Here is a 122311-nt window from a genome sequence, read left to right as displayed (position 1 = left end):
TACAGACGATATTCAAAATTATTTTCTAGTGTTTGAAAAGGAAAATAAATGCTTTAACATACATTGAAGAAGCCTTTCTTTATCAGAAAGATAAATGTTGATTAATAACTTAAAAGATGTATATTGAAGCGGCAGTGGTTTCCAGAATCCACCCCCCTTCAGTAGGCTACAACGATTAGATATACAAAAAACAAATTATATCATGTTTAATCCGGGGATTTGAACTTGGCAACACATGCGCAGTACAATTTTTTTTTTTTCTGTACTTTTACCAGACATCGTAGCCGTTTCTCAATATGCATTCTTGTCTGTACTTGTGTTCTTGTGGACTTGTGAAACGTCATCAGTTGATTACTGTTCCAATTCAAAGTTCACATCTAGCCAAGGCATCCGTGGTTTAGTATGCTTTGAACGCGTCCGGGCGCAGACATTAAAAAATAGATAAATGTGTTTGTTCAAGTTTCTACTTAAAGAAATAGATGTTTTCAATAAGTATATTTCTTTTTTCTACATGAAAATGCCAAATGAAAATGTTTATTGATATTGATAAAGTGACCAATTTTAAGCAGGAAAAACGGTCTTTGCACTTGACCACTTGTCTACTTAGATGACGTATTTCCTGTATGTTACGACCCTCTATTAATGCTGTTTAAAGTATGTAAAAGAGTATGTAACATATTAATGTTAAAGTTAAATATAAAAATAAATAAATAAATAAATAAACGGGTTTAGTTACTGATATCTTATGTGATGAGATGAATCAGACAGAGACAGATTGGAATTAAAGCTTTTTAGTATTTTATCTTGAGGAAAATACAGCCGATGGTGTTGATATGGCAACTAGTAAATATACTAAGTTTCATGCTACTAACCTTTCAAATTAAATCTAATTTAGTTTAACATCATTTTCAACATCAAACACAAGCTGTGCACGTCAATATAATTAGTCTTTTATTCTAATCGGTTGCTGTTTTTTTTTTTTTTAAGGGAAAAAAAAAAAGACTGTAGGCTGTGACTACAACTCCCAGAATGCATTTAGCGCGGGCGCGTTGAGCTTTCGCGCAGCAGCAGAGAGCGTTCTGTTCTGAGGCGGAGAGAGAAAATCTAAATGGTAAATGTGAGTTCGTAGAGTTTTTTTTACGTTATTTCTTAGGAAAACTGTGTGTAACTTAGTGTTTTGAAAGCATGGCCAAATTCTTGACAAATCTGTCCTAGCGATTATTACAAAAACTGTAAGACCAGAAACTTGAGTTTTATTTGTGTAGATATACAGAGCCCCATGGTTCAAAAACACTGTAGTATACAAATTACTATAGTATTTTTTTCATATCGTGCACATGATTGAGCAAATCGAGGCAACGAAATAGTAAATCGTGCTCGATTCATGTGTGGGTGTTTGTGTAGATGTAATGAATGCAGCTTCACACTCATTTATACTTCTGCCATAAAGCAGCTGTGTGGCCGTCTTCTCGTTCACACACGTGTTCTCTGAAGAACACAGTTAATAATTTAATAATAAAAACTGTTGTTGCAAATTGAAAACTAGCACAGTCAATGAGATTACTGCTTGTTCTTTTTTTTTTTTTTAGATTTTCTTTACAGACTCTCCTCTTGCCAGGACGATGTTAAAATACCACGTGTTAGATTGTGTCATGTACTGTGTACTCAGTGCAGGTAATATATGACAAAAGAATAATAAATAAATTGGTCAAGTGCTAGGCTTAGGCCTAAGAAACGCATAACAATCCAAGAAGGGAGAATTCCTAGATCTGTGTATATTTCAATGAACATTTTTCTTTTGATAGACCTTTTCATATATGGACTGGCTGGGCTGCAGAATTCCTCTGCGGGATATTGAGAAGGCCTTCTTCTCTGGTCCGGATTATTATCACAGGTAAGAGTAGAAAGTGCAATTTTTTTATTTTTTTTTACACAGTGTCCAATGTATCATTTTTTTTAAGCATTAACAGTATTTCTGTTAACCCAGCAGTGATTATGTTCTCCATTTACTATTTCAGTGAAGTGTAAGAATTTAATAGAGTGATAGAGAAACAATTGAGAAAAGAGGGGAGGAAGGATCATGTGACACTGAAGACTGGAGTAATGATGCTGAAAATTCAGCTTTGATCACAGAAATAAATGATATTTTAAAGTACATTAAAAAAGAACCATAATTTTAAATTGTAATAATATTTCACAATATTATTGTTTTTTCTGTATTTATTATGAAATAAATGAAGCCTTAATGAGCATAAGAGACTTAGTTCAAAAACATTAACAATAGTAATGTTTCCAAACTTTTGACCGGTAGTGTATATCGTCATATCACACAGCCCTAAATGCGATTCTTGTGTGTAATAAAGTATTTTGAGTTTTAAATACCTTTATAACGACTCTGCATTCTGGTAGTGATCTGCATAACTGATCTGTTGGTTTTATTTCTTTTCATCCAGAGTATTCGTAACCGAGTTGATTGGACTGTACATGACGATTCTCTAATATGCGTAAGTCAATGTGTTTTGTTTAAAATGAATGGTATATAGGCCCACCTGTGTGAATCTAAATTGTTTTTTTGTTTTTTTTTTAAATATTGAAATTCTGCTATTACTTTTAAATTTTTTTTTGTGTCCTATGTGCAGGGAAAAAGGGACACTTTTCATATTAACTTAAGATGTGCAAATGAACTTATAATTACACTGTCAGTTCTTCTACGCTCAGGTACACTTGTGTCCGTGTCTGGAGAGGGGTCAAGGATAACAGTACCATCACCATCATTGGAGCACTGCTGCGCTTCCGGAAAAATAATCAGAAAAATACACTCAAATTCACAGTTTAACTACGATAAAGATCTGTAAAGTATCAATATCACACATGTACTCCATTTCAAATATGCTGTGTCGCAACTTCGCTTTATGCTAATTCTCTTAGCAGAGAATTAGCTAATTCTCTTAGCAGAATTGTGTGCCTATATTTCATTTCAGCGTGGAAAGCTGATTCAGCTGTGCCTAAAACTGGACTGTCTAGCTTATGCAGTACAATGTTAAACAAAAATGACATCACGTCAAAAATGTCATCACGTTTTGACATCACGTCAAAGTTTCCAAGGATGACGGGTGAAGCGGAGTAGAGTGCAATGTCAAACTTGTTAGCAAACTTTGAGCTACTTCAGAGTAGCTGTTAATAAAAAGGGGGTTTGTACACTCTGGTTTCATTGGCATACCACTGCTGCACAAGCTCGATGCATGAACATCTGAAGAGGAAACATATAGGGGCTATTCTGGATGATGGGCCGCTGGAAAAGGCAAAGCCACAGCCACCCTAAGTGTTTTTGTCCATTAAATTAACTCAGCCTCTGTAGTCAAGTTAAGTCATCTTCATTTATATAGCACTTTTCAGAATACATATTGTCTCAAGGCAGCTTCACAGTGACAATAGGAAAATTAATTAATAGGAAAATTAATTGTTTTGGATTTACAGCAGCACTAAGAAAAAAAGTTTTCTTTCTCTGTAGGCAGAACGTTTAAAATCCACTGTCCTTTAAGCTGCTAAAGGGCCCGTTCGCATATTGCGTCTTTTGTGTGCACAAGTTCGTTATATCAAATGTAGGTGCGCTCATAATAGAAGCGACGCGCATGCGGTGCGGCATGCTTGTTGTTTCCAGGCGCGTCTACGCAGTGGTGAGATGAACGCTTTAGAATATGCCTTTTACAGACAGCCCCAGTATACCAGTAACTTACAAACCCGGGCAATCGAACCTGTTGCGCCATCACACACATATAGACTACACTAAACTGGTGTTACTTTGTGTTCTCTCTATACTGTTACACTGACAAAAACGCAATTAAATGATTTGGCGGTCTTGCATTAAGCTGCGGATTTGTATGTGATGCATAAATTAAAATGATTTACTTTCATGCAGTAAGCGGATCAGTTTAATAATTAATTTAATAATTCATAATATTTTGACAGCATTCAACTTTTCAGAATGCCGCAAGTGCACTCAGCTCATGATGTGACAAAAACCAACCGATCAGCTTCGGCCTTAACAACACTGAAAGCTCATCCGAACAGCTGATCATAGCTGTACAGGGTGGATTTTTATTTCTCATTTCCATAAATATGTCTAGTAGTAGAGCTAATGCAAGGGCTAGAAGTCAATTAATCCTTCGCTGATACTTCCTATCTTTTGTTTTCATGTAAAGATTTGGTCTTCTCCTGTTCATCATTTACAGTTTTTGTGTACGCCTTCATGTGTCTTTCTTCACAAGAATTGTGATGTGCCTACAAAAAAAAAAAAAGTAAGTTTTAAAGTTTTTTGGAAGCTCTTCTTTGCCATTTAAGGCACCGATATAACAAAGATCTTTTTCGTTCTTCATTTAGGGGTAAAATGAAGTTTGAAATACGTCAGCAGCGATATACTGTCTGTAATCGAACATCTGACGCCGCCCACACTGCTGAGAGCAGCGTTTAGATGAATATGTAAATATGTGCTGTGCACTTCTTCTCAGTAACAAAATAAACACAACAAAAGAGAGAAAACAGCAAACATTTTATACATAAAAAAAATTGAAGAAATATTCTGTACAGTTGCCAATAAAATAGCCAGGTTTGTTCCTGGTAGAGGTAGATAAACAAAGAAACAGGAGGGAACATACAATAACTGACAAAGTAAAGACACATGGGTCAAGAACAGAACACTCCCTATAACTCCAAACCTCAACAATACGAGCTATGCATGAACACGAAATCCAATATAGTTTCTTTCCAATTTGAACATCCATGTCAAATGCAAACTTAGTCTATAAAAACGTAATCATATGCAAAATACATTCAACCCCTTAATTTTAACATCCTTTGGATCCAGCCAAAACATTACAAGAAATAATGTGTGTCAAGAACAAATAGGTAGAATGTGTGAGGATCATCTAAGGCTTGTTTCTTTTAAGGCTAACGTTACCGTCACGCACCAATGGTAGAATGAAGGTGTTTTGCAGCTGTAGCGAACTTTTCCTGAGAGTTCACCTTCACCTGTTCACATGGGCAACGTTTCTTGCTCTGCACTGCAGCAGGTTTCACTGCACAAACATATTCATTAGTATATACACAAATACCTGCTAAATATGCACAACAAATAAAATAAAAATAAATAAAATTGGAACTATAAATATATAATTATAACAAAACACATATAAATATGATGGCGTTTCTATAAATCTAAATATAATAAACACTTACGTGCTGCGTGTGCTTTGGATTTCTTTCCTTTTCTGTTTCTATCATTTTGCCCTTTAGTTCTGCTGTCAAGCTCTCACATCTCTGCTGAATGGAGGAGGCGGCTGTCAGTCAACATTACGGGTGTCTCTGCAGCCAATCCGGTGCCGCCCTGCTGTTAAAAGGTCTCTCAGCGTGCCGCGCTCTGTGTGTTCAGGTTTTGCGTTTGTAACCTGCGTGTAACATTTAAATAGATTTTCCTAAACAAATCACTAGAATTTTATAACATCCTGCTATTCCTGAGAAAACCAGAGACTTCATTTACACCAAAAGAATGACTGACATCTGTTTGAGATGACTGTGAGGCGTTCTGATGAATCAGATAAGACTAAACAAACAATGTAAAAATAACAAAATTAATCTGATAATGCCTTTTAAAAAAGATTAACTTCAATAAACTGGTTGAAAAAAACGGTTCACCGGTTCTTTTATGCTCCGACGTAATGACGTTGTCTATCGCGGGCCGGGATAAAAAAAAACACTTAACACATAAAGTCAGTAATCATAACATCAGTCAACTAAAACATCATTATAATCTGAAACGTTTCATACAATTTAGTTTTGCATCTAAAGCATCCAAACACACAGGCAGTGATGTGCAAACGAAGTTTTACAGTTATAAAGTGAATAAATTAGTCTTCATCAGCGCAGAAACCATGATCCACTTTACATAATCCATTACGATTTATTTGTAATTAAATAAACTTACTGTTCGGTAGCTTCAGATCACACGCTGAATCACGCATGCGCAGTATCATCAGCTCATCGGTTCTCAAATCGGACACGTCCGAAAGAAGCGGTTCTCGGTTGTGTACTGGTGATCCGAAAAACGTTGCAACCCATTCTACTCGAGAACAAGATTGAGATTCGAGAACCGCCAGAGCGATTCAAAAGGAGTCCCTTGTTTGCTCGCTGTAGTTTGATTACATCGTTTTTTTATCTTTATATCACCTTGTTTAGAAATTAAATAAGCTGTTCATGGATTATTTATGAAACCAATAAATGTTTAGTTTGATAGTTTTACAAACAATTAATTGTTTCCCATCTTTAAAAAAAAATTAACATGAAAGCACAACTGCAAAACTTTTACTGTAATGCTTTTTAAATAACATTGTATTTGGAAAAGCACAATAAACTTTTTGTATTTGAATTAAGTCATAAACATATTTCCAGTGTGTTTTATATTATCAGCAAAACAATTAATTTTCCTATTAATTAATTTTCCTATTGTCACTGTGAAGCTGCCTTGACAATATGTATTCTGAAAACAGCACTTTTTCTTGTGTGATTGCTTTAGGCACATTCTAACTACATTCTAACAGGCTTCATCACACAGTGAGTCGTTGTCATACATCATCTTCCATCACTATGCAACCGCATGCATGTAAGACGGCGTACAGGTCTGGGCCAGGGCAGGGTGCACTAAATGCGTTAATTTCGACATATTATTTTTTTCCATAATTAATCACACCAAATTAACATGTTAAATTGACAGCCCTAGTGAAAACAATGTCAGAATGTGGCAAAAACTATGTCCACCCTGTCATGGAAGGCTTAATGACAGGGTGGAAATTTTTGGCAAAATTTTGCATTTAATGAACACATGGTGTACCTTCAGTTAGCAAAGTGATTCATTGTTGAAGATGACAGTGTACGGTTTAAAATATATATTTGAATTTCTGAAAAGTTTTTATATTTATTAATATTTCACTATGACAGGGTGGACATGCTAAGCTTGACAACATCCAACTACAAACACAATATGATGAAAATTAGGAAATATAAGTGTAGATACTCAGTGTACTTGCAGCAGATGATTTAACCTCCATTGAAGAAAGACCAAATGGGGGTGGGGATGTCAACTGACTACATCAGTTGGTTTATTAAAGGGGCGTTTACCCCAAAATGACAGGGTGGACAGCAATTTCAGGGACACATGTAAAATACTTAATATTATTATGAAAATAGAATATAAATGATCAAAATTTCTTGTTTTATCAAATAACTTGTTGAGGACAATAAGAACATTCAAAAAGTTTTTGAATTTTATGTCATTTACTCAGTTTTTACACTCACTGAAGTTAGCTGAGCAGAGTCTGGGACATGCCAAAACCGCATACATCCAATCAAAGAAAATGGTATAAAATGTGAAAAAAACATTTCAAGAGACTTGTAATTGTACTTGTATGTGTGTAAATGTTTGGCCATTCATAATAAAACCTCAGAATTTCATTATTTTGCATTATATTCATGATGACTGAGCAATTCTGATGAGGACACCAAAAGGCACTTTATAGTGATAATGACCAATTTGCTATAATTTAATACACAAATAAATGCACAGCCATTCGCATTTTGTTCTCTGCATCGAATACGAACACGTGTTGCATCTCTGATAACTTTTGAGACTTATTTTGCAGCGTTTTATAAGCTGTTTGATTGGATAAAGAGCCGTAAAGAACGGTTGCACTCAGTGTGGACTTCTCAATCTGACTGGATGTTCTACAGACCATTTCTCTTTAATAATATCTTCATGTTATCTCCTGATGTTACAAGCAACTGACACTTGTTGTAAAAGGTCTGAAGAGCGAGTTTTATCTTCGCACATTCAGGCTATGTTTGATTTTGCACTACCAGAAAAAAGCGAAGGTAAAAATCACCAGCGTGTGTGAAAAGCGCTATACAAATAAACTTGACGCGCCTTATAAAGTCTAATAACAAGCTCAAACTGTGTTAAATAGAAACTGACGCGCAAGCAAAAAGGTTTCTGTCCTACTGTGTTTTTTCTACTTTACCACAGTAAAGAATGCGAATAGCCTATAATAGGCCTAAATGCAAACAAAAGAAAAATTTTTATAATCCCCTGCGTGAGTGAAGATTTGGGAAAAGAAACAGAGATTCCATGTTGAGTGGAATAACTAATGGAATATTGTTAAATTCTCTGATAATCAGGTGACCAGATCGTGAATCGCAAAACAGAATACAAAGCTTAAATGTATGGACTCACGTACCTCTCTCATTCGGCATAAACCAAAATGTTTCCATGGCTGCGATGTCACATTTAATTGCTAACCTGTTATTTTTTTTTTTTTGTAAACAAAGCTTTGTGCTTCACTCGTGTTATATTCAAGTAGTAAATACTGCCACAGTTAAATCAGTGGGTACCGAATATACCCGGTTTCTCGGTACTACAGAAATGCGGGTATCGTCACATTTTCAAAATTTCAGTACTGAGTTGGTACCGAAGTACCGGTACTTTTGACAACACTATTTTTTTTAATGGATATTTTTATATTTATTCTAAAACATAAAGAGGATATTGGATGATTTTTATCAGTGTAGTGTATGGCACAAATGGCATTTATAGTGCATATCTAATATTTCCCAATGTCTTGTACCTTTGACGGTGTTAACCATGGTGTCACGTGGATGGGAATATGCATGGAAATATGCAGATGAGGTAAAACTAGGCGTCATAAGCTCCATATATGGTGATGTCGGGGAGGAGACGGGGTGGAGATGCACGTACGCACAATCTTCCGCTGACTGGGATTTATAAAGGAATTTGTGCACAGGTTCTGGCGTACGCATGGTTTTATAAATCAGAATTTTTTTTTGTGCGTACGCAGAATCTAGCTTTTGTGCGTACGTACACTTTTAGGATGAATCTACGGAAAGTTTTACAAATGAGGCCCCTGGTCTTCCGTTTGAATTACTGTACTGTAAACTGGTTAACGATGAGCTTGAATATGAAGAGAGATGACTGATCTTAGTGGCCTTGCATCCTCTATCCACTGTAATGCTTTCCATCTTTCAAGATCCTGGGTCCTCATTTATCAACGGTGCGTACGGATGTGTGCGTAATGAGTGCGCAAGAACAGTTTCACGCAAAGTGTGGGATTCACCAACTTGTACTTATACGCAGAAATGTGTGTAAATATAAGCACACCTGAGCATGCTTACGCAGAGAATCTAGTGGTAGAATAGCGACACTACACATAAAAAGCATTTAAGAGTGTCACAGTAAGCAATCCACATATGTCCTGTGTTTCCTTTAATTATAAAACACTCAATGTAGAATTTGTCTAGTTTTAAACATGATGCGTAATTGGTGTCAAACCCTATAAAAGACAGCTTGATTGTCCCAGTGCAATGGCTTATCTTGCGTTATTGGAAGACTTGGCAGAGAGCGCATTTTCTAAGATCGTGCTGATCTGCTTGGTTAGAGTCCTCTCTGTCATTATTGCTTTAAAATACAATCACATGATTTTTAAAGGGAAGTGTTGTCACCATATATGGTTAATTGGAGGTGTTTCCGAATGCTAATGACTGTGAACGTGAACATGCAGGGTACTTACGCACATGTGGGATTTATCAACAATGATTGCTTACTAATGTGCGTAAGAACTGCGTGTGCACATTTGATAAATACGGATTTTCTTGTACTTAGGCACATTCTAAATTTTATTTGTAGGACAAAATATAGAACCTTTTCTACGTACAGTTGATAAATGAGGGCCCTGGCCATTTTAACCTCCCCTATTTTCTGTTTTAATTCCTTAGACAACGCGATCGGACTGACATTAACATGCTCATCCTCTTTCCTAAATTTAAGGATTATTTTGAATTCCTTTCTCAAGATCTTTCTCCGAACTACTCTACTTCCGTAGGGCCCTATGAAATCCATTTTCCGTATTATTTTTTTCCCCCTCAAATTCTATTTTTACCAAATTCTGTTTTCTGTTTTAAGTTTTCTGGATTCCATTTTAATGGTTTAGTTAAATTATAATAATCAAAAAGCATGTCTAATTAATTGAATTCTACAAAACCCAAAATTTATTAAATTAAAAAATGTATTTTTATGAAATGGTTTTTTTTTTTTTTTTCTCTCAGAAATTCTGTTGCATATTTTGATTTTTCTGGCAATCAAATGAACACATAACATTAATTTATCTTTTAATCATGAAATTAAATTGTTTTTTTGTCAAACAATAGAGCTTTACTGTTAGAATTAAAACATTGAAGAAAAACTTAGATTATTCCTTAAAAATATAGTATATACCATGTTTCTGCGTCATTTCACAGACACAGACATGCAGGATTCATTTATTGCGGTTTAATATTCACAGACACTAGTCTATATCGCGATTTGATTTAAGTGTACTGGCCTGCTTTTTATTCATAAAAAAAATTGACAATAAATAGTAAATTCCGTTTTTATGACTCCGCGATACTGTCCGCGTTTTTTGCATCACGGAAATCGTAGGACCCTACTTCCGTCATCTGAAATGTTTTCTTCTAAGCTCCTTTTACGATGTCCAATTGTTATAATCCACAGAGGTGGGAGTAAGTCACACATGTGCAAGTCACAAGTAGGTCTCAAGCAAGTCCAAGTCAATTTTTGTAAGAATCAAGCAAGTCAAGTCACTGCTTTATGTCAAGCAATTCAAGTCAAGTCGTAGCTTGGGACAAACAAGTCACTGGCAAGTCGTACAAATGTTTGATGATTTGACTGAATTTATATTAAAATAAGTTAAAACTACAGTAGTTATGGACTATAGGAGTTTTATTTGCTACAAAAAAAATTGCAAATATGCATTTCTACTCAAAAGGTGTCCACATACAGCTGAGCTGTCAATACAATAAAAATTTCAAAATAAAAAAATAAATGAATGTGTGTGCGTGTGTCTATTGATTTTTTTTTTTTTTTTAGTTTGTGTGTGTGTATACAATGTATTTATGTGCATCCCCATAAACTATCCATAAGATTTTCACTCAAAGTCTAACACTGAAGACCAATTATTACACACTGTACACATACTAAGTGCTATTGCAAAAAAAGCTGACATTTCCTTATAAACAGTGAATAACCATTTACAACGCATTGCACTTGCAAAAAATTAAATGTGATAATTTTCTCTGTTACATTTGTTCTTCAATGACAGACAGCATTGGTTACTGTCACTTTAAGATCTGCCGCACACCACGCGGATCTCACGCGCGTCCCAGTTTCTCACAACTGTTTACTTTCGTTTAAGACTTTAACTCATACAAGGCTGCTCTAATGAGGATACTCGACAAAACGGACCTTTTTGGGATTATTGGGTGTGTTATTGTTCGTGCAAGCGTGACATCCTGGCGCGCGTTTTGTGCGTCACCTGTGTGACAGGACATTCACAGACAGCGCGTTCTCTTTTTCTCTTTTGGCGCGCTTACATGGTTTAAAAGAGCGTGATCATATATTGTAATGCCAGCCAAAGGATGACAGAAAAAACGGATGCTGCGTTTGCGTTAAATATTTTTGACGCGTTAAACTGGAAAACGTTGACAGCACTGATTTACCCAATTTTCTGTTTAATGAACACAAAACGAATTCAAAGTCAACTCTTAACATGTCCAAAACGTTATTTTTTTTTTTTACTTAATTGCGCCTTCCATGTTCAGTCACGACTGGATGCTCTATGAGAGAGCTCACGATAGCTCTCTCCGCTTGCCTGCTGCGTCACGTGGTTAGGTTGCGGCGTATTCAAAAACAGATTAAACAAAAGAGTTATTTCGAGTCATTTAACTCAAGTCCGAGTCAAGTCTCAAGTCATGAATGTCAAGTCAAATTCAAGTCAGGTCTTTTATTAATATTTGTCAAGTCTCAAAGTCTTACAATGTGCGACTTAAGTCTGACTCATGTCATGTGACTCGAGTCCCCCACCTCTGATAATCCATATTATCGTCATCATCTACTACCTGAGCCTGCGTTGCCGTTCTGATCCAGTCACAATCCGGTTTATGCCAACCGCCTTCTTTTCCAAACAACGATTAGCAACGCCTTCTCTTCCCAGCGTGTCGACTACGATGTGTTGAGCCGTAATGGTTCACGTGGCTTTGCACAACCCACATCTGCAAATGCTTTTAAAAAAGAGGACTCCGTTTGTTAAATCTGCCGGGAAAAGCCGACCGCGTCCGTTCTGACGCGCCCGCGCCATTTCAGGCTTGTTCGAGATGCACCGATCGGCATATGACATCAAAGTACCGCGAGAGCGAGTGGAGAGCTAACGACTCTTTTGAATCAGCAGCGGCGACGCATCTCGAAGCCTTTCTTCTTCTTGCTGTCTGCCTACAACAACTTATATAGTGATGGCCGATTTCAAAACACTGCTTCAGGAAGCTTCGGACCGTTATGAATCTTTTGTGTCGAATCAGCGGTTCGGAGCGCCAAAGTCACGTGATTTCAGCAGTTTGGCGGTTTGACACGCGATCCGAATCATGATCGCATGACGCACCAAAAATATTCTCGTCGATTAATAATATTAATATTGAACCACTGTACTCACATGAACTGATTTAAATATGTCTTTAGTACATTAATGGATCTTGAGAGAGGAAGTGTCATTGCTGGCTATGCAGGCCTCACTGAGCCATCGGATTTCAACAAAAATATATTAATTTGTGTTCCGAAGATGAACGAAGGTCTTGCGGGTGTGGATCGACATGAGGGTGAGTAATAAATGACATTATTTTCATTTTTTTGTGAACTAACCCTTTAACGACACATGGCACATCACTAAGAGCGCGAAGAAAGCGATGTGGAAACTGTTTTACGGTGGAAATGTTAAATGACCGACAGCTATGTCCAGTGATGCAAACGGCTCGACTTTTTTCTCAAATATGGCCGTTTTGAAAGAGAGAGATGAAAGTTGCGTGTATGACAACTTTGGGCAGTAACGTAAAGTAGTTACAGTAATAATATTCTTTTTGCAGTAACTATTGTGTAACTAATTACAATAATATTTCATTAATAATATTACCGTTACCATCCATAAAACAGCTTACCCCTACTTAACTGAAATCCAACAATCAAATAATTCCTAGGTTTATTTTCATAATTTTCATGACTCGCACAGGCACATGAAGTCACCAGAGCTTGGAATATGGAAAAGCTTACATTGAGATGGAAATACTGCCATTACTTTGATTTTGTCAGGAGAAAAGATGATCTGAACAGCGTTGTGCGAGTTGTGGCTTTATCTTTTGATAAAATACATCATGAGAATATGGGTAACAGGAAAAATTGCAGCTACAATTAGCTTCAAGCTACACACAAGAATTAATGAGATTAATACAACACTTCTTCTTAAAAGTCATTATCAATAATCACCATTGAGAGTTTGTAATAACTTCTGACTGTGATCCAATGTGGATTTTGGTCAAATGATGAGGCAGAATTATGTTGTTAGTAACATTTGAGAAGAATTTTCTGGGGAAGATACACAATTACAACTTCTGTGGGGCGTGAAGGAAAAGTAATATAGCTAGTAGTGTAACTAATTACTGTTGCCAGAAAGTGAAGTAATAATATTACTTTAGTAATGAGTAATAAATTACATTTTTTTTTTTTGAGTAACGAGCCCAACGCTGGTGAATTACTTTAGTCTGTGAGTCTCTCTTTACAAACAATGGATCTCACTCACTAATAATTGCGTAGAGTATTTGTATTTATATACATTCGAACTTCTCATGAAAATGTCCACCTAATTCACAACACGTGCGTGCACACATGAATTTGTTCTTAGCCTCGTCCTAATTGCCCTGTCCAAATACCCCCACTTGCGGTCTTGGCCACTTAAGAGCGCTTGCACGCGTCAGGAAGTTGGTGCGCAAGACTCAGTGCGGTCCAAACACGATATATCGCCCTCCGAAGGGCACTTCGGAGTGAAAACAATCATGGCCACCATATTGAAGGGTCGTTCCAAACCGAAGTGCTCAAAACTGGACACTTCAAAGGGCCCTTCGGAATGAAGGATTTCGAAGGGTACAACTAATGGACACTTCCGGCCCACATGATCCTTTGCACAGGGTAGTTGTTTGGCATCACAGAATGTGTACTGTGCCCTGTTGCATGAAGCTAGTTAAACAAACTGAGTTTCAGAGTAGGTTTGGAGTTGACAAATCCAGATAAATCCAACCTGGTTTAGATCAGGATCAACTGTTGCACAACGCTCGGTATAAACTTTCTCTGTCAACTCAAGTTTAATCCAGAGTTTGCAAAGCGCGTGCACCCGAAAGTGTGACACGTGCGGCAAACAGCCAATCACACGGAACAAGGAGAACGTCAGTTTGATTCACTTCTCGTGAGAGAGCGAGAGATGCAGGGGGAGTGGCTTTATTGCATCAGATACACTTTACTCACAGCTGATTGGTCGAGTTTGGGTTTGTGATCTCCAACTCAGAAGAAATAGCCGTGTAGCGAATCCACCTTCATGAGCCCGAAAAACCAGAGTTTGCTCAAACTAATCTTGAACTTACCTGGGTAAAAAGTGAAACCGGCTTTGTGCAACAGGCCAGCAGGCCAGAGTTCGATTTTTACCTTCGATGTCAAGGAAAACATTCGACTGTAAGTTAAATTAATTATATATTACATATAATTTGGTAGTAAATTACATGCTCTTGCCACATCTTTAGTTTGGGCAATGCCAAGTGTGCAGTCCTCAAAATCAGTTCATACACAATAAAACACCTTTTATACAGACTCAGTTTACAGAGAGCTTTCGCTGTTACTCAAAGAAACCTCGCAGCTCGACCTAGAGTTTAACGCAGCTTTCACTGTATAAATAATTTTAAGATGAAATATGCTTTTTCATCGTAATTATATACACACACCAGATGCACCGATATGATTTTTTTGGGGCCGATACTGATATTAACAAACAATTATTGGCCGATACCGATATTTGTCACTTCCTCTCTTATTTAAGCTGCATCATCAAATAATTTTTAATGAATATGGATTGGATCCATTTAACATTCAGCAGGCCTACATAAAGACAACGGAACAAAGATAAATATGAAATAAATGGTGCTTTTTAGGTAGGTTTAATAGTTTTCAGGAACAGAAATAAAGTAAACATAGCCTATGTAAAATAGCACTGCATATTCTTCACTGTATAAATTATATGCATATTAATCCTTCTTTATTGTAACAGACTTTATTGTGATTAATCTTCTAAGTTGTTTTTGTATACATTTTAATATTTTTTGTAAGTTTAAATATGTATGAGATCTGTCTCCTTTACTAAGGCGGGACTCTTATTTTGACGGGTGTTCTAGTCTACAGACTGACAAGGAGAGCGTGCAGTTCTTCGGAGTTATTTTGCAGATTTAAAGTTTGTCTGTTTATTAAGCACCCCCCAAAAAGGCATAAAATCTGTATGTATTTGTTAGCTGTTAGTTGTAATGAGTGTTTTGAGTAATTCGCTGTATGTTGATGATAATGCAGTGGAGAGAGAGAGAGTGAAAACGGATGCAATAAACTTAATAAAACATCAGTAAAGGTTTGGTCATCATTCGGATGGGGTCCGCTACACTTATGAAAGTTACAAAAATTATTTAGTCAAGAATAGTGTGCGATCTTTTTTTTTTTTTAATTTGATTAGCATTAAAGCACAGACAGCAGTGCTAGGATTACGCAACAGTCATTATACAGCTCAGTGCCTTCACGCAGTTCATTAATAAACCATCGGTTAGTTATATCGGCCTTTCTCCTGCTACAGCCGATATGCCGATGGTTGTAAATTGAGCAAATATCGGCGGCCGATACATTGGTATCTGTGTGTGTGTGTGCATCTGTGTAATGAAATATTCAGACAGATCATACACACACACACATATATATATATATCGATTAAAATAATTAATCACAATTAATCACATGATTTTCATGAGTTAACTCGTGATTAATCGCACATTTCACTCTGTAATCTTTACATTTTTTCCATAACAACATCGAAAGCTCAGCCAAACAGCTGATCATAGCTGTACAGGGCAGGTTTTTATTTCTCATCTCCATAAATATATCTAGTAGTAGAGCTAATGCAAGGCCTAGAAATAAATTGGGGTTATCCTTTGCTGAATCTTCTTCCTTCCTTGCATAGGGATGACGAGGAAATTTCAGCAAAGGATAACCCCGATTACTACGGTTACCACGCCTCAAGACACTGTTCAGATGGTGTATTTCAAGACATTTGTCAGGTTTTTGTCCTTAAAACACTCTTGTGTGTGGGACTAATTTCTTACGCATCTCATCCCAAGCCTCTGTTGCTCATTCCAAAACGTCATTTCAGAACGAGTAATGGAGGCTTGAGCCTTGACAGTACAATAATACCGTTGATACAGTTATTAACACACACACAGAGAGAGAGAGAGAGAGAATAAGCATATATGAATTAGCCTACCTGATCTGTGCGTCTCTAACGGCAGCAGTGTCTCTACTAATAAGTTGCTAAACTATTTTACTGATTAATTCGTCAGAGCAGCGCTGACCAAACGTTTCTGTGCGAGTGTGTGTCCGCACTATACAGTAAGTGTGTGCATTTAAAAGAGCGCGCAAGAGAGTATGCGCTTTCAGGACACAATAAAATGTATTTTGTGGCAAAAACCATGATAATAATTTGTCATTTTCATCCTATAGTTTACTATATTTATTTGCTTGGTCGGCGTCATTGTGGGTTTTGGTTCTTTTGCGGTTGTAGGCTGTAAGGAACTGTTGAAATAACTGAAATCATTTGGCGAAGCGATATGGAACTGAAATGCGGTCAAGACCTGCAAGAACTACTTTAGCCGTGCGTTTTCCTGAAAATAACTGCACACCTTAGATCGTTGGTCAAACAATCAGATTCGAGCATTCAACAGCCCCGTAGTATAAATTGTGTTAATGCGTTATTACGGTGTTATATATATATTATTGTTGAATCAACGCTAGACTATGATGTTGATTCTACATCACTGATGTTGAATCAATATAGAAATTAACAAAATTAATCAATGGTAATATTGTTTGATCAATGTTACAATGTGATGTTGACGTTTAGTCAATTTATTTTATTTAACAGTTTAACACAATCAATGACCAAAAAGATATAAGAACTTACTTTTTTTCAGAAAAAAAAAAAAAAAAAAAAAAGATTAATATATATTTACTCATCACGAAATCTGAATGTCCTGCACCAATGGTGCCCATGTTGGATTTAGGTCAGGCTGACTAATTGTTCACAGAAGACTTGAAACAAATCATGTGACCAGCATACTCAAGACAGACCAGACTATGATAAATGACAATTTGCCAGGGAATAATTTATTATTTATGAGATTCATGAGCCCGTTAGATATACAAAAGACGCACTATCTCATGTTTAACTGCTACAGAGACATCAGAGCCAGCGGCAAACGTCGGAAGGATTAGCCGAGGTAAGGCTGTTCTCGGCTGGGTGCATGAGCGCTGAGCGCCCCGTGATCGCGTGGATCTCACAACTCCGAAAATGTCAGATCAAATTTTCAAACAGGCACTATCTTTATCAATAAACCACAGATTGAGCTTTAAACAGGTACATTCTCGCCTGAAAAACTCTTAGAACTACAAATCATGACATAATAACAGCAGTATGTTTAAATTGTGCGGGTTTTCTCCTTTAGTATATATCGCAGTATGTAAATATATTGCACTATTGACACTTCAGAGTGATGAAATGCATGGGGACGTGCTTGATGTTAAAAAGAGTGACTGGCACACTGAGCACACTACCAAAGTGTGTGCACAGAAACCTGCCCCTCTCAGAAGGCGATTAGGGATGTTCTCGATGCTAAAGTGTTATTAAGCACAACAAGTAGGGGTAAAGTGGTAGACACGATTAGCCGGTAGAAATTTGTCAACCGGTAGAGATTTTGGACAATCGTCTCTGTCGCGGTTACGCTCACGGTCACGAAAGCTTATCATGTGCATGAGTTTTTAAGCATTGGGTGTTTTCAAACCATTAAAGCACAATTAGGAGCAGAAGACAACCCATTTCAGCATATGCCAGGGCTCTCTGAGAGACTGTTTCTCAGCGCGGTCTGAGAGACGCTGCTCCTAGAGCGTGTGAGCACTGAACTGAGTGCTTATTGCTACCTAATTGGGCTTGAACGGTTGTGCCAAAGTGGCCATGTATGTGCAAGTTAACACAGTAATTTATGTCTTAAGTGAAGGTACAGTTGAGAAAGACAAGGCTCGAGTGAATGGATCGGTGCAGTCAGTCTTAAAGGGACAGCATCCAAATGTACCTGCTGTCATTATTAATGCAAATCAAACAACAAAAAAGAGAAAATCTCTCCCTGCTTGCTTTTGTAACTTTAATAAGAATAAATGTATATTTAACTAACACAGTAAAGGCTATGCATTGTTTTTATACATTTTAATACTTTATACATTTTATGCAGTATTTCTAGTGCTTGAAGTTTTTCATGTCGGTCTATTTTGTCTGTTTCTTAGTTCTATTGTAGTTTTTCTTTGCTCTTTCTTTATCACCGTTTACTTGTCTTCAGTAAGCTTGAGAGTTTTTTTTTTTTTTTAGGCTAGTATTTTTTTTTTTTTTTAATTATATTGAAAATGTATTATGCTGTAATGTTACTCTTTTGATTACAGTCAACTTTTTTCTCATAAAAGATGTTTCATATTTCTCCACTGTAGGCACTGGTGCTGTAAAGTCTCACAAGAGCTTCAATCAAAGCCCAGAGATGACAGAGACGACTCAGAACTCCCATCCAAGAAACGGGCCAGTACAGTAAAAAAATCTTTTATTGAGGCACAATCTCTCAATTGAGGAAACTATTTGTTTTCTCAGTCTAGCTGAGCTGTGGCTGTGCCACCTAAACAAGTCACAATCTGACCCAGCATACTCCTGTTCAGCTCGTCAGAAAGCATAAGAACCTGCCTGGTCTGCTCCTCTCGAGTCAGAGTGCTCAGACTAGGCGAAGGACATTCTCAGTGTAGCTGAGCTGTGGCTGTGCCACCTAAACAGGTCACAATCTGACCCAGCATACTCCTGTTCAGCTCGTCAGAGAGCACAAGAACCTGCCTGGTCTGCTCTTCTTCTGTGAGAGAGCTCGGAGAGTCCTTCTAGCGCATGTTTACATAGAAAAACAATGAAAAAGTAGCGCATTTGGTGAGGCACATTCTCAGTGCAGCTGAGCTGTGGCTGTGCCACCTAAACAGGTCACAATCTGACCCAGCATACTCCTGTTCAGCTCGTCAGAGAGCACAAGAACCTGCCTGGTCTGCTCTTCTTCTGTGAGAGAGCTCGGAGAGTCCTTCTAGCGCATGTTTACATAGAAAAACAATGAAAAAGTAGCGCATTTGGTGAGGCACATTCTCAGTGCAGCTGAGCTGTGGCTGTGCCACCTAAACAGGTCACAATCTGACCCAGCATACTCCTGTTCAGCTCGTCAGAGAGCACAAGAACCTGCCTGGTCTGCTCTTCTTCTGTGAGAGAGCTCGGAGAGTCCTTCTAGCGCATGTTTACATAGAAAAACAATGAAAAAGTAGCGCATTGGAATGGTGAGGCACATTCTCAGTGCAGCTGAGCTGTGGCTGTGCCACCTAAACAGGTCACAATCTGACCCAGCATACTCCTGTTCAGCTCGTCAGAAAGCACAAGAACCTGCCTGGTCTGCTCTTCTTCAGTCAGAGAGCTCAGAGAGGGTGCAGTCTGCATCTCATCTACCAAATCCAAACACAGACAAGATTAGCAGCTCCGTTTGCAAATAATTATGAATGCGTTTAGCAAAAACATGTTCATATTGATACACCTCGTAGATTCTCACGCACACTGCCAGTGCTAGAGCCCTCTTGGGTCATCAAGATTGTTCGGTCTTATGTTGACAGCATGAATGCAGATTTGTTGGGCTGCTCGCTTTCTTGATCATAGCTATGGCAATAGGAGTGGCCGTGCCGTCTCTCGTTTTCCATCCGAGGCTATCCTGGTTTATCTGGAAGTAGCGTATTCATAAGCATGGAAGTGTCCACACTCTGGTGTGTCTCTGGGCCGTGGCTTTGCTGATAGCCTCAGCGTCTGCTGCTCTGGAGAAGAGGTGGATTTGTTTAGTGTTGTGGACGCTGCTGCCTTTGCTGACTTCCTCTGTGCAGAAAAATGCGTTCATTTCATCTTCAGTGGTCCTCAGATTTATGGCTACCCTCTCCACTGCCTGCTCCTCCAGCCTCGGACATCTGCATCAGGAGCCCAGCTCGTCTCTCTGGACAATGGCTTTGCTGATAGCCTCAGCGTCTGCTGCTCTGGAGAAGAGCTGGATTTGTTTAGTGTTGTGGACGCTGCTGCCTTTGTGCAGAAAAATGCGTTCATTCCATCTTCAGTGGTCCTCAGATTTATGGCTACCCTCTCCCTGCTCCTTCAGCCTCGGACATCTGCATCAGGAGCCCAGCTCGTCTCTCTGGACAATGGCTTTGCTGAATGCCTCAGGCAGCGTTAAGTGTTGTGGACGCTGCTGCCTTCGCTGACTTCCTCTGTGCAGAAAAATGCGTTCATTTCATCTTCAGTGGTCCTCAGATTTATGGCTACCCTCTCCACTGCCTGCTCCTCCAGCCTCGGACATCTGCATCAGGAGCCCAGCTCGTCTCTCTGGACAATGGCTTTGCTGATAGCCTCAGCGTCTGCTGCTCTGGAGAAGAGCTGGATTTGTTTAGTGTTGTGGACGCTGCTGCCTTTGTGCAGAAAAATGTGTTCATTCCATCTTCAGTGGTCCTCAGATTTATGGCTACCCTCTCCCTGCTCCTTCAGCCTCGGACATCTGCATCAGGAGCCCAGCTCGTCTCTCTGGACAATGGCTTTGCTGAATGCCTCAGGCAGCGTTAAGTGTTGTGGACGCTGCTGCCTTCGCTGACTTCCTCTGTGCAGAAAAATGTGTTCATTCCATCTTCAGTGGTCCTCAGATTTATGGCTACCCTCTCCACTGCCTGCATCCTCCAGCCTCGGACATCTGCATCAGGAGCCCAGCTCGTCTCTCTGGACAATGGCTTTGCTGAATGCCTCAGGCAGCGTTAAGTGTTGTGGACGCTGCTGCCTTCGCTGACTTCCTCTGTGCAGAAAAATGTGTTCATTCCATCTTCAGTGGTCCTCAGATTTATGGCTACCCTCTCCCTGCTCCTTCAGCCTCGGACATCTGCATCAGGAGCCCAGCTCGTCTCTCTGGACAATGGCTTTGCTGAATGCCTCAGGCAGCGTTAAGTGTTGTGGACGCTGCTGCCTTCGCTGACTTCGTGCTGGTTGTCTGCAAGCATATGGTCTCCCTGGGCAACGGGCTTTTCTTCCTCCAGTTCCATTCCAGTCTGAATGTGGCAGTTTCCTTACTGGACAAAAACCGTAAGCTTTTTAATCTAAAATGAATGTTAAAATGAATAAATACACAATAATTTCCATCATTCTCTGTTTTAGCATTTCCTAGTTGTTGTACAGTCCAATAGAAACAACTGTTTGATATGCTGCACCAGTCTTTTAATTCAGCACACTGAGCTGAACTACACAGACAGCAGTCTGAGTCTAATCTGTGATTTTTTTTTTTTTTTTTTTTCTCTCCATAGCATCAACAGATAATAGACTCCGGGGCAAATCCGCCTTCAAGTCACCAGCTCTGCTGTACACTCAGATTCAGTTCGGCAATGCACACAGAATATGCCCCGTCGTCACTGAATCATTCTCCTCACCGTGGAAAAGCTGGAGCCGACAGGTCGGTGAAGACTGAACACGGTAAGAATAGTTAAAATATGTTTTATTTGTACAGTTATATCCAGTAACATGTTTTTAATTTTAAAAATGGTTGTGGCCAAGTTAGCTCTTCAGTGTCATTAGCGTTAACTTTTGAGTAAAACGCTATTTGGAAAGAATTTCTTTGTCTTTCTGGGAGGTGGGGTGATTTAAGAAGCTGTCCTGGTTTCAGTCCAATCCTAAGCACAAATTTTCACCCCTTTCCAGTAAAATAGCAGGCGAGATAAGCTAATGTTAGGCCTACCTGTTTTTTTCACTGAACTTCTACTATACTAATTTGAGCCTATTTTTGTTTACATTTGACAGTTCTCCACCTCATGTAATGTTGTTTCAGATCATTATTTTATATCATATTAATTCATATTAAGATACACTCTGTGTGTGTGTGTGTGTGTGTGTGTTCTGTTGCAGCTTACAGCTCATTCAAGTGCCACCAGTGTGTTTTTGGAGTATTTCATCTTTTTATTTCACCTTTACCGAACGTCTGAGTAAAGTAAGATTAACAACTGTTTTAAGCTTGATTTAGCCAGCTATTTTGTCAACTACTGATAATGGTCCACAACTACAGCTTTTAACATGTAATAAATGTGCCATTTCAAAAGATTCATTCAAGGTTAAAAGTTTTTAAAAACCTACTCTTTAGGCTGTTTTTTAAGTTTGTGTTTGTCATTGGAAACGAGATTTGCATTATACATAACATGGAAAGCAGTGTACGTTTTTTTCAAAGAATTTTCAAGAGAAGTCTTTGTTTAAAAACCTACTTTTCAGGTTTACAACCTACTTGGTTGGTTTCACTTTCGTGCTGACCCTGGGGCACCAGGCAGTCCTTATTGTCGAGTCCTGCTGTATATTTATTTTTGAAAACACAAATGTTTGTTCTTTTCTGCAACTCACTGGTTGCAATCTGTCTTTTGTGCTTCTGTAACATTTCTTTTAGGAACGTTTTTTCTATTCATCTTATCTGTCTCCAGCTCTACCTTAAGACGGAGGACCCATGTAGACATTGATAAACGACTTAAATTAGGGATGACTACATAAATTTGACTGACTTTCAAGTGACAACAGAGAGGGACCTTGTAGATGTCAATAGAGATCTTTTTGAAGAAAGTCCAGACAATCCAACTTATTCAGACACTGCAACTGGACTAGTTATTAGTGAGGAGAAAGTGGCATGGAGGTAGATGCAGACATACATGAGGGTTTCGTGATGGGCAGCTGTGATAGGCCGATTCAGACAACTGATACAGAACATTCAGAAGATGAACTGCCTGAGACATTTTCACTCTCTGACAGTATTTCCAACTGGGCCATACACTTTGGCATTTCTTTGGTTGCTTTGACAGCACTATTGCGCATACTTCGCATTTGCCATCCTGATTAGATCACTGGAAGGCCACTGAATTTAGGCAGTTTCTGCTGTACACAGGACCTGTAGTGTACCTTTCTGGACCGAAATATGTACAGCAATTTCATGCTACTCTTCTCTGGTATTGCTATTTTAGTAAGTCCTAGACTATCCTGCCACACACACACCTTGCTTAGATCTTTTGTTTCTCACTTTGGTGAAATTTATGGCAAAGATCAACTGGTTTATAATGTGCATGCTTTGGTTCATCTGGCAGATTAAGTACAACGACATGGTTGTCTTGACGCGTTTTCTGCATTTCCCTATGGAAGTTACCTGAACAAGCTAAAAAGGCTCGTCAGAAAACCAGACTTTCCCCATGCCCAAATTATTCATCGATAGTCAGAGATGAGAATTACTGACACTCCTTTAAATGGTGCCTCTTTTAAAAAACAGCATTTTGTTGGGCCACTTGTAGATGGACAAGCACAGTATGGTGAGATGGCATGTGACAAGTGGACGGTTAAAGTTTCACCCGGGGATAACGTTTGTCATTGGAAACGAGATTTGCATTATACATTGTGGAATGCAGTGATGGAGTGTACGTAGTATACAAAGAATTTTCAGAGAAGTCTTTGTTCTTCACTTACCCATTCAATTCTGAATATCTGAATATCCATATCATTTCACAAACATCAGATATACTCGTGTTAAAGCTTCAGAGCTTGTCCAGAAATGTGTTGCTTTACCTCATAGGGATGGATTTGTGATCATACCCTTATTTCATACATTTTAGGAATGTCTCATGTTATGTTGTCAAAGGCAGCATGTTGTCATTTTTTCCTGGGGAGAATGATGGTGGTAGTATTGATGGTAGTTTTAGTTGTAGCTCTTGTGTTCATATATTAGCAGAAGGAATTGATGCGGTTGCACAGACAATTGTTATCCAGTTTCAGACTGCAGTGTTTGTGGTGATGCATGGTGATGTCTTTTTTTTTTTTTTGTCACTGAGTCTGATCCTAATTTTGCATAAACACCTGTCCAGTCAAAACTAAGTACTTTGTGTAGTAAGTTGCTTGTGTTCAAAGTCATTTTTATTTATATAGCACTTCATACAATACAGATTGTTTCAAAGCAACTTTGCAGTAAGTTGACAGTTCATTGTTGATTCAGTTGAGTTCAATAATTCCGATTTGTTGACCATCTCTGATTTTTATTGGACGACCAGCTTACATCTTCTTTTAAAAGTGACCCATATGCAATTACACTATGCACTTGGTGAAACAAGGTAGACGTACTGACCCAGAAAAGCTTAGGCTGAAAAGAAAGTAAAAACAGCGTGATCAGCAAATCATTGGGTCTCATTCACCAACAATTCCTCTCACAAAAACTTTCCAGCTAATGCACAACAGATTCATACGCCACAGCAATAAATGATTAATGATGGCTATAGAATGTATTTGATTACTAACAATTGTTTCAGAACTTCTTGAAACAGAAAGTTATATTTCTGTGTTGCTGTTTGTTTCTTTTCTTCTCGGTTAAGGATGTTCCACTTAATCGAGCTCTTGATCAATAAAATGGTAGCAGTGGTGCCACAAACCTGGTGTAGAGATGGAGTTCTCTGTTGGCCAAACTACAATGATGAAAGAGTAAACAGGGCAGTGAAAAATTCAGAGGAGCCTGGACCTGACTGGAAAACATATGATGTCAGAGTTATTGAAACATGTGGTATGCAATTTTTTTTTTTTTTTTTTTTAAAGTCAAAATGACTATTGTAAGCAAATATAAAAATATTTTGCCCTTATGTAATTGAAAAAAAAAAAATCCTTTTAATCGGTCTCATACTGTTCTGTTGTCTGTAATTATATTCTTTTTTGCTCTGATCATTTGAAACAAACTGATTTGTCTTGGACCGGAGCAGAAATGTGCCAGGTACCTGAACATCGGTGCTATGGGCTCTGTCCCTGATGAGCCAGGAGGCTTGTGGGCTTATATTTATGCCAATCATTTTATTTATTTATTATTCTTTATTGTATATAGTTATTACAGCCTCAGGCTTGTTTGTTGCCAGTCCGACAGCATCACATGTGGAGGACAACACCAAGCCGATCGATCATGAGGTGGTCTGTCTATCTGCTTGCATCACGAGGGCTAGGGTACACAAGGTAAGTGCACTGCTGAGAAATCCACGTGTGCGGAGTTCTTGAGCCATGAGAGAGAGAGAACGAGCCGTCTGAACCAGCCACTGCTGCTTCAAGGCACTGATCATGTCGATAACCAGAATGGGACTGTAACAGCTCTGTGATGCCTTGATTATGTCAGTATCTTGTCCAGAAATGTCAATAGTGATGCATTGTACAGATGGTTCTTCGCTGCATCTTGGACAGGGCCAAACTCTGACGACACATGCGACATGTGATCCAGTGACCGAACAGAGTCGAACCAGGAGGCAGCAGCTATTGTCCGTGTTATATCTGTTCAGTCATGTTTCTATTTGGCTCTTTAGCATGGCTAACATACCTTGAAGCAGCAGTATCGTTCAGACGGCTCGTTCTCTCTGTGATTCGTGGCTCAAGTTCTCCGCACTCTTGGATTTCTCAGCAGTCTTGTTGCCCTCTTCGCTGGTGATGTTTGGGACATTGTAGCTCCAGTGCACTCACTTGTGATTGAGTTTGTCCTGATTGTTTCAGGTGAATGCAGCGGCACCGGCATGAGTAAAGAAGTGCATATGCTACTTCCAGATCAACCAGGTAGCCCCGGATGGAGAACTGTGACACGCTGGCTTCCTACACGCGGGTCTCGCTCTGCTCGGGCCCGAGGCTCATATCATCATCATCATCATCATCATTATTAACACAAGGTAAGTTTATTTTATTTTTTTTACTCACCGGCTCATCACTAGCACAGTCAATGAGATTACCGCTTGTTCTTTTTTTTTTGTTTTTTTTTTTAGATTTTCTTTACAGACTCTCCTCTTGCCAGGACGATGATCAAGAGAGCGGTCAGACCAACAGATTGGCAACATACCAGACCGGGCAATCTGGACTTGCCAATCCCAGGTGATCCAAGAGGGCTCAACGAGGTATATAAATATGAACATGTTTTTGCTAAATGCATTCAAAACTGTACGCAAATGCTAATTTTTCCTGTATTTGGTAGATGTGCTCCAGGCTGCACCCAATCTGCCTGAAGAAGAGCAGACCAGGCCGGTTCTGGCGCTCTCAGAGGAGCTGAACAGGGGTGTTCTGTGTCAGATTGTGACCTGTTTGAGTGGCACAGCTCCACACCATAGGACATGTAGGACAGATATGCTGTCTGGGCAACCAGGTATGAGCACACGCTTTACCTTTACAGTTTTCATTGCAGTTTCTGAGTTCTTAACTTTTGTTTGTAGTTAATGTGTTTTTGTATTTGTTCATTATTTAGACAGTCACTCTGGAGGAAGCGAAGGCGGCAGCTTCTGCTCACGCTCCGTGGGGTATTTAGCAAAGCCATAGTACAGAGGGGCTTCTTTCTCCAGTGGAGAGAGAAGCCCTAGAAGAGCAGCACACTGCGTTTGTTTTATTTAGGTTGCTGTTGCTTTGGTTTTGTTGTGTGTATATAGTTGGTTTCACATTGTTTTATGCTTTCATGTAACTTTTAATCTTGTTAATTTCTAGTTTTCCCCATGTTTCCTAAGAGTTTTTATTGTTATTTGGTTGTTAATTAGTATTTATTGATTTTGTGTGTTCTTGTTTGTTCAATAGTTTACTTTCTTTTATTGTTCATGTTTTGTTATGCTGTGCTTTGTATATAGTTCTTTTTTTAAAATAATAAATAATCTCCCTTAACCCATTGCTTAATTTCATTCTTTTCTTTTTAGTACCAATACTTTTTTTTATTCAGTATAAATATTAAAACATGTGATCATGGGAACAAAAGTCAAATTTTTAGACTCATAAATGCTTTGATCTGAAATGTTATGCTTCGACGGGCTCATGAAGACACAGAACCCCTGCTATTGTCCACTAATATGGACAAAATGCATTATTAATCATGTAAAATGTATGTTGAATATGACTAGATCTCTAGAGGTTGATATCCTGGTGGAGTGATGAGTTGATTTAAAAACTTTTTTTTTTTTTTTTCACCAGTTTTATAGACTAAACTTAAAGTAGGTAAACTGAGCTGAAAGAGGAGCGTCTCTACAATACTGTCTGGTAAGTTCTACTTATCTTTTTCTTTCCTTTTTTGTATATATGTGTGTGTGTGTGTGTATACACATGTGTGTGTTTGTGTTAACAGGCAGTAGGTCTTGTGATCAGACCCAAAGACGATAAACAGACCCAGTAGCAGCTCAAGATGTCAACGCTTCAGCCGTCAAGTCAAACAGGTTCAGATTACATTTGATATGTTATCCAGATTTTCTTAGAAGGGTATTAATGCTAAACATAAAGCCTTACTAAGGTCTTGATGGCCTTGCTTCTTCTTTTACAGGCACTGGACCCCGTGAAACAGCTGTTCAGTGGACCGCTGGCTTCCAGAAGCGTCGTTCTGCTGACTTTATTTTTCTGCATTTCATTTGGGTAGACTGAATTCTGGCTGTATATCTCTCTATTCTGACATTATAACTCCCAAATGCAAGAAAAAAAAGGCGGAATTTTGAGATAAAAAGTTGCAATTACCTTTTTTATTTTTTATTCAGTAGAGTCAACAAGCTTCCATAGTATGCAGGTAAAGTAGGATAAACTATAAATCCAAATTTAAAATGAGCTCTGTTCTGATTGGCTAACCTTCACACAGGCTGTTTTTGCTACTGTACCTTTAAGATTTCTAGATTTAAATCTGTTGTGATTAGCTAACTTAATTTTAGATTACGATAAGTTTCATACAGATAAGTAAGTATGATCGAATGATGTAAAGCTCTCTGTGCTATGGGTTATGGATGTGGTTTCCGGAGCTTTTTAAGAGAGCCGGGGATGGAGGGTCTCCACGTCTCGAGTCCAAAGCTCAGAGAGTGAAAGCTGCTCTCCAGTCAAAACTGCAGGTTAATGTTACTAAAACTAGACCAAATGAGACTCCTCATCACCACATTAATTATGTCACGATATTAAAGAACTAATAAAGTGCAGAAAGTCCAGCTATAATGATGATTTTGTTTCTATCTGGTAGCTGTCAGTTTGCTGGTGTTCGTCTTCTACGCGGTGAAGACCAAAACTCGAGTCTGATCGTGTCCTGCGTGTTCAGCGGTGCTTCTGTCATCTCCTGGATGGACGGAACTTTACCCCACACAACTACGGTAAACCCCAGTATTCATATGTAATCTTGTAATACTGCAACTAGTTTCACATACAAAGAGGCCAGCCAATCATAATTCCAAAAGTTTGGAATAATTAAGCTTTTTTTTAATCTTTTTGAAAGAAGTGATTAAAAATACAGTAAAAAAAGTATTATTGTGAAATATTGTTACAGTGTAAAAGAACTGTTTTAATATTTAACCCTTTCATGCATGAATTATTAAGTCACAAAGTAATTTTTTTTTTTTAATGTTTGTTTTGAGGACCTTTATTTTTATTACATATGTGTTACAGCCTCAGACATGAGGCAAGGTTATATCTATATATTTATATCTATAAATTATATATCTATAAATTATATATTTATAATTTATATAGAGTTCTCCAACTCAAATCTCTTGATTTTTATTTCTCTCCAGTACTTTGCAGATGATGAAGAGTTTTTTTTTTTTTTTTTTTTAAATATTATTAATAAATATTTTATATAAAAAAAAAATATTTGAAAACGCTCTGCATCTGTTTTGGAAACGCATACGATCCCGGTTAAAAGAGTTCTCCAACTCAAATCTCACATCAAGAACGTAGTTAGTGATATCAGCCGAATAAAACCGCTTCTGGTAATAGCACAGCTTTATTGCAGCAAATCCCAAATCAGCAGTAGTGTTTTTGTTTTTTTAAATAAATATTATTAAATTATAAAAAAATCCAATATAACCCTGCCTCATGTCTGAGGCTGTAACACATATGTAATAAAAATGGCACACACATTTAGGAAACTGAATAAAGAGGAGATATGAAAAGGAATTGAAATAACTTTTAGTTCTCATTATGCATACAGTTATAACAGATGAATGTTGCTTTAACAATTTTCCATAAAGGTCCTCAGACGATGTGTCGTTATCAGATCATGCGGTGATTTACAGCACATCATGTCATATGTGTAAACGACAGGACTAACTAACGAGTGACTAGTGTTAATGGAAGTCATTAAAGTCTCTTATGCCCACCAAGGCTGCATTTATTTGATTAAAAACAGCATTATCGTACATTGATAATATTAATAAATGTTTCTTGAGCAGCAAATCAATTTCTGAAATTTCCGAAGGATAACGCGATTTAAATTGTAATGATATTTCTTTTTCAGGGTCTTTGAATAGAAAGTTAAAAAGAACAGCATTTAATACAAATAGAAAGCTTTTGTAACATTACACATGGCCCTTAAAAAGTTTGGGGTCAGTAAGATTTTTTTTTTTTTAAACAAATTGAAGAAATGAATACTTTTATTTAGCAAGGATGCACTAAATTGATCAAAAATGACAGTAAAGACATTATATATATAAATATATATATATGTTGCAGATATTTTCTGGCCCCTCCTTCTTGTTCTTTAATTGGCTCAACTTCAGTGACATCACTGCAGGTGAGCTGAGCCCCGCCCACAGGCACAAAACCACAATGTGAAATCACTGCTCTCTTACACTGTGTGTTCTTTGATCCAGATACATACTTGTTTCCTGCACTGGATAATTTGCTCTTTGCTGTTACAATGGCTGAACAAGCTCAGAAGAGGTAAGGCTTGTGTTTTTGAACCTTGACTTTATTTGCTTGTGTTACTGGTGTTTCCTTCAGAGGTTTTCTTCATTTTGAGAAATAAGTTATCCAAAAATAACCAGTTAAGGTCAGATGTTATATTGGTCACATTGAATTGTTTTGCTCATTTTAGTCGCATGGAGTTTAAGTCAAACCAATTTTGCTCAAAATCAAATTAAACCTAAGTTAGCAAAAAAAAGTTATTGTGTTTTGTTTTAAAGCAAAGTTATTGTACGTTTTTAAGTTTTAAACATTGAAACTGGGCCCCAGGTATTTTTCCAGACTTGTAAATCTTATAGTTGTTTACTCAGAATATTCCTAATCGTTTTAACTAGATTGTGAATACGGATGTTGAATATGTGCAAGTACATGCAACTGTGTTTTTTGGTGTATTGATTACAATGGTTAACCACTGGTTACTACAAAAAAAAAAAAAAAAAACAATGTTTAAACTATATTAACCATGGGTTTTTGGTTTTATTTGAAAAGCATGGTTAATTTTCCTAAGGTTTTATTAAAGACAGTGTGGGGGTTTACTAATTGGTCACAGTCTGTGCTCTTTCACACCTCTGAACACCCATTACAGGCACTTACAATAGAAGTGCTAATAGACCAGGCCCTGTTCTGCTGTTCACATTTCTTTAAATCATATTTCTTTATATCTTGTCTTTTTCTCTTGAAGATCTGCCGATCGCAGCATCGTTCACTGCCTGCTCTGCCACAAGCCGCAGGAGAATCTCCCAGTCCACCTGACAAGGGTGTGCATGAAAAACAGCACCGCAGAAGAACGAGCAGATGAGCTGGCCAAGGCCAAGGCTTCCGGCCGAGCGTGGATCCGCAAAAACAGGGCCTGGAATTACAACCAGCTCTGTGAGATCCTGCCCGACAGGTGCTCGCGCATCGCCATGGTGAAGGAGCTTCTACGCCGTGGTTTCTTCATCACGGACCTGCCCCAGGAGTCTGAGCTGGTCTTGGAGGCTGAACGTGACTCTCCCAGTGCTGCCGCTCCATCTCCAACACAAGAGGCTGACCACCCATCTGATCGTACTCAAAAGTAAGTGCAGTAAACCATGTACTGTAAGTTGACTGCAAAAAATGCTTTTCTTACTCAGTGTTTTTGTCTCGATTCCAGTCCAGATATCTCTAAAAAGTGCCATAAGATATTGTCTTGTTTTCTGAGGGGAAAAAATCTAAATGAAGTGAATTTTCTTACCCCACTGGAAGACAATTTAGCTTTTTTAAGCAACAGCTCACATGATTTAGATTTTTCCTCCAGAAAACAAGACAATATCTTATGGCATTTTAAACAAGACAAAAATACTGAGTAAGTGTTTATAATTTCGTGACAAGACGGGGTTAAGGGTTTAAACGCGTGTGGTGATATTTCTGAGATTCAAATCAAATCGTCCTGTATAAACTGCAGAAATGCATACATTGACATTAATGTTGACCTTCATACAGTACATGTTGTAAGCTGTGACATTTCCTTGTGTTCAGTTTCACAAGAGTGTTGTCTTCAATAACGTGTCTTGTTTGTTATGTTTAAACACAGGCGGTTTGTGGATGGCGCTCCTGGCATTAAAGATTGCCAGACGATTTTGCGAGTGGCAAAGCCAGATTTCCTCAGGATCCACGGGGATCTGCTGAAGAGGAAAGAGCTGTCAAACACAGAGAAGACGCTGTACCGCTATTACTGCGAGGCGCTCTTGGTGTTCCGGCACATGCAGCGTCCAGGAACTGTGGAAGCCTTGACCGTAAGTTCATCTGTTTGTAATGAGTTTATACTCGTGATATGCTGAAATATTTGCACACGAATGCATTAGTAAATAACCCCTTTTCGATGTTTTCCAGGATGCAGACTGGGTGGAGAGGATCACAGAGGGCGGCAGAGTGGTGATCTGCGTACAGAAGCATAAGGCTTCAAGTATGGGAATCGCCTTGACGAAAGAGGAGGAAGCTGTAAGATTTAGTATGATTCAAACAGCAGATTGATTATCACCAGTGTTTTACATTCAATAACTCTTCTGTCTTTTTTCACAGTGCTTGCAGCTGTACTACAGGCAGATCAGGCCTGAGAACATTGGGCTCGAAAAATTCTGCCAAAGTTTTTTTGTGTCATCGTCCCGCGAGGCTGTTCACAGTGTCTCACAAGACATGAATCGCCTCCATGAAATGTACGCACCTACAAGGATCCATAATAACTTACACAGCAGATACTCCTCTCTCTGGGCGTACTGAGAAGTCCGCCACTTGTCGTAAAAGACACGGTCTGCAGGAAACCCTGAATCAACCCGCTGCCTTTTGGTTGGTGGCTGGCCCTCCAGAGAAACCGGAAATCTGGTCACAAAGGCAGAGAAGTCTTTCCGCGAACTGGTTCCAGCTGTACCCAGTTCAGCTAAGGAGGTGTCATCGTCCGAAGAAGTGCTGTACAAGTGAGGAATACAGGGTTTAAGATATGAGAAAAATGAGGACAACTTGCTCATTTCAGCTGTACAAATCGTTGGTGAAGAGACATACCCGGCCAACGAGTCCAACAGCTCAGCTGCGTCCACAACATCCCGAGGCTGGACCGCACCAGCGCTATGGGTGTACTGGTTCACGGCCTCCTGCTGCTGCGCCGGGAGCTTCTGTGCTGCCGTCCCAACAGCCCTCCGTACATCCTGACTCGTGAAAGGGGCCAGTTTATACCTGCAGTAAGAAAATGTAAAAAGAAAGGGAAATTTTCCGAGTCCAAAATGTGAGTACAAATTCACCCGAGTGCGTGACAAGTCCGAGTTCATTGAAAATTGGACTCGAGTCCGAGTACCCCATCTCTAACGATCTCTTAATCTTCAGAAGAGACATGAATTGCGCCGCTCTCTCGCGAGAAGTGAATCAAACTGAACTTTCAGGTGCACGCACTTTGCAAACTCTGGATTAAACTTGAGTTGACAGAGAAAGTTTATACCGAGCGTTGTGCAACAGTTGATCCTGATCTAAACCAGGTTGGATTTATCTGGATTTGTCAACTCCAAACCTACTCTGAAACTCAGTTTGTTCAACTAGCTTCATGCAACAGGCCACAGGTGTTTTGTAGCAGACGACTGCTACCATGGAGCCGCAGCAGTCAACTGACGCTAGGGGCCGTCCTGAGCCTCTTTGCTAGTGTGGCGACAGTTTCTATATTGATCAAAGCTGATTCTAAATTAATTATTGAATTCATTGTTCCTCTCCCACGCCTAAATCCACTTTGATATGGAGAGAAAATTATTTGAATTATTTGAAAAACTATAAGAATTATTTGCGTATATATTTAAAAAAAAAAAAAAAAAAACCTAGCTACAAGCACTTTACTGATGAAACTGTGACTGGACAAGGCACTTACATACTGTTGTACTCATGCTGATTTGATTGCTTCTACTATTCTCATTTGTAAGTCGCTTTGGAGAAAAGTGTCTGCTAAATGACTAAATGTAAATGTAAATCTTGTCCTGGGGATGAAAGCCTTAGTGTTTTTTAATGCTCGCTTTAGATCTAATGAGCTAGTTGTAGCTCTCTTTTTTTTCCCCTTATATATAGATATTCGATTAACAACTTCTCTCTCATATCCTTACTTTCCTTTGTCAAATTTCCTGAGCTATTTACTTTTGAAAACTCATTTCTGAACATTTCTGCTTTATCCTTATCACATACTGCAATTTCCGCCCCAGTACTTAACACTGGGTAGTCATATTCTCTCCTAATTCCACTCATCTTTTTAATCATACTCCATACTTCCTCTACTGGCGTACTTTTGCAATTTCTTCACAAAATAATCTCCAATACTCTTTCTTCACTTCCCTTATTATTTTCCTAGTTACTGCCTGAGTTTTCTTATATATCATCATGTTTTGCCAATTATGAGTTCTCTTCAGTATTTTGAATACTAACTTTCCTTCTAACTGCTACTGTACATATCTCATTCCACCATGGGACTATTTTCCCCACTCTCTTTCCTGTACATTCACTTGCAGCATTAAGAATTACTGATACTAACTCTGTATATATCCTTTTCCTATATCCTATATCTATATTTTCGAATTCCTATATCTTCATCCATCTTTATCATTTTCAATCCTTCCTCACTCACCTTTTTGAATTTTTCCCAGTCACCTTTCTCATACTTCCATTTTCCTATATTTCCTTGATTTATATTCCTATTTCCATTATTTACAATTACACTAATTATAGGAAAATGATCACTCCCAATTGAGCACTTCTTTAAAACCTCCAAACTTATAATTCCACCCAACACATTCGAAACAATTGTAAGATCTATTGCTGATTCCCTACCTGTGTTTACATCCAAACGTGTGCAACTTCCATCATTTATACATCTGTTGATGACCCTCCCCATAAAGTATTATGGGCATTAAAATCACCACACCATATTACTCTTTCCTCATTTAATCCTTTTATTTCTTCCAGACTGACCTGTGTTAGTCTTTCACATGGATTGTAAAACTCTTTTATAAATGTGACACAACCTCCACCTTTACCATCTTCCCTGTCCCTTCTCACACTTGTATATCCCTTTAAAACAAAATCTAATCTAGAATTTAGCCAAGTTTCTTGTATACATATAACATCTGGCTTCTCCTTCATTTGGCTTATGTATCCTTTAAACTCTTGACCATTAGCACAAAGCCTTCTTGCGTTCCATTGCAAGATGATTGCCATATATATGCTATCCAACCCATACTTCCTGGCTTGACTGAGACTCTGTACTGAGACTTTTCCTAATATCTTCACATTTTAGACCCTTTATCTCTAGGAATCTTTCTGCTGCTTTGACAATTATTTGTATCTTTTCTGATCTTCTTTCTGCTTGGGCTGTACAGTTAATTACTTCTACAATAAGGAGCACAAAACTTTTCTTATTTACTAACATTGTATCTTCTGTTACCCCTCTCTCACCAGTTCTTCCTGTTTCTTCATTTCTTTTTTCATACACCACTCTTTCCATCTTACTCTGCTTACTCCTATCATTCACTACCTTCACTGCCTCAGCATACGTTAGATTATTCTTTACCTTTTCCTGCTGCACCTGTGCTGCCCTTTTCCTCACCTCACATCCTCCATACGCCACATTATGTCTACCTCCACAATTACAATATTTCAATTCTACTCCTTCACCACACTTCCCAAATTCATGCTCCCCTCCGCATCGCGCACACCTTGTTTTAGATTTACAAACTGATGCGGTATGCCCATATCTCTGGCAATTGTAACACCTCACTTTCCCAATGTTTTTAGTTTTATGGCTTTATTTTTCTGCTCTTCGATCATGCAGGCTATAAAGCACCATCTTGTAACACTTTTGCAAATGCAATCTCACCGACAAGTTTCCTCAGCTCGTATGTCAAGGTCAACGGATTTACTACTGAGATTCCTACTGCTTCCTTAAATTTTAATATTGTCCTAAATCCATTTATGTCCTTATTTCTTCGATCCCCTTCTTCCTCGCTAGTTAACAAACTACTATCTGAACCTTCCACCTTACCTTTTTTCCTCTTTTTAGATCCCTTCCTTCCTGATCTTCCCTCTATCTTTGTCCATCCTACCTCCATATCATCCTCCACTTCACCTGTATCCTCCATTCCTAGAGTCTCTGATCCATTCCCAGATCTATTACCATGAGATTTATCCTTCGTATTTCTTGGATTTTTTTGAATTCGCCGCCATTATCGCCTCCACATTCGTATCAAGCCGGAGAGAACACTTCCTCAGCGCCCTGATTGTTTCTATTTCACTTAATGCCTTAATTTCATTATTACAGAATCGCTGCGGACCCACGACAGCGGTCTGAGCCATGGGGGCATTTTTAGACAAGCCAAAGCACTATCCAGCGAGCAGGCCAGGCCATGGAGCTGCTGGGCAGTGACGGATCCAGGATCAGCATGACCAGGCTCTTTCAGCCAAAGCAGCCGCTCCGCAGTCGACGGTGAGTGCATGGCATCGACAAAAGATTTCCATCTAGTTTCAGAAATGGACGTCCCTGTGATGAGAGTCTAAAGTGCCCTGTATTGTTTATATCTGTTTTTCGACAGAGATTATTGTATGCTGTGCAGATTTACAGCTGTTGTATTGTGTTATTTTGCAGGACACTGGGCAGTGTGTCGTCTGGTGATGAGGGAGATCTTCCTCATCTTATTGGCTCCTCCTTCCTCCTAAACCGGCTGCAGGTGGAACCATGAGTGATGGGGAGTTAATTGAGCATTTTTGTTCATTTTGTTCATTGTTCAAAACATTTAGACATGCTGTTCTTTCTTGTATATAGTTAATTCTGTGTTTCCTAAGAGGTTTTTTTTTTTTTTTCTTATGTTATTGTGATTGTTTGTATTGTTTCGTTATTTTATTAATCATTATGTGCTTTGTATATAGTTCTGTATTCCCAAAATAAAATTTCCTTTAACCTACGGTTTCATTTCATTCTCATCTTTTATTTGTAGCAGTGTTATTATTCAGTATAAATATTATAATCATACATTAAATCATATAATAAAGATTATGAAATATTTATCCATGAAAACAATAGTCAAATTATTAACTCTTTCCCCAGTGATTCAGGCAACACAACATCAGTTTTCCATCATCAGTTTTGCTCTCATTTTTATATTGCTTCATGTTGACAATTAATTTATTATTCATTTTTATGCTGTGCTTTGTTGGTACTAATAAAAGAAAAGAGCTAAATTAAACAATGGGTTGAAAATTTTATTAAGAACACTATATACAATACGAAAACAGTAAAAATATATACAATAAAACACTGGGCGGCATCATGGCTAAAGAGTTAGGCCGAGTCCTGGGTCTTCTTCTGGAAGAAAAAAAACATTGTGTTTGATGTGAATATTTGAACTTGCTCTGAATGAGGATGAAGATGAAGATGCTACGAAGCAGATCTGATGCAGTGAGATGGAGAAGTCATAAATAAAAATGATTGTATTATATTTTAAAGTGTTAAATTCACACTCATAGTGTCAAAATTAACACTTTTTCGGGGTTTAAATAGGTCCACACTAAATAGAGTAAAAGTAAAATAAAACTGTAATACAACTGCAATATTACTACAATACATCTGAAGTAGTCCTAAAATAATACAATACAGATGCTTCCCTGTGGTCCAGAATCTCCTGTGATGATCCTCTGATCTTTCACAATCTCCTATTCAAGTAACCATATTCTTATCATCATCATCATCCAATACCTCCACTGTGCTGTTGTTGTTGCTCGAGCCCCGAATGATTTAAATCTAGCCCCGAATGTTTTTGGCCTGGAACAGGCGCCTGAGTTTAGGGGAAATGATTCCAGCTCCATGTTGGTGCTTCTTCTCTTCAGTTCACTCCACTCATTTTCTATAGGGTTCAGGTCAGGGGATTGAGACAGCCATGGCAGAAGCTTCATTTTGTGCTCAGCGACACATTTTTGTGTTGGTTTTGATGTTTGTTTTGGATCATTGTCCTGATGGAAGATCCAACCACGGCCCATCATTGGATTTCTAGCAGAAGCGGTCATGTTTTGATTTTTTTATCTGTTGGTATTTGATAGAATTCATGATACCATGTATCTGAACAAGATAGGCCCACAACATATTTATCTGATCAAAAATACAAGGGAAAAAACAGCAATATTGTTTAAAATAATGGTTTTCTATTTTAATATACTTGACAATATAATTCATTTCTGTGCCATGGCACATGATCCTTCAGAAATCATTCTGATATGCTGATTTATATTATTAATGTTGGAAACAGTAGTGCTGCTTAATATTTTTTATAACCTGTGATATTTGATGAATAAAAAGATTTATATTGTTAGAAAAGATTTCTATTTTGAATAAATGCTGTTATTTTTAACTTTTTATTAATTAAAGAATCCTGAAAAAAGTATCACAACAGGTTATAAAAAAATATTAAGCAGCACAACTGTTTCAAAAATCATCATATTAGAATGATTTCTGAAGGATCATGTGACACTGAAGACTGGAGTAATGATGCTGAAATGATGCTGAAACTCCCTGAAAACAATATATATTTGGAAAAAAAGGTCCACTTACACCAAAGCACAGTGGATCCTAGGTCACCATCACAATCCCATGGGATAGACATTTACATGGCTGCACTGTAGTTTTGCCAAGCACTTGAGTAATGACACATTAACTGGACTGCTGGAATTGAATTTAAATTTATTTGATGAATAATTCAACCATAACATTCAATGTGTATTTTGTTTTCAAAAACTGTTTCATTTATACATAGAAGAATGGATAGCTAAAGTGCTTTAAAACCAGTGTAGGTCTGTTGTAAATAAAATATTGCATTAGGTTTTTCCCCTTCTCAAAAATAAAACAGCAATACTACATGAACATGTGCATAGGTTAACTGCATCAAAATCAATGTCCCAACAAGTCCAAACAACAGGTCAAACTATGGTACTGTAACTTAACTTATAGACATGGTGTCTTTGTGTCAACTGTGTCGGATTTCATAGATCTAAACAAGTTCAAAACCAAACTCAGAAGTGCCAATGCACATAAGGAGTTTGTCCTTAAAATGGCTGAAATCCGTGTAATGACCTGGTAAGCGTAGCATGTTGAAGCAAGTGGAGGACTTCGGCATGTCAGCATTAACAACTTTCACTGCCATCTTTCCATCTGGCACTTCCCACCCCAGCCACAACTTTACTAAGTGCTCAAGGTCAGAGCTGGATGCTAGATAAAGACAAAACAAAACAAAAACAAACAAACAAATTAGTAGATGAATTCCTAATACAAGTAGTTGTTCTTCCTAACAGTCAGCCTTACCTCTTTCCTATTTAAGAAATAGAGTGGAGGAAGTCTGATGTCAAAACCCCACCCCTGGTTCCCTCAAGATTTTCTTAATGGGGTTTAATGAGTTCCTTGAATTTAAGAGTAAAATAAGTTCTGTGATGAACATAACGTGACAATACTTTGAGAGTTTGTTCTACAATAAACACGGCACACTCACACCCCAAGCACACTGTAGAAGAAAAAGCATCATCAAGTTATGTTTACCACAGGCTTTATTTTACTCAAATTATAAAACCCCATAGGAAAATCTCGAAGGAACAAGTGATGAAATAGTCTTTCCTGATGTCATCCCTGCCACCACACCATTATATAATCCAGGTCATCAAACATGTAGTCATTGTAAATTAAAGCAAATTGTACGTGAAATACAGACCTACATAAACAGGATTCCCACTCTTTTTTTCAGCGATCATTTTCCAGGACATTTTCAATTTTACGATAGCAGGAATAAAATACAAGGATCACACTCTAAAGTAATATATTGCTCTCTAAGTCTTTAAAAGGCGTAGCTACAGTTTGTTGCCATAACTTAACTATAAAATTCTTTTTTTATATGAGCTCTTAATCATACATTATGACTATGGAAGCTTAAAAAAAGTTAATTGCATCTTTTTATCTCGCTATTCTGACTTTTTTTCCCCCCTCACAATTGCGAGTTGCAGAATCACAATTCTGACTTTATATCTTCACAAATCCACAATTATGTAAGCTCGCAATTGTGAGAATTTTTTTTAATTTGTGAGATAACGAGTTCCCTTTTAAATCACTGCAGCGCAATCTCACGAAGTTCTGCACTGTTGTGAAAAGCAGTTAATAGCATTAGCTAACTGCTGCAAGTGGCAACACAAGACTAAACACCATTGAAAATAATACTCTCACATGTCAAACCTCAGCATTCCGGAACATCGCACTTTCTGCAAGTGATTTCTGCAGGTAATTGTTTTTGGCCAGTGATAAACTCTTTGTTCTTGGCTAAGAAAAAACTGAAGAACTTTTTAAAAAACTATGGTCTCAATGAAGTGATGCAAATCCACACTGCCAGCAGATACAGGGAAGCAGCATCTGGAAACAATTATAGTATATTTCTGTTTCAACATCTATCTATAGCTATAAACTGATGTGTATATGTATTACACACACACACACACACACACACACACACACCTACCTATCTATAGTGGTGGCCAAAATTCTTAAATTAAATCATGTTTTAGAAGAAGTCTGAAATATTTTTACAAATTTAAAATTACACTTTACTATATATTCAGTTAAAAGTTATGTATTCCTGGGATCAAAGCTGAATTTTCAGCATCATTACTCCAGTCTTCAGTGTCACATGATCCTTCAGAAACCATTCTGATATGATGATTTGATGCTCAAGAAACATTTATGATTATTATCAATGTTGAAAAAACAGTTGTGTACAACTTTTTCAGGGTTATTTGATGAATAGAAAAGTTCAAAAGAACAGCATTTATCTGAAACGGAAAGCTTTTGTAACATTACTGCTACTGTTCGAAAGTTAGGGGTCAGAGTTTTTTTTTTTTTTTTTGAAAGAAATTAACACTTTTATTCATCAAGGGTGCATTAAATTGATCAAAAGTCACAGTAAAGACATTTATAATGTTGTTTCTATTTCAGATAAATGCTGTTCTTTTGAACTTTCTATTCTTCAATAATCCTGAAAAGAAATTGTACACAACTGTTTTCAACATCGATAATAATAACAATAATAAATGTTTCTTGAGCAGCAAATCATCATATCAGAATGATTTCTGCAGGATCATGTGACACTGAAGACTGGAGTAATGATGCTGAAAAGTCAGCTTTGATCACAGGAATAAATTATATTTTAAAATATATCCAAATTGAAAACAGTTATTTTAAATTGTAAAAATATTTCACAATTTTACTATATGTATACACATGCATCACTTTATAGCAATTAAAAATTTACCGACGGGGTGAGTGAATTTTCATATTCTTTCGGAAAGATATCCACATCTTTCCTTTCGATCAGCAGTGGCCACACTCTAGTTTCTTTGAGTCCTTTACGTATTTGTTTCAACTGCGTCCAATGACCTATAGTATTGCACTGAATATCAAGCTGTCCTTGACCTTAGTCTTGCTTGGGATCTTCCTGGCCCAACATCACAACTGAGTTCAGCCTCTCCATCAAGCTCCATGCAGAACAGTATAAATGAATTAAAAAAAAATATGAATTGTTTCAATTACTGATTATGCTACATACCAGTCAGTCTCGGGTGAACCTCCTAGAAGTACATGGACTATTGCTTGGCTGACTCCAGCCATCCGAGGTCCACCATGTTGGAAAGAGTGTCCTATCATGCGTCCTGCAACTAGGAACAGAAATTGTGATGATGATGATGGAACAAGATGACCTGGTTCACCCTCAAAGAGACATGTCCTTGCAGTATTAAAACAATGGGCTTAAAGTAATGCCGTTCGGTGGCAGAGCAGTGGTGTCCAATTCAATTTGAAGAGGAGCTATGTAAAGAACTCCAAAAGAAAGATTACCTTAAAAGAGAAATGATCTAAATGTTGCTGTGTCATCAATGAATGTGTGTATATTTGCTCTGTAGTCCTCCCTAGCGTCTCTGGATCAATGACATACAGTATTAGTAAATTACGACCATTTTTCAGATATAGTGTATTGTGTAAATCTGCGTATCTATTTATGCTTACCAAAAAAATCCAGCTCTTGGCAAGGTGTCAAGACCTTTCCATGTCCGTGATGGCTCGGGTGCTGAAAATACAATGCAGAATCATATTTTTAATAATATTACTATCTGCTGTTATAGACAAATGACAACAAAGTTATAGTTCACAGTAAAAAATAAATAAATAAATAAATAAATAAAAATCTTTTTAGATAATTTCTTACTTGTTCTTGGTGAGGAGAGCAGGGCCTGTTGTATGGTGTTGATATTGCCTAAAAAAACGAGAGAGAGAGAGAGAGAGAGAGAGAGAGAGAGATTTTTGTATCTAACAACACTTTCACACAGTACTTATGTTATCTACTGCATCCATCCATCAGGAATTACAGCTTCACTGCTCTGAGGTGAATCTCACAAATGAAAACATTCTGAAAGTGTTACTTACTTTTTTATTGTTACTGAGCCCTGCAGATGAGTTCAATTAACAATCTTTAAATTGTATTAAATTTAATAGATTCATTAATAGACCCATTTGACTGTTTACAAGAAAATACTTAAAATAGCGTATGCTTACCTTCATTGCTAGTTTTTATAGGAACACCCACCTGGAGGGTAAAACAAGGCCAAATTCAATATACACCTTTTTGATGATGCATACTATATATACAGGTCGAGCAAGCAGATGAGCCTAGAACATAAATGCAACGCACAGTTTGAGTTTGTCGGTAGGCATTGCATTTATGTTCTAGGCTCATCTGCTTGCCCAGTTAGTGTGTGGCGTTCATATTCTGGGCTCATCTGCTCGCCTGTATATACAGTAGTATGCATCATGGATAAACTGTATAAAGAAATTGATCTGTCAATCTCACTGTTTTATTACTTTAAGCTACTTAAGGTGAATACTCTACTGTTTAGTGATTGAAATACTGCAGCAGGTGCTGTTTATGGATCACAAGTGCCAGAAACGTGCATTTTACTCACAAATATTTTGTTTACCTTTTTTGAGACGCAATTGACAGGCCTGTCCTGCAGTTCTATGGATGTTTTGCCCTCCAGGTCTCTGCTCCAGTCGCCTGACTGAAAACTATGAGTAAGAAAATAGCCTGTTGAGTAAAGAAATAAAAGAAAATCAACATAAGAATAATTGCTTTATTCCAACCCTAGCAAAGATTTACATGATTATAATATTGAGTGCATAACACACACTACTGTTCATAAGTTTGGGCCTGTAAGATTTGTTTAATGTTTTTGAAAGAATTCACTTGTACTTTCCAAGGGTACATTCCTTGTATTTGATCAAAAATACAATATAAACAGTAATATTTAAATTATTACAATTTAAAATAACTAGCATTACAATTTGTAATTTATTCCTGTGATCAAAGCTGAATTTTCAGCATCATTACTCCAAGCTTTTGATCGGTAATGTGAAATGCTACAATGTTGGCCTGACGAAGAGCTTCTGTAATAATAAACAAGGTAAACAATACCGTGTTTCTCGATGGATAGCACGGGTTTCATGTTTACCCCCTTGTATTTAGATAATTAAAGAGTTTTAGGGCACAAGGACATGTCCATGTAGCATGTTAATCTAACCACAAAACGGCTTACTCTGAGTCTGCACTGTTACCCGCTAAAATGTCATGGTTCCTACACATGATAACAAATAATGTACATAAATAACGAACACATGTCAAAATGAAAAACACAGATACTTACAAGACCAAAAGCAGGAAAGAATTTGCTTCAACATTTGCTCTTGCTTGCTGTCCGACAGTTGTAAAATGGTGGAAATGTTCATCGCGAGATCTGGGAACAGTGATCTCTACTAACTAACAAGTCTCGCGTTGCCAGTAGTCATGTCTCAGTAGAGCCACAGTTGCCATCTAGCGGTTGAGAATTGTAATTGTCAATTTTTATGTAACTTAAAATTAAAGACAGTCATATAATGTGTGTAAAAAAAAATAAAAATAAATAATAATAATAATAATAAAATAAAAAAGTTTTTAGACAAACTTTAAGTTGGCTTGAAAAAGCCGGTCCAGAAAGTTTGAAGTAGTTTTAAAAGTTTGAAGTTTGAAAGTTTGAAAGTTTAAGTTTTAGTTTAGTAGTTTAAAAGACAGACAGACAGACAGACAGATAGATAGATAGATAGATAGATAGATAGAGTCAGGGTACTCTGAGTGGTTGCAAGGGTTTTATATGGTTGCTGGGGTTTTGCTTTGTGGTTGCTAAGGTACTAGGGGTGGTTGCTAGGGTGTTGCTATGTGGTTGCTAAGGTATTTTGGATGGTTGGTAGGGTGTTGCTATGCGGTTGCTAGGGTACTCAGGGTGGTTGCTAAGGTGTTGCTATACGGTTGCTAGGGTACTCGGGGTGGTTGCTAGGGTGTTGCTATGTGGTTGCTAGGGTACTCAGGGTGGTTGCTAAGGTGTTGCTATACGGTTGCTAAGGAATTCTGGGTGGTTGCTAGGGTGTTCCTATGTGGTTGCTAAGGCACTCGGGCTGGTTACTAGGATGTTGCCAGGGTGATTTGTGTGGTTGCTAGGCGGTTGCTAGGTTGTTCTAGGTGGTTGCTATGAGATGGTAGATAGATAGATAGATCGATTTAGTTAGAAAGATATGATCGAAATAGTCAGATAGATAGAGAGATAGATAGAAATGGTCAGATGATAGATAGATAGATAGATAGATAGATAGATAGATAGATAGATAGATAGATAGATTAAATGAGTTTATGAGTTTGAATGAGTCTCAATGGTTTAGAAATAGTACATAGAATGGCAGCTAATGGAGTCTGATGAGTCTTTAGTCTGAGTTTGGTGGTTGTAGCTTGTACAGTCTAGGAGGAGTAGCATTTAGAAATTTAGTCTAAGAATCGGAAGAATAATAATAATAAGCTTAAATAGTAGATGAACAGTTTTTTAAAAGCCGTTTTTAATACCAATGTACTCGGCAAATGTGTTTATTTTAACCGTGCGGTGGGGCCGGATATTCTTTAATCGGTAATGACAAACGGAGACATAATTAATTTACAACATTAACAGGATGACTCGTTGAATTCATTTTGGGAGCGACGACTGAATGTATTTTTAGTCAAATGCCTGTATATAAGATTAGTACTGGCAAAGTTCAGAAGCTGTCATATATGTGAATCAACTTTATTGTTGAAAAAAAAAAAAAACGTGTCATGGATTTATTGCATTTTGGGGAAAAAATAATCCATTATATAATAAACATTTTAAAATCAAAATGTAGATTTGAATTTTTAATGTTTTTATAACCAAAAGATGCTATGTGAAAGTTTGAAACAGAAAATAGTGGTTTTCATCTTGCCACTTTCTTGGTAAAGAAAACAGCTTTTAACTCAAATTAATCAAAATCAGAGTTATAGCGTTTTGGAACCAAACTCTTCACATACATTGTAGAATGTGTATGATTGTGTGACACCAAAAATATGCTGTTTCAAATGTATGGGCGACTTGCATTTGATGGTAGCATATATAATGAATCCCACAAGCTTTGTGGCCGAAAATTAGGCTGCTTAACACTATTTTGGCTACACTAATTGCTGGTCTGAATCAGGGCTATAGTCAAGCTGTAAAAATTAGACTATAGATTGCCTCGATTTCGCCGGGTGGGCTAAAAGCAGACTGCACATAACCTATCAAATTCAGAGCTAAATCGTGACTACAGATAGACCATGTCATGAAATGTCACTTACATCTTGTAGATATCATTGACATTGCAAACATGATGGGATATCAATCATCTCATGCACTTCCTGTTCAAAAAATACAATAAATCAGGATTGACTATAGGTGGGCTACAAATAGCCGGTCTGACTACGAGCTAAATCGTGGCTACGCACAGCCTACGCAATAGAACGTCAAAGATATGAAACCAAACACCTTGTAATCAGTGTGGGCATGGCTCAGGATTCCAACCACTCAAAACAACATCATAACTGTTAATCATTTCGAGGCTAATGGTGCCTAATAAATAAATAAATAAATAAATAAATGAATGAATAAATAAATAAATAAATAAGTAAACATGATCAAATTGGTCTGTAAGGGCATAGAGTTTTGATGCTGTTTGTGTCTATTTATTTGCTTAAGTAACCCAAACAATAATGTGTCTGCCTGTTGTTTATCTGACAGGGTCCTGGTATGCTGACAATACATTAATAGGTCATTTTTCATAATTACAGCGCTGTTGCTAATGTGTTACACTGTTTCCAGTGTGATGTACTGCAACTCCAAGTCATTTTGCATGCAAATTATACATTAATATGACTTGAAAGTTACCAATGTCTCATTTGTCATCTGCCTTCATTCCTATTAAAGGAAAGACGTCAAGGTGCTCTGCAAGCATTGAGTAATAGATGCAATTCATGGGCTGTAAAGTATGATATTCTTGCTTACGTTCATGTCCTTGCACTTCAAGAAATGTTGTTGGAACTACAATCATAAAATTCCTAATAAATGTTAGTAAAGCAAGATGCCTGCACTTTTTAAGAATTTAGAAAATATAATAAATAATATAATTAATTAGGATAATTTGTTCAAACACCTTAAAACTTTTTTTAAATGAATACATCTTATTAGATTCAGTAACAATAAATCCAATGCACATAACAAGCACAGAAAACAAAATAGAAGAACAGAGGAATAAACCCAGAGACGTCAGGTAGTTTAACAAACAACACTACTGTGTAAGATGCACCTGTGTTTTCTCTTGAATGAGGAGGAATTGTTAGACTACTGAGAAGTGCACATGCAAAACCAAAATGGGCGTTTACCAATCAGTGGCCAGAGTTTCAAACATACCTGCATGATCTTGTGGTCATCAACTACAAATCACCGTTAGTTCAGTGTCACTGTGTAGGGGAATTTTACAATTAAAGACCCAAAAGGCCAGATATGATGAATGAAGATCAGGAGTCAAAAATAAATTGAAGAAAATTTTGTTGAAGAATAGTTTGCAGCCTCATCAGCAGAAGCCAGCTTCAAGTCTCACATGGAGTTCGTAGGCCGCTCTGCGTACATTCACATTTCCACTAACTACGTCATTACCACGGGTTAAAATGATTCGGATTGGCTAAGAAAAATAGACAAGATTAGGAATCTTCCACACATGGACAGATAGTCAGAAGCATATCTCCATTCGTCAGGATGCTGACAAGGGGACCCTGGATTTAGGTACTGGATGTCCTGTTGGGTCATGACATGACGTCTTCAGGTCTCCGGCCAAATGCCATCTGTCCATTGATACCAATACAGGACCTAGACACAGAACACTAGCGCACATACACAGATACACATGATTCACAGCTTCTTCAAGGCTGAAGTTGGCCCTGTCTCCAACTGTAAACAGGAACGTTCCTCAAAACATACTGATAAGTTGTACTTTTCTCTCAGTGAGAGGCACAGACAATATTCATCATTATTCTCTAATGTTTGAAAAGGAAAATAAATGCTTTAACATAAGTTGATGAAATGAACTTAATCATCATAAATGATGATTAATAACTCAAAAGACATGTATTGACGCGGCAGTGGATTCTAGAATTCACCTTTCAACTGTCTTCACCCATGTGTGCGGTCGGCTTTCATCAAAATTTCAACGCTGATCCAACGCACTCTTTAAACACTGAAATGTCAGTCTCAACCAAAATGATGCTTTGGACCAAAAATCTACATCGTATCAATGTCACCATGCTATCTGGGTACTTAAGAACACATAGCGTATAGAAAATAAATTGTAAAAAGAAATGTATTTTGTTCAAACATGTTTATTCATGAAACTTACACAACTTAAAGTGCACAACAGAGGAAAAAAAACATGAAAAATCAATACAAGTATAAAAATGTCAACTTTCTATTAGAGTTTTAACAAAATTAGTTTGTCTTTGAGCATTTTGACACTCTGACCTCTGCAACTTTTGGTTGCCTGATATAAACATGAATACCTATGACAGGTACACGATTAATAAAGTGCAACAAATAAGACTTGAATAATGACAAATACAGATCATTAACAACAAAAGAAGAAATGACAAACGTAGATTGAAAACATGAACAAAAAATTATAATAGCATCTGTATGTACAGAATAAGAATATAATGATTATAGCTGTCTTGTTTTGAAGGCTGTGTCCTCCGAAGGTCACTTTTGAAGGCTGCATATGTCATCGAGGCGGTCTCATTTGAAAAAAAATTAACTGTTAGATTGCAAAGTAAGAAAGAAATTATAGTATTTTACGTCTCACGAGGAATAACAGTTTGTTTAATTACGTTTACTTTTCTTAAATAAGACATCCTTGATGACGTATGCAGCCTTCAAATGCGACCTCCGTAGGACGCAGTCTCCGAAATGAGATGCAGCGTATGGATCCAGCGTGCGCCTTCCTCTGTCAAATCCTCCTCCTCCTTCTTCTTCGTCTTCGTCTTCTTCTTCTTCTTCTCTGGAGTCCTCATGTAGTGGTCCTCGAGTGAGCTGCTGATGTTTGGTTATTTGTAGCTGCAATGAAGAAAAAAATCACAGTAGTTCAACTTAATGAATTGAATGATTAGTGGAGCATTTGTGAGTTTGTGAGTGTGTGAGAGTGTGCATAAAGGTTTTGTATCATTACCTGGTGCACTTCCAGTTGCCTATGAATATTGAAAGAAAAAAAAATCTGTATTGGTGGTCTTTTTTTACTTTTTTGTGGCTGAAAACAAAAAAGTAGGCAAGGAGAAGAGATATGTGGCTTGGAAATTAGCCCGCTCACATATCTTTGAGTAAAGTACTAAAAAAAGAGACAGAGTCATTCAGGGCAACTTGGAGAGCAAGAGAGGTGGTGTTTTGTGGCTGAAAACAAAAAAGTAGACAAAGAGAAGAGATATGTGGCTTGGAAATTAGCCCGCTCACATATCTTTGAGTAAAGTACTAAAAAAAGAGACAGAGTCATTCAGGGCAACTTGGAGAGCAAGAGAGGTGGTGTTTTGTGGCTGAAAACAAAAAAGTAGACAAAGAGAAGAGATATGTGGCTTGGAAATTAGCCCGCTCACATATCTTTGAGTAAAGTACTAAAAAAAGAGACAGAGTCATTCAGGGCAACTTGGAGAGCAAGAGAGGTGGTGTTTTGTGGCTGAAAACAAAAAAGTAGACAAAGAGAAGAGATATGTGGCTTGGAAATTAGCCCGCTCACATATCTTTGAGTAAAGTACTAAAAAAAGAGACAGAGTCATTCAGGGCAACTTGGAGAGCAAGAGAGGTGGTGTTTTGTGGCTGAAAACAAAAAAGTAGACAAAGAGAAGAGATATGTGGCTTGGAAATTAGCCCGCTCACATATCTTTGAGTAAAGTACTAAAAAAAGAGACAGAGTCATTCAGGGCAACTTGGAGAGCAAGAGAGGTGGTGTTTTGTGGCTGAAAACAAAAAAGTAGACAAAGAGAAGAGATATGTGGCTTGGAAATTAGCCCGCTCACATATCTTTGAGTAAAGTACTAAAAAAAGAGACAGAGTCATTCAGGGCAACTTGGAGAGCAAGAGAGGTGGTGTTTTGTGGCTGAAAACAAAAAAGTAGACAAAGAGAAGAGATATGTGGCTTGGAAATTAGCCCGCTCACATATCTTTGAGTAAAGTACTAAAAAAAGAGACAGAGTCATTCAGGGCAACTTGGAGAGCAAGAGAGGTGGTGTTTTGTGGCTGAAAAGTAGGCACAAAAATAATGTGGCTTGGAAGTAGCCCGCTCACATTTATTTTTGTAACCCACAGAGCCGCAGGGGAGCTGTTCAAGGCTACTTGGAGTATTTCTTGAGTATTAGGGAAGCCTGTGGGACGTTAGACGTCCATCCTTGTTTCTCCACCCAGGCCTCCACTTGTGACTCAGACAGCTGACACCGACCGAAATATTCTATAAAGACAAATCACGAGAAGCATTAGCCATTGTGGTTACATGTTCTATGAGATTTCACTATTTGTGCAGCCCTGACATTACATATATGACTGTCACAGAACACGTATGTGGCTCCTCACCAAGGACACGCTGTTCACGCAGCTTGAGCTGCTCGCTGCGCCAGCGGTCGTAGCAGTGCCTCTCGTGTTCAGCGCACAGTTCGTGTCTGCGTGCCCTTTTCGGAGGAGGCCCGTCAAGAGTCACTGGGCAGGACTGAACCAGCAAGTCAAACGCCGTCTGTTCATCCATCCTTTTCTCTTGGCCAGAAGCCCCACTAGACGCACCTCTATAAGATCAAAGAATAAAAAGCAAAGAAAGTGCTAATTAATGATGGCTTTGAGTAGCAACATCACAATAATCTCATTCGTTAGATTTCAGATTGCATACCGTGTTTTTGCAGTGAGCTCATCGACCACAACCTTGGCCAGGAATGCATCTGCCGGAGTTTTCATCCGGTAATGCTTCTCTGCTGTTTCCGGCGTGTGTCCCAAGAGACGTGCCACCGCATTCCTCTGCACCTCCGGCAGATTTTTAGCAGCCGTCTCAAAGGCTGTCCGAGCGTCGCTGCTGGTCACCCTGGGAATGTTGTATCTAGGACACACAGCAACATAAGTATGCAAAACAACAAGGGGACCATGAACAAATTTGTGTACTTTAGATTTTGTAAAAAATGATACAGATATGTATAATGGCACTTACTTGGCATGGAATCTTTTCAAGTCGTTGCAGGGGTTATAAATTGGCCTTCCAGTACTTGAAACAAAAAAACTCTGCTCTGCTGCTGCATTGTCCACTGACTTATTACCTTGTAACATCACCGGCCGAATCTCATCGAAGTACAGGCCAAACCACTGGGAAAATAAATAAATAACACTCACACATTAATACATATAGCCCTGTAGTCCTGCATGCCTTTATCCACAATACATTTAATCTGAGTGTAATTTTGAACTTAAACTCACATGTTCTTGGTCATCAGTCAGCGGTACTTCTGCTATTTGCGACGCGGCCGTTTTATGCTCCTTCACCGCCACGGAAGCTCCGTTTGGATGCCGGGTTCTCCCCTTCCATTCCTCAACCTGAAAACAGACAGTTGTGTGCTTTCAATGACAGGCGTCACAAACACTCAAAAGGTACACGCATCTGTGAAGCACAAGATCAGGAGGCATATGGGTAAAGGAAAATAAAAGATGCTGTTGTTACTAAAATACACTTACGGTCATATTCGTAACAACCCCTGGGCGTTGTAGAAGTTTAAGCATAATTATGGCCTCAAGATAATAGAGGACAAGCAGACGTTCGTTTTTGCTGAGTTCCTCCCCTGAAATGGCTCCTGGACCCTGAAGTTTGCCCATGACAGCCAGGAAATCCGTATAAGCAGCATCCAAGATTGTGATGCAGTCAGCCGGAAATTTTTCCTTGCCGTAGCCGCGGAATCTGAGGGGAAAAAAAAAATAGTAATGTTGAACTTGAACTCACCTGTGCTTTCCATTAAATAGATAAAAAAAAAAAAAAAAAAAGAGTAAAAAAAAAAAAAAAACTGACCTTTTTTGTGTCTGCTCCTTGTTGACCTTCTTAGACATCCCAGCCCGTATGCCATCCAGAGGATCAGTGAAGCTCTTGCAGTCGTTGTACAGGCTGGGATCTTTGACACGGATGCTGGTGCTGGTAACAATGTACCTCATGAACCTTGAAGAGAGAGACAGGAAGTCAGAAGACGAATAATCATCCCATAAATATTAGTTGAAATTCAGATGAGATGTTTACGTTACACAGTACTGACCTCTTGAGACTCTTCCAGTAGTTCAGCACCGTCTGCTTCGAGAGCTTTGTCTGGGTCAGTGTATTGAAGTACTCTCGCACTTTCTCCACCTCCCGCACAAAATTCAGGTTCGGCTCACTGGGGTCCACGTAATACATGAACCTGGAGACTTCTTCCACCTGTAAGTATACATTTCACATTAAAATCTGCAGGGCTGAATATAACACAGGTTAACATGTGACCGCAGCACACAGTTCAGAAGAGCATTTGTCTTCACATTTATTTCTTTATTTTTCTGTGTGAAAGCGTGAGTGTGTGGGTGACACTTAAAGGTATCTTTTCTTTCACTTACCTCTTGTTTGCTCTTTTTGTTGCCCAAGTCAACACGCAAATATCGATTAAATCCCCGAAGGAGGGGGTGATCGATGGAGTGTTTCTTGTACAGGCCCTTTTTTGACATCTCCACCCTGACTTCATCGGTCCACCTCGGTCCCTCAGTGCTGAAAGAAAATAAACCAGGTGCTCAAATGATTGTGAATATGTTCAAGAGAAATCATGTCCAATCGCTGCACATGTTATCTGAGAATGATGATGTGAAACTTTACCTCTGATAGAACTCTCCAGAGCTCTCCTCAGACGATGGCTCGCGGTCTGGCTCCTCGTCTGGCTCGTCCGCACCTTCTCCAGGGCTTTGAGGAGCAGATGTAGCTGGAGAGGGCGCAGGCAGCGGGGGGGCCGGGAGAACTGGAGGTATGTTCATTACAACCAGGCCCTTCTTCTGCATCTCCTCTAACAACCTAAGGAAATAAAATACATAACAGTGAATACACACACACACACACACACACACACTGAGTATTGCACTGCAACAGGACATGACAAAGGAGCAAAAATTTACACACCTGGCAAGAGGATCAGCAGTTGCCAAGATGTCTCGAATACGCTGGTAATCCCAGAAACGTCCCTTGTGGGTAAATTCAGACATCTCTTTCTTGGCTTCAATCACAGTGGCCTGTATCTCTGCCTCTGTGCGGTCGCGCATGCACGCCGTCCTGAGGTGCCCAGGAAGGGAGCGTGGAGCCTTCTTGCAGTGAGAGCAGAGAAAGTAGATCCTGCTGTGGAAAGAGCTGTGCGAACAATAAGAAGACCAACAGTGGTTTAATAATGCATATAGATGTGCTAAATAACAAGTAGGCATCATGTAGACATCAGACACAACTCTTCAAAAACAATCACAAAAATATAAAAATAAAACACAAATTGTAGTGCCAAGGTGCAAATGTGTATCTTTTCACTCTGGCCTGAAAGCTTTGTGTCACCGACTCAACTATCCCCAAAATGACATTACTGAATTTGCACAAATTTTGTTTAACAGTAAGATCTTTTAACAAATAAAAACAAGACAGCTACACAGTGTGTGTGTGTGTGTGTGTGTTTCTTTAAAAATGCTTTTCTTTAGTTTTTTTTTCTTCTTGTTTCCAGTCCAGATAATTTAGCTTGTTTCAAGCAAAAACTCACTTAATTTTGATTGTTTTTTTCTTCAGAAAACAACACAATACTTTTTACTTATCTAGTAAATGCTTCTTTGTTTAATATTTTTTTTAGATTCTTGGACTGGAAACAAGAAAAAAAAAAAAATAAATAAATAAGTAAAGCATTCTATGCGGTGTAGTCAGATAATAGATAGAAAGTACTTACCTTTCAGAAGCCATTTCAAATGCTGAATATCCAAAACAAGCTGTTACTGGTCACAAAGAACAGATAATTCTCCAGATGATACTGAAAACAACTCTTGTAAGTCTTCACAGTCACAAGCAATAGACTGATTTCCAGATAAAACTGAAAAATAGCTGTTGGTAACTTTTCACAATGATGTCCAGATGAAGCGGTAGACAACCAATCGCATCTCAGCACCCAACAGCCCCGGATCAAACAACCAATCAGCATCCTGCAGCCCATGGCCAGGTGTTGATGGCCCATCACGCCCTACTGCTTTAGTTTAGTTTAGTAAGAAAAAAAAAAAAAAAAAAACTCTTTACCTCCTTTCATATAATAATACTATTGATATTATGTTGATATATTTGAACTAAGTCCTTGACATGGTGTCTTTGAGGTCAAGTCAAGCCTTCACAGAAACCAAGATTTTAGTTTTAAACAAGTGTTTGACAGTCGAATATCTGTGTTTTCTTTTTATTATGACAGGGGGTCTAATAAATGTAAGCACTGTATACTAATGTGTTTCTATTTTAAATAGAAATAAGGAAATTGTTCCTTTGTAGTTCTATATAAAAACCTGTATGTCACTTGTATGTGTATCCTTCAGAGGTTTTCTTCATTTTGAGAAATAAGTTATCCAAAAATAACCAGTTAAGGTCAGAGGTTATATTAGCAAAGAAAAGTTACTGTGTTTTGTTTTAAAGCAAATTTATAAATGCTCACCTGGAAGAAATGTTGCATTATTTTTGTAAGATATATGTTAAACTATGCATCGTCAGTTTATGAATAAATATCGATCGATCAGAACCTCTTTGTCTTACAATTGGAAAAGGTCTTTTTTCAGCTTTACTGCAAGCAGATCAGGCCTAAGAACATTTATCTGTGTTCTCCATGCCACGTCGGGTATTTCATAATAATATATTGTATTTATAATGGCATAAAAGAATATGTTTTCGGTCTGATTTTTTGATCCGATGCCACATCACATCAAAGAAGGTTTCTTTTTTCATTGCATTGATACAGTTTCAAAGATGGTGAAGTGAGAAGTTTGATGAAAGAAATGAGGGATTTAATCTGCTTGAATACAACATCGTCAGTAATTATAATAGAGACAAAAGAAAAGAATAATTTGAGCCATAATCAGGTCGGAGAGGTGTGAATGTGTGCAGGGGACTGAAACTGAACGGGGAAGTTTGCACCACATAACAAAAGAATGAATACACTGAATGGGTGCGTACAAGATGGCAATAAGTCATGCTATAATCAGTTAGCATTTTAGAGTCTTTTCAAAGTAAAACCACATGACTTGATCTTGAAAACATCATAATTAAACTTCTCATCTGCAGATTTGAAATATAACATGGTCAGACATGTGGCTTTAGCTGCAATGCATTTCTAGATTGCTACAAGGCCAACTTCACTTTTATTTTCATAACGATATTTCATAAAAAATAAATTTTGAATAACTATTATGACAATAATTAATTATGACTTTACAATAAACTGCATAGTGTCTGCCATTTCTTGGGATTTATTCAAAGGGGGGAGGATGTGCTGGCTAACAGGTTAAAAATGTCACGTTTTCATGAATACATCTTTATTATATGATTTAATATATGGAGATAATATTTATACTGATTAACTGATTACACGGTGGAAAACTGAACTTTCTGAATAAAAGAATGAAACTTTTCCCTTTTCCTTATAAAATGCTTGTTGTCAGTGGAGTCAGTTTGTGCTGCATCACGCTAAGAATATGCAGATAAATTAAGTCTGATTACACATTGGCAAAGCTTTCCAAATAAAGAAATATGTCATGTGACACTGACGACTGGAGTAATGATGCTGAACAACAGAAATAAATTGTATTTTAAAGTAGCCCATAGTAAAAATAGAAAACCATTGTTTTACATGGTGATAATATTTCACCAGTACAAAAGCATCTTTTGTGAGCTGTAATGTGTGACTCCATTAACACTCGATGTACTGTCGTTTACACATTAGAGATGAAACTCTGATAATCACTGCATCATCTGTTAATGAGACAGTGATGTTGTTTCTTACAAATAATTTGCTTTGCAAAACAAGTGTTGATCACCCCAACAACAACAACAAGTGGTTGTTCCCAACAACCCAGTTAAATTTATCTTAAACTTGTTGCAGTTACTAACTGATTTTTGTTCTCAAGATTGTTTTAATATTTATACTGAATAAAAAAGTACTGGTACTGATAAAAGAAAAGAATGAAATTAAGCAATGGGTTAAGGGAAATTATTATAAAAAAAAGAATGATATACAACAAAGCACAGCTTAAAAATAAAAATAAAGATTCCAAAAAAAAAAATGTTTATTAAGAATGAGAAGAATATTAAGATATCTTGAATACTTTTAGAGTAACAGGCATGGAAACTTTAGAAAAAGAATATTTATGGCACTCAGGTGTGTTCTATGCATTTCAGGTGATAGAAAAAAGGAGATGCATTTCTAGTTTCAACATTATTTGTTCTTCAGATATTCCTCTTTAAAATAAAAACAGCATCGGCTGTTTGTATAAAAGTGACCCACATTTGGATTTTGACCACTGAAAATGTGTACATTCAACCAATTTACTGATGGGACCGCATTAAGATCGCCATATCTCTGAGATTGAACCATCGAGAGCCTTTAAAATGAAGATACCAAAAGAAAAGTTTGTTGAGAACCAGAATCTTTTTTTTTTTTTTTTTTGACTTTAGATAATTAATAGGAATATTGATAAATCACATTATGAAATAAATGTTTTTCTCCAAAACATGTTGGCCACAATTATTGGCACCCTTTTATTCAATACTTTTTGCAACCTCCTTTTGCCAAGATAACAGCTCCGAGTCTTCTCCTATAATGCCTGATGAGTTTGGAGAACACCTGACAAGAGATCAGAGACCATTCCTTCATACAGAATCTCTACAGATCCTTCAGATTCCAGCTCCATGTTGGTGCTTCTTCTCTTCAGTTCACTCCACTCATTTTCTATAGGGTTCAGGTCAGGGGATTGAGACAGCCATGGCAGAAGCTTCATTTTGTGCTCAGTGACACATTTTTGTGTTGGTTTTGATGTTTGTTTTGGATCATTGTCCTGATGGAAGATCCAACCACGGCCCATCATTGGATTTCTAGCAGAAGCGGTCATGTTTTGATTTTTTTATCTGTTGGTATTTGATAGAATTCATGATACCATGTATCTGAACAAGATAGGCCCACAACATATTTATCTGATCAAAAATACAAGGGAAAAAACAGCAATATTGTTTAAAATAATGGTTTTCTATTTTAATATACTTGACAATATAATTCATTTCTGTGCCATGGCACATGATCCTTCAGAAATCATTCTGATATGCTGATTTATATTATTAATGTTGGAAACAGTAGTGCTGCTTAATATTTTTTATAACCTGTGATATTTGATGAATAAAAAGATTTATATTGTTAGAAAAGATTTCTATTTTGAATAAATGCTGTTATTTTTAACTTTTTATTAATTAAAGAATCCTGAAAAAAGTATCACAACAGGTTATAAAAAAATATTAAGCAGCACAACTGTTTCAAAAATCATCATATTAGAATGATTTCTGAAGGATCATGTGACACTGAAGACTGGAGTAATGATGCTGAAATGATGCTGAAACTCCCTGAAAACAATATATATTTGGAAAAAAAGGTCCACTTACACCAAAGCACAGTGGATCCTAGGTCACCATCACAATCCCATGGGATAGACATTTACATGGCTGCACTGTAGTTTTGCCAAGCACTTGAGTAATGACACATTAACTGGACTGCTGGAATTGAATTTAAATTTATTTGATGAATAATTCAACCATAACATTCAATGTGTATTTTGTTTTCAAAAACTGTTTCATTTATACATAGAAGAATGGATAGCTAAAGTGCTTTAAAACCAGTGTAGGTCTGTTGTAAATAAAATATTGCATTAGGTTTTTCCCCTTCTCAAAAATAAAACAGCAATACTACATGAACATGTGCATAGGTTAACTGCATCAAAATCAATGTCCCAACAAGTCCAAACAACAGGTCAAACTATGGTACTGTAACTTAACTTATAGACATGGTGTCTTTGTGTCAACTGTGTCGGATTTCATAGATCTAAACAAGTTCAAAACCAAACTCAGAAGTGCCAATGCACATAAGGAGTTTGTCCTTAAAATGGCTGAAATCCGTGTAATGACCTGGTAAGCGTAGCATGTTGAAGCAAGTGGAGGACTTCGGCATGTCAGCATTAACAACTTTCACTGCCATCTTTCCATCTGGCACTTCCCACCCCAGCCACAACTTTACTAAGTGCTCAAGGTCAGAGCTGGATGCTAGATAAAGACAAAACAAAACAAAAACAAACAAACAAATTAGTAGATGAATTCCTAATACAAGTAGTTGTTCTTCCTAACAGTCAGCCTTACCTCTTTCCTATTTAAGAAATAGAGTGGAGGAAGTCTGATGTCAAAACCCCACCCCTGGTTCCCTCAAGATTTTCTTAATGGGGTTTAATGAGTTCCTTGAATTTAAGAGTAAAATAAGTTCTGTGATGAACATAACGTGACAATACTTTGAGAGTTTGTTCTACAATAAACACGGCACACTCACACCCCAAGCACACTGTAGAAGAAAAAGCATCATCAAGTTATGTTTACCACAGGCTTTATTTTACTCAAATTATAAAACCCCATAGGAAAATCTCAAAGGAACAAGTGATGAAATAGTCTTTCCTGATGTCATCCCTGCCACCACACCATTATATAATCCAGGTCATCAAACATGTAGTCATTGTAAATTAAAGCAAATTGTACGTGAAATACAGACCTACATAAACAGGATTCCCACTCTTTTTTTCAGCGATCATTTTCCAGGACATTTTCAATTTTACGATAGCAGGAATAAAATACAAGGATCACACTCTAAAGTAATATATTGCTCTCTAAGTCTTTAAAAGGCGTAGCTACAGTTTGTTGCCATAACTTAACTATAAAATTCTTTTTTTATATGAGCTCTTAATCATACATTATGACTATGGAAGCTTAAAAAAAGTTAATTGCATCTTTTTATCTCGCTATTCTGACTTTTTTTCCCCCCTCACAATTGCGAGTTGCAGAATCACAATTCTGACTTTATATCTTCACAAATCCACAATTATGTAAGCTCGCAATTGTGAGAATTTTTTTTAATTTGTGAGATAACGAGTTCCCTTTTAAATCACTGCAGCGCAATCTCACGAAGTTCTGCACTGTTGTGAAAAGCAGTTAATAGCATTAGCTAACTGCTGCAAGTGGCAACACAAGACTAAACACCATTGAAAATAATACTCTCACATGTCAAACCTCAGCATTCCGGAACATCGCACTTTCTGCAAGTGATTTCTGCAGGTAATTGTTTTTGGCCAGTGATAAACTCTTTGTTCTTGGCTAAGAAAAAACTGAAGAACTTTTTAAAAAACTATGGTCTCAATGAAGTGATGCAAATCCACACTGCCAGCAGATACAGGGAAGCAGCATCTGGAAACAATTATAGTATATTTCTGTTTCAACATCTATCTATAGCTATAAACTGATGTGTATATGTATTACACACACACACACACACACACACACACACACACACACCTACCTATCTATAGTGGTGGCCAAAATTCTTAAATTAAATCATGTTTTAGAAGAAGTCTGAAATATTTTTACAAATTTAAAATTACACTTTACTATATATTCAGTTAAAAGTTATGTATTCCTGGGATCAAAGCTGAATTTTCAGCATCATTACTCCAGTCTTCAGTGTCACATGATCCTTCAGAAACCATTCTGATATGATGATTTGATGCTCAAGAAACATTTATGATTATTATCAATGTTGAAAAAACAGTTGTGTACAACTTTTTCAGGGTTATTTGATGAATAGAAAAGTTCAAAAGAACAGCATTTATCTGAAACGGAAAGCTTTTGTAACATTACTGCTACTGTTCGAAAGTTAGGGGTCAGAGTTTTTTTTTTTTTTTTTGAAAGAAATTAACACTTTTATTCATCAAGGGTGCATTAAATTGATCAAAAGTCACAGTAAAGACATTTATAATGTTGTTTCTATTTCAGATAAATGCTGTTCTTTTGAACTTTCTATTCTTCAATAATCCTGAAAAGAAATTGTACACAACTGTTTTCAACATCGATAATAATAACAATAATAAATGTTTCTTGAGCAGCAAATCATCATATCAGAATGATTTCTGCAGGATCATGTGACACTGAAGACTGGAGTAATGATGCTGAAAAGTCAGCTTTGATCACAGGAATAAATTATATTTTAAAATATATCCAAATTGAAAACAGTTATTTTAAATTGTAAAAATATTTCACAATTTTACTATATGTATACACATGCATCACTTTATAGCAATTAAAAATTTACCGACGGGGTGAGTGAATTTTCATATTCTTTCGGAAAGATATCCACATCTTTCCTTTCGATCAGCAGTGGCCACACTCTAGTTTCTTTGAGTCCTTTACGTATTTGTTTCAACTGCGTCCAATGACCTATAGTATTGCACTGAATATCAAGCTGTCCTTGACCTTAGTCTTGCTTGGGATCTTCCTGGCCCAACATCACAACTGAGTTCAGCCTCTCCATCAAGCTCCATGCAGAACAGTATAAATGAATTAAAAAAAAATATGAATTGTTTCAATTACTGATTATGCTACATACCAGTCAGTCTCGGGTGAACCTCCTAGAAGTACATGGACTATTGCTTGGCTGACTCCAGCCATCCGAGGTCCACCATGTTGGAAAGAGTGTCCTATCATGCGTCCTGCAACTAGGAACAGAAATTGTGATGATGATGATGGAACAAGATGACCTGGTTCACCCTCAAAGAGACATGTCCTTGCAGTATTAAAACAATGGGCTTAAAGTAATGCCGTTCGGTGGCAGAGCAGTGGTGTCCAATTCAATTTGAAGAGGAGCTATGTAAAGAACTCCAAAAGAAAGATTACCTTAAAAGAGAAATGATCTAAATGTTGCTGTGTCATCAATGAATGTGTGTATATTTGCTCTGTAGTCCTCCCTAGCGTCTCTGGATCAATGACATACAGTATTAGTAAATTACGACCATTTTTCAGATATAGTGTATTGTGTAAATCTGCGTATCTATTTATGCTTACCAAAAAAATCCAGCTCTTGGCAAGGTGTCAAGACCTTTCCATGTCCGTGATGGCTCGGGTGCTGAAAATACAATGCAGAATCATATTTTTAATAATATTACTATCTGCTGTTATAGACAAATGACAACAAAGTTATAGTTCACAGTAAAAAATAAATAAATAAATAAATAAATAAAAATCTTTTTAGATAATTTCTTACTTGTTCTTGGTGAGGAGAGCAGGGCCTGTTGTATGGTGTTGATATTGCCTAAAAAAACGAGAGAGAGAGAGAGAGAGAGAGAGAGAGATTTTTGTATCTAACAACACTTTCACACAGTACTTATGTTATCTACTGCATCCATCCATCAGGAATTACAGCTTCACTGCTCTGAGGTGAATCTCACAAATGAAAACATTCTGAAAGTGTTACTTACTTTTTTATTGTTACTGAGCCCTGCAGATGAGTTCAATTAACAATCTTTAAATTGTATTAAATTTAATAGATTCATTAATAGACCCATTTGACTGTTTACAAGAAAATACTTAAAATAGCGTATGCTTACCTTCATTGCTAGTTTTTATAGGAACACCCACCTGGAGGGTAAAACAAGGCCAAATTCAATATACACCTTTTTGATGATGCATACTATATATACAGGTCGAGCAAGCAGATGAGCCTAGAACATAAATGCAACGCACAGTTTGAGTTTGTCGGTAGGCATTGCATTTATGTTCTAGGCTCATCTGCTTGCCCAGTTAGTGTGTGGCGTTCATATTCTGGGCTCATCTGCTCGCCTGTATATACAGTAGTATGCATCATGGATAAACTGTATAAAGAAATTGATCTGTCAATCTCACTGTTTTATTACTTTAAGCTACTTAAGGTGAATACTCTACTGTTTAGTGATTGAAATACTGCAGCAGGTGCTGTTTATGGATCACAAGTGCCAGAAACGTGCATTTTACTCACAAATATTTTGTTTACCTTTTTTGAGACGCAATTGACAGGCCTGTCCTGCAGTTCTATGGATGTTTTGCCCTCCAGGTCTCTGCTCCAGTCGCCTGACTGAAAACTATGAGTAAGAAAATAGCCTGTTGAGTAAAGAAATAAAAGAAAATCAACATAAGAATAATTGCTTTATTCCAACCCTAGCAAAGATTTACATGATGAGTGCATAACACACACTACTGTTCATAAGTTTGGGCCTGTAAGATTTGTTTAATGTTTTTGAAAGAATTCACTTGTACTTTCCAAGGGTACATTCCTTGTATTTGATCAAAAATACAATATAAACAGTAATATTTAAATTATTACAATTTAAAATAACTAGCATTACAATTTGTAATTTATTCCTGTGATCAAAGCTGAATTTTCAGCATCATTACTCCAAGCTTTTGATCGGTAATGTGAAATGCTACAATGTTGGCCTGACGAAGAGCTTCTGTAATAATAAACAAGGTAAACAATACCGTGTTTCTCGATGGATAGCACGGGTTTCATGTTTACCCCCTTGTATTTAGATAATTAAAGAGTTTTAGGGCACAAGGACATGTCCATGTAGCATGTTAATCTAACCACAAAACGGCTTACTCTGAGTCTGCACTGTTACCCGCTAAAATGTCATGGTTCCTACACATGATAACAAATAATGTACATAAATAACGAACACATGTCAAAATGAAAAACACAGATACTTACAAGACCAAAAGCAGGAAAGAATTTGCTTCAACATTTGCTCTTGCTTGCTGTCCGACAGTTGTAAAATGGTGGAAATGTTCATCGCGAGATCTGGGAACAGTGATCTCTACTAACTAACAAGTCTCGCGTTGCCAGTAGTCATGTCTCAGTAGAGCCACAGTTGCCATCTAGCGGTTGAGAATTGTAATTGTCAATTTTTATGTAACTTAAAATTAAAGACAGTCATATAATGTGTGTAAAAAAAAATAAAAATAAATAATAATAATAATAATAAAATAAAAAAGTTTTTAGACAAACTTTAAGTTGGCTTGAAAAAGCCGGTCCAGAAAGTTTGAAGTAGTTTTAAAAGTTTGAAGTTTGAAAGTTTGAAAGTTTAAGTTTTAGTTTAGTAGTTTAAAAGACAGACAGACAGACAGACAGACAGATAGATAGATAGATAGATAGATAGATAGATAGATAGATAGATAGATAGATAGATAGATAGAGTCAGGGTACTCTGAGTGGTTGCAAGGGTTTTATATGGTTGCTGGGGTTTTGCTTTGTGGTTGCTAAGGTACTAGGGGTGGTTGCTAGGGTGTTGCTATGTGGTTGCTAAGGTATTTTGGATGGTTGGTAGGGTGTTGCTATGCGGTTGCTAGGGTACTCAGGGTGGTTGCTAAGGTGTTGCTATACGGTTGCTAGGGTACTCGGGGTGGTTGCTAGGGTGTTGCTATGTGGTTGCTAGGGTACTCAGGGTGGTTGCTAAGGTGTTGCTATACGGTTGCTAAGGAATTCTGGGTGGTTGCTAGGGTGTTCCTATGTGGTTGCTAAGGCACTCGGGCTGGTTACTAGGATGTTGCCAGGGTGATTTGTGTGGTTGCTAGGCGGTTGCTAGGTTGTTCTAGGTGGTTGCTATGAGATGGTAGATAGATAGATAGATCGATTTAGTTAGAAAGATATGATCGAAATAGTCAGATAGATAGAGAGATAGATAGAAATGGTCAGATGATAGATAGATAGATAGATAGATAGATAGATAGATAGATAGATAGATAGATAGATAGATTAAATGAGTTTATGAGTTTGAATGAGTCTCAATGGTTTAGAAATAGTACATAGAATGGCAGCTAATGGAGTCTGATGAGTCTTTAGTCTGAGTTTGGTGGTTGTAGCTTGTACAGTCTAGGAGGAGTAGCATTTAGAAATTTAGTCTAAGAATCGGAAGAATAATAATAATAAGCTTAAATAGTAGATGAACAGTTTTTTAAAAGCCGTTTTTAATACCAATGTACTCGGCAAATGTGTTTATTTTAACCGTGCGGTGGGGCCGGATATTCTTTAATCGGTAATGACAAACGGAGACATAATTAATTTACAACATTAACAGGATGACTCGTTGAATTCATTTTGGGAGCGACGACTGAATGTATTTTTAGTCAAATGCCTGTATATAAGATTAGTACTGGCAAAGTTCAGAAGCTGTCATATATGTGAATCAACTTTATTGTTGAAAAAAAAAAAACGTGTCATGGATTTATTGCATTTTGGGGAAAAAATAATCCATTATATAATAAACATTTTAAAATCAAAATGTAGATTTGAATTTTTAATGTTTTTATAACCAAAAGATGCTATGTGAAAGTTTGAAACAGAAAATAGTGGTTTTCATCTTGCCACTTTCTTGGTAAAGAAAACAGCTTTTAACTCAAATTAATCAAAATCAGAGTTATAGCGTTTTGGAACCAAACTCTTCACATACATTGTAGAATGTGTATGATTGTGTGACACCAAAAATATGCTGTTTCAAATGTATGGGCGACTTGCATTTGATGGTAGCATATATAATGAATCCCACAAGCTTTGTGGCCGAAAATTAGGCTGCTTAACACTATTTTGGCTACACTAATTGCTGGTCTGAATCAGGGCTATAGTCAAGCTGTAAAAATTAGACTATAGATTGCCTCGATTTCGCCGGGTGGGCTAAAAGCAGACTGCACATAACCTATCAAATTCAGAGCTAAATCGTGACTACAGATAGACCATGTCATGAAATGTCACTTACATCTTGTAGATATCATTGACATTGCAAACATGATGGGATATCAATCATCTCATGCACTTCCTGTTCAAAAAATACAATAAATCAGGATTGACTATAGGTGGGCTACAAATAGCCGGTCTGACTACGAGCTAAATCGTGGCTACGCACAGCCTACGCAATAGAACGTCAAAGATATGAAACCAAACACCTTGTAATCAGTGTGGGCATGGCTCAGGATTCCAACCACTCAAAACAACATCATAACTGTTAATCATTTCGAGGCTAATGGTGCCTAATAAATAAATAAATAAATAAATGAATGAATAAATAAATAAATAAATAAATAAGTAAACATGATCAAATTGGTCTGTAAGGGCATAGAGTTTTGATGCTGTTTGTGTCTATTTATTTGCTTAAGTAACCCAAACAATAATGTGTCTGCCTGTTGTTTATCTGACAGGGTCCTGGTATGCTGACAATACATTAATAGGTCATTTTTCATAATTACAGCGCTGTTGCTAATGTGTTACACTGTTTCCAGTGTGATGTACTGCAACTCCAAGTCATTTTGCATGCAAATTATACATTAATATGACTTGAAAGTTACCAATGTCTCATTTGTCATCTGCCTTCATTCCTATTAAAGGAAAGACGTCAAGGTGCTCTGCAAGCATTGAGTAATAGATGCAATTCATGGGCTGTAAAGTATGATATTCTTGCTTACGTTCATGTCCTTGCACTTCAAGAAATGTTGTTGGAACTACAATCATAAAATTCCTAATAAATGTTAGTAAAGCAAGATGCCTGCACTTTTTAAGAATTTAGAAAATATAATAAATAATATAATTAATTAGGATAATTTGTTCAAACACCTTAAAACTTTTTTTAAATGAATACATCTTATTAGATTCAGTAACAATAAATCCAATGCACATAACAAGCACAGAAAACAAAATAGAAGAACAGAGGAATAAACCCAGAGACGTCAGGTAGTTTAACAAACAACACTACTGTGTAAGATGCACCTGTGTTTTCTCTTGAATGAGGAGGAATTGTTAGACTACTGAGAAGTGCACATGCAAAACCAAAATGGGCGTTTACCAATCAGTGGCCAGAGTTTCAAACATACCTGCATGATCTTGTGGTCATCAACTACAAATCACCGTTAGTTCAGTGTCACTGTGTAGGGGAATTTTACAATTAAAGACCCAAAAGGCCAGATATGATGAATGAAGATCAGGAGTCAAAAATAAATTGAAGAAAATTTTGTTGAAGAATAGTTTGCAGCCTCATCAGCAGAAGCCAGCTTCAAGTCTCACATGGAGTTCGTAGGCCGCTCTGCGTACATTCACATTTCCACTAACTACGTCATTACCACGGGTTAAAATGATTCGGATTGGCTAAGAAAAATAGACAAGATTAGGAATCTTCCACACATGGACAGATAGTCAGAAGCATATCTCCATTCGTCAGGATGCTGACAAGGGGACCCTGGATTTAGGTACTGGATGTCCTGTTGGGTCATGACATGACGTCTTCAGGTCTCCGGCCAAATGCCATCTGTCCATTGATACCAATACAGGACCTAGACACAGAACACTAGCGCACATACACAGATACACATGATTCACAGCTTCTTCAAGGCTGAAGTTGGCCCTGTCTCCAACTGTAAACAGGAACGTTCCTCAAAACATACTGATAAGTTGTACTTTTCTCTCAGTGAGAGGCACAGACAATATTCATCATTATTCTCTAATGTTTGAAAAGGAAAATAAATGCTTTAACATAAGTTGATGAAATGAACTTAATCATCATAAATGATGATTAATAACTCAAAAGACATGTATTGACGCGGCAGTGGATTCTAGAATTCACCTTTCAACTGTCTTCACCCATGTGTGCGGTCGGCTTTCATCAAAATTTCAACGCTGATCCAACGCACTCTTTAAACACTGAAATGTCAGTCTCAACCAAAATGATGCTTTGGACCAAAAATCTACATCGTATCAATGTCACCATGCTATCTGGGTACTTAAGAACACATAGCGTATAGAAAATAAATTGTAAAAAGAAATGTATTTTGTTCAAACATGTTTATTCATGAAACTTACACAACTTAAAGTGCACAACAGAGGAAAAAAAACATGAAAAATCAATACAAGTATAAAAATGTCAACTTTCTATTAGAGTTTTAACAAAATTAGTTTGTCTTTGAGCATTTTGACACTCTGACCTCTGCAACTTTTGGTTGCCTGATATAAACATGAATACCTATGACAGGTACACGATTAATAAAGTGCAACAAATAAGACTTGAATAATGACAAATACAGATCATTAACAACAAAAGAAGAAATGACAAACGTAGATTGAAAACATGAACAAAAAATTATAATAGCATCTGTATGTACAGAATAAGAATATAATGATTATAGCTGTCTTGTTTTGAAGGCTGTGTCCTCCGAAGGTCACTTTTGAAGGCTGCATATGTCATCGAGGCGGTCTCATTTGAAAAAAAATTAACTGTTAGATTGCAAAGTAAGAAAGAAATTATAGTATTTTACGTCTCACGAGGAATAACAGTTTGTTTAATTACGTTTACTTTTCTTAAATAAGACATCCTTGATGACGTATGCAGCCTTCAAATGCGACCTCCGTAGGACGCAGTCTCCGAAATGAGATGCAGCGTATGGATCCAGCGTGCGCCTTCCTCTGTCAAATCCTCCTCCTCCTTCTTCTTCGTCTTCGTCTTCTTCTTCTTCTTCTCTGGAGTCCTCATGTAGTGGTCCTCGAGTGAGCTGCTGATGTTTGGTTATTTGTAGCTGCAATGAAGAAAAAAATCACAGTAGTTCAACTTAATGAATTGAATGATTAGTGGAGCATTTGTGAGTTTGTGAGTGTGTGAGAGTGTGCATAAAGGTTTTGTATCATTACCTGGTGCACTTCCAGTTGCCTATGAATATTGAAAGAAAAAAAAATCTGTATTGGTGGTCTTTTTTTACTTTTTTGTGGCTGAAAACAAAAAAGTAGGCAAGGAGAAGAGATATGTGGCTTGGAAATTAGCCCGCTCACATATCTTTGAGTAAAGTACTAAAAAAAGAGACAGAGTCATTCAGGGCAACTTGGAGAGCAAGAGAGGTGGTGTTTTGTGGCTGAAAACAAAAAAGTAGACAAAGAGAAGAGATATGTGGCTTGGAAATTAGCCCGCTCACATATCTTTGAGTAAAGTACTAAAAAAAGAGACAGAGTCATTCAGGGCAACTTGGAGAGCAAGAGAGGTGGTGTTTTGTGGCTGAAAACAAAAAAGTAGACAAAGAGAAGAGATATGTGGCTTGGAAATTAGCCCGCTCACATATCTTTGAGTAAAGTACTAAAAAAAGAGACAGAGTCATTCAGGGCAACTTGGAGAGCAAGAGAGGTGGTGTTTTGTGGCTGAAAACAAAAAAGTAGACAAAGAGAAGAGATATGTGGCTTGGAAATTAGCCCGCTCACATATCTTTGAGTAAAGTACTAAAAAAAGAGACAGAGTCATTCAGGGCAACTTGGAGAGCAAGAGAGGTGGTGTTTTGTGGCTGAAAACAAAAAAGTAGACAAAGAGAAGAGATATGTGGCTTGGAAATTAGCCCGCTCACATATCTTTGAGTAAAGTACTAAAAAAAGAGACAGAGTCATTCAGGGCAACTTGGAGAGCAAGAGAGGTGGTGTTTTGTGGCTGAAAACAAAAAAGTAGACAAAGAGAAGAGATATGTGGCTTGGAAATTAGCCCGCTCACATATCTTTGAGTAAAGTACTAAAAAAAGAGACAGAGTCATTCAGGGCAACTTGGAGAGCAAGAGAGGTGGTGTTTTGTGGCTGAAAACAAAAAAGTAGACAAAGAGAAGAGATATGTGGCTTGGAAATTAGCCCGCTCACATATCTTTGAGTAAAGTACTAAAAAAAGAGACAGAGTCATTCAGGGCAACTTGGAGAGCAAGAGAGGTGGTGTTTTGTGGCTGAAAACAAAAAAGTAGACAAAGAGAAGAGATATGTGGCTTGGAAATTAGCCCGCTCACATATCTTTGAGTAAAGTACTAAAAAAAGAGACAGAGTCATTCAGGGCAACTTGGAGAGCAAGAGAGGTGGTGTTTTGTGGCTGAAAACAAAAAAGTAGACAAAGAGAAGAGATATGTGGCTTGGAAATTAGCCCGCTCACATATCTTTGAGTAAAGTACTAAAAAAAGAGACAGAGTCATTCAGGGCAACTTGGAGAGCAAGAGAGGTGGTGTTTTGTGGCTGAAAACAAAAAAGTAGACAAAGAGAAGAGATATGTGGCTTGGAAATTAGCCCGCTCACATATCTTTGAGTAAAGTACTAAAAAAAGAGACAGAGTCATTCAGGGCAACTTGGAGAGCAAGAGAGGTGGTGTTTTGTGGCTGAAAACAAAAAAGTAGACAAAGAGAAGAGATATGTGGCTTGGAAATTAGCCCGCTCACATATCTTTGAGTAAAGTACTAAAAAAAGAGACAGAGTCATTCAGGGCAACTTGGAGAGCAAGAGAGGTGGTGTTTTGTGGCTGAAAAGTAGGCACAAAAATAATGTGGCTTGGAAGTAGCCCGCTCACATTTATTTTTGTAACCCACAGAGCCGCAGGGGAGCTGTTCAAGGCTACTTGGAGTATTTCTTGAGTATTAGGGAAGCCTGTGGGACGTTAGACGTCCATCCTTGTTTCTCCACCCAGGCCTCCACTTGTGACTCAGACAGCTGACACCGACCGAAATATTCTATAAAGACAAATCACGAGAAGCATTAGCCATTGTGGTTACATGTTCTATGAGATTTCACTATTTGTGCAGCCCTGACATTACATATATGACTGTCACAGAACACGTATGTGGCTCCTCACCAAGGACACGCTGTTCACGCAGCTTGAGCTGCTCGCTGCGCCAGCGGTCGTAGCAGTGCCTCTCGTGTTCAGCGCACAGTTCGTGTCTGCGTGCCCTTTTCGGAGGAGGCCCGTCAAGAGTCACTGGGCAGGACTGAACCAGCAAGTCAAACGCCGTCTGTTCATCCATCCTTTTCTCTTGGCCAGAAGCCCCACTAGACGCACCTCTATAAGATCAAAGAATAAAAAGCAAAGAAAGTGCTAATTAATGATGGCTTTGAGTAGCAACATCACAATAATCTCATTCGTTAGATTTCAGATTGCATACCGTGTTTTTGCAGTGAGCTCATCGACCACAACCTTGGCCAGGAATGCATCTGCCGGAGTTTTCATCCGGTAATGCTTCTCTGCTGTTTCCGGCGTGTGTCCCAAGAGACGTGCCACCGCATTCCTCTGCACCTCCGGCAGATTTTTAGCAGCCGTCTCAAAGGCTGTCCGAGCGTCGCTGCTGGTCACCCTGGGAATGTTGTATCTAGGACACACAGCAACATAAGTATGCAAAACAACAAGGGGACCATGAACAAATTTGTGTACTTTAGATTTTGTAAAAAATGATACAGATATGTATAATGGCACTTACTTGGCATGGAATCTTTTCAAGTCGTTGCAGGGGTTATAAATTGGCCTTCCAGTACTTGAAACAAAAAAACTCTGCTCTGCTGCTGCATTGTCCACTGACTTATTACCTTGTAACATCACCGGCCGAATCTCATCGAAGTACAGGCCAAACCACTGGGAAAATAAATAAATAACACTCACACATTAATACATATAGCCCTGTAGTCCTGCATGCCTTTATCCACAATACATTTAATCTGAGTGTAATTTTGAACTTAAACTCACATGTTCTTGGTCATCAGTCAGCGGTACTTCTGCTATTTGCGACGCGGCCGTTTTATGCTCCTTCACCGCCACGGAAGCTCCGTTTGGATGCCGGGTTCTCCCCTTCCATTCCTCAACCTGAAAACAGACAGTTGTGTGCTTTCAATGACAGGCGTCACAAACACTCAAAAGGTACACGCATCTGTGAAGCACAAGATCAGGAGGCATATGGGTAAAGGAAAATAAAAGATGCTGTTGTTACTAAAATACACTTACGGTCATATTCGTAACAACCCCTGGGCGTTGTAGAAGTTTAAGCATAATTATGGCCTCAAGATAATAGAGGACAAGCAGACGTTCGTTTTTGCTGAGTTCCTCCCCTGAAATGGCTCCTGGACCCTGAAGTTTGCCCATGACAGCCAGGAAATCCGTATAAGCAGCATCCAAGATTGTGATGCAGTCAGCCGGAAATTTTTCCTTGCCGTAGCCGCGGAACCTGAGGGAAAAAAAAAAAATAGTAATGTTGAACTTGAACTCACCTGTGCTTTCCATTAAATAGATAAAAAAAAAAAAAAAAAAGAGTAAAAAAAAAAAAAAACTGACCTTTTTTGTGTCTGCTCCTTGTTGACCTTCTTAGACATCCCAGCCCGTATGCCATCCAGAGGATCAGTGAAGCTCTTGCAGTCGTTGTACAGGCTGGGATCTTTGACACGGATGCTGGTGCTGGTAACAATGTACCTCATGAACCTTGAAGAGAGAGACAGGAAGGGTTGTTACAGTCAGAAGACGAATAATCATCCCATAAATATTAGTTGAAATTCAGATGAGATGTTTACGTTACACAGTACTGACCTCTTGAGACTCTTCCAGTAGTTCAGCACCGTCTGCTTCGAGAGCTTTGTCTGGGTCAGTGTATTGAAGTACTCTCGCACTTTCTCCACCTCCCGCACAAAATTCAGGTTCGGCTCACTGGGGTCCACGTAATACATGAACCTGGAGACTTCTTCCACCTGTAAGTATACATTTCACATTAAAATCTGCAGGGCTGAATATAACACAGGTTAACATGTGACCGCAGCACACAGTTCAGAAGAGCATTTGTCTTCACATTTATTTCTTTATTTTTCTGTGTGAAAGCGTGAGTGTGTGGGTGACACTTAAAGGTATCTTTTCTTTCACTTACCTCTTGTTTGCTCTTTTTGTTGCCCAAGTCAACACGCAAATATCGATTAAATCCCCGAAGGAGGGGGTGATCGATGGAGTGTTTCTTGTACAGGCCCTTTTTTGACATCTCCACCCTGACTTCATCGGTCCACCTCGGTCCCTCAGTGCTGAAAGAAAATAAACCAGGTGCTCAAATGATTGTGAATATGTTCAAGAGAAATCATGTCCAATCGCTGCACATGTTATCTGAGAATGATGATGTGAAACTTTACCTCTGATAGAACTCTCCAGAGCTCTCCTCAGACGATGGCTCGCGGTCTGGCTCCTCGTCTGGCTCGTCCGCACCTTCTCCAGGGCTTTGAGGAGCAGATGTAGCTGGAGAGGGCGCAGGCAGCGGGGGGGCCGGGAGAACTGGAGGTATGTTCATTACAACCAGGCCCTTCTTCTGCATCTCCTCTAACAACCTAAGGAAATAAAATACATAACAGTGAATACACACACACACACACACACACACACTGAGTATTGCACTGCAACAGGACATGACAAAGGAGCAAAAATTTACACACCTGGCAAGAGGATCAGCAGTTGCCAAGATGTCTCGAATACGCTGGTAATCCCAGAAACGTCCCTTGTGGGTAAATTCAGACATCTCTTTCTTGGCTTCAATCACAGTGGCCTGTATCTCTGCCTCTGTGCGGTCGCGCATGCACGCCGTCCTGAGGTGCCCAGGAAGGGAGCGTGGAGCCTTCTTGCAGTGAGAGCAGAGAAAGTAGATCCTGCTGTGGAAAGAGCTGTGCGAACAATAAGAAGACCAACAGTGGTTTAATAATGCATATAGATGTGCTAAATAACAAGTAGGCATCATGTAGACATCAGACACAACTCTTCAAAAACAATCACAAAAATATAAAAATAAAACACAAATTGTAGTGCCAAGGTGCAAATGTGTATCTTTTCACTCTGGCCTGAAAGCTTTGTGTCACCGACTCAACTATCCCCAAAATGACATTACTGAATTTGCACAAATTTTGTTTAACAGTAAGATCTTTTAACAAATAAAAACAAGACAGCTACACAGTGTGTGTGTGTGTGTGTGTGTTTCTTTAAAAATGCTTTTCTTTAGTTTTTTTTTCTTCTTGTTTCCAGTCCAGATAATTTAGCTTGTTTCAAGCAAAAACTCACTTAATTTTGATTGTTTTTTTCTTCAGAAAACAACACAATACTTTTTACTTATCTAGTAAATGCTTCTTTGTTTAATATTTTTTTTAGATTCTTGGACTGGAAACAAGAAAAAAAAAAAAATAAATAAATAAGTAAAGCATTCTATGCGGTGTAGTCAGATAATAGATAGAAAGTACTTACCTTTCAGAAGCCATTTCAAATGCTGAATATCCAAAACAAGCTGTTACTGGTCACAAAGAACAGATAATTCTCCAGATGATACTGAAAACAACTCTTGTAAGTCTTCACAGTCACAAGCAATAGACTGATTTCCAGATAAAACTGAAAAATAGCTGTTGGTAACTTTTCACAATGATGTCCAGATGAAGCGGTAGACAACCAATCGCATCTCAGCACCCAACAGCCCCGGATCAAACAACCAATCAGCATCCTGCAGCCCATGGCCAGGTGTTGATGGCCCATCACGCCCTACTGCTTTAGTTTAGTTTAGTAAGAAAAAAAAAAAAAAAAAAACTCTTTACCTCCTTTCATATAATAATACTATTGATATTATGTTGATATATTTGAACTAAGTCCTTGACATGGTGTCTTTGAGGTCAAGTCAAGCCTTCACAGAAACCAAGATTTTAGTTTTAAACAAGTGTTTGACAGTCGAATATCTGTGTTTTCTTTTTATTATGACAGGGGGTCTAATAAATGTAAGCACTGTATACTAATGTGTTTCTATTTTAAATAGAAATAAGGAAATTGTTCCTTTGTAGTTCTATATAAAAACCTGTATGTCACTTGTATGTGTATCCTTCAGAGGTTTTCTTCATTTTGAGAAATAAGTTATCCAAAAATAACCAGTTAAGGTCAGAGGTTATATTAGCAAAGAAAAGTTACTGTGTTTTGTTTTAAAGCAAATTTATAAATGCTCACCTGGAAGAAATGTTGCATTATTTTTGTAAGATATATGTTAAACTATGCATCGTCAGTTTATGAATAAATATCGATCGATCAGAACCTCTTTGTCTTACAATTGGAAAAGGTCTTTTTTCAGCTTTACTGCAAGCAGATCAGGCCTAAGAACATTTATCTGTGTTCTCCATGCCACGTCGGGTATTTCATAATAATATATTGTATTTATAATGGCATAAAAGAATATGTTTTCGGTCTGATTTTTTGATCCGATGCCACATCACATCAAAGAAGGTTTCTTTTTTCATTGCATTGATACAGTTTCAAAGATGGTGAAGTGAGAAGTTTGATGAAAGAAATGAGGGATTTAATCTGCTTGAATACAACATCGTCAGTAATTATAATAGAGACAAAAGAAAAGAATAATTTGAGCCATAATCAGGTCGGAGAGGTGTGAATGTGTGCAGGGGACTGAAACTGAACGGGGAAGTTTGCACCACATAACAAAAGAATGAATACACTGAATGGGTGCGTACAAGATGGCAATAAGTCATGCTATAATCAGTTAGCATTTTAGAGTCTTTTCAAAGTAAAACCACATGACTTGATCTTGAAAACATCATAATTAAACTTCTCATCTGCAGATTTGAAATATAACATGGTCAGACATGTGGCTTTAGCTGCAATGCATTTCTAGATTGCTACAAGGCCAACTTCACTTTTATTTTCATAACGATATTTCATAAAAAATAAATTTTGAATAACTATTATGACAATAATTAATTATGACTTTACAATAAACTGCATAGTGTCTGCCATTTCTTGGGATTTATTCAAAGGGGGGAGGATGTGCTGGCTAACAGGTTAAAAATGTCACGTTTTCATGAATACATCTTTATTATATGATTTAATATATGGAGATAATATTTATACTGATTAACTGATTACACGGTGGAAAACTGAACTTTCTGAATAAAAGAATGAAACTTTTCCCTTTTCCTTATAAAATGCTTGTTGTCAGTGGAGTCAGTTTGTGCTGCATCACGCTAAGAATATGCAGATAAATTAAGTCTGATTACACATTGGCAAAGCTTTCCAAATAAAGAAATATGTCATGTGACACTGACGACTGGAGTAATGATGCTGAACAACAGAAATAAATTGTATTTTAAAGTAGCCCATAGTAAAAATAGAAAACCATTGTTTTACATGGTGATAATATTTCACCAGTACAAAAGCATCTTTTGTGAGCTGTAATGTGTGACTCCATTAACACTCGATGTACTGTCGTTTACACATTAGAGATGAAACTCTGATAATCACTGCATCATCTGTTAATGAGACAGTGATGTTGTTTCTTACAAATAATTTGCTTTGCAAAACAAGTGTTGATCTTCCCAACAACAACAACAAGTGGTTGTTCCCAACAACCCAGTTAAATTTATCTTAAACTTGTTGCAGTTAATAACTGATTTTTGTTCTCAAGATTGTTTTAATATTTATACTGAATAAAAAAGTACTGGTACTGATAAAAGAAAAGAATGAAATTAAGCAATGGGTTAAGGGAAATTATTATAAAAAAAAGAATGATATACAACAAAGCACAGCTTAAAAATAAAAATAAAGATTCCAAAAAAAAAAATGTTTATTAAGAATGAGAAGAATATTAAGATATCTTGAATACTTTTAGAGTAACAGGCATGGAAACTTTAGAAAAAGAATATTTATGGCACTCAGGTGTGTTCTATGCATTTCAGGTGATAGAAAAAAGGAGATGCATTTCTAGTTTCAACATTATTTGTTCTTCAGATATTCCTCTTTAAAATAAAAACAGCATCGGCTGTTTGTATAAAAGTGACCCACATTTGGATTTTGACCACTGAAAATGTGTACATTCAACCAATTTACTGATGGGACCGCATTAAGATCGCCATATCTCTGAGATTGAACCATCGAGAGCCTTTAAAATGAAGATACCAAAAGAAAAGTTTGTTGAGAACCAGAATCTTTTTTTTTTTTTTTTTTGACTTTAGATAATTAATAGGAATATTGATAAATCACATTATGAAATAAATGTTTTTCTCCAAAACATGTTGGCCACAATTATTGGCACCCTTTTATTCAATACTTTTTGCAACCTCCTTTTGCCAAGATAACAGCTCCGAGTCTTCTCCTATAATGCCTGATGAGTTTGGAGAACACCTGACAAGAGATCAGAGACCATTCCTTCATACAGAATCTCTACAGATCCTTCAGATTCCAGCTCCATGTTGGTGCTTCTTCTCTTCAGTTCACTCCACTCATTTTCTATAGGGTTCAGGTCAGGGGATTGAGACAGCCATGGCAGAAGCTTCATTTTGTGCTCAGTGACACATTTTTGTGTTGGTTTTGATGTTTGTTTTGGATCATTGTCCTGATGGAAGATCCAACCACGGCCCATCATTGGATTTCTAGCAGAAGCGGTCATGTTTTGATTTTTTTATCTGTTGGTATTTGATAGAATTCATGATACCATGTATCTGAACAAGATAGGCCCACAACATATTTATCTGATCAAAAATACAAGGGAAAAAACAGCAATATTGTTTAAAATAATGGTTTTCTATTTTAATATACTTGACAATATAATTCATTTCTGTGCCATGGCACATGATCCTTCAGAAATCATTCTGATATGCTGATTTATATTATTAATGTTGGAAACAGTAGTGCTGCTTAATATTTTTTATAACCTGTGATATTTGATGAATAAAAAGATTTATATTGTTAGAAAAGATTTCTATTTTGAATAAATGCTGTTATTTTTAACTTTTTATTAATTAAAGAATCCTGAAAAAAGTATCACAACAGGTTATAAAAAAATATTAAGCAGCACAACTGTTTCAAAAATCATCATATTAGAATGATTTCTGAAGGATCATGTGACACTGAAGACTGGAGTAATGATGCTGAAATGATGCTGAAACTCCCTGAAAACAATATATATTTGGAAAAAAAGGTCCACTTACACCAAAGCACAGTGGATCCTAGGTCACCATCACAATCCCATGGGATAGACATTTACATGGCTGCACTGTAGTTTTGCCAAGCACTTGAGTAATGACACATTAACTGGACTGCTGGAATTGAATTTAAATTTATTTGATGAATAATTCAACCATAACATTCAATGTGTATTTTGTTTTCAAAAACTGTTTCATTTATACATAGAAGAATGGATAGCTAAAGTGCTTTAAAACCAGTGTAGGTCTGTTGTAAATAAAATATTGCATTAGGTTTTTCCCCTTCTCAAAAATAAAACAGCAATACTACATGAACATGTGCATAGGTTAACTGCATCAAAATCAATGTCCCAACAAGTCCAAACAACAGGTCAAACTATGGTACTGTAACTTAACTTATAGACATGGTGTCTTTGTGTCAACTGTGTCGGATTTCATAGATCTAAACAAGTTCAAAACCAAACTCAGAAGTGCCAATGCACATAAGGAGTTTGTCCTTAAAATGGCTGAAATCCGTGTAATGACCTGGTAAGCGTAGCATGTTGAAGCAAGTGGAGGACTTCGGCATGTCAGCATTAACAACTTTCACTGCCATCTTTCCATCTGGCACTTCCCACCCCAGCCACAACTTTACTAAGTGCTCAAGGTCAGAGCTGGATGCTAGATAAAGACAAAACAAAACAAAAACAAACAAACAAATTAGTAGATGAATTCCTAATACAAGTAGTTGTTCTTCCTAACAGTCAGCCTTACCTCTTTCCTATTTAAGAAATAGAGTGGAGGAAGTCTGATGTCAAAACCCCACCCCTGGTTCCCTCAAGATTTTCTTAATGGGGTTTAATGAGTTCCTTGAATTTAAGAGTAAAATAAGTTCTGTGATGAACATAACGTGACAATACTTTGAGAGTTTGTTCTACAATAAACACGGCACACTCACACCCCAAGCACACTGTAGAAGAAAAAGCATCATCAAGTTATGTTTACCACAGGCTTTATTTTACTCAAATTATAAAACCCCATAGGAAAATCTCAAAGGAACAAGTGATGAAATAGTCTTTCCTGATGTCATCCCTGCCACCACACCATTATATAATCCAGGTCATCAAACATGTAGTCATTGTAAATTAAAGCAAATTGTACGTGAAATACAGACCTACATAAACAGGATTCCCACTCTTTTTTTCAGCGATCATTTTCCAGGACATTTTCAATTTTACGATAGCAGGAATAAAATACAAGGATCACACTCTAAAGTAATATATTGCTCTCTAAGTCTTTAAAAGGCGTAGCTACAGTTTGTTGCCATAACTTAACTATAAAATTCTTTTTTTATATGAGCTCTTAATCATACATTATGACTATGGAAGCTTAAAAAAAGTTAATTGCATCTTTTTATCTCGCTATTCTGACTTTTTTTCCCCCCTCACAATTGCGAGTTGCAGAATCACAATTCTGACTTTATATCTTCACAAATCCACAATTATGTAAGCTCGCAATTGTGAGAATTTTTTTTAATTTGTGAGATAACGAGTTCCCTTTTAAATCACTGCAGCGCAATCTCACGAAGTTCTGCACTGTTGTGAAAAGCAGTTAATAGCATTAGCTAACTGCTGCAAGTGGCAACACAAGACTAAACACCATTGAAAATAATACTCTCACATGTCAAACCTCAGCATTCCGGAACATCGCACTTTCTGCAAGTGATTTCTGCAGGTAATTGTTTTTGGCCAGTGATAAACTCTTTGTTCTTGGCTAAGAAAAAACTGAAGAACTTTTTAAAAAACTATGGTCTCAATGAAGTGATGCAAATCCACACTGCCAGCAGATACAGGGAAGCAGCATCTGGAAACAATTATAGTATATTTCTGTTTCAACATCTATCTATAGCTATAAACTGATGTGTATATGTATTACACACACACACACACACACACACACACACACACACCTACCTATCTATAGTGGTGGCCAAAATTCTTAAATTAAATCATGTTTTAGAAGAAGTCTGAAATATTTTTACAAATTTAAAATTACACTTTACTATATATTCAGTTAAAAGTTATGTATTCCTGGGATCAAAGCTGAATTTTCAGCATCATTACTCCAGTCTTCAGTGTCACATGATCCTTCAGAAACCATTCTGATATGATGATTTGATGCTCAAGAAACATTTATGATTATTATCAATGTTGAAAAAACAGTTGTGTACAACTTTTTCAGGGTTATTTGATGAATAGAAAAGTTCAAAAGAACAGCATTTATCTGAAACGGAAAGCTTTTGTAACATTACTGCTACTGTTCGAAAGTTAGGGGTCAGAGTTTTTTTTTTTTTTTTTGAAAGAAATTAACACTTTTATTCATCAAGGGTGCATTAAATTGATCAAAAGTCACAGTAAAGACATTTATAATGTTGTTTCTATTTCAGATAAATGCTGTTCTTTTGAACTTTCTATTCTTCAATAATCCTGAAAAGAAATTGTACACAACTGTTTTCAACATCGATAATAATAACAATAATAAATGTTTCTTGAGCAGCAAATCATCATATCAGAATGATTTCTGCAGGATCATGTGACACTGAAGACTGGAGTAATGATGCTGAAAAGTCAGCTTTGATCACAGGAATAAATTATATTTTAAAATATATCCAAATTGAAAACAGTTATTTTAAATTGTAAAAATATTTCACAATTTTACTATATGTATACACATGCATCACTTTATAGCAATTAAAAATTTACCGACGGGGTGAGTGAATTTTCATATTCTTTCGGAAAGATATCCACATCTTTCCTTTCGATCAGCAGTGGCCACACTCTAGTTTCTTTGAGTCCTTTACGTATTTGTTTCAACTGCGTCCAATGACCTATAGTATTGCACTGAATATCAAGCTGTCCTTGACCTTAGTCTTGCTTGGGATCTTCCTGGCCCAACATCACAACTGAGTTCAGCCTCTCCATCAAGCTCCATGCAGAACAGTATAAATGAATTAAAAAAAAATATGAATTGTTTCAATTACTGATTATGCTACATACCAGTCAGTCTCGGGTGAACCTCCTAGAAGTACATGGACTATTGCTTGGCTGACTCCAGCCATCCGAGGTCCACCATGTTGGAAAGAGTGTCCTATCATGCGTCCTGCAACTAGGAACAGAAATTGTGATGATGATGATGGAACAAGATGACCTGGTTCACCCTCAAAGAGACATGTCCTTGCAGTATTAAAACAATGGGCTTAAAGTAATGCCGTTCGGTGGCAGAGCAGTGGTGTCCAATTCAATTTGAAGAGGAGCTATGTAAAGAACTCCAAAAGAAAGATTACCTTAAAAGAGAAATGATCTAAATGTTGCTGTGTCATCAATGAATGTGTGTATATTTGCTCTGTAGTCCTCCCTAGCGTCTCTGGATCAATGACATACAGTATTAGTAAATTACGACCATTTTTCAGATATAGTGTATTGTGTAAATCTGCGTATCTATTTATGCTTACCAAAAAAATCCAGCTCTTGGCAAGGTGTCAAGACCTTTCCATGTCCGTGATGGCTCGGGTGCTGAAAATACAATGCAGAATCATATTTTTAATAATATTACTATCTGCTGTTATAGACAAATGACAACAAAGTTATAGTTCACAGTAAAAAATAAATAAATAAATAAATAAATAAAAATCTTTTTAGATAATTTCTTACTTGTTCTTGGTGAGGAGAGCAGGGCCTGTTGTATGGTGTTGATATTGCCTAAAAAAACGAGAGAGAGAGAGAGAGAGAGAGAGAGATTTTTGTATCTAACAACACTTTCACACAGTACTTATGTTATCTACTGCATCCATCCATCAGGAATTACAGCTTCACTGCTCTGAGGTGAATCTCACAAATGAAAACATTCTGAAAGTGTTACTTACTTTTTTATTGTTACTGAGCCCTGCAGATGAGTTCAATTAACAATCTTTAAATTGTATTAAATTTAATAGATTCATTAATAGACCCATTTGACTGTTTACAAGAAAATACTTAAAATAGCGTATGCTTACCTTCATTGCTAGTTTTTATAGGAACACCCACCTGGAGGGTAAAACAAGGCCAAATTCAATATACACCTTTTTGATGATGCATACTATATATACAGGTCGAGCAAGCAGATGAGCCTAGAACATAAATGCAAAGCACAGTTTGAGTTTGTCGGTAGGCATTGCATTTATGTTCTAGGCTCATCTGCTTGCCCAGTTAGTGTGTGGCGTTCATATTCTGGGCTCATCTGCTCGCCTGTATATACAGTAGTATGCATCATGGATAAACTGTATAAAGAAATGGATCTGTCAATCTCACTGTTTTATTACTTTAAGCTACTTAAGGTGAATACTCTACTGTTTAGTGATTGAAATACTGCAGCAGGTGCTGTTTATGGATCACAAGTGCCAGAAACGTGCATTTTACTCACAAATATTTTGTTTACCTTTTTTGAGACGCAATTGACAGGCCTGTCCTGCAGTTCTATGGATGTTTTGCCCTCCAGGTCTCTGCTCCAGTCGCCTGACTGAAAACTATGAGTAAGAAAATAGCCTGTTGAGTAAAGAAATAAAAGAAAATCAACATAAGAATAATTGCTTTATTCCAACCCTAGCAAAGATTTACATGATGAGTGCATAACACACACTACTGTTCATAAGTTTGGGCCTGTAAGATTTGTTTAATGTTTTTGAAAGAATTCACTTGTACTTTCCAAGGGTACATTCCTTGTATTTGATCAAAAATACAATATAAACAGTAATATTTAAATTATTACAATTTAAAATAACTAGCATTACAATTTGTAATTTATTCCTGTGATCAAAGCTGAATTTTCAGCATCATTACTCCAAGCTTTTGATCGGTAATGTGAAATGCTACAATGTTGGCCTGACGAAGAGCTTCTGTAATAATAAACAAGGTAAACAATACCGTGTTTCTCGATGGATAGCACGGGTTTCATGTTTACCCCCTTGTATTTAGATAATTAAAGAGTTTTAGGGCACAAGGACATGTCCATGTAGCATGTTAATCTAACCACAAAACGGCTTACTCTGAGTCTGCACTGTTACCCGCTAAAATGTCATGGTTCCTACACATGATAACAAATAATGTACATAAATAACGAACACATGTCAAAATGAAAAACACAGATACTTACAAGACCAAAAGCAGGAAAGAATTTGCTTCAACATTTGCTCTTGCTTGCTGTCCGACAGTTGTAAAATGGTGGAAATGTTCATCGCGAGATCTGGGAACAGTGATCTCTACTAACTAACAAGTCTCGCGTTGCCAGTAGTCATGTCTCAGTAGAGCCACAGTTGCCATCTAGCGGTTGAGAATTGTAATTGTCAATTTTTATGTAACTTAAAATTAAAGACAGTCATATAATGTGTGTAAAAAAAAATAAAAAAAAAAAATAATAATAATAATAAAATAAAAAAGTTTTTAGACAAACTTTAAGTTGGCTTGAAAAAGCCGGTCCAGAAAGTTTGAAGTAGTTTTAAAAGTTTGAAGTTTGAAAGTTTGAAAGTTTAAGTTTTAGTTTAGTAGTTTAAAAGACAGACAGACAGACAGACAGATAGATAGATAGATAGATAGATAGATAGATAGATAGATAGATAGAGTCAGGGTACTCTGAGTGGTTGCAAGGGTTTTATATGGTTGCTGGGGTTTTGCTTTGTGGTTGCTAAGGTACTAGGGGTGGTTGCTAGGGTGTTGCTATGTGGTTGCTAAGGTATTTTGGATGGTTGGTAGGGTGTTGCTATGCGGTTGCTAGGGTACTCAGGGTGGTTGCTAAGGTGTTGCTATACGGTTGCTAGGGTACTCGGGGTGGTTGCTAGGGTGTTGCTATGTGGTTGCTAGGGTACTCAGGGTGGTTGCTAAGGTGTTGCTATACGGTTGCTAAGGAATTCTGGGTGGTTGCTAGGGTGTTCCTATGTGGTTGCTAAGGCACTCGGGCTGGTTACTAGGATGTTGCCAGGGTGATTTGTGTGGTTGCTAGGCGGTTGCTAGGTTGTTCTAGGTGGTTGCTATGAGATGGTAGATAGATAGATAGATCGATTTAGTTAGAAAGATATGATCGAAATAGTCAGATAGATAGAGAGATAGATAGAAATGGTCAGATGATAGATAGATAGATAGATAGATAGATAGATAGATAGATAGATTAAATGAGTTTATGAGTTTGAATGAGTCTCAATGGTTTAGAAATAGTACATAGAATGGCAGCTAATGGAGTCTGATGAGTCTTTAGTCTGAGTTTGGTGGTTGTAGCTTGTACAGTCTAGGAGGAGTAGCATTTAGAAATTTAGTCTAAGAATCGGAAGAATAATAATAATAAGCTTAAATAGTAGATGAACAGTTTTTTAAAAGCCGTTTTTAATACCAATGTACTCGGCAAATGTGTTTATTTTAACCGTGCGGTGGGGCCGGATATTCTTTAATCGGTAATGACAAACGGAGACATAATTAATTTACAACATTAACAGGATGACTCGTTGAATTCATTTTGGGAGCGACGACTGAATGTATTTTTAGTCAAATGCCTGTATATAAGATTAGTACTGGCAAAGTTCAGAAGCTGTCATATATGTGAATCAACTTTATTGTTGAAAAAAAAAAAAAACGTGTCATGGATTTATTGCATTTTGGGGAAAAAATAATCCATTATATAATAAACATTTTAAAATCAAAATGTAGATTTGAATTTTTAATGTTTTTATAACCAAAAGATGCTATGTGAAAGTTTGAAACAGAAAATAGTGGTTTTCATCTTGCCACTTTCTTGGTAAAGAAAACAGCTTTTAACTCAAATTAATCAAAATCAGAGTTATAGCGTTTTGGAACCAAACTCTTCACATACATTGTAGAATGTGTATGATTGTGTGACACCAAAAATATGCTGTTTCAAATGTATGGGCGACTTGCATTTGATGGTAGCATATATAATGAATCCCACAAGCTTTGTGGCCGAAAATTAGGCTGCTTAACACTATTTTGGCTACACTAATTGCTGGTCTGAATCAGGGCTATAGTCAAGCTGTAAAAATTAGACTATAGATTGCCTCGATTTCGCCGGGTGGGCTAAAAGCAGACTGCACATAACCTATCAAATTCAGAGCTAAATCGTGACTACAGATAGACCATGTCATGAAATGTCACTTACATCTTGTAGATATCATTGACATTGCAAACATGATGGGATATCAATCATCTCATGCACTTCCTGTTCAAAAAATACAATAAATCAGGATTGACTATAGGTGGGCTACAAATAGCCGGTCTGACTACGAGCTAAATCGTGGCTACGCACAGCCTACGCAATAGAACGTCAAAGATATGAAACCAAACACCTTGTAATCAGTGTGGGCATGGCTCAGGATTCCAACCACTCAAAACAACATCATAACTGTTAATCATTTCGAGGCTAATGGTGCCTAATAAATAAATAAATAAATAAATGAATGAATAAATAAATAAATAAATAAATAAGTAAACATGATCAAATTGGTCTGTAAGGGCATAGAGTTTTGATGCTGTTTGTGTCTATTTATTTGCTTAAGTAACCCAAACAATAATGTGTCTGCCTGTTGTTTATCTGACAGGGTCCTGGTATGCTGACAATACATTAATAGGTCATTTTTCATAATTACAGCGCTGTTGCTAATGTGTTACACTGTTTCCAGTGTGATGTACTGCAACTCCAAGTCATTTTGCATGCAAATTATACATTAATATGACTTGAAAGTTACCAATGTCTCATTTGTCATCTGCCTTCATTCCTATTAAAGGAAAGACGTCAAGGTGCTCTGCAAGCATTGAGTAATAGATGCAATTCATGGGCTGTAAAGTATGATATTCTTGCTTACGTTCATGTCCTTGCACTTCAAGAAATGTTGTTGGAACTACAATCATAAAATTCCTAATAAATGTTAGTAAAGCAAGATGCCTGCACTTTTTAAGAATTTAGAAAATATAATAAATAATATAATTAATTAGGATAATTTGTTCAAACACCTTAAAACTTTTTTTAAATGAATACATCTTATTAGATTCAGTAACAATAAATCCAATGCACATAACAAGCACAGAAAACAAAATAGAAGAACAGAGGAATAAACCCAGAGACGTCAGGTAGTTTAACAAACAACACTACTGTGTAAGATGCACCTGTGTTTTCTCTTGAATGAGGAGGAATTGTTAGACTACTGAGAAGTGCACATGCAAAACCAAAATGGGCGTTTACCAATCAGTGGCCAGAGTTTCAAACATACCTGCATGATCTTGTGGTCATCAACTACAAATCACCGTTAGTTCAGTGTCACTGTGTAGGGGAATTTTACAATTAAAGACCCAAAAGGCCAGATATGATGAATGAAGATCAGGAGTCAAAAATAAATTGAAGAAAATTTTGTTGAAGAATAGTTTGCAGCCTCATCAGCAGAAGCCAGCTTCAAGTCTCACATGGAGTTCGTAGGCCGCTCTGCGTACATTCACATTTCCACTAACTACGTCATTACCACGGGTTAAAATGATTCGGATTGGCTAAGAAAAATAGACAAGATTAGGAATCTTCCACACATGGACAGATAGTCAGAAGCATATCTCCATTCGTCAGGATGCTGACAAGGGGACCCTGGATTTAGGTACTGGATGTCCTGTTGGGTCATGACATGACGTCTTCAGGTCTCCGGCCAAATGCCATCTGTCCATTGATACCAATACAGGACCTAGACACAGAACACTAGCGCACATACACAGATACACATGATTCACAGCTTCTTCAAGGCTGAAGTTGGCCCTGTCTCCAACTGTAAACAGGAACGTTCCTCAAAACATACTGATAAGTTGTACTTTTCTCTCAGTGAGAGGCACAGACAATATTCATCATTATTCTCTAATGTTTGAAAAGGAAAATAAATGCTTTAACATAAGTTGATGAAATGAACTTAATCATCATAAATGATGATTAATAACTCAAAAGACATGTATTGACGCGGCAGTGGATTCTAGAATTCACCTTTCAACTGTCTTCACCCATGTGTGCGGTCGGCTTTCATCAAAATTTCAACGCTGATCCAACGCACTCTTTAAACACTGAAATGTCAGTCTCAACCAAAATGATGCTTTGGACCAAAAATCTACATCGTATCAATGTCACCATGCTATCTGGGTACTTAAGAACACATAGCGTATAGAAAATAAATTGTAAAAAGAAATGTATTTTGTTCAAACATGTTTATTCATGAAACTTACACAACTTAAAGTGCACAACAGAGGAAAAAAAACATGAAAAATCAATACAAGTATAAAAATGTCAACTTTCTATTAGAGTTTTAACAAAATTAGTTTGTCTTTGAGCATTTTGACACTCTGACCTCTGCAACTTTTGGTTGCCTGATATAAACATGAATACCTATGACAGGTACACGATTAATAAAGTGCAACAAATAAGACTTGAATAATGACAAATACAGATCATTAACAACAAAAGAAGAAATGACAAACGTAGATTGAAAACATGAACAAAAAATTATAATAGCATCTGTATGTACAGAATAAGAATATAATGATTATAGCTGTCTTGTTTTGAAGGCTGTGTCCTCCGAAGGTCACTTTTGAAGGCTGCATATGTCATCGAGGCGGTCTCATTTGAAAAAAAATTAACTGTTAGATTGCAAAGTAAGAAAGAAATTATAGTATTTTACGTCTCACGAGGAATAACAGTTTGTTTAATTACGTTTACTTTTCTTAAATAAGACATCCTTGATGACGTATGCAGCCTTCAAATGCGACCTCCGTAGGACGCAGTCTCCGAAATGAGATGCAGCGTATGGATCCAGCGTGCGCCTTCCTCTGTCAAATCCTCCTCCTCCTTCTTCTTCGTCTTCGTCTTCTTCTTCTTCTTCTCTGGAGTCCTCATGTAGTGGTCCTCGAGTGAGCTGCTGATGTTTGGTTATTTGTAGCTGCAATGAAGAAAAAAATCACAGTAGTTCAACTTAATGAATTGAATGATTAGTGGAGCATTTGTGAGTTTGTGAGTGTGTGAGAGTGTGCATAAAGGTTTTGTATCATTACCTGGTGCACTTCCAGTTGCCTATGAATATTGAAAGAAAAAAAAATCTGTATTGGTGGTCTTTTTTTACTTTTTTGTGGCTGAAAACAAAAAAGTAGGCAAGGAGAAGAGATATGTGGCTTGGAAATTAGCCCGCTCACATATCTTTGAGTAAAGTACTAAAAAAAGAGACAGAGTCATTCAGGGCAACTTGGAGAGCAAGAGAGGTGGTGTTTTGTGGCTGAAAACAAAAAAGTAGACAAAGAGAAGAGATATGTGGCTTGGAAATTAGCCCGCTCACATATCTTTGAGTAAAGTACTAAAAAAAGAGACAGAGTCATTCAGGGCAACTTGGAGAGCAAGAGAGGTGGTGTTTTGTGGCTGAAAACAAAAAAGTAGACAAAGAGAAGAGATATGTGGCTTGGAAATTAGCCCGCTCACATATCTTTGAGTAAAGTACTAAAAAAAGAGACAGAGTCATTCAGGGCAACTTGGAGAGCAAGAGAGGTGGTGTTTTGTGGCTGAAAACAAAAAAGTAGACAAAGAGAAGAGATATGTGGCTTGGAAATTAGCCCGCTCACATATCTTTGAGTAAAGTACTAAAAAAAGAGACAGAGTCATTCAGGGCAACTTGGAGAGCAAGAGAGGTGGTGTTTTGTGGCTGAAAACAAAAAAGTAGACAAAGAGAAGAGATATGTGGCTTGGAAATTAGCCCGCTCACATATCTTTGAGTAAAGTACTAAAAAAAGAGACAGAGTCATTCAGGGCAACTTGGAGAGCAAGAGAGGTGGTGTTTTGTGGCTGAAAACAAAAAAGTAGACAAAGAGAAGAGATATGTGGCTTGGAAATTAGCCCGCTCACATATCTTTGAGTAAAGTACTAAAAAAAGAGACAGAGTCATTCAGGGCAACTTGGAGAGCAAGAGAGGTGGTGTTTTGTGGCTGAAAACAAAAAAGTAGACAAAGAGAAGAGATATGTGGCTTGGAAATTAGCCCGCTCACATATCTTTGAGTAAAGTACTAAAAAAAGAGACAGAGTCATTCAGGGCAACTTGGAGAGCAAGAGAGGTGGTGTTTTGTGGCTGAAAACAAAAAAGTAGACAAAGAGAAGAGATATGTGGCTTGGAAATTAGCCCGCTCACATATCTTTGAGTAAAGTACTAAAAAAAGAGACAGAGTCATTCAGGGCAACTTGGAGAGCAAGAGAGGTGGTGTTTTGTGGCTGAAAAGTAGGCACAAAAATAATGTGGCTTGGAAGTAGCCCGCTCACATTTATTTTTGTAACCCACAGAGCCGCAGGGGAGCTGTTCAAGGCTACTTGGAGTATTTCTTGAGTATTAGGGAAGCCTGTGGGACGTTAGACGTCCATCCTTGTTTCTCCACCCAGGCCTCCACTTGTGACTCAGACAGCTGACACCGACCGAAATATTCTATAAAGACAAATCACGAGAAGCATTAGCCATTGTGGTTACATGTTCTATGAGATTTCACTATTTGTGCAGCCCTGACATTACATATATGACTGTCACAGAACACGTATGTGGCTCCTCACCAAGGACACGCTGTTCACGCAGCTTGAGCTGCTCGCTGCGCCAGCGGTCGTAGCAGTGCCTCTCGTGTTCAGCGCACAGTTCGTGTCTGCGTGCCCTTTTCGGAGGAGGCCCGTCAAGAGTCACTGGGCAGGACTGAACCAGCAAGTCAAACGCCGTCTGTTCATCCATCCTTTTCTCTTGGCCAGAAGCCCCACTAGACGCACCTCTATAAGATCAAAGAATAAAAAGCAAAGAAAGTGCTAATTAATGATGGCTTTGAGTAGCAACATCACAATAATCTCATTCGTTAGATTTCAGATTGCATACCGTGTTTTTGCAGTGAGCTCATCGACCACAACCTTGGCCAGGAATGCATCTGCCGGAGTTTTCATCCGGTAATGCTTCTCTGCTGTTTCCGGCGTGTGTCCCAAGAGACGTGCCACCGCATTCCTCTGCACCTCCGGCAGATTTTTAGCAGCCGTCTCAAAGGCTGTCCGAGCGTCGCTGCTGGTCACCCTGGGAATGTTGTATCTAGGACACACAGCAACATAAGTATGCAAAACAACAAGGGGACCATGAACAAATTTGTGTACTTTAGATTTTGTAAAAAATGATACAGATATGTATAATGGCACTTACTTGGCATGGAATCTTTTCAAGTCGTTGCAGGGGTTATAAATTGGCCTTCCAGTACTTGAAACAAAAAAACTCTGCTCTGCTGCTGCATTGTCCACTGACTTATTACCTTGTAACATCACCGGCCGAATCTCATCGAAGTACAGGCCAAACCACTGGGAAAATAAATAAATAACACTCACACATTAATACATATAGCCCTGTAGTCCTGCATGCCTTTATCCACAATACATTTAATCTGAGTGTAATTTTGAACTTAAACTCACATGTTCTTGGTCATCAGTCAGCGGTACTTCTGCTATTTGCGACGCGGCCGTTTTATGCTCCTTCACCGCCACGGAAGCTCCGTTTGGATGCCGGGTTCTCCCCTTCCATTCCTCAACCTGAAAACAGACAGTTGTGTGCTTTCAATGACAGGCGTCACAAACACTCAAAAGGTACACGCATCTGTGAAGCACAAGATCAGGAGGCATATGGGTAAAGGAAAATAAAAGATGCTGTTGTTACTAAAATACACTTACGGTCATATTCGTAACAACCCCTGGGCGTTGTAGAAGTTTAAGCATAATTATGGCCTCAAGATAATAGAGGACAAGCAGACGTTCGTTTTTGCTGAGTTCCTCCCCTGAAATGGCTCCTGGACCCTGAAGTTTGCCCATGACAGCCAGGAAATCCGTATAAGCAGCATCCAAGATTGTGATGCAGTCAGCCGGAAATTTTTCCTTGCCGTAGCCGCGGAACCTGAGGGAAAAAAAAAAAATAGTAATGTTGAACTTGAACTCACCTGTGCTTTCCATTAAATAGATAAAAAAAAAAAAAAAAAAGAGTAAAAAAAAAAAAAAACTGACCTTTTTTGTGTCTGCTCCTTGTTGACCTTCTTAGACATCCCAGCCCGTATGCCATCCAGAGGATCAGTGAAGCTCTTGCAGTCGTTGTACAGGCTGGGATCTTTGACACGGATGCTGGTGCTGGTAACAATGTACCTCATGAACCTTGAAGAGAGAGACAGGAAGGGTTGTTACAGTCAGAAGACGAATAATCATCCCATAAATATTAGTTGAAATTCAGATGAGATGTTTACGTTACACAGTACTGACCTCTTGAGACTCTTCCAGTAGTTCAGCACCGTCTGCTTCGAGAGCTTTGTCTGGGTCAGTGTATTGAAGTACTCTCGCACTTTCTCCACCTCCCGCACAAAATTCAGGTTCGGCTCACTGGGGTCCACGTAATACATGAACCTGGAGACTTCTTCCACCTGTAAGTATACATTTCACATTAAAATCTGCAGGGCTGAATATAACACAGGTTAACATGTGACCGCAGCACACAGTTCAGAAGAGCATTTGTCTTCACATTTATTTCTTTATTTTTCTGTGTGAAAGCGTGAGTGTGTGGGTGACACTTAAAGGTATCTTTTCTTTCACTTACCTCTTGTTTGCTCTTTTTGTTGCCCAAGTCAACACGCAAATATCGATTAAATCCCCGAAGGAGGGGGTGATCGATGGAGTGTTTCTTGTACAGGCCCTTTTTTGACATCTCCACCCTGACTTCATCGGTCCACCTCGGTCCCTCAGTGCTGAAAGAAAATAAACCAGGTGCTCAAATGATTGTGAATATGTTCAAGAGAAATCATGTCCAATCGCTGCACATGTTATCTGAGAATGATGATGTGAAACTTTACCTCTGATAGAACTCTCCAGAGCTCTCCTCAGACGATGGCTCGCGGTCTGGCTCCTCGTCTGGCTCGTCCGCACCTTCTCCAGGGCTTTGAGGAGCAGATGTAGCTGGAGAGGGCGCAGGCAGCGGGGGGGCCGGGAGAACTGGAGGTATGTTCATTACAACCAGGCCCTTCTTCTGCATCTCCTCTAACAACCTAAGGAAATAAAATACATAACAGTGAATACACACACACACACACACACACACACTGAGTATTGCACTGCAACAGGACATGACAAAGGAGCAAAAATTTACACACCTGGCAAGAGGATCAGCAGTTGCCAAGATGTCTCGAATACGCTGGTAATCCCAGAAACGTCCCTTGTGGGTAAATTCAGACATCTCTTTCTTGGCTTCAATCACAGTGGCCTGTATCTCTGCCTCTGTGCGGTCGCGCATGCACGCCGTCCTGAGGTGCCCAGGAAGGGAGCGTGGAGCCTTCTTGCAGTGAGAGCAGAGAAAGTAGATCCTGCTGTGGAAAGAGCTGTGCGAACAATAAGAAGACCAACAGTGGTTTAATAATGCATATAGATGTGCTAAATAACAAGTAGGCATCATGTAGACATCAGACACAACTCTTCAAAAACAATCACAAAAATATAAAAATAAAACACAAATTGTAGTGCCAAGGTGCAAATGTGTATCTTTTCACTCTGGCCTGAAAGCTTTGTGTCACCGACTCAACTATCCCCAAAATGACATTACTGAATTTGCACAAATTTTGTTTAACAGTAAGATCTTTTAACAAATAAAAACAAGACAGCTACACAGTGTGTGTGTGTGTGTGTGTGTTTCTTTAAAAATGCTTTTCTTTAGTTTTTTTTTCTTCTTGTTTCCAGTCCAGATAATTTAGCTTGTTTCAAGCAAAAACTCACTTAATTTTGATTGTTTTTTTCTTCAGAAAACAACACAATACTTTTTACTTATCTAGTAAATGCTTCTTTGTTTAATATTTTTTTTAGATTCTTGGACTGGAAACAAGAAAAAAAAAAAAATAAATAAATAAGTAAAGCATTCTATGCGGTGTAGTCAGATAATAGATAGAAAGTACTTACCTTTCAGAAGCCATTTCAAATGCTGAATATCCAAAACAAGCTGTTACTGGTCACAAAGAACAGATAATTCTCCAGATGATACTGAAAACAACTCTTGTAAGTCTTCACAGTCACAAGCAATAGACTGATTTCCAGATAAAACTGAAAAATAGCTGTTGGTAACTTTTCACAATGATGTCCAGATGAAGCGGTAGACAACCAATCGCATCTCAGCACCCAACAGCCCCGGATCAAACAACCAATCAGCATCCTGCAGCCCATGGCCAGGTGTTGATGGCCCATCACGCCCTACTGCTTTAGTTTAGTTTAGTAAGAAAAAAAAAAAAAAAAAAACTCTTTACCTCCTTTCATATAATAATACTATTGATATTATGTTGATATATTTGAACTAAGTCCTTGACATGGTGTCTTTGAGGTCAAGTCAAGCCTTCACAGAAACCAAGATTTTAGTTTTAAACAAGTGTTTGACAGTCGAATATCTGTGTTTTCTTTTTATTATGACAGGGGGTCTAATAAATGTAAGCACTGTATACTAATGTGTTTCTATTTTAAATAGAAATAAGGAAATTGTTCCTTTGTAGTTCTATATAAAAACCTGTATGTCACTTGTATGTGTATCCTTCAGAGGTTTTCTTCATTTTGAGAAATAAGTTATCCAAAAATAACCAGTTAAGGTCAGAGGTTATATTAGCAAAGAAAAGTTACTGTGTTTTGTTTTAAAGCAAATTTATAAATGCTCACCTGGAAGAAATGTTGCATTATTTTTGTAAGATATATGTTAAACTATGCATCGTCAGTTTATGAATAAATATCGATCGATCAGAACCTCTTTGTCTTACAATTGGAAAAGGTCTTTTTTCAGCTTTACTGCAAGCAGATCAGGCCTAAGAACATTTATCTGTGTTCTCCATGCCACGTCGGGTATTTCATAATAATATATTGTATTTATAATGGCATAAAAGAATATGTTTTCGGTCTGATTTTTTGATCCGATGCCACATCACATCAAAGAAGGTTTCTTTTTTCATTGCATTGATACAGTTTCAAAGATGGTGAAGTGAGAAGTTTGATGAAAGAAATGAGGGATTTAATCTGCTTGAATACAACATCGTCAGTAATTATAATAGAGACAAAAGAAAAGAATAATTTGAGCCATAATCAGGTCGGAGAGGTGTGAATGTGTGCAGGGGACTGAAACTGAACGGGGAAGTTTGCACCACATAACAAAAGAATGAATACACTGAATGGGTGCGTACAAGATGGCAATAAGTCATGCTATAATCAGTTAGCATTTTAGAGTCTTTTCAAAGTAAAACCACATGACTTGATCTTGAAAACATCATAATTAAACTTCTCATCTGCAGATTTGAAATATAACATGGTCAGACATGTGGCTTTAGCTGCAATGCATTTCTAGATTGCTACAAGGCCAACTTCACTTTTATTTTCATAACGATATTTCATAAAAAATAAATTTTGAATAACTATTATGACAATAATTAATTATGACTTTACAATAAACTGCATAGTGTCTGCCATTTCTTGGGATTTATTCAAAGGGGGGAGGATGTGCTGGCTAACAGGTTAAAAATGTCACGTTTTCATGAATACATCTTTATTATATGATTTAATATATGGAGATAATATTTATACTGATTAACTGATTACACGGTGGAAAACTGAACTTTCTGAATAAAAGAATGAAACTTTTCCCTTTTCCTTATAAAATGCTTGTTGTCAGTGGAGTCAGTTTGTGCTGCATCACGCTAAGAATATGCAGATAAATTAAGTCTGATTACACATTGGCAAAGCTTTCCAAATAAAGAAATATGTCATGTGACACTGACGACTGGAGTAATGATGCTGAACAACAGAAATAAATTGTATTTTAAAGTAGCCCATAGTAAAAATAGAAAACCATTGTTTTACATGGTGATAATATTTCACCAGTACAAAAGCATCTTTTGTGAGCTGTAATGTGTGACTCCATTAACACTCGATGTACTGTCGTTTACACATTAGAGATGAAACTCTGATAATCACTGCATCATCTGTTAATGAGACAGTGATGTTGTTTCTTACAAATAATTTGCTTTGCAAAACAAGTGTTGATCTTCCCAACAACAACAACAAGTGGTTGTTCCCAACAACCCAGTTAAATTTATCTTAAACTTGTTGCAGTTAATAACTGATTTTTGTTCTCAAGATTGTTTTAATATTTATACTGAATAAAAAAGTACTGGTACTGATAAAAGAAAAGAATGAAATTAAGCAATGGGTTAAGGGAAATTATTATAAAAAAAAGAATGATATACAACAAAGCACAGCTTAAAAATAAAAATAAAGATTCCAAAAAAAAAAATGTTTATTAAGAATGAGAAGAATATTAAGATATCTTGAATACTTTTAGAGTAACAGGCATGGAAACTTTAGAAAAAGAATATTTATGGCACTCAGGTGTGTTCTATGCATTTCAGGTGATAGAAAAAAGGAGATGCATTTCTAGTTTCAACATTATTTGTTCTTCAGATATTCCTCTTTAAAATAAAAACAGCATCGGCTGTTTGTATAAAAGTGACCCACATTTGGATTTTGACCACTGAAAATGTGTACATTCAACCAATTTACTGATGGGACCGCATTAAGATCGCCATATCTCTGAGATTGAACCATCGAGAGCCTTTAAAATGAAGATACCAAAAGAAAAGTTTGTTGAGAACCAGAATCTTTTTTTTTTTTTTTTTTGACTTTAGATAATTAATAGGAATATTGATAAATCACATTATGAAATAAATGTTTTTCTCCAAAACATGTTGGCCACAATTATTGGCACCCTTTTATTCAATACTTTTTGCAACCTCCTTTTGCCAAGATAACAGCTCCGAGTCTTCTCCTATAATGCCTGATGAGTTTGGAGAACACCTGACAAGAGATCAGAGACCATTCCTTCATACAGAATCTCTACAGATCCTTCAGATTCCAGCTCCATGTTGGTGCTTCTTCTCTTCAGTTCACTCCACTCATTTTCTATAGGGTTCAGGTCAGGGGATTGAGACAGCCATGGCAGAAGCTTCATTTTGTGCTCAGTGACACATTTTTGTGTTGGTTTTGATGTTTGTTTTGGATCATTGTCCTGATGGAAGATCCAACCACGGCCCATCATTGGATTTCTAGCAGAAGCGGTCATGTTTTGATTTTTTTATCTGTTGGTATTTGATAGAATTCATGATACCATGTATCTGAACAAGATAGGCCCACAACATATTTATCTGATCAAAAATACAAGGGAAAAAACAGCAATATTGTTTAAAATAATGGTTTTCTATTTTAATATACTTGACAATATAATTCATTTCTGTGCCATGGCACATGATCCTTCAGAAATCATTCTGATATGCTGATTTATATTATTAATGTTGGAAACAGTAGTGCTGCTTAATATTTTTTATAACCTGTGATATTTGATGAATAAAAAGATTTATATTGTTAGAAAAGATTTCTATTTTGAATAAATGCTGTTATTTTTAACTTTTTATTAATTAAAGAATCCTGAAAAAAGTATCACAACAGGTTATAAAAAAATATTAAGCAGCACAACTGTTTCAAAAATCATCATATTAGAATGATTTCTGAAGGATCATGTGACACTGAAGACTGGAGTAATGATGCTGAAATGATGCTGAAACTCCCTGAAAACAATATATATTTGGAAAAAAAGGTCCACTTACACCAAAGCACAGTGGATCCTAGGTCACCATCACAATCCCATGGGATAGACATTTACATGGCTGCACTGTAGTTTTGCCAAGCACTTGAGTAATGACACATTAACTGGACTGCTGGAATTGAATTTAAATTTATTTGATGAATAATTCAACCATAACATTCAATGTGTATTTTGTTTTCAAAAACTGTTTCATTTATACATAGAAGAATGGATAGCTAAAGTGCTTTAAAACCAGTGTAGGTCTGTTGTAAATAAAATATTGCATTAGGTTTTTCCCCTTCTCAAAAATAAAACAGCAATACTACATGAACATGTGCATAGGTTAACTGCATCAAAATCAATGTCCCAACAAGTCCAAACAACAGGTCAAACTATGGTACTGTAACTTAACTTATAGACATGGTGTCTTTGTGTCAACTGTGTCGGATTTCATAGATCTAAACAAGTTCAAAACCAAACTCAGAAGTGCCAATGCACATAAGGAGTTTGTCCTTAAAATGGCTGAAATCCGTGTAATGACCTGGTAAGCGTAGCATGTTGAAGCAAGTGGAGGACTTCGGCATGTCAGCATTAACAACTTTCACTGCCATCTTTCCATCTGGCACTTCCCACCCCAGCCACAACTTTACTAAGTGCTCAAGGTCAGAGCTGGATGCTAGATAAAGACAAAACAAAACAAAAACAAACAAACAAATTAGTAGATGAATTCCTAATACAAGTAGTTGTTCTTCCTAACAGTCAGCCTTACCTCTTTCCTATTTAAGAAATAGAGTGGAGGAAGTCTGATGTCAAAACCCCACCCCTGGTTCCCTCAAGATTTTCTTAATGGGGTTTAATGAGTTCCTTGAATTTAAGAGTAAAATAAGTTCTGTGATGAACATAACGTGACAATACTTTGAGAGTTTGTTCTACAATAAACACGGCACACTCACACCCCAAGCACACTGTAGAAGAAAAAGCATCATCAAGTTATGTTTACCACAGGCTTTATTTTACTCAAATTATAAAACCCCATAGGAAAATCTCAAAGGAACAAGTGATGAAATAGTCTTTCCTGATGTCATCCCTGCCACCACACCATTATATAATCCAGGTCATCAAACATGTAGTCATTGTAAATTAAAGCAAATTGTACGTGAAATACAGACCTACATAAACAGGATTCCCACTCTTTTTTTCAGCGATCATTTTCCAGGACATTTTCAATTTTACGATAGCAGGAATAAAATACAAGGATCACACTCTAAAGTAATATATTGCTCTCTAAGTCTTTAAAAGGCGTAGCTACAGTTTGTTGCCATAACTTAACTATAAAATTCTTTTTTTATATGAGCTCTTAATCATACATTATGACTATGGAAGCTTAAAAAAAGTTAATTGCATCTTTTTATCTCGCTATTCTGACTTTTTTTCCCCCCTCACAATTGCGAGTTGCAGAATCACAATTCTGACTTTATATCTTCACAAATCCACAATTATGTAAGCTCGCAATTGTGAGAATTTTTTTTAATTTGTGAGATAACGAGTTCCCTTTTAAATCACTGCAGCGCAATCTCACGAAGTTCTGCACTGTTGTGAAAAGCAGTTAATAGCATTAGCTAACTGCTGCAAGTGGCAACACAAGACTAAACACCATTGAAAATAATACTCTCACATGTCAAACCTCAGCATTCCGGAACATCGCACTTTCTGCAAGTGATTTCTGCAGGTAATTGTTTTTGGCCAGTGATAAACTCTTTGTTCTTGGCTAAGAAAAAACTGAAGAACTTTTTAAAAAACTATGGTCTCAATGAAGTGATGCAAATCCACACTGCCAGCAGATACAGGGAAGCAGCATCTGGAAACAATTATAGTATATTTCTGTTTCAACATCTATCTATAGCTATAAACTGATGTGTATATGTATTACACACACACACACACACACACACACACACACACACCTACCTATCTATAGTGGTGGCCAAAATTCTTAAATTAAATCATGTTTTAGAAGAAGTCTGAAATATTTTTACAAATTTAAAATTACACTTTACTATATATTCAGTTAAAAGTTATGTATTCCTGGGATCAAAGCTGAATTTTCAGCATCATTACTCCAGTCTTCAGTGTCACATGATCCTTCAGAAACCATTCTGATATGATGATTTGATGCTCAAGAAACATTTATGATTATTATCAATGTTGAAAAAACAGTTGTGTACAACTTTTTCAGGGTTATTTGATGAATAGAAAAGTTCAAAAGAACAGCATTTATCTGAAACGGAAAGCTTTTGTAACATTACTGCTACTGTTCGAAAGTTAGGGGTCAGAGTTTTTTTTTTTTTTTTTGAAAGAAATTAACACTTTTATTCATCAAGGGTGCATTAAATTGATCAAAAGTCACAGTAAAGACATTTATAATGTTGTTTCTATTTCAGATAAATGCTGTTCTTTTGAACTTTCTATTCTTCAATAATCCTGAAAAGAAATTGTACACAACTGTTTTCAACATCGATAATAATAACAATAATAAATGTTTCTTGAGCAGCAAATCATCATATCAGAATGATTTCTGCAGGATCATGTGACACTGAAGACTGGAGTAATGATGCTGAAAAGTCAGCTTTGATCACAGGAATAAATTATATTTTAAAATATATCCAAATTGAAAACAGTTATTTTAAATTGTAAAAATATTTCACAATTTTACTATATGTATACACATGCATCACTTTATAGCAATTAAAAATTTACCGACGGGGTGAGTGAATTTTCATATTCTTTCGGAAAGATATCCACATCTTTCCTTTCGATCAGCAGTGGCCACACTCTAGTTTCTTTGAGTCCTTTACGTATTTGTTTCAACTGCGTCCAATGACCTATAGTATTGCACTGAATATCAAGCTGTCCTTGACCTTAGTCTTGCTTGGGATCTTCCTGGCCCAACATCACAACTGAGTTCAGCCTCTCCATCAAGCTCCATGCAGAACAGTATAAATGAATTAAAAAAAAATATGAATTGTTTCAATTACTGATTATGCTACATACCAGTCAGTCTCGGGTGAACCTCCTAGAAGTACATGGACTATTGCTTGGCTGACTCCAGCCATCCGAGGTCCACCATGTTGGAAAGAGTGTCCTATCATGCGTCCTGCAACTAGGAACAGAAATTGTGATGATGATGATGGAACAAGATGACCTGGTTCACCCTCAAAGAGACATGTCCTTGCAGTATTAAAACAATGGGCTTAAAGTAATGCCGTTCGGTGGCAGAGCAGTGGTGTCCAATTCAATTTGAAGAGGAGCTATGTAAAGAACTCCAAAAGAAAGATTACCTTAAAAGAGAAATGATCTAAATGTTGCTGTGTCATCAATGAATGTGTGTATATTTGCTCTGTAGTCCTCCCTAGCGTCTCTGGATCAATGACATACAGTATTAGTAAATTACGACCATTTTTCAGATATAGTGTATTGTGTAAATCTGCGTATCTATTTATGCTTACCAAAAAAATCCAGCTCTTGGCAAGGTGTCAAGACCTTTCCATGTCCGTGATGGCTCGGGTGCTGAAAATACAATGCAGAATCATATTTTTAATAATATTACTATCTGCTGTTATAGACAAATGACAACAAAGTTATAGTTCACAGTAAAAAATAAATAAATAAATAAATAAATAAAAATCTTTTTAGATAATTTCTTACTTGTTCTTGGTGAGGAGAGCAGGGCCTGTTGTATGGTGTTGATATTGCCTAAAAAAACGAGAGAGAGAGAGAGAGAGAGAGAGAGATTTTTGTATCTAACAACACTTTCACACAGTACTTATGTTATCTACTGCATCCATCCATCAGGAATTACAGCTTCACTGCTCTGAGGTGAATCTCACAAATGAAAACATTCTGAAAGTGTTACTTACTTTTTTATTGTTACTGAGCCCTGCAGATGAGTTCAATTAACAATCTTTAAATTGTATTAAATTTAATAGATTCATTAATAGACCCATTTGACTGTTTACAAGAAAATACTTAAAATAGCGTATGCTTACCTTCATTGCTAGTTTTTATAGGAACACCCACCTGGAGGGTAAAACAAGGCCAAATTCAATATACACCTTTTTGATGATGCATACTATATATACAGGTCGAGCAAGCAGATGAGCCTAGAACATAAATGCAACGCACAGTTTGAGTTTGTCGGTAGGCATTGCATTTATGTTCTAGGCTCATCTGCTTGCCCAGTTAGTGTGTGGCGTTCATATTCTGGGCTCATCTGCTCGCCTGTATATACAGTAGTATGCATCATGGATAAACTGTATAAAGAAATTGATCTGTCAATCTCACTGTTTTATTACTTTAAGCTACTTAAGGTGAATACTCTACTGTTTAGTGATTGAAATACTGCAGCAGGTGCTGTTTATGGATCACAAGTGCCAGAAACGTGCATTTTACTCACAAATATTTTGTTTACCTTTTTTGAGACGCAATTGACAGGCCTGTCCTGCAGTTCTATGGATGTTTTGCCCTCCAGGTCTCTGCTCCAGTCGCCTGACTGAAAACTATGAGTAAGAAAATAGCCTGTTGAGTAAAGAAATAAAAGAAAATCAACATAAGAATAATTGCTTTATTCCAACCCTAGCAAAGATTTACATGATGAGTGCATAACACACACTACTGTTCATAAGTTTGGGCCTGTAAGATTTGTTTAATGTTTTTGAAAGAATTCACTTGTACTTTCCAAGGGTACATTCCTTGTATTTGATCAAAAATACAATATAAACAGTAATATTTAAATTATTACAATTTAAAATAACTAGCATTACAATTTGTAATTTATTCCTGTGATCAAAGCTGAATTTTCAGCATCATTACTCCAAGCTTTTGATCGGTAATGTGAAATGCTACAATGTTGGCCTGACGAAGAGCTTCTGTAATAATAAACAAGGTAAACAATACCGTGTTTCTCGATGGATAGCACGGGTTTCATGTTTACCCCCTTGTATTTAGATAATTAAAGAGTTTTAGGGCACAAGGACATGTCCATGTAGCATGTTAATCTAACCACAAAACGGCTTACTCTGAGTCTGCACTGTTACCCGCTAAAATGTCATGGTTCCTACACATGATAACAAATAATGTACATAAATAACGAACACATGTCAAAATGAAAAACACAGATACTTACAAGACCAAAAGCAGGAAAGAATTTGCTTCAACATTTGCTCTTGCTTGCTGTCCGACAGTTGTAAAATGGTGGAAATGTTCATCGCGAGATCTGGGAACAGTGATCTCTACTAACTAACAAGTCTCGCGTTGCCAGTAGTCATGTCTCAGTAGAGCCACAGTTGCCATCTAGCGGTTGAGAATTGTAATTGTCAATTTTTATGTAACTTAAAATTAAAGACAGTCATATAATGTGTGTAAAAAAAAATAAAAAAAAAAAATAATAATAATAATAAAATAAAAAAGTTTTTAGACAAACTTTAAGTTGGCTTGAAAAAGCCGGTCCAGAAAGTTTGAAGTAGTTTTAAAAGTTTGAAGTTTGAAAGTTTGAAAGTTTAAGTTTTAGTTTAGTAGTTTAAAAGACAGACAGACAGACAGACAGATAGATAGATAGATAGATAGATAGATAGATAGATAGATAGAGTCAGGGTACTCTGAGTGGTTGCAAGGGTTTTATATGGTTGCTGGGGTTTTGCTTTGTGGTTGCTAAGGTACTAGGGGTGGTTGCTAGGGTGTTGCTATGTGGTTGCTAAGGTATTTTGGATGGTTGGTAGGGTGTTGCTATGCGGTTGCTAGGGTACTCAGGGTGGTTGCTAAGGTGTTGCTATACGGTTGCTAGGGTACTCGGGGTGGTTGCTAGGGTGTTGCTATGTGGTTGCTAGGGTACTCAGGGTGGTTGCTAAGGTGTTGCTATACGGTTGCTAAGGAATTCTGGGTGGTTGCTAGGGTGTTCCTATGTGGTTGCTAAGGCACTCGGGCTGGTTACTAGGATGTTGCCAGGGTGATTTGTGTGGTTGCTAGGCGGTTGCTAGGTTGTTCTAGGTGGTTGCTATGAGATGGTAGATAGATAGATAGATCGATTTAGTTAGAAAGATATGATCGAAATAGTCAGATAGATAGAGAGATAGATAGAAATGGTCAGATGATAGATAGATAGATAGATAGATAGATAGATAGATAGATAGATAGATTAAATGAGTTTATGAGTTTGAATGAGTCTCAATGGTTTAGAAATAGTACATAGAATGGCAGCTAATGGAGTCTGATGAGTCTTTAGTCTGAGTTTGGTGGTTGTAGCTTGTACAGTCTAGGAGGAGTAGCATTTAGAAATTTAGTCTAAGAATCGGAAGAATAATAATAATAAGCTTAAATAGTAGATGAACAGTTTTTTAAAAGCCGTTTTTAATACCAATGTACTCGGCAAATGTGTTTATTTTAACCGTGCGGTGGGGCCGGATATTCTTTAATCGGTAATGACAAACGGAGACATAATTAATTTACAACATTAACAGGATGACTCGTTGAATTCATTTTGGGAGCGACGACTGAATGTATTTTTAGTCAAATGCCTGTATATAAGATTAGTACTGGCAAAGTTCAGAAGCTGTCATATATGTGAATCAACTTTATTGTTGAAAAAAAAAAAAAACGTGTCATGGATTTATTGCATTTTGGGGAAAAAATAATCCATTATATAATAAACATTTTAAAATCAAAATGTAGATTTGAATTTTTAATGTTTTTATAACCAAAAGATGCTATGTGAAAGTTTGAAACAGAAAATAGTGGTTTTCATCTTGCCACTTTCTTGGTAAAGAAAACAGCTTTTAACTCAAATTAATCAAAATCAGAGTTATAGCGTTTTGGAACCAAACTCTTCACATACATTGTAGAATGTGTATGATTGTGTGACACCAAAAATATGCTGTTTCAAATGTATGGGCGACTTGCATTTGATGGTAGCATATATAATGAATCCCACAAGCTTTGTGGCCGAAAATTAGGCTGCTTAACACTATTTTGGCTACACTAATTGCTGGTCTGAATCAGGGCTATAGTCAAGCTGTAAAAATTAGACTATAGATTGCCTCGATTTCGCCGGGTGGGCTAAAAGCAGACTGCACATAACCTATCAAATTCAGAGCTAAATCGTGACTACAGATAGACCATGTCATGAAATGTCACTTACATCTTGTAGATATCATTGACATTGCAAACATGATGGGATATCAATCATCTCATGCACTTCCTGTTCAAAAAATACAATAAATCAGGATTGACTATAGGTGGGCTACAAATAGCCGGTCTGACTACGAGCTAAATCGTGGCTACGCACAGCCTACGCAATAGAACGTCAAAGATATGAAACCAAACACCTTGTAATCAGTGTGGGCATGGCTCAGGATTCCAACCACTCAAAACAACATCATAACTGTTAATCATTTCGAGGCTAATGGTGCCTAATAAATAAATAAATAAATAAATGAATGAATAAATAAATAAATAAATAAATAAGTAAACATGATCAAATTGGTCTGTAAGGGCATAGAGTTTTGATGCTGTTTGTGTCTATTTATTTGCTTAAGTAACCCAAACAATAATGTGTCTGCCTGTTGTTTATCTGACAGGGTCCTGGTATGCTGACAATACATTAATAGGTCATTTTTCATAATTACAGCGCTGTTGCTAATGTGTTACACTGTTTCCAGTGTGATGTACTGCAACTCCAAGTCATTTTGCATGCAAATTATACATTAATATGACTTGAAAGTTACCAATGTCTCATTTGTCATCTGCCTTCATTCCTATTAAAGGAAAGACGTCAAGGTGCTCTGCAAGCATTGAGTAATAGATGCAATTCATGGGCTGTAAAGTATGATATTCTTGCTTACGTTCATGTCCTTGCACTTCAAGAAATGTTGTTGGAACTACAATCATAAAATTCCTAATAAATGTTAGTAAAGCAAGATGCCTGCACTTTTTAAGAATTTAGAAAATATAATAAATAATATAATTAATTAGGATAATTTGTTCAAACACCTTAAAACTTTTTTTAAATGAATACATCTTATTAGATTCAGTAACAATAAATCCAATGCACATAACAAGCACAGAAAACAAAATAGAAGAACAGAGGAATAAACCCAGAGACGTCAGGTAGTTTAACAAACAACACTACTGTGTAAGATGCACCTGTGTTTTCTCTTGAATGAGGAGGAATTGTTAGACTACTGAGAAGTGCACATGCAAAACCAAAATGGGCGTTTACCAATCAGTGGCCAGAGTTTCAAACATACCTGCATGATCTTGTGGTCATCAACTACAAATCACCGTTAGTTCAGTGTCACTGTGTAGGGGAATTTTACAATTAAAGACCCAAAAGGCCAGATATGATGAATGAAGATCAGGAGTCAAAAATAAATTGAAGAAAATTTTGTTGAAGAATAGTTTGCAGCCTCATCAGCAGAAGCCAGCTTCAAGTCTCACATGGAGTTCGTAGGCCGCTCTGCGTACATTCACATTTCCACTAACTACGTCATTACCACGGGTTAAAATGATTCGGATTGGCTAAGAAAAATAGACAAGATTAGGAATCTTCCACACATGGACAGATAGTCAGAAGCATATCTCCATTCGTCAGGATGCTGACAAGGGGACCCTGGATTTAGGTACTGGATGTCCTGTTGGGTCATGACATGACGTCTTCAGGTCTCCGGCCAAATGCCATCTGTCCATTGATACCAATACAGGACCTAGACACAGAACACTAGCGCACATACACAGATACACATGATTCACAGCTTCTTCAAGGCTGAAGTTGGCCCTGTCTCCAACTGTAAACAGGAACGTTCCTCAAAACATACTGATAAGTTGTACTTTTCTCTCAGTGAGAGGCACAGACAATATTCATCATTATTCTCTAATGTTTGAAAAGGAAAATAAATGCTTTAACATAAGTTGATGAAATGAACTTAATCATCATAAATGATGATTAATAACTCAAAAGACATGTATTGACGCGGCAGTGGATTCTAGAATTCACCTTTCAACTGTCTTCACCCATGTGTGCGGTCGGCTTTCATCAAAATTTCAACGCTGATCCAACGCACTCTTTAAACACTGAAATGTCAGTCTCAACCAAAATGATGCTTTGGACCAAAAATCTACATCGTATCAATGTCACCATGCTATCTGGGTACTTAAGAACACATAGCGTATAGAAAATAAATTGTAAAAAGAAATGTATTTTGTTCAAACATGTTTATTCATGAAACTTACACAACTTAAAGTGCACAACAGAGGAAAAAAAACATGAAAAATCAATACAAGTATAAAAATGTCAACTTTCTATTAGAGTTTTAACAAAATTAGTTTGTCTTTGAGCATTTTGACACTCTGACCTCTGCAACTTTTGGTTGCCTGATATAAACATGAATACCTATGACAGGTACACGATTAATAAAGTGCAACAAATAAGACTTGAATAATGACAAATACAGATCATTAACAACAAAAGAAGAAATGACAAACGTAGATTGAAAACATGAACAAAAAATTATAATAGCATCTGTATGTACAGAATAAGAATATAATGATTATAGCTGTCTTGTTTTGAAGGCTGTGTCCTCCGAAGGTCACTTTTGAAGGCTGCATATGTCATCGAGGCGGTCTCATTTGAAAAAAAATTAACTGTTAGATTGCAAAGTAAGAAAGAAATTATAGTATTTTACGTCTCACGAGGAATAACAGTTTGTTTAATTACGTTTACTTTTCTTAAATAAGACATCCTTGATGACGTATGCAGCCTTCAAATGCGACCTCCGTAGGACGCAGTCTCCGAAATGAGATGCAGCGTATGGATCCAGCGTGCGCCTTCCTCTGTCAAATCCTCCTCCTCCTTCTTCTTCGTCTTCGTCTTCTTCTTCTTCTTCTCTGGAGTCCTCATGTAGTGGTCCTCGAGTGAGCTGCTGATGTTTGGTTATTTGTAGCTGCAATGAAGAAAAAAATCACAGTAGTTCAACTTAATGAATTGAATGATTAGTGGAGCATTTGTGAGTTTGTGAGTGTGTGAGAGTGTGCATAAAGGTTTTGTATCATTACCTGGTGCACTTCCAGTTGCCTATGAATATTGAAAGAAAAAAAAATCTGTATTGGTGGTCTTTTTTTACTTTTTTGTGGCTGAAAACAAAAAAGTAGGCAAGGAGAAGAGATATGTGGCTTGGAAATTAGCCCGCTCACATATCTTTGAGTAAAGTACTAAAAAAAGAGACAGAGTCATTCAGGGCAACTTGGAGAGCAAGAGAGGTGGTGTTTTGTGGCTGAAAACAAAAAAGTAGACAAAGAGAAGAGATATGTGGCTTGGAAATTAGCCCGCTCACATATCTTTGAGTAAAGTACTAAAAAAAGAGACAGAGTCATTCAGGGCAACTTGGAGAGCAAGAGAGGTGGTGTTTTGTGGCTGAAAACAAAAAAGTAGACAAAGAGAAGAGATATGTGGCTTGGAAATTAGCCCGCTCACATATCTTTGAGTAAAGTACTAAAAAAAGAGACAGAGTCATTCAGGGCAACTTGGAGAGCAAGAGAGGTGGTGTTTTGTGGCTGAAAACAAAAAAGTAGACAAAGAGAAGAGATATGTGGCTTGGAAATTAGCCCGCTCACATATCTTTGAGTAAAGTACTAAAAAAAGAGACAGAGTCATTCAGGGCAACTTGGAGAGCAAGAGAGGTGGTGTTTTGTGGCTGAAAACAAAAAAGTAGACAAAGAGAAGAGATATGTGGCTTGGAAATTAGCCCGCTCACATATCTTTGAGTAAAGTACTAAAAAAAGAGACAGAGTCATTCAGGGCAACTTGGAGAGCAAGAGAGGTGGTGTTTTGTGGCTGAAAACAAAAAAGTAGACAAAGAGAAGAGATATGTGGCTTGGAAATTAGCCCGCTCACATATCTTTGAGTAAAGTACTAAAAAAAGAGACAGAGTCATTCAGGGCAACTTGGAGAGCAAGAGAGGTGGTGTTTTGTGGCTGAAAACAAAAAAGTAGACAAAGAGAAGAGATATGTGGCTTGGAAATTAGCCCGCTCACATATCTTTGAGTAAAGTACTAAAAAAAGAGACAGAGTCATTCAGGGCAACTTGGAGAGCAAGAGAGGTGGTGTTTTGTGGCTGAAAACAAAAAAGTAGACAAAGAGAAGAGATATGTGGCTTGGAAATTAGCCCGCTCACATATCTTTGAGTAAAGTACTAAAAAAAGAGACAGAGTCATTCAGGGCAACTTGGAGAGCAAGAGAGGTGGTGTTTTGTGGCTGAAAAGTAGGCACAAAAATAATGTGGCTTGGAAGTAGCCCGCTCACATTTATTTTTGTAACCCACAGAGCCGCAGGGGAGCTGTTCAAGGCTACTTGGAGTATTTCTTGAGTATTAGGGAAGCCTGTGGGACGTTAGACGTCCATCCTTGTTTCTCCACCCAGGCCTCCACTTGTGACTCAGACAGCTGACACCGACCGAAATATTCTATAAAGACAAATCACGAGAAGCATTAGCCATTGTGGTTACATGTTCTATGAGATTTCACTATTTGTGCAGCCCTGACATTACATATATGACTGTCACAGAACACGTATGTGGCTCCTCACCAAGGACACGCTGTTCACGCAGCTTGAGCTGCTCGCTGCGCCAGCGGTCGTAGCAGTGCCTCTCGTGTTCAGCGCACAGTTCGTGTCTGCGTGCCCTTTTCGGAGGAGGCCCGTCAAGAGTCACTGGGCAGGACTGAACCAGCAAGTCAAACGCCGTCTGTTCATCCATCCTTTTCTCTTGGCCAGAAGCCCCACTAGACGCACCTCTATAAGATCAAAGAATAAAAAGCAAAGAAAGTGCTAATTAATGATGGCTTTGAGTAGCAACATCACAATAATCTCATTCGTTAGATTTCAGATTGCATACCGTGTTTTTGCAGTGAGCTCATCGACCACAACCTTGGCCAGGAATGCATCTGCCGGAGTTTTCATCCGGTAATGCTTCTCTGCTGTTTCCGGCGTGTGTCCCAAGAGACGTGCCACCGCATTCCTCTGCACCTCCGGCAGATTTTTAGCAGCCGTCTCAAAGGCTGTCCGAGCGTCGCTGCTGGTCACCCTGGGAATGTTGTATCTAGGACACACAGCAACATAAGTATGCAAAACAACAAGGGGACCATGAACAAATTTGTGTACTTTAGATTTTGTAAAAAATGATACAGATATGTATAATGGCACTTACTTGGCATGGAATCTTTTCAAGTCGTTGCAGGGGTTATAAATTGGCCTTCCAGTACTTGAAACAAAAAAACTCTGCTCTGCTGCTGCATTGTCCACTGACTTATTACCTTGTAACATCACCGGCCGAATCTCATCGAAGTACAGGCCAAACCACTGGGAAAATAAATAAATAACACTCACACATTAATACATATAGCCCTGTAGTCCTGCATGCCTTTATCCACAATACATTTAATCTGAGTGTAATTTTGAACTTAAACTCACATGTTCTTGGTCATCAGTCAGCGGTACTTCTGCTATTTGCGACGCGGCCGTTTTATGCTCCTTCACCGCCACGGAAGCTCCGTTTGGATGCCGGGTTCTCCCCTTCCATTCCTCAACCTGAAAACAGACAGTTGTGTGCTTTCAATGACAGGCGTCACAAACACTCAAAAGGTACACGCATCTGTGAAGCACAAGATCAGGAGGCATATGGGTAAAGGAAAATAAAAGATGCTGTTGTTACTAAAATACACTTACGGTCATATTCGTAACAACCCCTGGGCGTTGTAGAAGTTTAAGCATAATTATGGCCTCAAGATAATAGAGGACAAGCAGACGTTCGTTTTTGCTGAGTTCCTCCCCTGAAATGGCTCCTGGACCCTGAAGTTTGCCCATGACAGCCAGGAAATCCGTATAAGCAGCATCCAAGATTGTGATGCAGTCAGCCGGAAATTTTTCCTTGCCGTAGCCGCGGAACCTGAGGGAAAAAAAAAAAATAGTAATGTTGAACTTGAACTCACCTGTGCTTTCCATTAAATAGATAAAAAAAAAAAAAAAAAAGAGTAAAAAAAAAAAAAAACTGACCTTTTTTGTGTCTGCTCCTTGTTGACCTTCTTAGACATCCCAGCCCGTATGCCATCCAGAGGATCAGTGAAGCTCTTGCAGTCGTTGTACAGGCTGGGATCTTTGACACGGATGCTGGTGCTGGTAACAATGTACCTCATGAACCTTGAAGAGAGAGACAGGAAGGGTTGTTACAGTCAGAAGACGAATAATCATCCCATAAATATTAGTTGAAATTCAGATGAGATGTTTACGTTACACAGTACTGACCTCTTGAGACTCTTCCAGTAGTTCAGCACCGTCTGCTTCGAGAGCTTTGTCTGGGTCAGTGTATTGAAGTACTCTCGCACTTTCTCCACCTCCCGCACAAAATTCAGGTTCGGCTCACTGGGGTCCACGTAATACATGAACCTGGAGACTTCTTCCACCTGTAAGTATACATTTCACATTAAAATCTGCAGGGCTGAATATAACACAGGTTAACATGTGACCGCAGCACACAGTTCAGAAGAGCATTTGTCTTCACATTTATTTCTTTATTTTTCTGTGTGAAAGCGTGAGTGTGTGGGTGACACTTAAAGGTATCTTTTCTTTCACTTACCTCTTGTTTGCTCTTTTTGTTGCCCAAGTCAACACGCAAATATCGATTAAATCCCCGAAGGAGGGGGTGATCGATGGAGTGTTTCTTGTACAGGCCCTTTTTTGACATCTCCACCCTGACTTCATCGGTCCACCTCGGTCCCTCAGTGCTGAAAGAAAATAAACCAGGTGCTCAAATGATTGTGAATATGTTCAAGAGAAATCATGTCCAATCGCTGCACATGTTATCTGAGAATGATGATGTGAAACTTTACCTCTGATAGAACTCTCCAGAGCTCTCCTCAGACGATGGCTCGCGGTCTGGCTCCTCGTCTGGCTCGTCCGCACCTTCTCCAGGGCTTTGAGGAGCAGATGTAGCTGGAGAGGGCGCAGGCAGCGGGGGGGCCGGGAGAACTGGAGGTATGTTCATTACAACCAGGCCCTTCTTCTGCATCTCCTCTAACAACCTAAGGAAATAAAATACATAACAGTGAATACACACACACACACACACACACACACTGAGTATTGCACTGCAACAGGACATGACAAAGGAGCAAAAATTTACACACCTGGCAAGAGGATCAGCAGTTGCCAAGATGTCTCGAATACGCTGGTAATCCCAGAAACGTCCCTTGTGGGTAAATTCAGACATCTCTTTCTTGGCTTCAATCACAGTGGCCTGTATCTCTGCCTCTGTGCGGTCGCGCATGCACGCCGTCCTGAGGTGCCCAGGAAGGGAGCGTGGAGCCTTCTTGCAGTGAGAGCAGAGAAAGTAGATCCTGCTGTGGAAAGAGCTGTGCGAACAATAAGAAGACCAACAGTGGTTTAATAATGCATATAGATGTGCTAAATAACAAGTAGGCATCATGTAGACATCAGACACAACTCTTCAAAAACAATCACAAAAATATAAAAATAAAACACAAATTGTAGTGCCAAGGTGCAAATGTGTATCTTTTCACTCTGGCCTGAAAGCTTTGTGTCACCGACTCAACTATCCCCAAAATGACATTACTGAATTTGCACAAATTTTGTTTAACAGTAAGATCTTTTAACAAATAAAAACAAGACAGCTACACAGTGTGTGTGTGTGTGTGTGTGTTTCTTTAAAAATGCTTTTCTTTAGTTTTTTTTTCTTCTTGTTTCCAGTCCAGATAATTTAGCTTGTTTCAAGCAAAAACTCACTTAATTTTGATTGTTTTTTTCTTCAGAAAACAACACAATACTTTTTACTTATCTAGTAAATGCTTCTTTGTTTAATATTTTTTTTAGATTCTTGGACTGGAAACAAGAAAAAAAAAAAAATAAATAAATAAGTAAAGCATTCTATGCGGTGTAGTCAGATAATAGATAGAAAGTACTTACCTTTCAGAAGCCATTTCAAATGCTGAATATCCAAAACAAGCTGTTACTGGTCACAAAGAACAGATAATTCTCCAGATGATACTGAAAACAACTCTTGTAAGTCTTCACAGTCACAAGCAATAGACTGATTTCCAGATAAAACTGAAAAATAGCTGTTGGTAACTTTTCACAATGATGTCCAGATGAAGCGGTAGACAACCAATCGCATCTCAGCACCCAACAGCCCCGGATCAAACAACCAATCAGCATCCTGCAGCCCATGGCCAGGTGTTGATGGCCCATCACGCCCTACTGCTTTAGTTTAGTTTAGTAAGAAAAAAAAAAAAAAAAAAACTCTTTACCTCCTTTCATATAATAATACTATTGATATTATGTTGATATATTTGAACTAAGTCCTTGACATGGTGTCTTTGAGGTCAAGTCAAGCCTTCACAGAAACCAAGATTTTAGTTTTAAACAAGTGTTTGACAGTCGAATATCTGTGTTTTCTTTTTATTATGACAGGGGGTCTAATAAATGTAAGCACTGTATACTAATGTGTTTCTATTTTAAATAGAAATAAGGAAATTGTTCCTTTGTAGTTCTATATAAAAACCTGTATGTCACTTGTATGTGTATCCTTCAGAGGTTTTCTTCATTTTGAGAAATAAGTTATCCAAAAATAACCAGTTAAGGTCAGAGGTTATATTAGCAAAGAAAAGTTACTGTGTTTTGTTTTAAAGCAAATTTATAAATGCTCACCTGGAAGAAATGTTGCATTATTTTTGTAAGATATATGTTAAACTATGCATCGTCAGTTTATGAATAAATATCGATCGATCAGAACCTCTTTGTCTTACAATTGGAAAAGGTCTTTTTTCAGCTTTACTGCAAGCAGATCAGGCCTAAGAACATTTATCTGTGTTCTCCATGCCACGTCGGGTATTTCATAATAATATATTGTATTTATAATGGCATAAAAGAATATGTTTTCGGTCTGATTTTTTGATCCGATGCCACATCACATCAAAGAAGGTTTCTTTTTTCATTGCATTGATACAGTTTCAAAGATGGTGAAGTGAGAAGTTTGATGAAAGAAATGAGGGATTTAATCTGCTTGAATACAACATCGTCAGTAATTATAATAGAGACAAAAGAAAAGAATAATTTGAGCCATAATCAGGTCGGAGAGGTGTGAATGTGTGCAGGGGACTGAAACTGAACGGGGAAGTTTGCACCACATAACAAAAGAATGAATACACTGAATGGGTGCGTACAAGATGGCAATAAGTCATGCTATAATCAGTTAGCATTTTAGAGTCTTTTCAAAGTAAAACCACATGACTTGATCTTGAAAACATCATAATTAAACTTCTCATCTGCAGATTTGAAATATAACATGGTCAGACATGTGGCTTTAGCTGCAATGCATTTCTAGATTGCTACAAGGCCAACTTCACTTTTATTTTCATAACGATATTTCATAAAAAATAAATTTTGAATAACTATTATGACAATAATTAATTATGACTTTACAATAAACTGCATAGTGTCTGCTTTCAAATGAGAGCATACTTATAGTGCAAAGGGTTCATGAACTGTATCTGTTTTAGTTTGGGTATGTCATTTCTTGGGATTTATTCGAAGGGGGGAGGATGTGCTAGCTAACAGGTTAAAAATGTCACGTTTTCATGAATACATCTTTATTATATGATTTAATATATGGAGATAATATTTATACTGATTAACTGATTACACGGTGGAAAACTGAACTTTCTGAATAAAAGAATGAAACTTTTCCCTTTTCCTTATAAAATGCTTGTTGTCAGTGGAGTCAGTTTGTGCTGCATCACGCTAAGAATATGCAGATAAATTAAGTCTGATTACACATTGGCAAAGCTTTCCAAATAAAGAAATATGTCATGTGACACTGACGACTGGAGTAATGATGCTGAACAACAGAAATAAATTGTATTTTAAAGTAGCCCATTGTAAAAATAGAAAACCATTATTTTACATGGTGATAATATTTCACAGTACAAAAGCATCTTTTGTGAGCTGTAATGTGTGACTCCATTAACACTCGATGTACTGTCGTTTACACATTAGAGATGAAACTCTGATAATCACTGCATCATCTGTTAATGAGACAGTGATGTTGTTTCTTACAAATAATTTGCTTTGCAAAACAAGTGTTGATCTTCCCAACAACAACAACAAGTGGTTGTTCCCAACAACCCAGTTAAATTTATCTTAAACTTGTTGCAGTTAATAACTGATTTTTGTTCTCAAGATTGTTTTAATATTTATACTGAATAAAAAAGTACTGGTACTGATAAAAGAAAAGAATGAAATTAAGCAATGGGTTAAGGGAAATTATTATAAAAAAAGAATGATATACAACAAAGCACAGCTTAAAAATAAAAATAAAGATTCCAAAAAAAAAAAAAAAAAAAGTTTATTAAGAATGAGAAGAATATTAAGATATCTTGAATACTTTTAGAGGAACAGGCATGGAAACTTTAGAAAAAGAATATTTATGGCACTCAGGTGTGTTCTATGCATTTCGGGTGATAGAAAAAAAGGAGATGCATTTCTAGTTTCAACATTATTTGTTCTTCAGATATTCCTCTTTAAAATAAAAAAGTATCAGCTGCTTGTATAAAAGTGACCCACATTTGGTTTTTTGACCACTGAAAATGTGTACATTTGACCAATTTACTCATGGGGCCGCATTAAGATCTCCACATCTCTGGGATTGAACCATCGAGAGCCTTTAAAATGAAGATACCAAAAGAAAAGTTTGTTAAGAACCAGAATTTAAAATGCATATCCCCCTGAGACCCAGAAAAAAAGTTTGTTGAATTTAGACAATTAATAGGAATATTGATATATAATTTCTTTTGCAGGGACGTGCAGAGAGATCCTCAGGGGCAGGGGCTCAGATGTAAAAAAAAGGGGCAAAGTAAAAAAAATCAAGCCTGCATTTATTTGATCAAAAATACGGGGGAAAAAAACAGCAATATTATGAAATATTATTACAGTTTAAAATAATGGTTTTCTATTTTAATATACTTTCATTTATTTCTGTGATCAAAGCTGAATTTTCAGCATTATTACTCCAGTTTTCAGTGTCACATGATTCTTGAGAAATCATTCTAATATGCTTATTTATTATCAATGTTGGAAACAATAGTGCTGTTTAATATTTTTTATAACCTGTGATACTTTTTGATGAACAAAAAGATTTTTTTTTATTAGAAAAGATTTCTATTTTGAATAAATGCTGTTATTTTTAACTTTTTATTAATTAAAGAATCCTGAAAAAGTATTTCAGCAGGTTATAAAAATATTAAGCAGCAAACTGTTTCCACTTTCCAACATTGATCATAAATCAGCATATTAAAATGATTTCTGAAGAATCATGTGACACTGAAGACTTGAAGAATAATGTTGAAAATTCAGCTTTGCATCACAGAAATAAATTATATTCTAAAGTATATTCAATAGAAAACCATTATTTAAAAATGTATTAATTTTTCACAATATTGCTGTTTTTGACCATAAGAGACTTATTTCATATTGCCAATTTAAAAATGGTAATATAATAAAGTTCTTTCACGTCACCATTTCGCCAGATACACTTCACATAATAATAGGCTTGTAGGTGGCACTTGGGCCTCATTAACTATATACTTACCATTAATGCCACTTTTGGTGCAGTTCTTTGTTGTCAGTTGACATCCATTTTTGTCTGCCATGCAATTTGATTTATAAAATGAGACAAACCACAAAAATTACAAAATATTTTTTAGTTAAATTGACACACTTGCTTTGATTACTGATGAAAAAAAAAAGTTGACAATTTTTTTTTCTTCCTTCGAGCCATAGGCACTCACTGAAAGAACTGAAAGAACCACATATATATAGCAAAATACACTCGGGCCAGTTCCAGTTCCAGTTCCATTTAAATTTGATACCCAGCGAAAACATTTACTTACATTTTAATGATATAAGCTATAATACATAAATAACATTACTTAAATCTGTACAAACAACATAATATTATGAAAGCAATTTTATGTCCATTTATAAAAACTCACTTGATCTAGTTGGCATAAAGACACTTTATTTACAAAACAATATTACATCAAATAACAACTGGCTGTACTCTGCAGGCAGATAGGGATTGGCACCTCTGCAGTAGTACTTCAATAAATGAAAATACTAACTCAAAAAAAAAAAAAAAACTATAAATAAATAAACCTTCAGCTGTGCAATTGACGATTTTTAAATTAGTCTTTTTAAAACACTGTTAACACTCCTGTTAATCTTCAGATCATGTCTGGCTCTCCCAATGCCTCCTGAAATAAGCATAGAGGGTGCAACTGTAAGTTTCACTTAGTAGACTAAAGGTAGACAGTTGAATTCACCGTTACTAGCAATTCTGTTAATGCATTGAATACATTTCAAGTCTTGAAGAATTGTGGGTCCTCCTCACACAGGTACACTAGGGAGCATTGAGGGCTACAGTTGGTTTTTAATGTTGACATCATGCACACCCTTTAAAATAAAGCAAAAATTAACATGATAAACAAGCAAGCCAATTTTATTTTATATACAGTGAAGACAGTGATGGAGGTAGTTAGTGTTGACAAATTTCAACTCACCTGAAGATCATAAACATTTAAAATGTCACGCAGAGTTTCTGAAATCTCGTTGATGCGTGCCGTTTTCAGTGATGTGGTGTAACTTTGTACAAACCTAGAAAACAAGTCTGTCTGTTTGAGGAGACGTCACACAACTTGCATTTCAACACAATTGAAGTTACCTTAAGTGTTGAAGCTCACTCTTCAGTAAGCATCCAGTTCAGCCTGCAAATAAAATTTGTAAAGGTTTACTACAAGTTTGTTGATTTTATTAGTTAACTTGATATCCAACATCTAGTAAACTTCACATCCATGTATCAACCTTAACATTAACGTAGATAAAGCTACTGCTAGTTTATTCACATGAATGTACAAATAAAATCAAATTTCCCAGATCAGTGTGCTTAACAAACAGCAGTAACACACTTATAAAATGTAGGACTGCAATGACAGAAAAAAATGGCTGCTAATGTTAACGTTATTGCTCTTCATTTTCTTCATTAAGATATCCTTACAGCGTTTAAAACAAACAAACAAACAAACAAACAAAAAAACGTATAAATGTTTTGCTTTACTTACTTGTTCCATAAGTTCACTGAAGACGCTTGCAAATATCTGCCACGCTGAAAGGATTTTTTTGGTAATGTCAGTTAGGGCAATAATGTGACGTGGATGACAGCAGTTTATGCCACTCATTAAACTTAGAAATAATCATTGAAATAGTGGCATTTACTCAGGTATCATTTATACCTGTAAATAGCAAATAGTATACAAGTATCTATTAATAAAGGTAAAATGGTCTAACTGAATGTGCCAAACTATACTGGAACTTACCAACTTTCTCATTGGCTTCAGATGCTCCTTACCTTGCTAGTTCAGTCAGAGAAGTATAATATGATGTCCATGGTCTTATTTCTTCAGGGCTTGCGCTGCTCGGTGTCTGGGGATTAAATCCTTCTCTTCAGCGATGATGGCACTTCTCTTGATTAATACAAAACACAGTAATATTAAAAGAAATGTATGGCATGTAATGAGAAATATTCGCTTATTCTTGTGTGTCTTGACATGCTGAGTGAAGAAACAACTGCAACAAAGTTAATAAGCTGTGATGCTGCGTTTGTGTTGTATTCCATGTTTTAGCAGTGATCAGCATCTGTAGGCCTACATGTAAAATCTGCTTACATTTAGCACCTGAAGCAGGGCAGAGATATTCCAGATGATCTCAAACATTAATGAATGTTGGATTGCAGTAACATTACATTCTCATTAAAAAAAAAAAAAAAAAAATCTGTAAAACTAGCTTATGTATTTAATGTTAGTTAATTTAGGTTATTTGAAAACAACGATTTTCTGTGATAAACAAATTCTCTTCACTGACCTTACTGAAAGATTTGTCGAACTGACCCCATACGTTAATATCTCTTGGTCTCTTGGTCACTTTTATTATTTTAAGTTTTACCGCAAATATGTTTTTGACAAATTCGCTAGTTAGTCATGTGCCAGAGCGAGCTGTGGGCCACAATCGGCCCGGTTAACACACGCCATGCTATCTGGAATGGCTCAAGAGCCTAGGTTTTGAAAAGACTGTGGAAAATCAATCAGTCAATCAAAACGCACGCAACCCATAGCAACGCATTATGGCAATGCCTCAGACTGACGGATATGTAAAAAATAAACAGGAATTTTCTGACTTTTGAGTCATTCGTTACTATTGTACATACAAATCACATTTTATACCGTTGATACATGGTGTCTACTACAGTGGACAGATATGTAACTCCCTGAAAATAAAATATATTTCGAAAAATATAGTTATTGGCATGATTTTTCACTTGTTTAAAAGTAAAAACAAACATTAAAAAAAAAAAATATATATATATATATATATATATATATTATTTTGTGATTTAATAATTCATGCATGAAAGGGTTGACGTAGCCTATATTAAAAATTGAAAACCATTATTTTAAATGGTGATGTACTGTCGTTTACACATTAGAGATGATTTTCTGATAATCACTGCATCATATGTTATTGAGACATTCTCTACATAACAAAGACACTGGGGGACTTTATAACTTTATGGAAAAGTGAAAGTGAAAACAACATCCATCTCATTGATTCATCAAACTTTTAAATCAAGGTTATTTTTTTTAAGGTATTTATTGACTTGATTTCACAGAGATGAAATCACAGAATGGTGAGCAGCAGAGACTTCTTTCAAAAAACCTTAATTCAACTTCACAAAGTTGAATTAAGGTATGGACATAGTTAATGTCTTGGCTGTATTGGTCTTGCATAACTAGAACAGTCATATATAAACTGTTTTTAACATTTATACCAATGTTAAAAACTGTTGTGTAGATTTTTTTTTTTTTTTTTTTTTCAGGATTCTTTGACCAATACAGTGTTTGGATCCTGGAACACCTATTATTGGAATCACAGAAGCATCATCACATAGACATTCTGAAAATGATTTATTTATAGTTATGTCCATTTGCTACTGAAAAAAAAAAAAAAAAAAAAAAAAAAAAAAAAAACGTTATATCAATGTTAAAAACAGTTGTGTAGATTTTTTTTCAAATAATCCTGAACATTTTAACTAAAAATTAACATTCATAGTTTATACAGGTGTGTAGATTTTTTTTCAGGATTCTTTGACCAATAGAATGTTCGGATCCTGGGTCACCTACCATTGGAATCACGGAAGCATCATCATATATGGTGTTTTTGGATTGAATTCTATGAAACATCTCTCTGCAGTCTGAAAATGAACACATTAGCAATGGAAATAGAGAAAGCTGTTTATATACATTGATTTTTAAGTACTTTTTAACAAGTATAGGAAATTGATAACGACTGTCTAATATACATATGGCTGTTCTAGTTAAGTCATAGACCAATACAGTCAAGAGATCCATATATATGTTGTTGTTTTTTTTTTTATAACTATGTCCATTTCTTCTTATTTGCTAATGAAAAAATATTTATATCAATGTTAAAAACAGTTAAGTTGATTTTTATTTTGAAAGAATCCTGGGGGAAAAAAAAAAAAAAAAAAAAAAACAATTCTACAGAACAGTTTTTTAACGTTGATAGTTTATACTAGGGGTGTTGCAATATACTGAAATATATATTGAAAAGTTGAAATGCATCTCCTGTTGAAAAAGTTGAAATGCATCTCCAAAACATTAAACATTAAAATCTAGATTTTGATTTTCAAAGGTTTATTATTAAAAACGGATTATTTTCCCCCCAAAATGGAATAAATCCATGACACGTTTTTTTTTGTTGTTGTTTTTTTTTCAAAATGCAATTAATCCATCGATATAAAAGATATTTTTCATATTGAAAATAAACAACGTAGTAAGTTGATTCATATAAATGACAGCCTCTGAACGTTGTCAATACTAATCTTATATACAGGCATTTGACTAAAAATACATTCAGTCGTCGCCCCCAAAATGAATTCAACGAGTCATCTTGTTAATGTTATAAATTAATTCTAACTGAATGTGCCAAACTATACTGGAACTTACCAACTTTCTCATTGGCTTCAGATGCTCCTTACCTTGCTAGTTCAGTCAGAGAAGTATAATATGATGTCCATGGTCTTATTTCTTCAGGGCTTGCGCTGCTCGGTGTCTGGGGATTAAATCCTTCTCTTCAGCGATGATGGCACTTCTCTTGATTAATACAAAACACAGTAATATTAAAAGAAATGTATGGCATGTAATGAGAAATATTCGCTTATTCTTGTGTGTCTTGACATGCTGAGTGAAGAAACAACTGCAACAAAGTTAATAAGCTGTGATGCTGCGTTTGTGTTGTATTCCATGTTTTAGCAGTGATCAGCATCTGTAGGCCTACATGTAAAATCTGCTTACATTTAGCACCTGAAGCAGGGCAGAGATATTCCAGATGATCTCAAACATTAATGAATGTTGGATTGCAGTAACATTACATTCTCATTAAAAAAAAAAAAAAAAAAATCTGTAAAACTAGCTTATGTATTTAATGTTAGTTAATTTAGGTTATTTGAAAACAACGATTTTCTGTGATAAACAAATTCTCTTCACTGACCTTACTGAAAGATTTGTCGAACTGACCCCATACGTTAATATCTCTTGGTCTCTTGGTCACTTTTATTATTTTAAGTTTTACCGCAAATATGTTTTTGACAAATTCGCTAGTTAGTCATGTGCCAGAGCGAGCTGTGGGCCACAATCGGCCCGGTTAACACACGCCATGCTATCTGGAATGGCTCAAGAGCCTAGGTTTTGAAAAGACTGTGGAAAATCAATCAGTCAATCAAAACGCACGCAACCCATAGCAACGCATTATGGCAATGCCTCAGACTGACGGATATGTAAAAAATAAACAGGAATTTTCTGACTTTTGAGTCATTCGTTACTATTGTACATACAAATCACATTTTATACCGTTGATACATGGTGTCTACTACAGTGGACAGATATGTAACTCCCTGAAAATAAAATATATTTCGAAAAATATAGTTATTGGCATGATTTTTCACTTGTTTAAAAGTAAAAACAAACATTAAAAAAAAAAAATATATATATATATATATATATATATTATTTTGTGATTTAATAATTCATGCATGAAAGGGTTGACGTAGCCTATATTAAAAATTGAAAACCATTATTTTAAATGGTGATGTACTGTCGTTTACACATTAGAGATGATTTTCTGATAATCACTGCATCATATGTTATTGAGACATTCTCTACATAACAAAGACACTGGGGGACTTTATAACTTTATGGAAAAGTGAAAGTGAAAACAACATCCATCTCATTGATTCATCAAACTTTTAAATCAAGGTTATTTTTTTTAAGGTATTTATTGACTTGATTTCACAGAGATGAAATCACAGAATGGTGAGCAGCAGAGACTTCTTTCAAAAAACCTTAATTCAACTTCACAAAGTTGAATTAAGGTATGGACATAGTTAATGTCTTGGCTGTATTGGTCTTGCATAACTAGAACAGTCATATATAAACTGTTTTTAACATTTATACCAATGTTAAAAACTGTTGTGTAGATTTTTTTTTTTTTTTTTTTTCAGGATTCTTTGACCAATACAGTGTTTGGATCCTGGAACACCTATTATTGGAATCACAGAAGCATCATCACATAGACATTCTGAAAATGATTTATTTATAGTTATGTCCATTTGCTACTGAAAAAAAAAAAAAAAAAAAAAAAAAAAAAAAAAACGTTATATCAATGTTAAAAACAGTTGTGTAGATTTTTTTTCAAATAATCCTGAACATTTTAACTATAAATTAACATTCATAGTTTATACAGGTGTGTAGATTTTTTTTCAGGATTCTTTGACCAATAGAATGTTCGGATCCTGGGTCACCTACCATTGGAATCACGGAAGCATCATCATATATGGTGTTTTTGGATTGAATTCTATGAAACATCTCTCTGCAGTCTGAAAATGAACACATTAGCAATGGAAATAGAGAAAGCTGTTTATATACATTGATTTTTAAGTACTTTTTAACAAGTATAGGAAATTGATAACGACTGTCTAATATACATATGGCTGTTCTAGTTAAGTCATAGACCAATACAGTCAAGAGATCCATATATATGTTGTTGTTTTTTTTTTATAACTATGTCCATTTCTTCTTATTTGCTAATGAAAAAATATTTATATCAATGTTAAAAACAGTTAAGTTGATTTTTATTTTGAAAGAATCCTGGGGGGGGAAAAAAAAAAAAAAAACAAACAATTCTACAGAACAGTTTTTTAACATTGATAGTTTATACTAGGGGTGTTGCAATATACTGAAATATATATTGAAAAGTTGAAATGCATCTCCTGTTGAAAAAGTTGAAATGCATCTCCAAAACATTAAACATTAAAATCTAGATTTTGATTTTCAAAGGTTTATTATTAAAAACGGATTATTTTCCCCCCAAAATGGAATAAATCCATGACACGTTTTTTTTTGTTGTTGTTTTTTTTTCAAAATGCAATTAATCCATCGATATAAAAGATATTTTTCATATTGAAAATAAACAACGTAGTAAGTTGATTCATATAAATGACAGCCTCTGAACGTTGTCAATACTAATCTTATATACAGGCATTTGACTAAAAATACATTCAGTCGTCGCCCCCAAAATGAATTCAACGAGTCATCTTGTTAATGTTATAAATTAATTCTAACTGAATGTGCCAAACTATACTGGAACTTACCAACTTTCTCATTGGCTTCAGATGCTCCTTACCTTGCTAGTTCAGTCAGAGAAGTATAATATGATGTCCATGGTCTTATTTCTTCAGGGCTTGCGCTGCTCGGTGTCTGGGGATTAAATCCTTCTCTTCAGCGATGATGGCACTTCTCTTGATTAATACAAAACACAGTAATATTAAAAGAAATGTATGGCATGTAATGAGAAATATTCGCTTATTCTTGTGTGTCTTGACATGCTGAGTGAAGAAACAACTGCAACAAAGTTAATAAGCTGTGATGCTGCGTTTGTGTTGTATTCCATGTTTTAGCAGTGATCAGCATCTGTAGGCCTACATGTAAAATCTGCTTACATTTAGCACCTGAAGCAGGGCAGAGATATTCCAGATGATCTCAAACATTAATGAATGTTGGATTGCAGTAACATTACATTCTCATTAAAAAAAAAAAAAAAAAAATCTGTAAAACTAGCTTATGTATTTAATGTTAGTTAATTTAGGTTATTTGAAAACAACGATTTTCTGTGATAAACAAATTCTCTTCACTGACCTTACTGAAAGATTTGTCGAACTGACCCCATACGTTAATATCTCTTGGTCTCTTGGTCACTTTTATTATTTTAAGTTTTACCGCAAATATGTTTTTGACAAATTCGCTAGTTAGTCATGTGCCAGAGCGAGCTGTGGGCCACAATCGGCCCGGTTAACACACGCCATGCTATCTGGAATGGCTCAAGAGCCTAGGTTTTGAAAAGACTGTGGAAAATCAATCAGTCAATCAAAACGCACGCAACCCATAGCAACGCATTATGGCAATGCCTCAGACTGACGGATATGTAAAAAATAAACAGGAATTTTCTGACTTTTGAGTCATTCGTTACTATTGTACATACAAATCACATTTTATACCGTTGATACATGGTGTCTACTACAGTGGACAGATATGTAACTCCCTGAAAATAAAATATATTTCGAAAAATATAGTTATTGGCATGATTTTTCACTTGTTTAAAAGTAAAAACAAACATTAAAAAAAAAAATATATATATATATATATATATATATTATTTTGTGATTTAATAATTCATGCATGAAAGGGTTGACGTAGCCTATATTAAAAATTGAAAACCATTATTTTAAATGGTGATGTACTGTCGTTTACACATTAGAGATGATTTTCTGATAATCACTGCATCATATGTTATTGAGACATTCTCTACATAACAAAGACACTGGGGGACTTTATAACTTTATGGAAAAGTGAAAGTGAAAACAACATCCATCTCATTGATTCATCAAACTTTTAAATCAAGGTTATTTTTTTTAAGGTATTTATTGACTTGATTTCACAGAGATGAAATCACAGAATGGTGAGCAGCAGAGACTTCTTTCAAAAAACCTTAATTCAACTTCACAAAGTTGAATTAAGGTATGGACATAGTTAATGTCTTGGCTGTATTGGTCTTGCATAACTAGAACAGTCATATATAAACTGTTTTTAACATTTATACCAATGTTAAAAACTGTTGTGTAGATTTTTTTTTTTTTTTTTTTTCAGGATTCTTTGACCAATACAGTGTTTGGATCCTGGAACACCTATTATTGGAATCACAGAAGCATCATCACATAGACATTCTGAAAATGATTTATTTATAGTTATGTCCATTTGCTACTGAAAAAAAAAAAAAAAAAAAAAAAAACGTTATATCAATGTTAAAAACAGTTGTGTAGATTTTTTTTCAAATAATCCTGAACATTTTAACTATAAATTAACATTCATAGTTTATACAGGTGTGTAGATTTTTTTTCAGGATTCTT

General features: G+C 36.9%; 6 long non-coding RNA genes across 61 annotated transcripts; 1 reads left to right on the top strand and 5 right to left on the bottom strand.

The window, feature by feature from the left end:
• Positions 1–12413: 12413 nt before the first annotated feature.
• On the top strand, positions 12414–27774 carry LOC127507942 (uncharacterized). Of its 2 annotated transcripts, XR_007928546.1 has the most exons (9): positions 12414–12762; positions 18764–21449; positions 21668–21833; positions 22263–22344; positions 24743–25364; positions 25890–26059; positions 26153–26281; positions 26359–26526; positions 26626–27774. It is a non-coding gene; the product is annotated as an uncharacterized LOC127507942 (long non-coding RNA). The 2 variants fall into 2 exon arrangements; XR_007928545.1 differs by lacking the exon at positions 12414–12762 and having other exon boundaries at positions 18316–21449.
• An 8382-nt stretch (positions 27775–36156) lies between these two features.
• LOC127507943 (uncharacterized) lies at positions 36157–100590 on the bottom strand. 49 transcript variants are annotated; one of them, XR_007928595.1, is made up of 8 exons: positions 99793–100590; positions 99079–99185; positions 98316–98363; positions 98117–98177; positions 97949–98028; positions 97662–97770; positions 57244–57378; positions 36157–36903 (listed from the first exon to the last, which is right to left on the bottom strand). It is a non-coding gene; the product is annotated as an uncharacterized LOC127507943 (long non-coding RNA). The 49 variants fall into 49 exon arrangements; XR_007928585.1 differs by lacking the exons at positions 36157–36903; positions 57244–57378; positions 97662–97770; ... (3 more) ...; positions 99079–99185; positions 99793–100590 and adding exons at positions 38127–38796; positions 41168–41276; positions 41455–41534; ... (3 more) ...; positions 80354–80460; positions 81068–81903; XR_007928562.1 differs by lacking the exons at positions 36157–36903; positions 57244–57378; positions 97662–97770; positions 97949–98028 and adding exons at positions 38128–38796; positions 59756–59864; positions 79224–79303.
• Positions 47437–53567, bottom strand: LOC127507951 (uncharacterized). Its single transcript, XR_007928611.1, has 5 exons — positions 50499–53567; positions 50236–50387; positions 49924–50127; positions 49617–49822; positions 47437–49494 (listed from the first exon to the last, which is right to left on the bottom strand). It is a non-coding gene; the product is annotated as an uncharacterized LOC127507951 (long non-coding RNA).
• On the bottom strand, positions 66050–72750 carry LOC127507939 (uncharacterized). Of its 3 annotated transcripts, none has more exons than XR_007928537.1 (6): positions 69672–72750; positions 69409–69560; positions 69097–69300; positions 68790–68995; positions 66842–68667; positions 66050–66729 (listed from the first exon to the last, which is right to left on the bottom strand). It is a non-coding gene; the product is annotated as an uncharacterized LOC127507939 (long non-coding RNA). The 3 variants fall into 3 exon arrangements; XR_007928538.1 differs by having other exon boundaries at positions 66050–68667; positions 69672–70397; positions 70503–72750; XR_007928536.1 differs by having other exon boundaries at positions 66050–68667.
• LOC127507944 (uncharacterized) lies at positions 85195–91475 on the bottom strand. 3 transcript variants are annotated; one of them, XR_007928598.1, is made up of 6 exons: positions 88397–91475; positions 88134–88285; positions 87822–88025; positions 87515–87720; positions 85987–87392; positions 85195–85874 (listed from the first exon to the last, which is right to left on the bottom strand). It is a non-coding gene; the product is annotated as an uncharacterized LOC127507944 (long non-coding RNA). The 3 variants fall into 3 exon arrangements; XR_007928599.1 differs by having other exon boundaries at positions 85195–87392; positions 88397–89122; positions 89228–91475; XR_007928597.1 differs by having other exon boundaries at positions 85195–87392.
• Positions 100591–103919: 3329 nt separating the features above from the next.
• Positions 103920–110200, bottom strand: LOC127507963 (uncharacterized). 3 transcript variants are annotated; one of them, XR_007928628.1, is made up of 6 exons: positions 107122–110200; positions 106859–107010; positions 106547–106750; positions 106240–106445; positions 104712–106117; positions 103920–104599 (listed from the first exon to the last, which is right to left on the bottom strand). It is a non-coding gene; the product is annotated as an uncharacterized LOC127507963 (long non-coding RNA). The 3 variants fall into 3 exon arrangements; XR_007928629.1 differs by having other exon boundaries at positions 103920–106117; positions 107122–107847; positions 107953–110200; XR_007928627.1 differs by having other exon boundaries at positions 103920–106117.
• Positions 110201–122311: the final 12111 nt, after the last annotated feature.

Source organism: Ctenopharyngodon idella, unplaced genomic scaffold, assembly GCF_019924925.1.
Source record: "Ctenopharyngodon idella isolate HZGC_01 unplaced genomic scaffold, HZGC01 HZGC01CH25, whole genome shotgun sequence".
Lineage (NCBI taxonomy): Eukaryota > Metazoa > Chordata > Actinopteri > Cypriniformes > Xenocyprididae > Ctenopharyngodon > Ctenopharyngodon idella.
The sequence above is the reverse complement of the archived record's forward strand: the minus strand, read 5'-3'. Positions and strand labels throughout refer to the sequence as shown.